At 39.4% G+C, this 141,623-nt stretch overlaps 4 protein-coding genes, 1 long non-coding RNA gene, 1 other non-coding gene and 1 pseudogene across 13 annotated transcripts; 4 read left to right on the top strand and 3 right to left on the bottom strand.

Annotated features, from left to right (window-relative positions):
* Positions 1–522: 522 nt before the first annotated feature.
* On the bottom strand, positions 523–29,711 carry NUSAP1 (nucleolar and spindle associated protein 1). Of its 6 annotated transcripts, none has more exons than XM_069461297.1 (11): positions 29,354–29,711; positions 21,392–21,460; positions 18,153–18,296; positions 17,225–17,318; positions 15,941–16,042; positions 13,632–13,741; positions 11,203–11,390; positions 8,644–8,804; positions 5,719–5,835; positions 2,386–2,494; positions 523–616 (listed from the first exon to the last, which is right to left on the bottom strand). In XM_069461297.1, the coding sequence occupies exons 1-11, from the start codon at positions 29,444–29,446 to the stop codon at positions 523–525; spliced, it is 1,281 nt and encodes a 426-aa protein (XP_069317398.1). In that variant the 5' UTR covers positions 29,447–29,711. The 6 variants fall into 6 exon arrangements, with proteins under 6 accessions (XP_069317398.1, XP_069317388.1, XP_069317369.1 ...); XM_069461287.1 differs by having other exon boundaries at positions 11,203–11,387; positions 17,225–17,360; XM_069461268.1 differs by having other exon boundaries at positions 17,225–17,360.
* LOC138380954 (U2 spliceosomal RNA) lies at positions 28,142–28,232 on the top strand (annotated as a pseudogene).
* A 74-nt stretch (positions 29,712–29,785) lies between the features above and the next one.
* Positions 29,786–44,718, top strand: OIP5 (Opa interacting protein 5). Of its 2 annotated transcripts, XM_069461322.1 has the most exons (5): positions 29,786–30,136; positions 30,407–30,473; positions 38,933–39,055; positions 42,142–42,223; positions 44,158–44,718. In XM_069461322.1, exons 1-5 carry the CDS (start codon positions 29,815–29,817, stop codon positions 44,251–44,253), a joined length of 690 nt encoding a protein of 229 aa, XP_069317423.1. In that variant the 5' UTR covers positions 29,786–29,814; the 3' UTR covers positions 44,254–44,718. The 2 variants fall into 2 exon arrangements, with proteins under 2 accessions (XP_069317423.1, XP_069317433.1); XM_069461332.1 differs by lacking the exon at positions 38,933–39,055 and having other exon boundaries at positions 29,793–30,136; positions 44,158–44,253.
* Positions 44,719–53,926: 9,208 nt separating this feature from the next.
* Positions 53,927–66,583, bottom strand: LOC138376820 (uncharacterized). The gene is made up of 3 exons (XR_011231748.1): positions 66,443–66,583; positions 64,793–64,882; positions 53,927–55,464 (listed from the first exon to the last, which is right to left on the bottom strand). It is a non-coding gene; the product is annotated as an uncharacterized lncRNA (long non-coding RNA).
* A 4,056-nt stretch (positions 66,584–70,639) lies between these two features.
* CHP1 (calcineurin like EF-hand protein 1) lies at positions 70,640–99,747 on the bottom strand. Its single transcript, XM_069461353.1, has 7 exons — positions 99,498–99,747; positions 90,744–90,816; positions 83,431–83,511; positions 79,042–79,169; positions 75,945–76,006; positions 72,732–72,854; positions 70,640–72,602 (listed from the first exon to the last, which is right to left on the bottom strand). The coding sequence occupies exons 1-7, from the start codon at positions 99,562–99,564 to the stop codon at positions 72,549–72,551; spliced, it is 588 nt and encodes a 195-aa protein (XP_069317454.1). The 5' UTR covers positions 99,565–99,747; the 3' UTR covers positions 70,640–72,548.
* A 3,546-nt stretch (positions 99,748–103,293) lies between these two features.
* Positions 103,294–129,312, top strand: EXD1 (exonuclease 3'-5' domain containing 1). 2 transcript variants are annotated; one of them, XM_069461367.1, is made up of 11 exons: positions 103,294–103,426; positions 105,813–105,881; positions 108,528–108,585; positions 108,891–109,018; positions 111,627–111,685; positions 115,341–115,427; positions 121,728–121,832; positions 121,911–121,991; positions 123,876–124,019; positions 125,214–125,405; positions 128,590–129,312. In XM_069461367.1, the coding sequence occupies exons 1-11, from the start codon at positions 103,294–103,296 to the stop codon at positions 129,256–129,258; spliced, it is 1,725 nt and encodes a 574-aa protein (XP_069317468.1). In that variant the 3' UTR covers positions 129,259–129,312. The 2 variants fall into 2 exon arrangements, with proteins under 2 accessions (XP_069317468.1, XP_069317478.1); XM_069461377.1 differs by lacking the exon at positions 105,813–105,881.
* A 10,119-nt stretch (positions 129,313–139,431) lies between these two features.
* LOC138381007 (U6 spliceosomal RNA) lies at positions 139,432–139,540 on the top strand. Its single transcript, XR_011232964.1, has one exon. It is a non-coding gene; the product is annotated as a U6 spliceosomal RNA (small nuclear RNA).
* Positions 139,541–141,623: the final 2,083 nt, after the last annotated feature.

Consider the following 141,623-nt stretch of genomic DNA (forward strand, 5'->3'; position numbering starts at 1 on the left):
TATAAGTATAGACAAAACATTTTTCACCTAGGTAAAATATCGATGCCATAACCAAACCATATGGTCCAGATTTATTAAGATTACTAGATTCTCTAGACTAGAGGATGCAGCAGTGGCCTTTGTATCCTAGCTTACCCTATTAGCTTGTTCAAATTCTACTGAAGCTTGTATAACTAAGCTGCTGTCAGTTAAATGCTATTGCCTAGAAGAGGACTGCAGTTCTGTTAATATTACAACTAGCAGGGGAACTTGACATTAAGAATCTAGGTTAAGAATCTCTAGGATGGTTCTCATTAGAAAACTGACTTAGCTAAAAACCATTTCAAAGAATTTGAATTTGTGAGCTTTAAGGTGAGTCTTTTCAGAGATGTAGCACATGAAGAACCCATGGACACTATGCAGATTATGAATAGTTAACAGCAGAAAAAGATATTTTGATTAAAGCGAGAAAGACAGTATAAAAATATTTACAAAAGGAAAACAAGTTCAGAATGAAGGAATTTACAAGATGTTCAAAAATTATTAATCTTCAGCCATTTTGAGGCCCCTTCGTGCTCCCAAAACCTTTGCTTTCTTCTCCTTTCGTTCTTGCTCGTGTTTCTTCCGTTGCTCTTCCCTAAGAGGGACAGGTCACACATTAGGCTCTAGTGAAGCTCTACTACAGACACTTTAAATCAACTATTGTTGAACTAATATCCAAACTTAAAATGACATCTAGCACACTTGTGTAAAACAGACTCTTACAGGACACTGTGCTTGCCTAGCAGTCTGACACCTGTTAGTCACTGTTGTGTTAAAGGGCTAGGAATTAATATTTTCCTTTTTGTTAACTCAGCATTCTGAAATCCTGCATGGAATTGGAAACAGAAGGCACCTTGGTGATTGAAATCAACTCCTGTACTTTTAAAAAGTTTTAGTTATGTATTTATTTTTTAGGGCCATGCTAATCTTCTCTGTATCGTTCCGTTCCAATTTTTTAGTATGTGCTGCCGAAGTGAGCACTAAAAGTTTGTTTTAAATGAGAAATCTCTATACCTCTACACCTAGAAATCAAAGTCAAAAGTCAAGCTCAAAACTCACAGTCTAGTGAAAGTGCTAGAACTAGAACCAGGGGGGTCTACTGATTCAAGCCACTAGGTTTTTCACTAGAGGGGATTAAGCAGAAAAACAAAGGAAAAACCCAGTATCATGTTAACTATCTTAATAAATACAGTTGGTAAAGGCATTGGTGGCAGCTGGATATAGGCACGAGTGAAACGATAAGTAACCCTGTATCAGGAGGGTTCCAGTCAGGAAATCTAGACTCAACCAGAATCAGCTGAAGCCCAGGATGAGCTCTGGCTTTAGGTTGGTTTTCATGCTGAAGGAAACCTCTAAGGACCCTCCTGGGTGTTTTTTCCCCTGAAAGGGCCTTGACACCTTGTAAACCTGGTTTCCTTGAGTGAATTTACATCTACCTGCATACCTAGGTTCCCTGGGCACTTGAGCATTGGTGTCTGGAGGGATATCCATGTGCATTGTTTGGTCAGATATGTCATGCAAGGGCCGTACTGTGCATCCAGATCTTCTTCTGAATCACCTGTAAGCCCTGAGAACAATGCAGATGCTTGGATCTCACCCCAAACCTACTAACTAGGAATTCAGTATGCTGGAGCCTAGGCACGTGTACTTTCTGAAAGTTCTAAAGGTAATTCCACTTCTAACCTCTTCTTAACACATTGACTGCCACACTAGAAAAAAAATTTTTTTTTTCTTTGGGGCCAGTGTTTATTATGAAAATAGAATAGGCTGGGCACAGTGGCTCACACCTATAATCCTAGCACTCTGGGAGGCTGAGGCTGGAGGATCATTTGAGGTCAGGAGTTTGAGACCAGCCTGAGTAAGAGCAAGACCCCATTTCTACTAAACATAGAAAAATTATTAATAGCTGGGCATCATGGTGCATGCCTGTAGTCCCAGCTACTTGGAAGGTTGAAGCAGGAGGATTGCTTAAGCCCAGGAGTATGAGGTTTCCCTGAGCTACAATAACACCACTGCACTCTACCTGGGGTGACAGAGCGAGAACAAGACTGACTCAAAAAAAGAAAAAAAATAGAATAAAAACTTCAAAAACAAAATGATCCTTTCTAATTTAATGAAAAATTTGTTATTTTTTATTGTTTTCTGTACGTGAGTTTTATGCAACTTGAAAAATAGTTCTCACGGCTCCCGAGGTGAAGAGACAGGAATTACACATGCTTCACGAGGCCCCGAGTTACATACAACTCACATGGCAATTAATGTGTTAAACACCGCTATACTGAGACTATCCCTCAGAGGTGCTGTTTTATATATACAGTCTGTTGAAATTAAAAGAATTATAAAACTGAATAAGTATGTACTCACCTGGTCTGGAGACGAGGTTGTTTGTAAGTTTTCTTGTGGAAGTCAACTCTGTTTACATGTTCATTCAGAGAATTGTTTTCTTTAGATTGCCCCCATGGTTTCAGCTTTCCTAGTTTAGGATAGAGACAAAACCAGTTGTATACTCTCAACTTCATTCTCTTCATCTGTGTCTACTTGCTTGCTATCAACATTTATACTTTGTTTTTATAGACACTTGCCAGTATATTCTGCAATTTATTTAAATTTCACATTCCACAGATATAAATTACATTTTTCCTCTAAAGATGTGTCCTATTTTTTAATCCTTGTTACATCACAGAAAAAATGTTAACACTAAAAAAAAAAAGTCTTGGGGAGTATATATTCAGGTCTACTTGAATCTGTGTTTCTGGGAAAGAAAAATAAAGTTAAAAATAATCTTAATACTAAACCAGCACATTAAAAGAAGCCATTACAATCAAGAAGTTTATCCCAAGACTACATAAGTGTTATGTTTAATATTAAAGTAGTATTTCACCTGTGTCATTTGTCATTACTGCTAGCTATTAAAATGTATTTGGAAAAGAATGAGGGGGACTATTTTGTTGGCTTTAGAATTGGGATCAGATCCAGTAATCCCACTTCTGGGTATTTATCCAAAAGATTTGAAATCAGTTTGTCGAAATGTCTGAACTCCCATATTCATTGCAGCACTGTTCACAATGGCCAAGTTATGGAGTCAACCTAAGTGTCCATCAACAGATGAATACAGAAAGTATATATACATACACACAATGGATTACTATTCAGCCTTAAAAAGGACATTCTGTCATTTGCAACAACATGGATGGAATTGAAGAACATTATGCTAAGTGAAATAAGCCAGGCACAGAGAAATTCTGCATGTTCTCACTTGTGTGGAATCTAAAACAATTAAATTCATAAAAGCAGAGAGTAGAGTGGTGGTTAGAGGCAGGAGGTGAGAGGAATGGGAAGATGATGGTCAAAAGGTGCAAAGTCTCAGGAGGAATAAATGTTTTTTTGAGATCTACTGCATAGCATGATGAATACAGTTAAAAACTGTATTGTGGATTTCAAAATTGCTAAGAGTACATTTCAAATGTTCTCACTACAAAAAATGGTTAAGTATTTGAGGTGATGGATATGCTAATTAGCCTGAGTTAATTATTCTACATTGTATTCATGAATCATATCACTTTATACCCCATAAATATGTACAATGATAAATTAAAAAACTGGGACCAAATTTCTAGATGTTAACAAATTGCTTTTTTAATTAAATTTTTTGTTTTTTAGAGATGAGGTCTCACTGTGTTGCCCAGGCTGGAGTGTAGTAGCTATTCACAGGTGTGATCATAGCACAATACAGCCTCAAACTCCTGGGCTCAAGTGATCCTTCTGCCTTAGCTTTCTAAGTAACTGGGACTATAGGCAGGGAGCCACTGCAGCCGGCTCTATGTATTGCTTTTTATAATATTTGTGTAGTTTATGACTTGTTTCTGAGGACCAGTGATTCATTTATGGCAGTTTCCATTTTTAAAAAGGACTTTCACACCCACCTTTATCATTTGATCCTTTCAATAACCTTTGAAATTAACAATACTTATTTAGGGAAGGAACTGACTGGCTTGTCTAGGATATATAAATAATAGCACAGATGAAGCTCTAATCCAGGTTTACTAATGTCAGTATAAGTTAGTAGTGGTCAGAGTCATTCTCATCACATATACATTTTGAGCAGCTGGTATGTGCCAGGGACTGTTTTAGGTCCAGGGGACAGAACAGTGAACCAAACAGTAAAAAATCCCTGCTCTCTGGGCTTACCTCCCAATGGTAGAGATAGTTAATAGTCAAGTAACATATCGTCAAATGGAGCTAAGTGTCATGAAAAAATGTAAAAGCAGGTAAGAAGTAAAGAGGGATTGTGGGGGGCAGGAAAGTGAAGGAAAGGCCTCTCTCAGGTGGTGACAGTTGAGAGGATGCCCCAGGAAAATGAGGGAGCAGGCTGTGCAGAGGTCTGTGTGAAGAATATTCTAAACAGGTAGAGGGATAGCAAGTTCAAAGATCTTGAGGTGGGAATGAACTCAGTGTGTCTGAGTAGTTGGGATACCAGTGTGGTTGGAGCATCGTCAGAGAAGGGAGGATGTAATGAAATGGGGTGGGGGGAGGGAAATCTTGAGAAATTTTGAGCAAGGGAGTGATGTGCTCTGATTTGTTTTTAAGGATATAGTGGGACAGAGGCTACTCTAGCTCAGGGAAGAGATAGATGATGGCAACCTGGACCAAAAGGGGATGCAGTGGAAGACTGAAAGTGGACAGATTAGGCCGGGCGTGGTGGCTCACGCCTGTAATCCTAGCACTCTGGGAGGCCGAGGCGGGTGGATCGCTCAAGGTCAGGAGGTCAGGAGTTCGAGACCAGCCTGAGCAAGGGCGAGACCCCGTCTCTACTAAAAATAGAAAGAAATTATCTGGCCAACTAAAATATATATATAGAAAAAATTAGCCGGGCATGGTGGTGCATGCCTGTAGTCCCAGCTACTCGGGAGGCTGAGGCAGGAGGATCGCTTGAGCCCAGGAGTTTGAGGTTGCTGTGAGCTAGGCTGATGCCATGGCACTCTAGCCCGGGCAACAGAGTGAGACTCTGTCTCAAAAAAAAAAAAAGAAAGTGGACAGATTAAAGATCTCTTTCAAAGGTAGAGTTGGAAGGACTGACAGGCTGGACATGGGGTCTAAGAGAGTAAATAGGCAAGGATGACTCCCAGGTTTTTCCCCTGAACAACTAGGTGGATAGAGGTGCCATTGCCACAGATGAGAAAACGTAGGGAGAAAAAATGGAGTATGTGTGAAGTAGAGAATTCCTTTTTACTACAGTTTAGCTGATTCTACTTTTAAATAAGATTTAAGTTTCATTATATTTATGGTTCGTTAACCTTAGTAATTTACAGATAAACATTGTTACCTAAGTGTGATTCTTTTAGGAACTTTGTGTGCTTGAAAGTAATTCCAGAAGCACTGAAAGACAGATTACATTACATCTTTTTTTTTTTTTTTTTTTTTGAGACAGAGTCTCTCTCTGTTGCCCAGGCTAGAGTGAGTGCCATGGCGTCAGCCTAGCTCACAGCAACCTCAAACTCCTGAGCTCAAGGGATCCTACATTACATCTTAATATATGCTTAAGTGTGGTTGTAATGGGGCAACCTTGGGATTCTTTCTAGGATGTCAAGTATGGCTTCCACTGAGACACTAGAATTTTTTCACATCCTTAGATGCAGGATTGATTACTTTAATCTTATATCTTTTATAGGCCCTATACCTCAAAACACTCCCACATACCTTTGTGTGGCTCATAGTTGAGGGGACGAGACAAACTTGCTTTAAGATCAAACACTGGCTTCTTATTGGAGACTGGAGTCTGCATTGCCTCTGTTGTCAACTTGAATGGGATAATAACTAACAAAAAAACACCAAGTGCTTAATTAGAAAAAAAGACCTGTTATAGTTTTTATCAAAGTATCACTTCTCAATCTTAAAAATATAATCTGTTACAGAGTAAATGTTTGTGCCATTCTCCCCCACCCCCAAATAATATATTGAAATCCTAAACCCCCTATGTAATTGCCATTAGGAGGTAGGGGCTTTGGGAGGTAAGTAGGTCATGAATGAGATTCATTTCTTGTAATGGGACCTCACAAAGTTCTCTAGCTCTCTTTCTACCACATGAGGATACAAGAAGTTGGCAGTCTGCTAACCAGAAGAGGGCCCTCACCAGAATCTGATCATGCTAGCACCCTGATCTGCCCTGATCCAGCCTCCAGAAGTATGAGAAGTAAATTACTGTTGTTTATAAGCCAGTATATGGTGCTTTATTATAAAGCAGCCCAAACAGACTAGGATAATCTATATGAATAGTCTGAAACAGATGCAGGATTAGAAAGGACAAAAAGGGAGAAAACAATAACTAAGGAAAGCTTACCTGTTAAGCTTTGTTTCCCCTGTTAAGCAAATATTCTGAATATTATTACATTCTCTAGGATTAGCTGGGAGTTTAGAATCCTTTTTGAAGGAATAACCGGGTAATTTTTCAGTCTATTTCCCTGATAGTAGATGCCCTTTTAGATATAATTATGTTATTGGCCAGGCACAGTGGCTCACGTCTATAATCCTAGCACTTTGGGAGGCTGAAGTGGGAGGATTGCTTGAGCCTAGGAGTTCAAGACCAGCCTGAGCAACATAGCAAGACTCCATCTCCACAAAAAAAAAAAAAAAGGAAAGAAAAAATTAGCTGGGTGTAGTGGAGCATGCCTGTAGTCCCAGCTACTCAGGAGGCTGAGGCAGGAGGATTGTTTGAGTCCAGGAGATTGAGGTTAGAGTGAGCTATCATCATGCCACTGCACTCCACCCTGGGTGATAGACTGTGACCCTGTCTCTTAAAACAAAATTATGTTATTAATAGTGTTATCATTAACACAAACAGCTATAAAGAAACCTGATCACATGTAGTTGAAAAGATTCATGGCTCTGGTTAATAATAAAGGCTGTATAACTTATGAATGTAAATTTTTGCATCATAAAGTTAGAAGTATACCAAAATGGTATAATTTGGCAAGCTTTTTTGCTACCGATGGGCATTAATATCTGGCACATTTTATAATCCTCTTTCCTCAAAGAGTAAGCCACTCACTTTCATCCAGGTCGTTGACAAATGTTAACACCTGCCTGTATTTGTGAAGCAGCCGTCAGAATCTATAAGCTATCCCATCATGTCACTCTCAAGTGCTGGTAGGGAGTGGAACAAGGGGCTGTCATAGACTGCTGGTGGGGGCACAAATAGGTATAATTCAGCCAGGATAGTAAATGTCAATATAACGTCTAGTCCAGCAGTCCTGCCTCAGGTCTAGAAAAACTCTTGCACATGTACAGGAGACATGTTTAAGAGTCTTCGTAGTTATATCATATATAATAGTGAAAACTAGAAACAGCAACATGTCCATAAGCAGTAGACAAACCAAAATATATCCATACCCCTGAAAAGTACAGTGAAAATGATTCAATATGGTTGAATCTTCAAACATTATGCTGAGTGAATGAAACAAATCATAGGGAAAAAAAAATCAGAGTTTGATTTTGTTTATATAAAATTTTCATTTGTTAATTGGAAAAATATAAAACTATCTCAACCCAACTGGGTACACCCCCAAATTACTTACAAGAGATGGCTTAGAATGTTGTAAACATTTAGTCTTGGCCTGATGCCTTTATCTGTGGGCATTTGTAAACCTGTTCTCATTATAAAGGTAGGAGGCTACTGTTCAGTAACTGGTGGCTCTTTGCAAATAATAGTCGTATCTTAGGTAAGTCCACCAACCATTCTCTATCACTGTCCCCTACCCAGTGCCTTTCTTCATGATTTGGAATGTTACATGGAATGGCTGCTGGCTGATACAGATAATGTTAAGGGGGTAGAGCAGGAATGGGAGGTCATTTAGGGGAAAAATCATAAATTTACTATTCCCACCTCTGGACTCACTTGAAATTTGGTTGTCAGTCTCACTATTCAGTCTTTAATTTAGGTCATTAAGACATGAAGAAATTCTTAAATGGAGTCTCCACACTGATTATTACCAAGCATATTCTCCTCTAGTCTTATTCCTGGTGGAGTTTTCTAATCTCAGGGAACCTGGCAATCGTTTCTGTATCTGTGTAACCAAAGCTCTTGGACCAACACATTCCATAGGACTCTTTAGGGAATCTTCACATATCCAGTTGTAATACAGGCCTCAACTCGGTTATACTGTTTAAACCTTCATATCACTGCTGTAAGTATTCTTTTGAAAGGTGGTGGTCCAGTAGACATTGTGTAGAAAAATATCTGTATGTCTTACTCCTGCTTGTGCAATCTATTAGTCATTAGTGTGGCACTTATTCCATGAACTCTGTGGTCTGGGATCCTGTTAGTTCAAAGTCCTGCAGAGCCTTTCAGAGACTGTAATGCATACTGTGCTACTCCTCTTACTCCCCGAGTCCCAGAAGGGGCACAGTGCTCTTTAGGGAGCCCCTAGGCAGGTATCAGGTTTTTGTTGGTGTCTCTGACATTTCTGTCACGAGTATAAAATGAAAAACTCCTATGGTAAAATTTTCACTTGTGATTTACAGATATGGAGAGGCTTTAAGGGAATAGATACACTTAATAATTTTGGGAAATTACATGGCTTAAAGATGAAACAGAAGTGGGGATTTTTGTTTTGTTTTGTTTTTTACCCGCAACAGCAGAATTCTCCTTGGTGGTCTTTAAGTTGTGTGTCCCAAGCACAGCCTGGCCTTTTGAGGCAATCCCAGATGTGGTCACATGTGCAGACTTTCTGGCTGGAGTCTTGGTCAGTGAACGCTTATGCTCATTATCTTTAGTAGCAGCTGAAAACCTGAATAGTACAGTGGAGTATAAGACATGAGTACTTGTAGCAAGAGTAACCTGTGTCAAGCTTATAAATAAAACTACTCGACCATCAGCAAGCAGTAAAATGGTCTCAATAAATACTTGTCATATGAACAAACCTCTTTTGCAGAAGAAACGTGTTCTTAAAGGCTGATACTAAAGCAAATCATTTATCAACTTCGGTTACTTGTTAAATATGTTCTTGTATTTTCTGCTCTCCTTGCCTTGGCCAACAACAGTATAAGACAGCATTCAAGGTATAAACCTGTAGGCCTCAAGTTATATTCCAGGACACAATCCCAGGAGCTCTCCTTCTTTCTCTTCGTGCTCCTAGGATCAGCAAGTCAGAGAGAGCAGGAGATTGCTATGCCAGATGAGTAGTGAGAACAGATCTTATATCTTCCTAGAAGAATGCCATCCAGTTGAGTGGTATAGAAATAACCACATTCTCTACTCATGGCAAATGGCCATTAATATACTTCACTGATTCTCTGATGTGTATTTTTTCTACATTTTAACATCTCTGAAATTGGTATGTGTTTTGTAATTGGTAACATGTCAATAGTTAATTGGCAGTCACTTTTCCTAATGGTTTATAAAATAATGGTGAGTCTTCAATCAATAGTATCTTAGATTCAGTGAAAATCCATTAATGACATATATAAATGTATATAGGTTTGATGGTCAGAGGGTTAACAGAAACTTCTGGACTTACAACTATAAATTTGATGGTCATCCTGAATCAACACCCTGAAATTATTACTGAGGACTATGTAATAGAGTTAAAAAAAAAATTAGATGTTTCTTGGCACAGTGGCTTATGCCTGTGATCCTAGCACTTAGGGAGGTCAAGGCAGGAGAATCACTTGAGCCCAGGAGTTTGAGACCAGTCTGGGCAACACAGTGAGACCCTGTCTCTACAAAAAATAGAAAAATTAGCCAGGTATGGTAGCATGAACCTGTAGTCCCAGCTATTCGGAAGGCTTAGGCAGGAGGATCACTTGAGCCCAGGAGTTTGAGGTTGCTGTGAGCTGATTGCGCCACTGCACTCCAACCTGACAAAAGAGCAAGATCTCATTTCAAAAAGAATTAGACGTGATAGGATAGGTGCTGTGAAGTCCAGCTCTGTACACTTCGGTGAAGCAAGGGCCAGCAGATTGACCATGGGGTTCTTAAGTAATATTCAATGAAGCTGGGGCAGTGGCTCACACCTGTAATCCCAGCTACTTGGGAGGCTGAGGCAGGAGAATCACTTGAGGCCAGGAGTTCAAGACCAGACTGGGCAATAAAATGAGACTCCTGTCTCTAAAGAAAAAAAAAGTACTAAATGAAATCAGAACCACTAATTATTGGTATTTCATTATTACAAGCTAACTCAATAAAGAGAATTCCAAACTTAAGGCTATTTTTAGGTTTTAAAAACCATGTTAGATAATTGCACATGTTGGGAAAAGTTACCATGCCCTAGGTCTATTAGATACTACAAATGCCTTTTGAAAAGGAGAGAATAAAATTTTGGTATTAGAAGGAACCTGAAGATTTTCATCTATGAGGACAGTCACAGTTGAGGTGACCTTGATGTCAGGAAAGGCATAAGCAAAGAAAAACAGGGATTAATGGGGTATAAAATGGCTATGATACTCCAGTGCCCAAAGGGTTACAATATTAGTACTTTAGGAAAAGCCAATTTTTCAGTTCACTGCATTGTGAGACTTTCTGTAGGAATTTAGCTTTACTTATTATATTTAAGTCAATGGAAAATTTTCTCCTTAGACATCTTGGCAGGCATACATTAATAAAATGAAGACTATCCATATATATCTTTTTTTAATATTTACTTATTAATCAAGTATGTGGTTAGGAAAGCTGGATAATAATACAGAAAAACTGAACACAAATTTAACGAGAAAAGATTAGCACTTAAACTGTTCGCTGATCTCTCTGTTCCAGATCCTCTTTCTGGGTTTTTTTTCTTTTTTTTTTGAGACACAGTCTCGCTCCGTTGCCCGAGCTAGAGTGCCGTGGCGTCCACCTAGCTCACAGCAACCTCAAACTAGTGGGCTCAAGCGATTCTCCTGCCTCAGCTTCCTAAGTAGCTAGGACTACAGGTGCATGCCACTATGCCCAGCTAATTTTTTCTGTTTTTAGTTGCCTAACTAATTTTTTTCCTATTTTTTAGTAGAGACAGGGTCTCACTCTTGCTCAGGCTCCTCTCGGATTCCTGACCTCAAGCGATCCTCCCACCTTGGCCTCTCAGAGTGCTAGGATTACAAGCATGAGCCACCGCACCTGGCCTGTTTTTTTTTTAAACCAACATTAAAATAAATTTGATATTGTCCACCTGAAATCTTGCCTGTGATTACACTCTGAAGTGACTTCTTTACCTGACACTCATTTTAGTTGCGGAGAGAGCAGAGCACTTGACTGACCCCTTCAGACCCAAGGTGCTCTGACTTGCAGGGCTGTGAAACCAGCCTTGTGAGTGCTGTTGGCTGATGGGAGTACAAGCCACAGAAAGTCTTCCTCTTGGAGGAACTGGAGTCACTACCCTGCCTTTATTGACAGTCTGCTTCTGAAAAAGAGAAAAGGGCACCATTTTAAAAGCTTGGTCTCACATACAGTATTGTCTCCAAGACAAAGCCCAGAGGAGTGTTCCCATTTCCTCCTTGTGTCATCCCCACTTTTAACTCCACCTGCCATCTCTTCCTTCTGCACTACGCCACCTCATCCTATCCTACCTGCCTGCCTGGCAGCCCAGCTACTCACCACTGTTTTGCTACGGTGATTCTGCTATAAAGAATAACTTCTGCTTGTGCTGAGTAGTGAGTTACAAGAAAGTCTTTCCCAGCTGCCATGTACCCATACATAGAAGCATTTTCTAACTGAAGAAAGAATATAGCACAACTGTCCCTTGTAGCCAGAAAGAAAGAATAGATTCTCTTGGAAATACGGTAAATTTGAGAACATATATACAGTTTATTAGATACAAACTGAAAGAAGAACCTATTATATATTTAGCAGGTAGAATCTATAAATCTACCCTCTCCCTCTCTTCCCAAAAAATAGCATTTTAAAGTTCTTAAAAATAAAAAAACTAATGCCGGGTGCAGTGGCTCATGGCTGTGATGCCAGCACTTAGGGAGGCCGAGGTAGGAGGATTGCTTGAGGCCAGAAGTTTGAGACGAGCCTGAACAAGAGTGGGACCTTGTCTCTACAAAAAATAGAAAAATAAGCTGGATGTGGTAGTGCACACCTGTAGTCCCAGCTACTTGGGAGGCTGAGGCAGGAGGATCACTCGAGCCCAGGAGTTTGAGGTGGCAGTGAGCTTTGATAATAGCACTGCACTCTAGTATGGATGACAGAGCAAGACCCTCTCTTAAAAAAAAAAAAAAATTAAAAAGGTAAAAAAGTAAAGAAAAAAAAGGGAGGGAAAGAAATGCTCACTTTGAAATTGTTATGAAGGGTTCCACTTAGGTTATAGCTTTTAGATATTGTCAAGGCACAAAGAGTAATTGAATATTTTACTATTATCAGTCTAAGATCTGTTACAAGCAGAAGAAATGTAACTCCTTACCGAGATAGGACAACTGAAATTGACATATAAAAAAAAGTGGGTTAAGGATTAAAACCAGGGAAGAATAGAAATAAATATAAGAGCATATTTTAATAATCTTGGGACAGGCAATGCCTTACTAAGCATGATGAAAAACTCAGCCTTAAAAGGAAAACTTGAATAAATTTAACTAAAACAGAAATAAGACCTTCCTCAAGGTAAGACACCATTAATATAGTTAAAAGATAAACTATGGGAAAGTATGTATAATATATAATATATACCATTAATATAAACAAATAAGAATTGGCAAGAGAAAAAATAAAAAGTAAATCCACAGAAAAACAAGCAATTATAACATAGAAGGATTTATAACTATATAACCAACATGTAACATATAATCATGAAAGAAATGATATTTCTTCAGGCTGGGAGCATTGGCAACATAGCAAGACCCTAATCTCATAAACAAATCATTTAGAACTTAGCACCCAGTGTTTCCCTCTTGGCGCTAGTTGCCGGAAAACTCAAAACTCCAGTGAGTGACTGATAGTTTATCTCTTGGTGACAACTGTTCTATAAACAGGATAAAGAAAAAATAAAACCAAAAAAGTTTTATGTTTAATACCACAAACTGCCTTAAATTCTTTTTGAGAAATAGGCAGCTTGTTATATATTATTAAATTCTAAAATAAATGTTTCTCACCCTCCATTTGGTACACCCTTAACACCAGATACCAATAACATCAACTTCCTAGGATGTCATCAACTCACTACCCTGCTAACTCAACCTCAGGGTTGATTTTATCACTTTCTACCTGAGGGGGCTTTGAGTCCAGGAGGACTTGGATTGAAGGCCCCCAAGGGACCTGTTAACATAGAAAAACTTTAGGTTAGCCACTATTAATCACTCCAATTTCCTTTAGGTGAGAGAGAAGAGAAAGAAGATGGCTTCAGCCACAAGCTAGTCCATTCTCAATGAAAGAGATAGGCAAAATGTCTGAACATGGAATACAGAATGACTTATTAGCACTTTGGAATTAGTTCTTCACAGTGAGGATTCACTGCTTTATTTGGAGGGTTTTGAAAATTCTTAAGGTTGTAGAAAGCAATTTTAAGATAAAGATATGTTAAGCCCAAACAAATCCATTCCATTGATAAAGAAATAGAAAACTGGCTGTATTAACCATGGTGTTATACAGTTCATGCATTAAAATTAAACAGTTTAGTCCCAGTAAGAACATAATTTTATCTACATACCTTCAGTTCATTAACCAAATTGTGTTCTTCAAAGTGTTTCTTTTTTCTCTCCATATATTGATCAATGGACTCCATTTCCTTAAAATGAGCCTCATGAAGCTTCTTAAAGTCTAGAATGTTCCCCCCAAATATGAAAATTAATAACAAGACAAAATCCACTCATTTACTTCTTGTGTTTTTCTGGTAACACTTATCCTCTTCTTTGCATCCCTGACATTCAATTTCAACATAATTTTTGCCAAAACTGTAACTTCAAAATACTTAGTTTTTGGAAAATCAGGGGCAAAACATATTCACCTTTTAACTAAACATTTGCTCTCTGTCCATTGTACTACCTGACATCTTGGATTGGTCCAGAGAATAAGAGTAACAGATTTATCTTCTCCAATTAGTCAAACGGATTTTATTTAACCAACATAAATTTGATATTCTATAATGCTTAGAAAGCTCTATGCCAAGGACTCACAAACTTTTTCTGTAAAGGGCTAGATAAAAAGTATTTTAGGCTTTGTGGCAATGTATGGTATGGTCTCTATCTCGTTATTCTTTTTTTAAAACTTTAAAACTGTAAAAACCAGCTGGGTGTGGTGGCTCATGCCTGTAATCCTAGCATTCTGGGAGGCCAAGGTGGGAGAATCGCTTGAGGTCAGGAGTTCAAGACCAGCCTGAGAAAGAGCGAGATTCCCATCTCTACTAAAACCAGAAAAAATTAGCCGGGCATGGTAGAGCATGCCTGCAGCCCTAGCTACTCAGGAGGCTGAGGCAGGAGGATTGCTTGAGCCCAGGAGTTTGAGGTTGCCGTGAGCTAGGCTGATACCATGGAACTCTAGCCCAGGCAACAGAGTGAGACTCTGTCTCAAAAAAATAAAATAAAATAAAAACCATCCTTATCTCAAACAATGTAAGACAGGCCAAGGCAGGCAGTATTAAGTATATAAACATCAATTGAATCTCTAATATATGATCAACAGCATTCTAACTACATTAAATATATAACAATCAACACTCTACGTGCCAAGCAGCGTTCTAGCAATATAAGATAGTGAAGAATTACACATCCAAAAATGGAGCCCCTTAGATTTATAAGAAACTATTATAAGGTGGGCTTTATGTCAAGTACTTCATAGACATTCGTTCATCAGATTTTTCTTTTTAAAGATAGGATCTTGGCCGGGCGCGGTGGCTCACGCCTGTAATCCTAGCACTCTGGGAGGCCGAGGTGGGCGGATCGTTTGAGCTCAGGAGTTCGAGACCAGCCTGAGCAAGAGTGAGACCCCATCTCTACTAAAAATAGAAAGAAATTATATGGACAGCTAAAAATATATATAGAAAAAATTAGCCGGGCATAGTGGCACATGCCTGTAGTCCCAGCTACTCGGGAGGCTGAGACAGGAGGATCCCTTGAGCTCAGGAGTTTGAGGTTGCTGTGAGCTAGGCTGATGCCACGGCACTCACTCTAGCCTGGGCAACAGAGAGAGACTCTGTCTCAAAAAAAAAAAAAAAAAAAAAAAAAAAAAAAAAGATAGGATTTTGTGTGTCACCCAGGCTGGAGTGCAGTGGTGCGATCACAGCTCACTGTGACCTTGAACTCCTATGCACAAAGTGATCTTTCCGCCTCAGCCTCTTGAGTAGCTGGGACTACAAGATACACACCATCGGCGGGCGTGGTGGCTCACGCCTGTAATCCTAGCACTCTGGGAGGCCAAGGAGGGAGGATCACTCGAGGTCAGGAGTTGGAGACCAGCCTGAGCAAAAGCGAGACCCCGCTTCTACTAAAAAACAGAAAGAAATTAACCGGACAACTAAAAAAAAATAGAAAAAACTAGACGGGCATGGTGGCACATGCCTGTAGTCCCAGTTACTTGAGAGGCTGAGGCAGTATGATTGCTTGAGCCCAAGAGTTTGAGGTTACAGTGAGCTAGGCTGACGCCACGGCACTCTAGCCCGGGCAACAGAGTGAGACCGCCAAAAAAAAAGACGCACACCATCATGCCTGTCTCATGCATCAGATATTTACTAAATCCTGGATATGGGCTATTTGCAGTGCTAGGTAATCAATAGTAGAAAAAATATTCTCAATTAATCTATATATCAACCTGAAGAAATATGTACTGTAGCAAAATTATTTCCACTTTACACTGAGGAAGTAGGTTTATTGAGGATAAGTTGCTCAAGATCTCAAAGCTAGAAAATGAGAGAACGAGAATGCAAACCCTAGTTTCAGTATGTAAACTTTTAGCTGTTCCTTTCCAACATCAGTCTAAAGTGGGCCAATCATTACTTTATGTATCTTTGTGTATAAAACTTACTTGGAGTAGTGACTGCAGTTCTTTTGTTTTTTCCACGTTTGTAGAATTCATTTCTGTAGGGAGCCTTCTTTCTTTCTGAAGATACCTTTGAATCTTCATTACCTAAATCCAAAGAGACAGAACTAAGAAGGATTTCCAAAAATTTCAGAAATGTCTGTAAGTAAACAGAGCATTTTTATATTGTAGGCTCTCTCAAAGTGGTGGTAGAAATGGTACATAAGGAACACAAAGAATTATAGCATTACTACCATATTAGCTTATAAGCTTCAAATGGACAGAAATTTTATGCTGTCTGTATAGAAGTTATATAAACATACCAGAAAGTTAAATAAAACTTTTTCAGAATTTTTACAATGAACATGTTATTGTTATAACTAGAGTGATGAAAATCACAAAATCCCAACAGCCAAAGAAACACCATTAGCATTTTGGCATATTTCCTCTGGTTCTCTGATTGTATACCTATTTATTTTTAAAGAGACAGGTCTCGCTATGTTGCCCTGGCTGGCGTTGAAGTCCTGGGCTCAAGCAATTGTCTTGCCTCAACCTCCTGAGTAACTAGGACTACAGGTATGTGCCACCACACCACTTATTTATTTAGTTAGTTAGTAAGTTAGTTAGTTAGTTAGTTTTGAGACAGGGTCTTGCTGTCTCCCAGGCTAGAGTGCAGTGGCCTGCTCACTGCAACCTCGAACTCCTGGGTTCAAGGGATCTTCTTGCCTCAGACTCCCAGGTAGTTGGGACGACAGGCACATGCCACCACACCAGCTAATTTTTCTCTGTTTTGTAGAGATGGAGGTCTCGCTCTGCTCAGGCTGGTCTTGAACTCCTGGGCTCGAAAAATCGTCTTGCCTCAGCCTCCCAATGTGCTGGGATTATAGGTGTGAACCACTGTGCCCAGACTGGAGCACTTTTAAGACAGATATACCTAGAGAGAATGCCATGTGATAACAGAAGCAGAGAGTGGAGCCATGCAGCTGCAAGCCAAGGAACACCAGGCATCGATAAGCATCACAGGTCAGGGAAAGGCAAGGAAGGATTCTACCCAGTGTCTCAGAGAAGCATGGCTCTACTGACACCGTGATTTTGGACTTCTAGCCTCTAGAACTATGAGAGAATCAATTGCTATTGTTCTAGCCTCTAAAAGTATGAGACAATCAATTTCTGTTGTCTTAGGCTACCCAGTTTGTGGTATCTTATTATAGTAGTCCTAGGAAACTAATGTACATGGCTATAACTAGCAATTTTTTTTTTAAATGTTACTTGGCATACCATTTATTCCACTTTTTCCTGAGGAAACTGAATTCTCAGCTCCTTGGCTCTCATCTGATGGAGAAGGAGTAGAGCTGAGATCTTGGTTTTCCTGCTTTTCACAATTCTGGAATTCAGTGGGATCACTTATTTTTATCTCTGAATGATCCTGCTAATTTTAAAAGGAAATAAAAGATTTAGATGATAAGTAATTGCTGTCTTACAAACATAGGTGCCAAAATGAAGGGGGGAAGAGGCTAAAGGAATAAAAATAGGAGAATGAGACTTCTGAGTGGTGGATTTGAGTCTCTGCCTCACCAAGTATCAAGAGAATGTAAATTTAGGAATAGGAGAGAGACATTAGGGAACACTGGAAGGCATAAAAGAAATGGTAAAATTAGCTCTCTTAGGGATGATAAGCTAATACAAATAGACCTAGATAGTCTACTAACCAAAGGACTATATGAAGCTAGAAAATAAAAAATTAAGACTGTGTTGGGTAAAAGTTAAATGGAAGGATAAGACAGAACAATAAAATCAGAATCTAATCAAAGCAAATGAGGGAAGCCCCCCACTAATCACATGACCATAGTGCTGAAAGACTAAGTACATGGTGATCACCAGGCAGCGGTCAATTTAGGAAAGAGAATTAAATGAAAAAAATCATAGTTGATGTTGGTTTCTCTTCTTATTTACTACACCTAGTTTCAGTGAACACTTAATGAAAGTACCTATTTATTCAAATAATTGTTTGTGCTTAATACTTAAGAAGTACTTCTTGAGTCAGGCCTTGGGGTGTGTTGAGCAGCTAGACTTGGGCCTGGGCCTTCATGGAGCTTATCGCACACAGTGAACTTGCAACCACCTGTTATCATAAGGAAATTTAAAAAGGAATCTCCTTAAGAATATGCCAGTTTGGCACAGGTGGTGGCTTATGTTCAGTTTGTACACTTCCGTTCACCTGGGAGTCAGGGTTCCCATGGACTGTCTTGCGCCTTCTCCTCGTTTTGGTGACGTGGCCAGCTGGCTCTCTCTCACCTTGCTCCTGATTGTTAATCTGTATCTCAGTCTCCTCACAAGAGGATGCAGAAGTTTGACTTTCATCCTGAAAAGAGAGACATTAATCTGCCACATCCTATGTACAGAGGTATAATGCTTAGGAAGAATCAGAATTTAAACTGAATAAAAAACATGGCACATACAAAAGATAATTTTTTAAACTCTCTAGCAATAAATTATAGGCAGGGATAAGAATTACAGAGTATTTAAAAAGAAACAATCACATTTAATAATCTGAGATAATGAACTAAGTCGAGAAAGCATTCCAAGTTGTCTTAGTGGGAATAAATTAAGACAATTATTAAAAGTGCATTAATTTATTGAATATACACTATGTGCCAAGCACTGTGTTATTAGCTAATAATATTATAGCTAGCATTACAACTTTACTGGGTTAAGTATTTATGTGCATTATCTCATTTATTCCTTAAAGCCTATGAGATAGGTATTGTTATTATCCCCAGTTCACAGATGGGGAAACTAAACCTTTGAGAGCCCAAAGTAACTTATCAAAGGTAAAAATAATGGAGTAAGGTGAAAAGCACTTGAATTACCATAAACTAAAAGTAAAATGCTGCAATATGAAAACAGTGTGGTCAGGTACCAGAACATCCAAAACAGACCTGCTTATGTAAGAAATCATTGTATGATAATGGTTGCACTTCATATTAGTGGGGGAAGATTGGATTCATTATTCAACACATGATGTGGGGAAAACTAACAACGTTTTTAATATTTTTGGTGGCTCGAAAAATTGGTTGTTCTCTCACACCAAAATGAAATCTGGATGAAGATATAAATGTTAAAAGTAAAAGCTTAAAAGCACTAGAAAAAAAATAGGTGAATATATTATCATGAGTCTGAGGAAGGCATATTATCTTACCTAGAAACTATAAAGGAAAGGCTTGATTTGGTTTTGATGTTTTTGTATTTTAAGTAAATTCTAATTTTTTGAAATAAACTAATACATACACATGGCTAAAAAAATTAAATCAAACACTAAAGAAGAGATTATAATGAAAAGCAATTGGTTCTCTGCCCACCCTTGCTATTTGTAAGGTTTAAATTCAGGTGGTTATTTAATATATCACTAGTGATTTGCTGATGGGATATTTGTATTTTCAACAGCTATTTTAGTGCCTATCATGTGCTAAAATTTAGCTTATTGGTACTCTCATGTTGCTATCTTCTTCCTAATAGAATTACACCATTTCAGTCACTCTATTAGTTACCTTTGCACCTATAGATATACCTTTAAATCTTGTTCCACTACAGGCAATATATCCTGTAAGTCACAGATATTAGCATCTTTATGTGTCTCTGTACCTCTTGTTTTTCTTTTACTTCTCAATTGCTGTCAGTTATTCATTCTAAGTATCAAAGTTAATGATTCTCCTCTACATACTGAGCTGAGAACCACAATATAAAATATGTGTGTTAGGAGTAAAAGAATAAAGAGCGGAAGGCCTTAGACAGAGGTGAAATATTACAAAAGTGGAATAGTTCCAAGAGATGTAAGGTCCAGGATATGCCCAAAGAAGTGGATGGCTGACGAAGAGTAGAAACAAAGATCACTAGAGTTAAGGAACAACAAGGCCAAGGTAGTAAAGATACAAACAGACGGACCTTTGAACTCACCCAAAATAAGGTCTGGACATAAGGCAATGAAGACAATGAGACAGGGAACACTAGAGAGCAACTAGGAGGTCAGCAAATAAGAGACTAGAATAGGTGAGCATAAATTTCAAAGGAGCAGGAATTTTTACGTGAGAATAGAAAAATCCTATCTGGATCCCACTTTAAAAGTATCCCCCACCACCCCATAGTAGTGAAGTATAAGATAGGTCCTGTAATTGGTTTAAATACCTGTTATTGTGACTCCCAGAGATGTCTTATTTTAATCCCATGCACCCAAACCACGGTATGTTATGTCAGTCTGGGAGTCTGACAATGATCAGGGAGCAGTATGTTCAATCCTGAATGGACCATGACGTACCCTCTAATTCACTTGTCTAAATCTAAGACTGAAGAAGGCATACCTGCTTCAGTTGAGGCAATGGCCAGCACACATCCAGACTAACATAGTCAGAACTGTTACAACTCATATATATAAGGCTTTGAGAAGATCCACTGTCACCCTCACTTAAATATAATATACAACTGTACACTTCTCAGATGATGATCTTGGGGTCCGGAAGCTTATACATCTGTCTATCCTAGGTAACACTGAGGATCTCTTTGCCATGTATCTGGACTTTGCTGACTTCTTCTGTATTCTTAAATAAGAATCACTTGATTTACCCAAGTGATGTCTACATCAAGTCTTTTCACCTGTCTAAGCTCATTATTAACAGATTCACCACTTAGGAATCCTGTATCTGATTGAATTTTGATTGTCACATCCTGTTCTTGTAAAATTTTTAAATGTTTATAAATTAGAAAACAGAGGAAGAAGTTGGATTTTCAGTTCATGTTTATATTTACCTTCACTTTCAGATATATAATCAATCTTTCCAAGGCTCAGTCCTTAAGGCCTTTCAACATTTCCCTCTATTTCAAGTTAAGAATCCTGGCCCTTGATCGATTTATGTGTCATGACTTACGAAAAACCTTTGGCACCGGTCGGAAGCAGCCATGACAATCTCCCCCATGAGCAGTGGTTTACAACTTACAAGTAAGTGACTTTCACAATCCCTACTTCATTTGATTCTCACAACACTCAATTCAGCACAGCAGATATTATTTCCATTTAAAAGAGGAGTTTCAGTTTTCCAAGGTCACAAGAAAGAAAGAGCTGCTACTTCACTTGGGGCTTTCTGACTTCAAATCCAGTTACTTCCCTTCAAATCCAGTTGCCTCCGTACTCATCATGCCATCTCTCATCACATTTGGCAACTAGTACTTAGCCTTTGCATTCATATAAGAACATCTTATCAGACAGATTACTTGCCTCGAGGCAGTTTTACCATTCATAACAAATGGTTATTATGAAAGGATTCAGTCCCTGGCATTATTACCAATAATGATCTCTTTGGTAATAAACAGCATGTCTTAAATCATCACTAATTATGTGTTAATTGCTCATTACCTCAATATGATTGTTCTGTTAGCTAATAGGTGATGATGAAAAACATTACTCACCTGATTCTCATTTTCTTTTTTTGCTTCATGTTTAAGGTGGGCTTTTAAGGCTTTTAACAACTTGTCTGCCTGCAAAAATCAATAAACAGGAAAGATACATTGAACATTTTCTGCTGTTTTTGTATTCAAATGTACTCTTGTCAGGCTGTAGGTCTAGAACTATGACCTAGATAAACTGGTCCCTGTCCTAAGGAATTTCATGCCTGAGTGGGAAAGTCAGACAAGGAGAGAGGCAATTGCAATACAGTGGGGTAAGTACCCAAGGCAGGAGGCTCAGGCTGTGAGAGAACATAGGTGGGCTTGGCCCAGGCCAGTTCTCGGATAAAGATGTGTTGTCTCTAGCTGCTGAGATCCAAAAAATGAAGAAGAGTCAGAAATAGAGAAAAGGGTAGAGAACTAGCACAGCAAGGAAATGCCAATGGTGAAGTTTGAAGAACTTAAGTTCAGCGCGGCTGGAGCATGGAGCTATTGGAAGGGATGGTGAAAAATAATGTTGGGAAAGTGGGCAGGGGCCTGACCTTGCCAGGCCTTGCAAACCTTTTAAGAGTGTGAACTTTACCCTTAGGGAAAAGGGCAGTCTTTGAGGAGTTTGCAGCAGGGCTGTGGGTGACCAGTTTCAGATTACTCAGAACGATCACTCTGGTTTCACAATGTGCAGGATGCATTCAACGGGGATAAGATTGAAGACAGGGAAACAGCTAGGAGGCTGTTGTAGGAAACCAGAGATGCTGGCCTGAAGTAGAGCAGGGCTAAGGCAGCACGGAGTCAAAACCTGCTTAGGAAGTAAAATCAGTGCAAACGTGGGAGTTGAAGAACAGGGAAACTTTGTTATGCCCAGGTTTCTGGCTTGGGCAGCTGGTGGGACGTGGTAAGGGTCCCTAAGATGTGGAATGCAAAAGGTCCCTGGTGGGAAGGGAACTCCGAGCTTCTCTTCCTATCTTAGGAAAGCTTCCCTTCTTGTTCTTTCTTGAAAGAGGAATACTGATCTGATTAGTTACATTTTCCTGTGCTTTAAAAGGTCAAGTATATTGGTTGGGTTCCCTTTTCTTCCCTTCCACCCAGCCACACAGTTGAGGGCCAGAGACATGCTTTTCAAGGTGGGCCTGCCACTGGGCTTGGCTCTTTTCTTCTCATACCTTTTTTTATTGGCCATGTGCCCAGTAAAGAATGGCAGAGATCCTGAAACTTGGTTTGGGCTTTAGGGGACAGGAGAGGTTTTGCTTAGGGTGTGAGCCTAAGCCACATCTTATAGTCCACTTTACCAGAATTTTCTGCATCACAACAGGTACCATCTCAGCTAGTAATAAAGTGGTACCTTATTTCCTACTTGTTCCTTGAACTGCCCTTGAGAGTCTTCTCTGAGAAGGAGGTGATTGGCAAGGCAGAATTCAGGCATTCTTGATCATTCTGACTCTAACACCTTCTTAACATACTATCAGAATGTTACCAGGTCGGGTGCGGTGGCTTATGCCTATAATCCTAGCACTCTGGGAGGCCGAGGCAGGCGGATCGTTTGAGCTCAGGAGTTCAAGGCAAGCCTGAGCAAGAGCGAGACCCCGTCTCTACTGAAAGTAGAAAGAAATTAGCTGGACAACTACAAATATATAGAAAAAATTAGCCAGGAATGGTAGTGCATGCCTGTAGTCCCAGCTACTTGGGAGGCTGAGGCAGGAGGATCACTTGAGCCCAGGAGTTTGAGGTTGCTATGAGCTAGGCTGATGCCATGGCACTCTAGCCCAGGCAACAGAGTGAGACTCTGTCTCAAAAAAAAAAAAAAAACAACTCACTAAACATACAAGAGTGCTGAAGTGAGGTACCTGTGGCAGAATCAAGTAAGGACATTTAGCAGGTTAAATGATCTGGGCTGATACTCAAGAGCTGTGCTGAAGGTAGAGATGTTAGTTATCAGCATGTATTCATGCATTCCTTCAACAGCATTTATTGTGCTTCCAGGCACTAGCAAAGACAGTGGTAAACAAAACAGACAAGGTGTCTGCCCTCCAGGAGCTTCTAGTGATGGACTAGTTGGGAAACAGCCTATTAACCAAGTAAGCTAGAAATAAATGATATGACATCAGGTGCTATAAAGCAAAAATAAAACTGGGTGATTGGGGTGGGGGGGACCTACCTGAGTTAAGATGGTCAGAAAGGGCCTCTCTGAGGTGTGGCTTGAGCTGAGATGTGAATGAGGAAAGGGGCAGCAGGTGAAGTTGTGGGGAAAGAGCACTCCAAGCAGAGGGGACACCAAGCAGAGAGGCCCTGAGATGGACTGATGAGTCAAAGGACAGTAATAGCCACTGTGGCTGGAGCATGGTGAACACTGGGGTGTGTGGAGGGCAGGGAGATCAGAGAGGTGAGTTGAAGCTGGGTCAAGTAGATTTATAGGCCACGGCAAGGAGTATGGATTTCTTCCCCCTAATTTACTAGAAAAATATCAGGCCTATAGAAAAGTCAAAATAATGTAATAAACACTCATACTCTCCACCTAGATTCAACAATCATTAACATTGTCTTGTTTTTTTTTTTTTTTTTTTTGAGACAGAGTCTCACTCTGTTGCCCAGGCTAGAGTGAGTGCCGTGGCGTCAGCCTAGCTCACAGCAACCTCAAACTCCTGAGCTCAAGCGATCCTACTGTCTCAGCCTCCCGAGTAGCTGGGACTACAGGCATGCACCACCATGCCCGGCTAATTTTTTTCTATATATATATTTTTTTAGCTGTCCATATAATTTCTTTCTATTTTTAGTAGAGATGGGGTCTCGCTCTTGCTCAGGCTGGTCTCGAACTCCTGAGCTCAAACGATCCGCCCACCTCGGCCTCCCAGAGTGCTAGGATTACAGGCGTGAGCCACCGCGCCCGGCCAACATTGTCTTGTATTTGCTCTCTGTATTAATATATATTTCTTGCCAAACTATGTGAAAGTAAGTTCTAGACATCACGATGTTTTACCACTAAATACATGAACCACATCTCCTAAAGATAAGGGGAGTTTCTCCTATATAACCTCTAATGCATTATCGTACTTACAAAAGTAATAATTTTCCAATATTACCTAATACATAGCCCATAATGAAATTTCCTTGTCTCCAATTTTAGCTGTTTTCTTTTAAAAAAATTTCCCTCCAAATCAGGATCAAACCAAGCTTCTCTCATTACATTTGGAAGAGTTTAGATTTTATTTTAGATGTGAAAGAAGACATTGGAGGGCACTGAGCAGGAAAATGACATGTTTTAAGTTCTAAATATCACTCTGACCACCAAGAGAATACTAGCAGGAGGCAAGAGTAGAGGCAGGAAGCCCTGTATGGAAACTGAAGCAGTGGTCAAGAGATGAGAGTGCCATGGCCCAGATTTGCAGCATTGGGCATGGTGCCCAGAGGTCAGTTTCAAGTGTACTCAGGAGAAAGTGCCAAGAAGGATGAGTGGGTGTGAGCAGTGAAGTGAGGAATCAAGGATGATCCAAAGTGGGCCTGAACCATATACTGAGATGGAGAATAGATCATCAATGTTTGGAACTAACCATGCAGTCAAAGCAGCAGCTCAGAGGAGAGGTCCTATTGGAGATGTGGGTTTGAGAGGCATTAGCTTCTTGATGAAGTTAAAGTTATGGGAGTGGACAAGATCACTAAGGGAGAGAGCACAATTAGAGAAAAGGCCAAGGTACACTCCTAGGCACCCCACATTTAGAGATCTGGCAGAGGAAGAACCAGCCAAGTAGACTAGAAAGAAGTGCTAGTAAGGCAGGAGAGAGTGAAATATCAAAGAAATCTAGTCAGAAAGTGGCTGGAGCAGACGGGAGTGTTCAATCATGCCAAATGCTGCTGATAGGCAAGGGTAAGGCTAGAGATGGACCACAAGCTTTGTAAGATGGTGGCCTTGACAAGAGTAATTTCAGTAGAAAAGAATAGAGAAATGGGGCAATAGATGGGAGGAAGACCATGGGTCAGGATGGGATTTTTGATTTCTTTTTTTTTAAAGATGAATGATATTAAAACATGATTGGGCCGGGCGCGGTGGCTCACGCCTGTAATCCTAGCACTCTGGGAAGCCGAGGTGGGCGGATCATTTGAGCTCAGGAGTTCGAGACCAGCCTGAGCAAGAGCGAGACCCCATCTCTACTAAAAATAGAAAGAAATTATATGGACAGCTAAAAATATATATAGAAAAAATTAGCCGGGCATGGTGGTGCATGCCTGTAGTCCCAGCTACTTGGGAGGCTGAGACAGGAGGATCGCTTGAGCTCAGGAGTTTGAGGTTGCTGTGAGCTAGGCTGACGCCACGGCACTCACTCTAGCCTGGGCAACAGAGTGAGATTCTGTCTCACAAAAAAAAAAAAAAAAAAAAACATGATTGCATGCTTTATGGCAATGAGCCAGCAGAGTGGGAGAAACTGATGCAGAAGAGTGGATCTCACTGCAAGAATGTAGTCCTAGTGGAGGCAAGAGGGCCCAGGATCCTCAGCATAAATGGAAAGGCTGCCTTAGATACAGCCTCTTACTATAATGGGTGGGAAGGCAGAGTACTCAGGTGCAGGTGCAGGCCGGCTAGAGGGTTTGATGGTGGAAGGGTGAGGTAGTTTTCAGCTGATTGCTTCCATTTTTTCATGACCTATGAGGAAAAGTCATCAAGGGAGGGAAGGGAGCCAAGTTGAGTAGAGAAGATAGGAAATAGTTATCCTCAAAAGTGGGAAGTTAATGACTAAGAAGAAAATGTTGGAGGATCATATGCCCATTTTAAGATTTAGAGTCATACATTTAAAATAAGTTAAGTCAACAAAGTTAGGTGGTTTCTCTAGCCAGTCAGCTGCATAGCTTTACGCAAGGATTATGCACACAGCTGGGTTTAATTAGGCTTGGGCTTTGCCATGCTGAGTATCGGGAGAGGCAAGGAAGTGGCAATAGTGCCATCTTTGTATTTAATTTAAGCTTGCAAGAAGGGAAATGAGGGCATGAGAGAGGAAAGGACCAGTGGCCCCACAATAAATATTAAAAACTGCCTGCCTCATTTTGCTTTACCATTAAAAGAAATGTCTCAAAAGAAAGAGCTAATATTTTCTCTTCTAAATTTATTTATTTATTTTGAGACAGGGTCTCACTCTCTTGCCAGAGCTAGAGTGCAGTGGCATCATCATAGCTCACTGCAACCTCAAACTCCTGGGCTCAAACTATCCTCCTGCCTCAGCCTCTGGAGCACCTGAGACTACAGGGAACACGAACACACCCAGCTAATTTTTCTTTTCTCCCTTCTTTTTTTTTTTTTTTCCCCCTTTTAAAAGACAGGTGTCTCCCTGTATTGCTCAGGCTGGTCTTGAACTCCTGGCCCTCCTCGGCCTCCCAAAGTGCTAGGATTACAGACATAAGACACCTTGCCCAGGCTAAATGTAATTTTAATAATATCATACTGGTGGACTTTATTTAAATCGTATTTTGTTGGGCAGAAATGATGGCTCATACCTGTAATCCCAGCACTTTGGGAGCCCAAGACACCCCACTCCTCCTCTACCAAAAAAAAAAAAAAAAAACCAAACAAACAAAAAAACAGGGTGTGTTGGCAGGCACCTGTAGTCCCACCTATTCAGGAGGCTGAGGCTGGAGGATCTCTGAAGCCCAGAGTTCAAGGCTGCAGTGAGCTGAGACTGCCCTGCTACACTCCAGCTGGGCTACAGAGTGAGACCGCATCTCTTAAAAAAAAAAAAAAAATTCGTGTTCTGTTAAGTTTTAATCAAATTTTGATAATTTCTCAGAGCAATTTATTAAGTTTTTTGCTATGTTCTTGGAATTTAAACAGGCAATTGATTTAATGAGCTTGAGCTGTACCAACAGTAAATAATTTAAAGCATCTTATTACAGAAAATTTCAAAGATACACAAAAGTAGAGAGAATTGTGTATTGACCCCCCCATGTATCTATTACCAATTTCAATAATTATCAACATTCTACTGTTCTTACTTCTAGTTTCCCCCTCTTTTCTTGGAGTATGTTACAGCAAATTTTACAGGCACCATAACATTTCTCCTATAAATACTTGATATGTATTACCAAGAGATAAGGACTTTTTTAAAAAAAGTAAACATAACCACAATACCGTTATCATACCCAAAAAAGTAAAGAATATCTTTTACACTAGACCAAGTTTAATTTTTCTCAATGGTCTCAAAAATGTCTTTGGTTGGGTATAATAAAGGCTCATATAGTCAAGTTCATCTGAGAAATAGTACATTCCAACAAATATTTATCTACATCTACTATGTGGTAGATATTCCTAGGCAGGCAATGGGTTCTGTAGTGACAAGACATACCATATTACCCCAGAGCTATGACAACTGATTAATTGGCTACCCCAGATCAAGTGCCTCAAGAGACTATGATAGGTAGGACTTTGAGGGAAAAAAAATCTAACTTGCCGGAGCTTTTCAGCGATCCAAATAATTGTGGTGCCTTAACGTTAGCCAGAGCTCTGAACTCAGGTGAGAAACTTCCACGTAATTCTTGCCAACCTAACTACCTTCTGGTGCATTATTCTAGCACTGCCAAGAAGAAACTGTAAATAATAGTTCTAAATAATTATTCAGCATCTCCTACATAAAATGTACTGCAATTAGTGCCGTAAAGACTTCCAAGGTGGATGGATGAAATCCCTGTTCAAAGAATTTTACTTTTAGGAGAGAAGATAACATACATACTGGATTGCAAGGTGAAACCTGGCAGGTGCTCAAATAGAGTACTTGAAAATAAACTGCTTTAAAAGCACAGATCGCTTCTCCGCCTTTTGGCTAAGATCAAGTGTAGTATCTGTTCTTATCAGTTTAAAAGCACAGAGGTTCCTGGGATTACTGGAGCCGTAGACATGTGGCCAAGGGAATGAAGAGGAGGGGATCAGGCGCCAAGTCAGTGATGATATTTTGGTTAGACTGTGAAGGGTAATTGAAAATTATCCATGCAGATAAAGAAGGAGAGAGAAGGGGATCTGAGGCCAAAGGGTCAAAATGAGCACAAAAATGAACAAAATACCAAGTGTTCAGGGATGCAGCCTTGGATAAAAGATTTCATTCATTAAACAAAAATCCTAAAATATTTAAACTAAGGAATTAAAGTTTTGTTCATGAAGTATTGGGGAGCCATTAACCACTATAGCCCCAAAACATCCCAAAGGACACTCCTTTGTCATTCATCCCCAGCAGGTACCTGAGCCTGAATTATTTTGTTCAAATCATTCGAAAACATTTGTGATGACTGATTTAGGCATTCATTCAGTGTAACTATCACAGCCTGCAGGACAAATCTCCAGAGTACACATTAGTATTATGTGGGAAATATCAGCTAGAATCTATACAACTCCAATCCCGTATTGAAACTTCACATTTTCCCCTAACATCTTGCAGCCTCGGAGTCAAAGACCTTGGGGGTTTTGAAAGAGACCACCGCAACAGAGATCAATAAATAAATGATCATGCTAGATCAGGAGGGTTGAGTTATAAAAATTTATGCACTAGGGGCGGCCCCCTAAAAGCCATTTTTTTCTGTTAGGTTCCTCAGTAAAATATCAAGAGATTATGGGCACTATTACAATTTGCCGAAGTGTTATTGTTTGGAGTTTTCCAGAAGCTGAGTCAATTATTTGTTCAACCGCTTAAAATTAACCGGCATTCCTTGGGCTTTGGGGGCCTGCGTTTCCTAATCAATGCCCTGAGAAGCATCATAGAGTACTTCTAAAAAACCCAAGCCAACCAACCCTTTCGGAGCAGAGGCCCATGTGAGCCCCCAGAAGTCAGCCTCAAAGGAGGTGTAAACTTTGGCTCCTCTTCCGTCTCGCAGAGTTCTAACTGGGACCACCGTGAACCAAATCTACCGCCCCAGGGGCGGGGACAGCTACCTCAGCCCGCTCAGTCCCTTCGCAGCGCGTCTCCCCGAGGCCCCGAAATTCCTACCCCGCCCGCCCAACGGCTTGCACCGCCAGCCCCGTACCCTTAGGTTAGCCCGGAGGCCCAGACTCTTGGCTAAGTTCTGCAGGTCACTGTACTTGAAGGAGTCCAGCTCCTCCAGGGAGGGGACGGTCATCGCGATCCGCAATCCAGTCGATCCGCAGAGGATGAACAACCGAATCTAAGCAGTACAGTTCAAAACTCTGGCGGCAGGCTCGCCTTTGACCAAGCAGGACTTTATACTCAGTTTAAATGAAGAACATTGCACTTCCATTGGATGAAAATGTCTGGAAGGCGGGGGGGGTCTCTGACACGAACCAATAGGAAGGCTGATTTCGCACCTCAACTGACGCCCGCTCGTCCCCACGCCTCACCAACGCGCAGGCGCCAAAGGGTCTGTGAGGCGGTGGAGCCTACAGCCCACAATGTCCAATGAGGACGCAGGAACAGTGCTTGAGGCGGGGCCTGATGCGTGTTCGAAACCGAGGCGCCTGTTGCTGGAAGATGGCGGCTCGGCCACGACTGCATCGCTCGCGCTGTGCAACGCTGCCTGAGGGTGATTTTAATGATGGCGCTAGGAGGGCGATTGACGAACCTTCTTTGACAACCTCCATGGAGTGGGACACGCAGGTAGTGAAGGGATCCTCGCCTCTAGGCCCCACAAGGCTGGAGGCGGAGGAGCCTGCCGCTGGCCCGCCGCTGCCGTGGTGGCTGGAGCCCGAGAGGTGCGCTGTGTTCCAGTGCGCCCAGTGCCACGCCGTGCTTGCCGACTCGGTGCACTTCGCCTGGGACCTGTCGCGGTCTCTTGGAGCCGTGGTCTTCTCCAGTGAGTTGGATGCGGCGTTTGGGAAAGGCGGAGGCGAGCCTGAGGGTGTGTTCCGGCTTTCTTCACTGGGTGGCTGAAAACCAGCTGGGGAAGAAAACAGGATGAAGATTTGTAAGGACATTAACCCCTTGACTTGGGGCATAGGGGCGGGGAACGGGGGAGTGTTGATTTTTTTTTTTTTTAATGGCCACGATGAGTCTGTCTATGGGGGAGGATTTCTATTTCAAGGCCCGCAGAAGTACAGATTCTGACCCGTGTTTGTCTTCCTAGGAGTCACAAATAACGTCCTTTTGGAAGCGCCCTTCCTAGTTGGCATTGAAGGTTCCCTCAAAGGGAGGTATGTACTGAGAATTCCCTATCGGTCCTTAGTCCCTGACCTGAGACTGAGGACGCTGGAGGAGAAAACAGTTTGTTCCTATGTTGTGCTAGAAGAAAAGGTTATTCCATTCATACAGTATATTTGAAGGATAGGATGCTGCTTTTACCAATTTGACTCTTGTACAAACTTGATGTATTAATGAAATGGAAAAGTTATATTAATATTTGTGTATAGGTTTTAAGATCTTTCTGAGGGCTACATCCCCCTAGTGGCATGTACAAGTGAAGTGAGGCTAAAAAGGTATGTCTAGCAGTGGAAAAAAGAGAAAATATCTTTTTGGTTTATAGTGAGAATAACATACTATAAATTACAGTCCTTTGAGATACTGGGACTTTTAAATTTGCATTTAATGTGGAGTTTGTAATAAGCTATCGCAAGTCGAATTCTTCTGTAACCCCAGAAACTGGGGAAAAACACAAGTTGAATGTTTTGTACTTTAATGCTGCCTTGTAGGGCTGCTCGAGGTGGCTCACGCCTGTAATCCTAGCACTCTGGAAGGATTGCTTGAGCTCAGGAGTTCGAGACCAGCCTGAGCAAGAGCGAGACCCCGTCTCTACTAAAAATAGAAAGAAATTAGCCAAACCATTAAAAATAGAAAACATTAGCCGGGCCTGGTGGCACGTGCCTGTAGTCCCAGCTACCTGGGAGGCTGAGACAGGAGGATCGCTTGAGCCCAGGAGTTTGAGGTTGCTGTGAGCTAGGCTGACGCCATGGCACTCTAGCCCAGGCAAGAGAGTGAGACTCTGTCTCAAAAAAAAAAAAAATACTGCCTTGTAAACTTTGCATCTTGCCAGTACTGTGATTTACAAGTGACAAAGTACTCAATGAGTTTGGTATTACAAGGCTCCTCAATTTTTTTTTTTATTTTAATCTTATTTTTATTTTTTCAAGTTAGAGGTGTATTTGAATCCTCAATTTTGAGTGTTGGCTTTCACAGCAAGACAGTTCATTTTGACCACAATTTGGTTCAGTTTTAGGATTAAAGTATAGGAATTCTTAGTTGCTTTGCCTAGTAACCAGGAAGAGGTTTGTAGCTTGAACAAACATGAAACTGAGTTAGACCTATAGCTCCCTTTCTCTTTCCCAACTGAAAGACTCCCTATCGCTATTGGAGTCCCCTTCCCATTCAAAGGAGAGAGAGAAGGAAGGAGTGGTGGCCTGCTTGGAATTGGGTGATATGGGGCCAGAAGCAGAAGCTCCTTGAATCTCCTTTTGGAGAGAAGGATAAAGCATCTAGACCTGTGCTGTGCATTACTGTAACCACTAGCCACATGTGGCTATTAAAATACGGCCATTCTGAATTGAGATATGCTGTGAATGCAAAACATACACTACAGGTTTCAAGAACTTGGTACAGAAAAATTGATCACTTTCTAATAATGATTAGATGTTGAAATGACATTTTTAACAAATTGGGTTAAATAAAATATTTTAAAACTAATTTCACCTGTTTTTTTTTTGTTGTTTTTTTTTTAGCAAGACTAGTAGAAAATTTAAAATCACATACGTGGCTCACATATTCCCATTAGACAACGCTGGTATAGATCCTTTACAAAACACTATAGGGAAAGTCCCATGTGTTTCTGTATTTGTGGAATAAGAAGAGCTATGGGACTTATATAGAGGATAATGAAATGGCACAGCTCAAGACAAGTTGATGTTTTTTTTAAAGAGCATTTGTGTTCATTACCTAGATGGGATCAGAGAATGAATTAAGAGGATGATTACTGATATAGCTAATAAAGCATAAATTTTGAAATAAGAATCTTGGGTTCTAATTTTAATTTTATCTCAATAATGCATGTGAAAGATATTGATCCCTCTCAATCTACCATATTTGATTAATTCTAAGATATACTCTCCCCCGCCCATATTTAAACATCCTAAAATTGGCATGAGCTTTTCAGTTGTGATATCCTCTTAGATTCAAAGTCCCAAGATAGATTCAAGGTTATTCTTGTACCTACAGTTTATTATTCTGTTACTGGTAGTAGAAGGTTTATTGCAACTAATTTCAAAAAGCATTATTATGGTGTGCTGACACTTAGAAATAGCTTTGTTACTCTGTGATTTTGTTGTACTCAACTAAGTGTCAGTATTAAATGGAATTTTGCTTATATGGATTTTAAGTACAGTACATTGTTTTCTTTCTTTTTTTTTTTTTGAGACAGAGTCTCGCTCTGTTGTCCGGGCTAGAGTGCCGTAGCGTCAGCCTAGCTCACAGCAACCTCAAACTCCTGGGCTCAAGCAATCCTTCTGCCTCAGCCTCCCGAGTAGCTGGGACTACAGGCATGTGCCACCGTGCCTGGCTAATTTTTTCTATATATTTTTAGTTGTCCAGATCATTTCTTTCTATTTTTAGTAGAGACGGGGTCTCATTCTTGCTCAGGCTGGTCTCCAACTCCTGAGCTCAAAGGATCTGCCCGCCTCAGCCTCCCAGAGTGCTAGGATTACAGGCGTGAGCCACCGTGCTGGGCCTCTATTGTCTTGTAGATTCACAGAATATTATAACCAAAAGATTTTATAATCTAGTTGACCTCATTTTACAGATAAGGAAATGGAGAAACAGTTATATTTGCCAGTACATTGGAAGTATGTACTTCGAATGAAATCCTCCAATGTCCATGATCCAATGTACGAATGGAAGGCCCTGCGAGTTAGACGATGCTAACCCTTAATGGTTGAGCAAGGTAACCCAAAGCCACTCTATGAGTATGGGTAGGGACTTACTCCCTACTGTTGGAAGTTTCTTAACAGAAATAAGGTGCCACAGACCATACAAATGATCAGAGGCAAACTGTGGGAATTAAAAATTTTAATCATAAACTATGATTCCATAGCCACAGAAGCACTACTGTATCATTAATTTCACTATCCGAATTTAGTAAAATTTTTCTTTTCCTTGTGTATTAGCATTCAATGAAATATAGGCATGCCTTGTTTTATTGTGCTTCACTTTATTGTGCCTTGCAGATACTGCATTTTTTTTATAAATTGAAGATTTGTGACAAACCTGCCTTGAGCAAGACTGTCAGCACCATTTTTACAATAGCATGTGCTCACTTCATGTCTTTGTGTCACATTTTGGTAATTCTCACCATTTAAAAATTTTTTCATTATTATTATATCTGTTACGGTGACCTGTGATCAGTGATCTTTGATGTTAGCATTATAATTCTTTTGGGGTGCCATGAACTATACCCAAATAAGATGGCAAACTTAATTGATAAATGTGTGTGTTCTGACTGCTCCACTGACTGGCAATTCCCACATCTCTCTTCTTCTCCTCGGGCCTGCCTATTCCCTGAGACACAATAACATTGAAATTTAGCCAATTAATAACCCTATAATGGCCTCTAAGTGTTCAAGTGAAAGGAGGAGTCACAAGTCTCTCACTTCAAATCAAAAGCTGGAAATGATTAAGCTCAGTGAGGAAGGCATATGGAAAGCCAAGTTGTGAATGTAAAGAAAAAGTTCTTGAAGAAAATTAAAAGTGCTACTTCAGTGATAACGCTTGTACAGAACATTTTAATAGTCTGGATGGATGATCAAACCAGCTACAACACTCCCTTAAGCCAAAGCCTAACCCAGAGCAAGGGCCTAACTCTCTTCAATTCTATGAAGGCTGAGAGAGGTGAGGAAGGTGCAGAAGAAAAGCTTGAAGATAGCAGATGTTGATTCATAAGGTTTGAGGAAAGAAGCCATCTCTATAACATAAAAGTACAAGGTGAAGCAGTAAGTGCTGATGGAAAAGCTGTAGCAAGTTACCCATCCAGAAGATCTAGCTAAGATCATTGATGAAGGTGAGTACACTAAACAAGAAATTTTCAGCTGAGGCAGGAGGATCACTTGAGCCCAGGAGTTTGAGGTTGCTGTGAGCTAGGCTGACGCCATGGCACTCTAGCCCGGGCAAGAGAGTGAGACTCTGTCTCAAAAAAAAAGACAGAAAGAAATTTTCAATGTAGATGAAACAGCTTTGTATTGGAACAAGATGCCATCTAGGACTTTCTTAGCTAGAAAGGAGAAGTCAGTGACTGTCTTCAAAGGACAAGCTGACACTCTTGTTAGTGGCTAATGCAGCTGGTGACTTCAAGTTGAAGCCAATGTTCAATTTACCATTCCTAATATCCCAGGGCCCTTAAGAATTATGCTAAATCTACTCTGTGCTCTATAAATGGAACAACAAAGCCTGGATGACAGCACATAGCACACCTGTTTATAGCATGATTTACTGAATCATGCCCACTGTTGAGATCTACTGTCAGAAAAAAGATTCAAAATATCTCTGTAGAAACCATGAGATATGAAAAAATAGATTTACTGCTCATTGATAATATACCTGGTCACCCAAGATGTACAAGGAAATTAACGTTTTCATGCCTACTGACTCAAAATCCATTTTGAAGCCCATGGATCAAGCAGTAATTTTGACTTTCAAATCTCATCATTTAAGAAATATATTTCGGCCGGGCGCGGTGGCTCACGCCTGTAATCCTAGCACTCTGGAGGCCGAGGTGGGCGGATCGTTTGAGCTCAGGAGTTCGAGACCAGCCTGAGCAAGAGCGAGACCCCACCTCTACTAAAAATAGAAAGAAATTATATGGACAGCTAAAAATATATATAGAAAAAATTAGCCGGGCATGGTGGCGCATGCCTGTAGTCCCAGCTACTCGGGAGGCTGAGACAGGAGGATCGCTTGAGCTCAGGAGTTTGAGGTTGCTGTGAGCTAGGCTGACGCCACGGCACTCACTCTAGCCTGGGCAACAGAGTGAGACTCTGTCTCAAAAAAAAAAAAAAAAAAAAAAAAAGAAATATATTTCATAAGGCTATAACTGCCATAGGTTGTGATTCTTTTGATGGATCTGGACAAAGTCAATTGAAAACCTGGAAAATATTCATTATTCTAGATGCCATTAAGAACATTCATGATTCATGGGAGGAGGTCAAAATATCAACATGAATAGGAGTTTGGAAAAAATGACTTTGAGAGGTTCAAGACTTAAGTGGAAGAAGTAACTACAGATGTGGTAGAACTAGCAAGAGAAGTAGAATTAGAAGTGAAGCCTGAAGATGGCACTGAATTTCCACAATCTCATTAAATGCATGAGGAGTTGCTTCTTATGGATGAGCAAAGCAAGTGATTTCTTGAGATGGAATCGACTCCTGATGAAGATGTTGTGAACACTGTTGAAATGACAACAAAGGATTTAGAATATTATTATATATAAACTTACTTGATAAAGCAGAAGGATTGACTCCAATTTTGAAATAAAACTGCAAGTAAAATGCTATTAAACAGCATCACATGCTACAGGGAAATCTTTCGTGAAAGGAAGAGTCAGTTGATGCAGTAAATTTCATTGTCTTATTTAAAAAATTGCCACAGCCACCCCAACCTTTAGCAACCACTGTCCTCATCAGTCAGCAGCCATCAACATTGAGGTAAGACCCTCCACCAGAAAAAGATCATTACTTGCTGACAGCTGAGATGATTAACATTTTTTAGCAATAAAGTAGTTTTTAATTAAGGTGTGTACATTGTATTTTAGATGTAATGCTACTGAACACTTAATAGACTATAGTATAGTGTAAACATAACTTTTATATGTCCTGGGAATCCAAAAAATTTGTGACTTGCTTTGTTGTGATATTCACTTTATTGCAGTGGTCTGAAAGCAAACCCACAGTATCACTGACATATGCCTATATTTCTGTTATATTGCATGCATAAGCGTAATGTTGGGATTTCTTTACGTATTGCATTGTTTCATATATTAGTTTCTTCTAAGATATTTGTCTATAAGTACTGTGCTTTGTCAGAACTAATTAATTACTATGTGGAATTAATTCAAATTAATGCAACTTTATTTCATGGCTTTTTGGTTACTCATATTCATAAAATTACAGTACTATATGTGTGATGTGGGACTTGTTATTACAAAGAAATATAATATATTTTGGTTTTTTTTTCCTCCCCCAGAGATGGGGTCTTGCTCTGTTGCCCAGGCTGGAGTACAGTGGTATGATCACAGCTCACTGCAACCTCGAACTCCTGGGCTTAAGCTATCTTCCCATCTTAGCTTCCAGAGTGGTTAGGAGTACCGGTGCACACCACTGTGCCCAGTTAATTTTTAAAATTTTTTTGTAAAGTCGGGGTCTCGCAATATTGCCCACACTGGTCTCAAACTCCTGGGCTCAAGTGATCCTCCTACCTCAGCCTCTGAAAGTGCTGAGATTATGGGTGTGAGCCACTGCCTCTGGCCTGAATATATTTTGTTATTTATTGTTATCTCTTGACATAAATATATTTCTTTTTAGCCATGTGATTTTCTTTTTTTGAGACAGGGTCTTGCTCTGTCCCTAGATAGAGTGCAGTGGTGTGATCATAGCCCACTGCAACATTGAACTCCAGCTGCCCAAGTAGCTTGGACTACAGGAATATAGCACCATGCCTAGCTGATTTTTTTTTTTGTCTTGTTTTGTAGAGAATCGGTCTCGCTATGTTGCCCAGGCTGGTTTCGAGCTCCTGGGCTTAAGTGATCCTTCTTTCTCAGCCTCCCACAATGCTAAGATTGCAGGCATGAGCTACTGTGCCCAGCCAGCCTTGTGATTTTTATACTTTCTTTTATTAATAGAATTCTGCACAGTATACTGTACTTATGTAAATAATTTTTCCCTTACTAAACCACTTTAAAATTGCTTTTGATACATGCATAATGAAATAGTTAATTTTTTATTGAAATGTTTTTTTCTAATATTTGGATATGTGCCAGCAAATACAATAAATGACTTGCTCAAGTATCATAACAAGAGCTAAAATCAACATCTGATTCCTCATTCAGTAATCTTTTTTTTTTTTTTTTTTTTTTTTTTTTTGAGACAGAGTCTCACTCTGTTGCCCGGGCTAGAGTGAGTGCCGTGGCGTCAGGCTAGCTCACAGCAACCTCAAACTCCTGGGCTCAAGCGATCCTCCTGTCTCAGCCTCCCGAGTAGCTGGGACTACAGGCATGCGCCACCATGCCCGGCTAATTTTTTTTTTTTTCTATATATATTTTTAGCTGTCCATATAATTTCTTTCTATTTTTAGTAGATATGGGGTCTCGCTCTTGCTCAGGCTGGTCTCGAACTCCTGAGCTCAAACGATCCGCCCACCTCGGCCTCCCAGAGAGCTAGGATTACAGGCGTGAGCCATCACGCCCGGCCACATTCAGTAATCTTTCAGAGCATAAAGGGAAAGAAAATAGCAAGGTGGCTTGCTAAGATAATGGGATTCCTTTTTCTTTGTTTCTTTTGCTTTCAGCATGGGTATTTTTTCCATTAAATTTTTAAAAATATATCTGCAAAAGAAAAATCCTGATTTTAGTTCTATTAATAAGTGGTTTAGTAAGCCCCAATCAACTTGATTAATTTTTCATGAACTGTGAATTGATGTAATAGTAGCTAATTTACATGGTGATTTGTAGTTTTATTTTTTTATTTTTTTTGAGACAGAGTCTTGCTTTGTTGCCCTGGCTAGAGTGAGTGCCGTGGCGTCAGCCTCAATCACAGTAACCTCAAACTCCTGGGCTTAAGCTATCCTCTTGCCTCAGCTTCCCGAGTAGCTGGGGCTACAGACGTGCGCCACCATGCCCGGCTAATTTTTTCTATATATATTTTAGTTGTCCATATAGTTTCTTTCTATTTTTAGTAGAGACGGGGTCTCGCTCTTGCTCAGGCTGGTCTCGAACTCCTGACCTTGAGCGATCCACCCACCTCGGCCTCCCAGAGTGCTAGGATTACAGGCGTGAGCCACCACGCCTGGTCTGTAGTTTTAAATGTTTAAATGTTAGTTAGCTGTTTTTCAGGGGTAAATTACCTTTCTCTGTTGAAGTGACAACTGTACATCCATGATTGTTTTTGTGGCTAGAATCTAGGAGGATATCTGTAATCTAGGGTATGATTTAACTAAAATGAGTTAACCTTTATTTTTGTTTTTTTTTTTTTTGAGACAGAGTCTCACTCTGTTGCCTTGGCGAGTGCTGTGGTGTCATCATAGCTCACTTGCAATCTCAAACTCCTGGGCTCAAGCCTCCTGCCTCAGCTTCCTGAGTAGCTGGGACTATAGGCGTGAGCAACCATGCCCAGCTAATTTTTTCTATTTTTAGTAGAGATGGGGTCTTGCTCTTGCTGAGGCTGATCTCAAACTTCAGAGCTCAAGTGATCCTCCCGCCTTAGCCTCCCAGAGTGTTAGGATTACAGGCGTGAGCCACTGCACCCAGCCAACATTTGTTAAATGTGACATTTTTCCAGTCTTATTCCTATTATGGCATAATTTTCACTTATGTCTTAGGTGACAGGAATGCTTCTAGAGACCAGTTGTTTTTTAAAAATTCTCTGATGTTCGTTCTTACCCATATTCTGTTTTTTCCTTCCCCCAGCACTTACAACCTTCTATTCTGTGGTCCCTGTGGGATTCCCATTGGTTTCCATCTATATTCTACCCATGCTGCCCTGGCTGCCTTGAGAGGTCACTTCTGCCTTTCCAGTGACAAAATGGTGTGGTGAGTAGCTTTAGATATTGTTCATCAAATTAATATTAAAAGATCTTCTAGAAAAGACAAAGTGTTTGTACCAAAGAGGATGCTTAAAAAGGGGGAAAAAAGATGCTGAAGCCAGGATGAAAATATCATCTCATAACTTTATGATCATTTTAAATGTCTTATAATCCTTCTATGTCTTAATCATACCTTAGAACAATTCAGAGGGAATTCTTTCATTAAAGAAAATTCTAGAAGGTAATAAGCTTTTGCAAAATAATGTTACTGTAAACACCTTTTCGGTTTGTCTCCATCCCAAAGCCAGTCTTGTGGGTGTTTTTATCATGTGTGGTACCACTCCCAGGTATGGGATCAAGAATAGATACCTAGGGCCAGGAAAAGTGGCTCACTCCTGTAATCCCAGCACTTTGGGAGGCCAAGACAGGAGATCATCTGAAGCTAGGAGTTCAAGATCAGCCTGGACAATATATTGAGACCCCAACTCTACAAAAAATTTAAAAAATTAGCTGGGCATGGTGGCACACGTCTGTAGTCCTAGCTACTTGGGAGGCTGAGGTGGGAGGATTGCTTGAGCACTGGAGTTTGAGGTTGCAGTGAGCTATGATGATGCCCTTGCACTCCAGCCTGGGTGACAGAGGGAGACCCTGTCTGTATTTAAAAAAAAGAAAAATAAAGATAAAAGGCCAGGCATGGTGACTCGTACCTGTAATCCTAACACTTTGGGAGGCCAAGGCCAGAGGATTGCTTGAGGCCAGGAGTTTGAAACCAGCCTGGGCAATAGCAAGACCCTGTCTCCACAAAAAAAAAAAAAAATTAGCTGGGTGTGGTGGCATGCATCTGTAGTCCCAGCTACTCTGGAGGCTGAGGCGATAGGATCACTGGAGCCCAGGAGCTTAAGGTTGCAGTGATGTCTGATGATGCCACTGCACTCCAGCCTGGGCAACAGAGTGAGATCCTGTCTCAAAAAAAGAAAGAAAAAAAAGAATTAAGTTTAAAGAGGAAAAAAAAGTATCCCTAAGTGTGTGTTATTAGTAATCTCAAATCTTTTTTGGAAACAGGTTTAAGTTAATGTCCTAGAAGAGCTATAATTGAGTTTTTGCTAGGGAAGTAAAAATACAAAATTTTAACATAAACTTGAAAAGCATTATGGGATTTTGATTAATTTCTTAATCTTTAAAATGAGTTGAATCAAAAGTCAGTACATTCTTTTTAATTAAGTAGAAACTAGGGGCCGGGCGCGGTGGCTCACGCCTGTAATCCTAGCACTCTGGGAGGCCGAGGCGGGTGGATCGCTCAAGGTCAGGAGTTCGAGACCAGCCTGAGCGAGACCCCGTCTCTACTAAAAATAGAAAGACATTATATAGACAACTAAAAATCTATATAGAAAAAAAATTAGCCGGGCATGGTGGCGCATGCCTGTAGTCCCAGCTACTCGGGAGGCTGAGGCAGTAGGATCGCTTAAGCCGAGGAGTCTGAGGTTGCTGTGAGCTAAGCTGACGCCACGGCACTCACTCTAGCCTGGGCAACAAAGTGAGACTCTGTCTCAACAACAACAACAAAAAAAAAAAGAAAAAAAAAAAAAAAAGTAGAAACTAGGAAAGTATTGGTGGCATGAGTCTGGGAAGATAATAAGTTTCTATCAGTGAGAATGAATTTAATTGTTAATAACAGAAAACCTGACTGACAGTGGCATTAGTAAGAGGTGGGGGGAGTTGGCTGCTCCAGAAATCATCTAGTTGCTCAGCCATCACAGGGCTCTGGTTCAGCACCTTTCTGGTTCTCTGGGCCTTTTCCTCTAGGATGCAGGATGACTGTTGCAATTACACAGTAGCAGGAAGGAAAAGGATATGGGGAGTATAGGAACACAAGAAAAGATCTCCTCTTATCAGCATAAATTTCCTTATTTGTGGTCACCAGAATTATGTCACATGATCACCTTAAGCTGGGAGAGTAAATATGTGGCAATAGGCTTATTACAGCCTGGGTGTGGTGGCTCACGCCTGTAATCCTAGCACTGTGGGAGGCCAAGGTGGGAGAATCACTTGAGGTCAGGAGTTCGAGACCAGCCTGAGCAAGAGCGAGACCATCTCTCTACTAAAAATAGAAAAAATTAGCCGGGCATGGTGGCACACATTTGTAGTCCCGGTTACTCAGCAGGCTGAGGCAGGAGGATTGCTTGAGCCAGGAGTTTAAGGTTGCTGTGAGCTAGTTTAACGCCATGGTACTCTAGCCCGGGCAACAGACCAAGACTCTGTCTCAGAAAAAAAATAAAAATAAAAAAAAAAAATTAAAAAAATAGGCTTGTTACAGTTGGCTTACAACAGTTATGACTCATCTGCTAGGACAGGGCATTGCTGCTGCCCTAGACAAAATCTGGATTCTGATAGCAAGAAAGCTGTGCAAAATGGTCACTGGGTAGGCATCCAACACTATTCTCACAACGTGATTACTTTCCTTCAGACTATGCTACAGATCTGCCGGTGGAGTGCGAAGCTTATACTCATCATCATTATTCATAAAACCGTGTTTTTGTCTTCAGTTTATCCTGAGATAATTTTCTCTCTGGGAAAGGGTAGGATGAGGCACAGAGCCTCTCTGATTTGTTTATTGAGAATTTGTTTTCCCAAGAAAATACAGTTATCCCTCAGTATCCATGGCAGATTGATTCCAGGACCCTCGCAGATACCAAGATCTACAGACAGTGAAGTCTCTGATATAAAATCGTGTAATATTTGCATATAATCTTTATATATCCCCCATATACTTTAAATCATCTCTAGATTACTTATACTACCTAATCCAATGCAAATGCTATATAAATAGTTATGTTTAGGGAATGATGACAAGAAAAAATGTCTATGTGTTCAGTACAGACACAACCATCCATTTTTTAATATTTTCAGTGCACAGTTTGTTAAATCCATGGATGCTGATAAAGGGCTAACTGTACATCATGAGTTTTGAAATGGAAATCAGTTAAGAGGGCAGGCTTTGCTTGACAGATCTTTTCTTTAGATGGCAAGTTTGGTTCACTGATAATCTTAACTGTGCTATGATACTAATGTTTTCTCTCTGTATTTTCTATTTAGCTATCTTTTAAAAACAAAAGCCATAGTAAATGCATCTGAGATGGATATTCACAATATACCTCTACAAGAAAAGATTGCAGAGGTAAAATTTCATGATGGTTCTTAGTTCCTTTAATATAAACTACTCCTGATAATTTGTGCCAATGAGCTAGGGGATGATGAAATGGTGTGATAGTCAATAACCCTTTATACTTGGTATGGCCTTCTTTATTGACAATGCAAAATACTAAAGCCATATTTTAAGGTCTAAATCAGGAAGAAGGGAAAGCTGCTCATCTACTGCATTCCTGTATTTGCCTTTGTGCTGGGAATGGATATCAACATCTCGCATAGAGCTGTCCTGTCTACAATTACCTTATAATTGTTTATCAAGTCTCAGAGGAAAGTGTGGTAAAACAATTATTAAGAATTCTTATTTAAATGGATTTTATGAGCAGTTGATGGCTTTGAATTGAAGAAAGCTTTTTGGTAGCTTGCAGACTTATTGTTGAGTAAAAATGTGGCTATAACATTATTATCCTCAAAAGAACAATCTTAGAATTTACTATTGATTTTGTCTTTAGTAGTTTTAATAGTTTATTCCTTGTGAATTACACATTTTGTAACCAATGACATTTATTTTTCAAAATTTAATATTAGGGGTCACATTAAGGACAGAACAGTGATTTTTTTTGTTTGCTTTTTTACAAAGCTAGCTAAGCTCATGAGACAACATTCTAAGCCAGGGGTTGGCAAACTTTTTCTGTAAAGGGCTACATGCAAATATTTTAAGCTTTGTGACCATATAGTCTCAACTACCCTACTCTGCCATTATAGTGCAAAAGCAGCCATGGACAATGCATAAACAAATGGACATGGCTGTGTTACAATAAAAATTTACTAAAATGGGCAGAAGGCTGGCCTATGGTCCATAATTTACCATTCCCTACTCTATGAGTTCATGAGATCAGTAAGTATTGTGCTTAAAAAAATAATTGACATGGGAAATGACTTTGGAATGACAGGGTCCACGAAGCTGAAGAAAATTAAAAACAAAACAACCATCTTAAGTCTGTGGAAAATTTCTTCAAGGCATTCAACAAATAGAAAAACAAATATTTTAGAAAATCTACTAAATCTTGGTAAGAACAGTAAGGGAGCCTGTGGCATCTGAGCCATAACTGTTCTTTCCCTTCCACTCCCCACCCTCAGCACAGAAGGAAGGAGGCTCCATCTGGGCAGGTGCAGCCAAGAACAAAGGACTCCTTTTCCCCCTAGCTCCCAGTCAAGGGATTTGGTATCTCCCCAGGAGGGGTGGGCCACTAGAATTTCTCATTCCCCTACTCTGTTTTGCTGAAGCTGTGTTCCAGGCAAGAGTGGCCATTTGTAGTGTATTGGTTCTACTGTAGGCACAGTAGGCCAAGAATATTGGGAACCCAGTTGCATTTGCCCTAGCTTGATTGCAGGTAAAAATTCCATGCTGGGATGGACAAGCTGATATGACCAGAAAACCAGTGCCTCTGCCTTGCTGAGGAACACCACTAAATGTGGTTCTAAATATAGCTGTTCTAATGTGACAGAACTCTTGAAAATTACCTAATTACAACAAACATTTGTTCTAAACCTAATAACCAGAGTTATTTTTGAAGACTATTTGCAGAATATTCAAATCATAAAGGTATTTGTTACTGTTAACAAAGGGTTCAAAGAAAAGCTAAATTCTTGCCACTGGAAAAGGAGGTGAAGACTGATTCTTCTATCTCCATAAAGCTCTCTGACCACATTTTATTCCGGTCCTCACGGAAGCCGTGATGCTCAGCAATGGTTGGTCTTTTTTCACATGAAACCTTATGTCTGAGGATCTTATTGTGCACTAGGTTGTTCTTTGAGAAACAGAACGTGTTCCTTAAATGTGTTGAGACATTGACAGCTCCCAATCACTAGCTATAAACTAGCTTAAATTTGAAGTGGATTTACAACTAGCAAATTGGGAGTTACGTTTAAGATGCCCTGATATCTGTCTCTCTCTCTTCCTAGCTGAAAGAGAAGATAATGTTAACGCATACTCGCTTAAGTTCACTAATGAAGATTCTGAAGGAAGTGACTCTTGACCAGTCCAAGCCAGAAAACTGATCCAGAACCAAGGCTCAAGTATCAGGTTCAGGCTTTATTGCCTTCAACAATTTGGTCTTTTCTTGAAAAAGACTGGCTTCAAGAATAGGGGGGGGAAATGTAGTCTATTATGTTTGCCACTAGACTGATTTTCCAAATGATTTGTGAAGCTGTTTTTAGATTAGAAATTAAAGAGTCTTCTGCCCAGGTTTAATAGCTATTTGCCTTAAGAACTTATTTTAGCTTATCAATTTCATAATACTTATCGCTGAACACATCTTTGACTGCAAATTTAGGAATTAGGATGCAATGTTCATGTGTTCTCTGATCTAAAGTTGCATGGTTGGTCTGAAAGTAGAGCTGAGTTTAATGTTGACTACTTGTATTCTTCCATGGAGCAGTTGTTACGAATACTGAAAAATCATTTTTTTCTTATGTGAAATAGAGATACATAATACTCTGTAGGTAATATTTAATAAATTGACTAGGCCGGGCGCGGTGGCTCACGCCTGTAATCCTAGCACTCTGGGAGGCCGAGGCGGGTGGATTGCTCAAGGTCAGGAGTTCGAGACCAGCCTGAGCGAGACCCTGTCTCTACTAAAAATAGAAAGACATTATATGGACAACTAAAAATCTATATAGAAAAAATTAGCCGGGCATAGTGGCGCATGCCTGTAGTCCCAGCTACTTGGGAGGCTGAGGCAGTAGGATCGCTTAATCCGAGGAGTCTGAGGTTGCTGTGAGCTAAGCTGACGCCACGGCACTCACTCTAGCCTGGGCAACAAAGTGAGACTCTGTCTCAACAAAAAAAATAAATAAATAAAATAAAATAAAATAAAATAAATTGACTGGATAATATATAATGTCTCTTTTCTGTTGTAAACTGAGCTTAACAGAGTAATAATAAAAGGAATAATAAAGTATCAAACATTCACTGAAGTATTGTTTTCTCTAATTTTCCTTTATGTAGCACTTTGGCTGAGTAGCTTATCAAAATATTCATTTAAATATTTATAAGTTATTATGCTTAGGTGCTGGGTAAAAAAGGTAAGCAAAAACAGTCACTGTGTAGCCTCACAAAATTTATGATCTATTCAGAGGCAGACATGCAAATAATCACATAAAGACATGTAAAATTATGACAGTGGTAAGGGTTTTGAAGAAAAGGGACATAGTGTTGCAAGCACATAAAACAGGCAACAGACCTGGTCTGGGGTTCAGGGAAGGCCTCTCTGAGGAAGTGGAGTTTCAGCAAGGGTCTCAAAGATGAGTAGGAATTAATAAGGTGATGGAGGGAATAGGCATGTGCCAAGACCCTGTGAGGTCTTTTGAGCCTATTAAAAGGCAGCCTGCAAGAATTGTAAAGGTAGCCAGACAGAAACCAGAGGGTGCAAGGATATTTATTTTTAACCCAAGAACAATGGGAAGCCCCTGAAGAATTTTAAAGGGGGAGGTGACAGATCAGATTTACTTTTTTAGAACCTCATTTTGATTGTCCTGTGGAGAATGGGAGGGAAAGGCAACAAGTAGACACTGAGGGGCTATGACGCTAGCATATAATCAAGGAATTATATATCCAAGTGGTGGTGGCATAGATAGATGCTAACTTGGTTGAAATGTAGCTGGTAGAATTTTTTTTATACCAGATTCTTTCCACTTTATACTGCATATAGGACATTTTCCTTTAGAAAGGTTTTATACTGAGAAAATTCTGATTTGCTTGCAAATATGCTTTTGAGTTGCCAAATTTGGTTGATAAGCAAGGACAATAAAGGGCACTAGAAAAACTTTTAAAGAATGGGACCTAATATATTGAATCATCCTGGGGTTTTTAATATATGTATGGGTATGTCCACCTCAACAATTTCCTTTCTTTATCTAAATTAAAAAGCTGTTCTTCTGTATCTATTTTTCTCAACCTCTGGATTTGCCATTTTGGTTAAGATGTAGAATAGAAAATTAAATGCTTCAACCTGATGGCAAATTAATCTGGCTGGCTTTAAATTGGTTCTTTCTTTTCAAATTGCATGCTCACTGTAGAAAAAATTCAGATAAAGGTATGTGACAAAATAAAGAGTTAAAGTACACTTCTTCCCCTTCCATTTTTTTTTTTTGGGAGGTACAAAATATCATGCTGTTAAGTGTCCAGGTTCTGGAACAAAACTTTGGATTCAAACTGTTGCTTGCGTACTTATTAGCCATAAACTTGAAGAATTAAATCTCTATTTTTATTTCCTTCTATGTAAAACAGGGATAAAAACAGCAACTAGAGCTATGGTGGTAATTAAATGAGTTAATGAATACATATAATTAGAGCTGTGTTTATTGGCACATAGTAAGTGCTCAATACTAGCTATTAACCTTCATGTATATGGATACACACATATAGACATAAAGGCAATTTTATATATGTTAAAAAAAATTTCAAAATTCCATGTGGCTATAAGAGCATTACATTGCATATTGAAATTGTAAATTTTTGAGATTTTTAATTAATGTTAGAAACCATCTCCTTTTTGTAACCCCAACTTCTAGCATAGTACCTGGGAAAGTAAAGTGTACTAGTAAATGTTTATTAAATGAATAGTTTCATAAATCAAAGGAAGTTACATTAGTAGTCACATGGACAAAAACAACATAGCTTCTTTGTTCCTCCCCATTTGACAATAGCCAGTCCCAAGGAACTCTGTAACGTCTACTTTACTTGAAAAAAACCTTTCCTTTCTCCTGAATCAAGAGAAGCATCTTTTAATTATTAATGTTAAAACCTCTTTAGATAATAACTAAGCCAACATTTACATACTCGATATAAGAGCATCTTAAACACTATATCTTATTCAGATGGGAAGGATTCCCTGCAATAGTTGTGTCATGATTATATAATAACTTAGCTATTTCCTTACCAGAAACTAAACATTTATTTGTTGATAGATCTTATATGGGTTGGCAAAATGGGGCAATGGAGTCAGTTGAAACAGGATGCCCATTTTTCTTCAGACGGCTGCCTGTTCCAATAGACAACATATACCACAGACTGCCACAAGTAGGTATCAAGAAACCTTGTCCTTGGTCTGTTCTTTGATGTCTGGAGCCTACTTGAGCCCAGGTCTATGGAAAGGCTCCTTCTCCCATCATAATTTTCTGCACTATTTGAAATTACTCATTCCAAGTAACAAATAACACACAATGAAATTTCAGTGCATTCTCAGCCCATGCTGCTTTATTGCTAAAAATATATATATATATACACACACACACAGGTGCAGAGTTTCCAACTCTCGTAACAGTTCCTTTTTACATCGGAGAATAAAATTTCTTCTTCAAAATCCCAAAGATGCATAGATTAAAAAGCGACCTGCCTTTTTTAATACTTCAAACATATTCAATAAAATTCTTTCATCATTATAACATGTACTAATGATGCAATGGAGAATATGTAGGACAAGTAAACATAGTGAGCAACTCCTGTACTTATAGGACAGGACAGTAAACTATAATATGGACATTATACAGAACAGTAAGTAAACTATAATGTGAAGGGCACTCTAATACTCATCTTTTTAACTACAAGAGATGGGTGGTTTTAAGATAAGTGACAAGACTACTACTGTTATTTACAAATTGATGATAATGACTTGCCAGACTATCTTTCTTACCTCTGGAAGAAAAATACATTTTAAGTGATGGCATGGCATATCATCACGAAGGGAGACAAAACCTGAAAACTCTATCTATTCTGACTTTGTTTAGGAGTGTGAGTTCCTGGAAAAATCTGTGATGTTTGGTTTTCCAATATTAACTATTTTGACAAGACTTAGTGGAATAATCAGAAGAGACTCTGTCCTTAAATCTTCATCGGTTGGCAGACATGCTATCATTAAGTGGCAAAGAGAAAATTTGGAATATGACTCCTCACTTCATACATTTGAATGGAAACCAAACATCACAGTGACAAGAAGTCTAATTCAATTATGAACCACTGACGAGTTACCATTCCACTTAATTCATTCCCAGAAGTATTTGTAGTGAAGTCCCACAGCAAAAAGAATATGAACTTAAAATAATTTTGAAAAATAATTTTTTTCAATCATAGAACATGAAACCTGGAAGGAATCTAGTGAAAACCATCTAGTTTAGTCTGGAATTCTCTTCTATTTAGGCTTCTTTCAGACATGAATCCCATTTGTACATTATTTGTCATATCATTTGTACTTATAAAGGTTATTTCAAAGTAAGAAATCTTCTCAAGGAAAATTTTAAGCTATATGATAAATTGATCTATTTATTCATCAAATAAAATAAATGGCAAGGATTTTCTTGTTTTTTAAAGTGAAAAAACTTTCTCCTGTTTACCTGGGATCAAAAGCTTTAGGGGCCAGGTGCAGTGGGTCATGCCTAAAATCCTAGCAGTTAGGGAGGCCAAGGCAGGAGGATCACTTGAGGCCAGGAGTTTGACACCAGCCTGGGCAACATAGCAAGACCTTGTTCTCTACAAAAATTTAAAAGTGAGCCAGATGTGGTGGCACGCATCTGTAGTCCCAGCTACTCAGGCTGAGGCAGGACTGCTTGGACACAGGAGTTCAAGGCTACAGTGACTTACGATCATGTCACTGTACTCCAGCCCGGGCAACAGAGTAAGACCCAATCACTTAAAAAAAAAAAAAAAGCTTTAGGCAAGAAATTGTACAGTCTGACTAAACTATCAAGGATAAAACTTTGACTATAAAAAAAATTTTTAATGTAATACAGTAATAGAAACCAAAACATAGATGTATCAATATGTCTACAAATAGGACTGTCTCCCTTGCAGGGGTCCTTTATGGCTGGTCATTACCACTATCATCCACAACAGTTGCTTAGTTACCTGAAACACCTGAAATATGTGCATGTTGACACTATTTAATTCCAAGATACTAGTTTTCAGAAACCTCAAACTTAATCTACATAAATTTTAACAGAAATAAACCCCATACCCAGTTATTTTATATACTCCATATTGGCATTCTTTATTTTCCTACCCTTTCTAAAACTCTGCACCTTTCTGATATTATAGCCATAGCAGCTTATTTATTCAACATGCGTAGTTTGTGCCTTTTGTTTTCAAACATGCCTGGGGACTAATGGAACCAGGAAAGAGGTTAGGGGGTGAGCACTGTTATGCCCTATTCCTGACAGTTTGAATGTCTTATGGTTGCCCCTGTTTATCTTCTACTTCCCATTTTCAATGGAAGTAAGATAATCTTTAATTAAAAAATGAAAACTAATAATCCAAATAAATTCAGGCTATTGGTTTAAGTCTCTATTGCTTCATTATTAATAAATGCATATATAAAATTACTAGTAACCACACACTGGACATGTTCAGCCATGCATTAGAATATTAGTACTCTAAAATCAGAGTTATGGGTCTGCCAATATTGCTTGCACTTTCAACCAGACCCAGTTTTAGTTTAACAAACATGCAAAGTAAACCCCTTGATTGAGAGGAATTATGGAAATAACAAGTAAACATGCAAGGTTTCAACTGAATGTTTGGGTTAATTGCTTAGAAATGCAGGCAGATGTTGTACATCTATCACAACGCTGCTTCAGAACAGAGGTACAAGCCATAAACAAAAATGTTAACATTAGGACCACTAATCAATTTTAAAAGGCTTATATGCAAATCCTGCCCTTTTGAGTAGAGAATGATGTAAAAGCTCTGGGAAAGGAGAGACGTACAGTTTTATGGTGCAGTTAAGTATTCTTGGCCATTTATTGACAGCCATATCATAGAAGAGCATAGGTGGTATAGGGAGATGAAGATGCCCTTAGGCAGAATGGTTTCTTTTCTGATTCACATTAATAAGCATTACCTGCACAGCTCCCTGGGGAAAAGATGATAAAGAGCAGAGCTAATACAATGTAAACTCAAGCATCAATGCCCTGAAATTTAGCATAGCTCTCTGCTTTTAAAAATTGTTCACCAAGGGATCCTTCCAAATATGGTGTAATTAATAGCTAAGCAATGTTCTTAAACTAGAAGCAATTTTTTTGCACCAGCAGCACCATGAGAATGTAAACTCCTGGAGGTGAAGGGTCTCTTCATATTTTGCATATCACAGGTACATAGAGAGTAAACATAAGACCACAATAACTTTGCAAAGAAATTAACTGCATACTTCGAGCTATGAAACTTGTAGCATATTTTAGCATTTAGGACTATTAACATGGATGTTAAGGGTAATCTTTAAAAGTTCAAAGTAATGGAACCATTGACATCACTGTAATGTACCCCTGTCCCCATGATCATGCAGATATCTAAATATTGTTTCAATGTCTCTAACACCAACTGATGGTATAGGATACTCAAAGAGGAGCTATAATCAACCTAAAAGAGCCTTTTCTCTTTCTGCTAGAGTTGTCATGTAAGAATTAAATATTCAAGAGACGCTATTTTCTTAGATCTATACGACTTATCTTAGTATTTTTTCCCTCTGAGACAAGGGAACATAGACCCAATCTTTTCAGGGATCTTCAAGGTGCTAAATGGCAAAGATGGACATGAGGTAAATGGGAGTAAGATATCACCCTAGTTCCATTATTGTATCCTGATATGAACTATGTGATTCCTCAGATCAAGAAAGAAACTAGTTCGCTGGGTTCTCCTTGTTAAGAGAATAAGCAATCACAGGCCATAGGCCACATCTGCATTAGACAAGTCTGGTTTTCACACATACACACAAATCAACATACAGTCAAGTCACTGGCTATTCCCTTCAATCTTTTTCCTTTCCACTTTTAAATCCCAATTCCATAACCATAAACATGAGGAAAATCCAGCTATCCATGTTCTTGGGTTTTATTAAGACACTAAACACAGAAACTTTTCTCTTCTTTTTAAAAAAATGTACAGGAAAGTAATGGAGAAAAATGAGACAAATCAGAAAAGTATGCCATTGTACAGAATAAATGCCTGTTGCTAAAAAGAACATCTTAAGCAAAAAACCCACAAGACAGCTTCAGTGGAGTTGTAGAAGCATATTTGTTTTCCAGTTAAGCACTAGAAAGGTTTCATTTCAACGGCTCTCATCCTCTGCTTTAGGAAACAAATAGGGTCTTCAACCTCTAACTTACACAAAAGTTGTTATTTCTCAAACAATGATATATTTATATACATTCATACTGTTTTAAAAGAAAGTATCTTTTATATGCTCTTTATCCAGAACATCTTTTTCCTTTTGTGCAACTCTGTTGATTACAGAGCCCCACAAGCTCAAGTAGTATCATTTATTCTACTGTACAACCTTATTAATGCAATTTACTATACGAGCAAAACTGTTATTGCTATTAAAATTCTACCTCTTCAAAATTATTAGTTCGTTTTATGGCTTTTTTTTTTTTTTTTGCAACAGGAAATATCCTTTCCTATATACTGTGCTATTTTGCATTCATTACCTTTTCAGAGGTATTTTTTTTTTTTTAATTAAATGCTTTTCAGAAATGGATTCTCCCAGGCACTAAACTACTTGAGTCAAGAGTACAACTACTTTAAGTATACTATGAGAATCTAAACCTGAGTCCCCAGAGATCTACTGCCAGAGGCTTTTTATTCTAATTTGCTTGTATACAAGATAAACCACATTAAAATAGTTTTGTGTTTCCTACTAGCTGTAGAATCCGTGTCAATAAATCCTGGACTCAAATCTTTAATACTGAGATTTAAGAATCACCTCAGAAAACTGCCACGTCCAAGTTCTCAAGGTAGCTTTTAGAGGTAGGAATTCCTTTTCTATAGAAAGCTATCTTAATGCTTTCAGAACAAAACAACTGTCCACGAGGAAAGTAGTAAAAGTGAAAGCTGTCTGAGGCTTTCTATAACCAAGGGAAAGAGTCGACTTCTTACATGGCAACCTAGGTAGGTGCCATCCAACTATATCTCCAATTCTCAGGAAAAAGTCTGAAATTCCATTAATACACAATTCAGTAGATTTGGAAGTAGGAAGAGCCTGTTACAAATAATCTAGGACACTCTGAATTACTAACAATATTTACACACAGCATGCTGCGGACAGGAAATGTGAATGGTCTGCAGATTAAAAAAGCACTCACTGAAACAACTAATATGGCATCTTAGTATGACATGCAAAATGTAAAATTAATTCCTTGACAGACAAGGAATGGGAAAATAATTAACCTAAAAGACATATAATATGAAGACAGTTTAAGAACAAAATCACATCAAACTAAGAGCAAAGTGGAATCAGGAAATGGGGTCTCCTTTTGAGATTTCATAAAACAAAAAGGCTTTCCAGGTAACCTCATGGAAAGCGAAATATCCACAAAAACAATATCTCAAGATTTTGACCCCACATTTCTATTCACAAATAATATTTATTTGGCCTTAATCTCCTTTCCCCAGGGAGAATATCACAGATTCAGATATTTATGAAAAAAAAAGTCTAGATTTTCCACTCTTTTTACACTATTGTTATAATCAACAATTCATCCTGAAGTGTAAAATTATTACTAGGTTCATGCACTAATCCCTAACATGGCACTACAATATGCTACCAAGCACTAATGCTTACAAAACTATACACATCTCAAAATGGAAGACATTGGTGATTTTGTTGTTCTTAAACAACTTGTAACATTTGTCCACAAGTATTAAAATATACATATATATATTCCTATTGCACATATCCCATTTTTGTTAAACTTTTCAAAAGAAAAACTGCCAGCTAACATGGAAGAGCAAGGGAAAGGAAGGATGCACAACTCCAGATCCAGGCATAGTCCTGCCTAAAATTATAGCTTTTGCCATCAAGAAGGGGACCAAAATAGACAAGAAAAAGTACAGATGTATAAGTAAACACTGGGCAACTACAACTGGAATATACCCATTTTGTTAAATGACATCTGATATCAGCCATGGAAGATGCAGAAAACAATTTGAAAGAGCATTAAACACGGGTTGTCTGAACTGAGAAATGAAACAACACAAAGCATCTAGAGAAGCTTAGTCTGATACCTGTTCAAACCAGAGGGCCACAGCTGCTTTCACTGGTGCTGATGAATACAAGTACCCTATCCCCTGCCCAATGATCCTACCAAAAAAGTTGCCAAAGGACATGGGGAAGAGGGATAACAGACAATTGGAAGGTATAAATTTTCCATAATAAGATATTCATAACATACCATCGGGACCCATGTATGTAGACTTCATTCTGTCTTTAACAATTCCAAAATACTAAAGGAAAACATCAGGAAGTAGCCTGGAGATTATTTAGAGAAAAATTTAAGTTACCTTTAACCAAAGTTAATTCTACTATGCATTATGACTTAGTGACTGCCCTCAATTAAAAGAAATTATATTTTTATCTGTATCATGTAATTATTTTACTAAAATTCTTTTTTTATCCCAATCCAAATTGGTTGCTCAATCTCACTAATCATTAAGAGTGCTCAACATTTCCCATTTGGGGCCATTTCTGTTACTCAAATTTTGATTAATCTACCCTAAGTTACCACCACCGCAGCACGCATGGCCCTGAGCAAATGTTCCAGAAAACACAGAGGTGATCTAATTCTGTTCTTAATTTCATCTAAGAAGTTTTAAATTCATTCTATACTCAAAAAGAATCATAAAAGTTTTACTCTTCTTATATAAAGACCTGACAGTACATAAAATGTTCCTCTGTTGATTTGGAAGCAGTGACAGTTTTCTACTATAGTCTGTACATCATATTGTATAACTGTTAAGGGAAAATCTCTGTTTCTTATTGGAACTATTTTTCTTGTCTGAGGTTTCTTTTCCATTCCCTGAAACTACAATGACCTATCCACAAGTTTGGGAAGATTGCTTCTGAAGCCCATTCTCTGGTAAGACAGTTCAGTCCCAACTGGAGAAAAGTACCTGAGTCCCAGCCTTTTCAGCATAATATTACACCTATCACCTAGAATAAATCAAACACCCAAGTATCCATCTTGGGTCTAAGGAAAAGAGTTATTTATGCTTTTACAAAAAAATGGAGCTATATAACACACTGTAAAGTTAGATGGATCTGCATTGGGAATTTTTGTTTCTTACAAGGAGGTAAAATGGAAAATTCTCTCATTTCTCCCCATTCCTCCTGCTCCTTTGTGTCCAAAGTTGAAGGCAGGTCATACTATTGGGTTTATCACATCTTCTGAACTGAAAAACCACTTAATGCCACTTTTCTTCCAGTCTTAGCAATGCAGAAAACAAAGTCTCAAGTGTATATAAGATTCCACAAAAAAGAATGAAGCAATTTACAGTAGTCTCTCCTCCTAGGGGAGTGAACAGGTCGATCACTGGACTCAAAACTGTTTTCTTTTACTGCCCTTTCACTAAACCCAAGCATGCATTCATAGGGTTAATTGCTACACAATCTGGTACTTCCTTAGAAGAATGAAAAACATTTAGAAGTACCAAATGTCCAAAGACTTCTGAGAAAGAAATCTAAAAACAGCTTCCTTCTCTGGAAGAAAAATCCTTCTTCTGATCCAAAAATGTGGATTTACACACGTAAAACTGTGTATTTGTACAGACACTGTGAAGGCATGTTCGCATAAGAAATTAACATTGGTATCTTGTCTTTATGCTTCTTTTATCACATCAAAGGTTTAATTGTAAAACTGGACCTTTGTTCTTATTCTGTAAATCTATGTCACAGCATGATGAGCTAGGATCTAGATATATAATATACGTAACTTTTTAGCATCTTTCATTTCAAATTAGAATGCATATTTGGAATTCACTGCTGCAGTCTCAACTGTGCTTATCATAATAGTGGCTGAAACTGGAAGACATTTTAAAAACCCTGAAGTCATCCATACTTGCTATTTATTTAGTCTTCTCATTTGGAACAAAAAGTAAACAATTCACAAATACCACCACCTAAGCACCTGTTTCAAATGAAACATCAGCCTTCAGCTTGTAAAATAATTTCTTTATGATTAAGCAAACAGCAGCAGAAGACCCATGTCAGTTGCTTCTCTCTTCCTGGAGAAGTAAGCAGGATAACCGCATCTTAAGGGCTTCACTGTGTTGAATCTGAGAGGTGGAATCAAAAAAAAAACAAACAAAAAAAAACACAAAACCTGGTCTTTTCCATTCCAAATCATGGAGGTAATGTGTAGAGAAGAGATATCCACATTTCAAGAATACAGAAAGTGGCTGGATAAAAGAAGCAGGACTACCCGCTCTAGGAGACAACTTAGAGATACCTGGAAATACAAAATAAATTAAAAACAGAAAGATTAGAACATGAATTTCTGCATGAGTTGACTTTTCAAAACAGTATTTAAAAACAAGAATATTCTGGATTACACATTATCTAAAATAAAATGTCCAACCATAACACCAAATTCAGTATTGTCATCAGAAAAGCAGCAGTAGCCGGAAAAAATATACGTATATACATATAAGCATGATACAAAAAAAGCTAGATTTATATACTTATATTTTATATATAAAACATTTGTGTTTAAAAGCAGCACTGTACTCCAAATTAGATGTCTATTTATGTAACACTCAAAACCATATGTATCATCTTATTTTCAATTACTTTCAACTACCACCAGTGAATAAAAATTTTATAAAATATCAACATAAGTAAAACAATATATATTACCACCAACTGCAAGCATGTAAAAACAAACCAAGTTCATTGCTGCTAAATGTAAAACCATTAAATTTGCAAAAATAAGTGAGAACAAAAGGACAAATATTGTATAATTTCACTAACTTGATATACCTAGAATAGGCAAATTCATACACAGAAAATAGAATAGAGATTACCAGGGGCTGTGGGAAGATGGAAAGTTACTGATTAATGAATACTGAGTTTCTGTTTGGGATGATGAAAAATTTCTGGAAATAGATAGTGGTAATGTTTGCACAACAATGTGGAATATACTTAATGTCAACAAATTATAAACTTAAAAGTGGTTAAAATGGCTGGACATGGTAGCTCACGTCTATAATCCCACTAACTCTGGGAGGCTGAAACAGGAGGGTTGCTTAAAGCCAGGAGTTTGAGGCCAGCATGGGCAATATATTGAGAAACCCCGTCTTTAAAAAAATTAAATAAAATTAGCTGGGTGTGTTGGCTTACAGCCATAGTTCCACCTACTCAGGAGGCTGAGGCGGGAGGATTGCTTGAGCCCAGGAGTTCAAGGCTACAGTGAGCTATGATCATGCCACTACAATCTAGCCTGGGCAACAGAGCAAGACCCCGCCTCTTAAAAAATGAAAAGAAAAGAAAAAATGGTTAAAATTGTAAATTTTGTTATGTCTTACAATAATAAATAAATAAATCACAGATGTGTACAAAGGCTTAAATGATTTTAGTTTACAAAAATGGCCAAGTGATCGGCTAACTAGTCTTCCTAGCCCACTATTTTTAGTCTGTCACATGCATAAATACCTCAACTCTAAACTGAACCTAAATAACCTCTTCTGATTAAAGACAAGATTCTGATACAAAGCCTAGGAAAGACAAATGTAAATTAATTCAGCATCAAATCAGGAGGAAGAGAACTACAGAATTTGAATTTGTTGCAAAAGCAGCAGGAAGTAAGAGGAAAAAGTAAAGGTCCACAGATAAGCCTTTAGAACCCTAAGGGCAGCAGGGCTGCTTCAATACAGAAGCTCACTCGGGCTAATTCAATGCTTGCACCAGTCATTCAGCTGTTCTGCAATTCAATTCTAATGGCAAAATAAATGACAGTAATGTTGAGAGGCAAAGAAGATACTAGCTAGTTCTTTCCAAAAGTAAGTATACTGAAAGAACTCTATATAAACCAAATAAGCAACAAAGAAGCCCTTAAAAAGAATATCGTTAATAAAGAAACTGTCTCGACTCTCTTAAAAACGAATTACTTCAGCAATACCAACTACTAAAAATGCACCCCATCATCATATATAAACCTTGTCCTCCAAACAATTTATGTCTTAATGTTAGGCAATAATGCTAGAAAACCATGAGCTTGTATTCTCTTCAAACTGCCTAATTTTATATCTTAGACATGACAATTCAAATCTGTACACTCTAAACACACAAGTATGTATATGTGTCCATCACAAACAGTAGGACCCATCTGAGAATGGCTGAATGAATGGTAGCTTAGTGTAAAAGCCAAAGTTCATGATCTTTCAGTCCTCTTAAGATCTGTACCTCCTCACTTACCTCTTCTGATTTCAGCTCTATCTCCCCCTCCTTCATGGGCTCTAACCACAATGGACTCTGCTCTTTCTGGAATGTAAGACATACTCCTACCTTACACCCTCTGTACTAGCTGTTCCCACGTTGGGAAGACTCCCCTGACTCCCCCGCCCCGTATCTGCATAGCTAACTCCCTCTCCTACAAGTCGTCTCTTTACTCAAATGTCCTTTTCTTAATGACACCTACCCTGGGCCCCTATGTAAGATTATATCCTTCCCCTATCCTACCCACAGACACTCTTCCACCATTGCCCTTTACCCTGCTATTAATAATACTATCTAACCTACTATCTAAGGTATATATTACATTTCTCCTTTAGTATTAGGTCATTAAATATGAAATGTCCGATTTCCAATCAACACTTTATTCTATCTCAAACAAGAAGCAGTAAAATTAATCAAAGTATGCGTCTAAGCTATTGACACGGATGGCCTATAACACGGTTTTGCCATTTTAACAGTAGCTTGTTTATGCCAGAAGCAATGAAGCCTAGAGAGTGAATGGCGATGAAATCTCAAAAGGTATTTTCCACAGCTTGTTGAGAATTGTATATTTTTCCTTGCAAGAAGTAGTCCAAAGCCTGGAAGAAGTAGCAGTCAGTTGGTGCAAGGTCTGGCGAATACGGTGGATGACAGAGAGTTTCCAAGTCCAGCCTCTGTAGTTTGAGCAATGCTGTTTGTGTGACATGTATGTTTTGAGAGAGGATTGGGCTGTCTTTACTGACCAATCTCAGCTGCTAAATCGCAAGCATCCTCAGCATTTCATCCAATTAATTGCAGTAGACATCCGATGTAATCCACTGACCAGGTTTCATGAAGCTGTAGTGGATAATACCAGCACTGGACCACCCGACACCATTAGCTTTTTTTGATGAATATTCAGTTTTGGATTGTGTTTCAGCATTTCATCTTTATCCAACCATTGTGCCGAATGCTTGCAATTGTCAAAAAGAATCCATTTTACATCACACATAACAATACGGGTGTAGAAATGGTTCACCTTTATGTCATGACAGCAAAGAAAGGCAAGCTTCGAGACAATTTGTCTTCTGATGCTTGTCTGATTCATGCAGAACCCATCTATTCAGCTTCTTTATCTTGCCAATTTGTTTCAAATGGTCCAATATTGTTGGAGTAGTAACATTAAACCTTGCTGCTAATTCATGAGTAGGTGGAGATGGATTCACTTCCGCTACAGCTTTCAGCTCATCATTATCCAGCTTGGTCTCAGGTCACCCATGTGGCTTATTTTCAAGATTAAACTCACCAGGCTGGGCGCGGTGGCTCACGCATGTAATCCTAGCACTCTGGGAGGCCAAGGCAGGAGGATCGCTCGAGGTCAGGAGTTCGAGACCAGCCTGAGCAAGAGTGAGACCCCGTCTCTACTAAAGATAGAAAGAAATTATATGGACAACTAAAAATATATATAGAAAAAATTAGCTGGGCATGGTGGCACATGCCTGTAGTCCCAGCTACTTGGGAGGCTGAGGCAGAAGGATTACTTGAGCCCAGGAGTTTGAGGTTGCTGTGAGCTAGGCTGACACCACGGCACTCTAGCCCAGGCAACAGAGTGAGACTCTGTCTCAAAAAAAAAAAAAGATTAAACTCACCAAAATGGAACTTCTCAAACCATCCAACATACTGTGCGTTCATTAGCCACATCCTGCCTAAACACTTTGTTGATATTTTGAGTTGTCTGCACAGCATTTGTTCCCTAACATAACTCTTATTTGAAAATAAACATGAATTTTTAACTTATCCATGGTTTCACAAAAATTGCTCTAAAAAAAATTTGAAAGATAATCACAAGTCAAAACATGCATTCGAAAGACTCAGGATATACCTTCCAATAAAAATAAAACAAGGGCCGGGTGTGGTGGCTCACACCTGTAATCCTAGCACTCTGGGAGGCCGAAGCGGGAGGATTGTTTGAGCTCAGGAGTTTGAGACCAACCTGAGCAAGGGCGAGACCCCCGTCTCTACTAAAAATAGAAAGAAATTATCTGGACAAGTAAAAATATACAGAAAAAATTAGCCGAGCATGGTGGCACATGCCTGTAGTCCCACCTACTCGGGAGGCTGAGGCAGAAGAATTGCTTGAGCCCAGGAGTTTGGGGTTGCTGTGAGCTAGGCTGACGCCATGGCACTCTAGTCTGGGCAACAGAGTGAGACTCTGTCTCAAAAAACAAACAAACAAACAAAAAAACAAACAAACAAAACAACAAAACCAAACCCAAAACCAAGAAGTGTCTAAATAAGACATCAGAGATATCAAATGTCACTTACTACTTAAGGGAATCGGACATTTGATACTTAGTAACCTAGTATCCAGTCTAGAATGTAAGATCCACAAGGAAGGAGCCTGTTTTGTTCACTGATGAAGCATTAAGTGCCTAGAATACCATGTGACCCATGATAAGCACTCTATGAAAATTTGCTGAATAAATGAATGAATAGCAGGGCTCTTAAATACAATTGGCCAATGAGATAAAAACTTAAATAGACAGTTTCTAGGTTTAGGTAAGGAAATTTAGAACTATACATTCTGATGCACACTTCAAAATAAACTCTCTGTAAAGTTGGTGCTTCACTAGGCACTTCTGGGTCTCTGAAGTCCCGTTTGGTGCTATTGATTATACAAAGCACTTCGTACTAGAAAATCTGACTAACTGGGAGGATGGAAAGGGAAAAGGAATTTTCAGTGTAGAATGTAGGCTAACCAGCTTATAGAGTCAATTGCTAGTTAGCCTCCAAAATAGTCCAAGTTATTGTTACCTCTTGGTATTCATGCTCTTTTACAGTCTCTTCCAGCAATGTTCAGGGTTAATCTATGTGATTGTTGTATTATATAACAAAGACTTTGGCCTTTGTCCCTGGGAAAGAGACTCTAACTCCTTGGAATTTGGAGTAAATAAGCCAGTGGAAATTAAAAAACATACTCCTAAACAACCAGTGAGTCAAAGAAGAAATAAGAAGGGAAATGAACAACTATCTTAAGACAAATGAAAACACAACATATCAAAAACTTAAGGGATGCAGTAAAAGCAGTGCTAAGACGGAAACTTACAGATGTAAATGCTTACCATAATAAAGACCTTAAATCAACAACCTAACTTTATAGGTGAAGAAACAAGAAAAAGAATAAAACTAAACCCAAAATTAGCAGGAAGAGGAAAAAAATAAATATTATAGCAGATACAAATAGAGAACAGAAAAATAGGGAAAAACCAGTGAAATCAAAAGTTGCTTCTAAGAGGGTCATGGGAATCCCCAAATTTGTAGACAATTGGTCAGAAGTACAGGTGGCCTGCGGGTCCTCCAAAGAGCAGCTGGCATCTGAAGTGAGGACAGTTTTGTTGGGGACCACACCCTTTGATTTGTGGAGTCTGGATAGCTATTATCAGAATTGTATTGCAGTAAACCAGTTGGTATCAGAATAGTGACCAATATGATGAGGAAGAAGTGATAGTGAGTGACTTCTGAGGCAAGGTCATAGTCATAGAGGGAACTGTGGCTTCTGCCTTCTCTTGCTTGTTCAGGGAGAAGCTAGTCACCATATCATAAGGATCCTCAAGCAGCCCTGAAAGAGGCCTACATTGGGAGGAAACATCCCCCTAACCAGCATTAATCTGCCAGCCATGTGAATGCACCACCATGGAACTGGAGTAGATGACTGCAACGTTATAAGAGACCCTAAGCCAGAACGCTCCAGCTATCTACTTCCAAATTCTTAAGAGAGATAGGCAATACATTTTGTTGCTGTTTTAATTCACTAAGTTTTGGGTTATTTGTTATACAGCAATAAATAACTAATACACTTGGCTTTCTCTATCACAGGAGTTAATACTCCTTTCTTACTTTGCTATGTAAGTAGTAAATTCAGAATATATTTCACAAAATAAAATGGATACTATTATCACTGTCAATCAAATTCAGTTTTCAATAAGTCTCTTATTAAAAACAGCTTGCTGGGATAGGTGGACAGTTTCTGCCCCCAGACATGGATACACTATACTTTACTAATGTAAAATCACTGCCTCAACAAAAATGTAACTTTTCAGTCATTTATCAAATATTTATTGAGTGCTTCCTTTCTTTTAAAAATTTTAACTATTTATTTGAATAGATAATATATGCACATGAAATGAAAAGGTAAAATGGGATAAACAGTGTTTCTTGTATGTCCCTTTGGAGATGGCTACATAACATCTATATAGATATATTTCCCCCCACAAATAAAAGCACACTCTATATTGTTCTGCACCTTGCTTTTTCTGTTAGTGTATCATTCCAGATCATTCCATATCCGAACTAAAGCTACCTTGTAAGCACAGAAATACCTAAATTTATTTACAGCAGTTCCCTCTATATGGGTAGATTGCTATCAGTGTTGTTGCTATATTAATGTCAAGTTTCTATTATTGTTCTAAATCTAAGTGATAAAGCCTCCTCCACTTCAAAGGCATACAATAAATACTATCATCTAAAGGGCATATTACCCCATCAGTTTTTATTCTTCTTACTATGGAAATATAGAGAGAGACATACATATACATGTAAGAGTTTTTTGCTTACTTTTTTCAATTTTTTTTATTGTGACAGAATACACATAGAATTTACCATCTTAACCTGTTTAAAGTATACAACAGTTCAGTACTATCAAGTACATTGATACTGTTGTGCAACCATCACTACCATCGATCTCCAGAACTCATTTCATCTTCCCAAGTGAAAACTCTGTACCTATTAAACGATACCCACCCTCCCCCACCATTCCTCCCTTCTTTACAGCTGCGGGCAACCACCATTCTACTTTTGCTATGATTCTGACTACTCTTAAGTACCTCACATATGTGGTGTATAAGGTTTTGTTTTGTTTTGTTTTGTTTTTTCAAAGAGATGGGTCACTATGTGCCCAGGCTGGAGTGCAGTGACTATTTACAAGTGCAATCAAAGTACAATGCAGCTCTGAACTCCTAGCCTCAAGTGATCCTCCTGAGTACCTGGGACTACATAATCTTTAAAGCAGTTGTACACTGAATGGTTTTCATATAATACAATCAAGGTATGTAATTAAGTAGGTGTTATGGGTTGAACTGTGTCCTCCCAAAATTCATATGTTAAAGTCCTAGCCTCTAGTACCTCAGAATGTGACCTTATTTGGAAATAGGGTCATTGCAGATGTAATTAGCTAAAACAAAGTCTTATTAGAGCAGGGTGTGCCCCAACCCAATATTACTGGTGTCCTTATTAAAGGGGGGAACTAGGACACAGACCTCACAAAGGGAGAAATTGATGTGAAGATTGGAGTTATGCTGCCACAAGGCAAGGAACCAGAAGAAGCTAGAAGTACTAGAACAGATCTTTTCCTAATGTCTTCAGAGGGATGGTCCTGCCAACACTTTTGATTTTGGATGATTGACCTCTAGAACTTTGAGACAATAAATTTCTGTTGTTCTAAGCTACTCAGTTTGTGGTACTTTGTTACAGCAGGCCAAGGAAACTAATACAGTAGGTATGAAACCTATTTTGTAAATATAAGGTACTCTGTCCGTTAAGAAAGCACATAACTCTTGCTCTTTGAGCAACAGAACCTACTTTACTTCTGTGATAAATTCAGAAGATATCAACATTTGGCACAAAACAGACACATACCTACGGATGTTAAACGTGAACTGAAAAGTTTTCTAGAAAATGAAGATTAAAGTATCATTTATCTATAATTAAAACTTAAGTAAATATATTCTAAAATTTGCCTGGCTGTAGAGAAAAGTAAACTCTTGTTCACTGTTTGTGGGAATACAGACTGGTATAGCCACTATGGAAAATAGTATGGAAGTTTCTAACGAAATCAAAAATAGAACTACCATATGACCCAGCAATCCCTCTTCTGAGCATAACTCAAACGACATGAAATCATCACCTCATAAAGATTAACCGCACTCCCATGTTCACTGAAGCCAAGATAAGGAAACAACCTAAGTGTTCATCAATGGACGAATGGATAAAGATACTGTAGAAACTAGGGTACATATATACCAGGGGACATTATTCAGCCCTAAAATAAAGAACAAGATCTTGTCATTTGCCACAACATGAATGAGCCTGGAGGACATTATGCTAAGAGAAATAAGCTAGACAAAGAAAGAAAAATTTTACACAATCTCATTTATATGTGAAATCTTAAAAAAAAAATCAAAGACAGCAATAGAGAACAAAACAGTGGCTGGGGGATAGGAAACTGAGAGATGTAGGTCAGAAGATATAAAGTAACAGATTATGTAGGATGAACAAGTCTAGAGATCAAATGTACAACATGAGAACTATAGGTAATAAAATTATACTATAAATGGGATTCATGCTAAATGAGTAAGACTTTAGCGGCTCTTGCCACAAAAACAAAAAAAACGGGGTAACTGTGGAAATGATGGATACATTAATTTGCTTTACTTTAATAATCTTTTTACTATTTTTAGGTTGTTTCATAACATCATGCTATATACCTTAAATATACACAATAAAACTTATTTAAACAAATAAATTTGTCCAGTAACATTTATCTTTTTAATCAGGTGATTTCCTTCAATCTAATTAAATCTGTATCTTTTATCTTTACCCATTAAAAATCACTGAGGCTGGGTGCAGTGGCTCACATCTGTAATCCCAGTGCTTTGGGAAGCCAAGGCGGGAGGACTGCTTGAGGCCAGGAGTTCTAGACAAGCCTGGGCAACATATCAAGACCCCCTCTCTACAAAAAAATTAGAAAAATTAGCTGGGTGCGGTGGCGCACGCCTGTATCCAGCCTGGGTGATAGAGCAAGACCCTCTTAAAAAAAAAAAATTTACTGGTTTGGGAAAATGATCAAGTTTTTTTTCTTTACCTAACATATTTGCTGAAAAATAAAAGATTTAACTTAAAGATCAATAATTTAGAGTCTTTTTTTTTTTTTTTGAGATAGGCTCTTGCTCTGTCACCCAGGCTAGAGTATAGTGGCATGATCACAGCTCACTACAGACTCTAACTCTGGGGTGCAAGCAATCTTCGTGCCTCAGCCTGTGAGTAGCTGGTACTACAGGAGCACACTACCATACCCGGTTAACTTTTTATTATTTTTTTTTGTAGAGACAGGGTCTTGCTATGTTGCTCAGGCTGGTCTCAAACTCCTGGATTCAAGCAATCCTCCCACCTCAGCCTCCCAAAGTCCCTGGTCTACAGTCATTTTTGATATTCATCTTCTGTTGAAGCTAACAGCTTATTGTTCCACTTCTATCTAGCTATTTTCAAGCTGCTTAAACAGCACTTGAAATGATTAGCCCACTATTACTTACTTTCCAAGTCCTGAGTTCAGCATTTTGTTTTTGAGATGAATATAAAAGCACCTAAAGGTCAAGGAAAATGTTCTTCCTGTGATAAGGAACCTGAAAATAAAAAGAAAATTAAGGATATAGCCCTCACTGGTGGTAAATGCATTAGTGTACAAAATTATTCAAATAAACCAAGCTATTCCAATAAAACATTACTATCATAAGCTATTCAAAAGGAAAAATAAGAAAGCAATTACTCAATATGGAAAAAAAAAAAAAAAAGAAAGAAAGCAAGCAATTACTCTCTACCTGCACTGGCATCATTTTTAAAAGATGTCAGAACTCTTGAAGCAGTGGTTCTCAAGCTTTTATGGAACACTATTCTCTTTGAGAATCTACTAATATTATGGACCCTCTTTTACCCACAAAAATATATAATTGTGTATAAAATTCCCAGTACTTTATAGTCCCCTACTAAGAACCTTTCCTTTAGTGTCCATGACCACTTCTTTAAGGGAGGGAGCAATAATGTTCCATTCCTTTCCTTTGGCCCTTATCTTTTTTTCTTCTCCAGGATAAGATGAAAAAAACTACTGAAAAAAGCAACAAAAAAGGTCACATTTAGAAGTCCTTCTTTATCTGATATTTGCAGATCTACTAAATCCAGGGCCAGCAAAGAGCATATAATCTACCAAGAACATTCATTTGTATAATGATATGTCCATTCAAACTGGACCCTAATGTGCCACATATTTAAACAGGCCTCACCAATTCAGAAATTTAATAACAGGAACTTTCCTAGAATTTAACTGAGAGACCGAATGAGGGATTGCAATAATGCAAATTACAAAAAGAGATATCCCATGAAGTTAAACAAGAACCAAATGCAAATGCCTGACAGTACTAATACTCTGCAACTCCACCATATTACACAAATTATGTTTTAATAACATTTCTCTAAACTATTTCTCATCTTCTCTCTTTAAAAAAATGTTGTACACTGGATTCCTTTAGTTCTGGATCAGAAACCAAAACCAGTGCATTCTACCGAGATCTAGTGTCAGCAGAAATTAATGCGCCATTAGGACATTCTAAGAACATACCCGGACAAAATTGCTTACTTAGTTTTCTCATAAAAGTTTGGGAGGTGGGAGCGAGAGCGAAGGGATGTAGTAAAGATTGCAAGAGGACATCCGCAATACACATACTTGAACGAATATCCTAAGGGGAACCTGTTTTACCAAATCTCAAGGTCAAAGGGGTGGGGACACAAAGTACTCAGGGCCGCAACAGGCCTCCATTGATACCGGAACCTCAGGGCAAAAGAGGGGGCACTAAGTCGTGAGGCGAAGAGAATAAATAAATCAACAAAACAAAGATATTCTTCAAAAAATAAATGGATGGCCGACGCACCCGCTCCCAGATACAGCCCAGCGTGGGTGCAATCCCCGGGGAACAAGCAGAAAGCACAAAGACAGCCAAAGGCGCTGCACTGGAAAGGGCCCTGGCGGGTCGAGGAGGGAGTGGGCTGTGCTACACGCTCGGAAGGTGGGTGCGGGCCACCCTGGGGCCGCCGAGGGCTAAAACCCCCGTCGGGGTAAGGCCCCGGCCGGCTGCCAGCAGGCTTCCGCGCACTCCCGTCCCTGGCTGGGATGGACCGCGCTACCTCCTCACCGCCTGTTCGTCCTTCCGTCGCCAGCCTTCTCAGCTTGCCTCGCACGGCCACCAAATGCACTCGGCCCTCCCGGGGGCCGAGCCGCCCCCGGCCCAGAGGCCAGTCAGCAGCGGCACGCCTCACTCCGCCATCTTCGCTCCTTCTCAAGTCCGCCAACCGTGCGGCGAGCCGTTTCCTCAAGCCGCGCCCACGCCGCCGCTGCTGAGTAGTGATTGGACATCAGCTTGCTCGCGCGCGCTCTCCTTCCGTCGTAGGTTGGTTGGGATGCACGTCGATCAATAGCGCTCGCCCCACTTGATCCCTTTTCTGTCGGATTGGGTCCTAGGGTTGAGGTAATAGTGGAAGAAGCTTTTGTAAGTCATTTATTAAGAATGTAAAATTATTTCCGCTAAGAAACAGTGTCACATGGTGGTAAGATAACCTAGCTGGGCCGCATGACTATTTTAAGCCATTATTAGGTTAAACTATTGGACAGATAATTTCATTCTCGGGGCAGAGAGTGAGCGTCCTAGGCGTCAAATAACACCCAGGCAAACAATTTAATGGTTCCAGTTTGTCTCTGACTTTGTTTGACCTATTGAGACTCTTAAAGGGCCTGAACGTTGGCCTGCATTTTATAGCTTTGGTCAGTACACGAGAGCAGGATTCGTCATTCCTGAGGGCCCTCCTGCAGAAGGAAAAACTGTTATAATTGGCAGTTTTGTTTCCTACACCCTACGGTAGGGCTCAGATCCTTTCTTTAGCGATTGATCCAGAAGCAGGGAGAGTAACAAGGTGGCGCCTCTTCTGGGAGCAGGGCCCCTGGTCCACAGTGCTTCCCAAACACCATGAGGGCTGTCATCTGGGTCGCTTGTTAGAAACACAAATTCCTAAGGCTGCACTTCCCCAAGACCCAAAACCCTGTCTTCTGCTGAGGCTGAGGAATCATACTTTTAAAGAAGCTTATGATAAAGGGTATCTAGGGAAAAACCTACAGCTCACATTATACTTAATGGTAAAACTTCATACTTTCCCTTTAAGATCAGGAACAAGGCAAGGACACTGGCTCTACCACTTCTATTCAACATTGTATTGGAGGGTGTAGCCAGTGGAAAAAAATCAAATGGCAACCAGATTGGAAGAAATAAAACTGCCTTTATTTGCAGATAACATGATCTTCTGTAGAAAATCATAAGGAATTAACAAAAACAATAGCTACCAGAACTAGTAAGTATAGCAAGGTCCCAGGATACAAGATCAGTATAAAAAATCAATTGTATTTCTGTATACTAGCAACAAAAAAATCAAAAATGAAGAAAACAATTCCATTCACAATAGTATCCAAAAAGATACTTAGAAAAAAATTTAACAAAACAAGTGCAAGATTTATACACTGAAAACTACAAAGCATTGCTGAGAGAAATGAAGATCTAAATAAGTGAAGAGACAACAGACTTTCATGGTTAGACTCGATATTTTTAGTATGGCAATTCTTAATTTTTATTTTTTATTTTATTTATTTATTTTTTTGAGACAGAGTCTCACTCTGTTGCCCAGGCTAGAGTGCCGTGGCGTCAGCCTAGTTCACAGTAACCTCAAACTCTTGGACTCAAGCGATCCTCCTGACTCAGCCTCCCAAGTAGCTGGGACTACAGGCATGCACCACCATGCCTGGCTAATTTTTTCTATATATTTCTAGTTGTCCAGGTAATTTCTTTCTATTTTTAGTAGAGATGGGGTCTCACTCTTGCTCAGGCTGGTCTCAAACTCCCTAGCTCAAATGATCCTCCTGCCTCGGCCTCTCAGAGTGCTAGGATTATAGGCGTGAGCCACCATGCCTGGCCACAATTCTTAAATTGATCTATAGATTAAATGCAATCCCTAACAAAATGCCAGCACTTTTTTTTAAGAAACTGACAAGCTGATCCTAAAATGAATGTGGAAATCCAAAGGGCCTAGGATAGGCAAGACAATTTTGAAAAAGACCAAAGTTGGAAAAATTCACTAATTTTTTTTTTTTTTTTTTTTGAGACAAGATCTTGATCTGTCACTCAGGCTAGAATGCAGTGGCATCATGATATTAATAGCTCACTGCCGCCTCAAGCTCCTGGGCTCAAGGGATCCTCCTGCCTTAAGCCTCCCATATAGCTGGGCCGACAAGCACACTCTCGGTGGCCAGTTGTTTTATTTTTTGTAGAGATGAGGGTCTCATTATGTTGCTCAGGCTGGTCTTTTTTTTCCTTCCATAACTGTACACAGTATGATTGCATTTTGTAAAAACTCCAGCCAGAGCCAGGTGTGGTAGCAGGTGACACTAGTCCCTGCTAGTTAGGGGAAGGGGCTGAAGTAGATCACTTGAGCCCAGGAGTTTGAGGCTGCAGTTAGCTGTGATCTGATGCCATTGCACTCCAGCCTGGGAGACAGAGGGAGACCACATCTCATGGGGGAATAAAAAAAAAAAAAAAGAGTTGAAGAAAAGTTTTAACAAGCTCTCTAGATTAAAAAAATGAAAACAAAAACAAAAAACAAAACTGCACCCAGACATCTCAGTTTCAAAACCTACTACAAAGCTATAGTAATCAAGACAGTGTAGTATTGTCACAAGGATAAGTATATACATCAATGGAATAGAATTGAGAGTCAGAAGTAAACTCTTACATTTATGGTCAATTTTCAACCAAGATAATTTGTTGGAGAAAGAATAGTCTCTTCAATGCAGGATATTGGCAAGGGCTATAGATATTTAGCTTAGGTTATTAAAATATTAAAATATATCCACACTTGCTTAGGAGTAGCCATTATCCGAAACCCATCCATGCTTCACATACTCAAGACCCTCCCAGACTTACTATGTATCTTGCTGCCCTACAGAGCAGAAGACCTCCAAGTCTCTGCTCCAGCCCTACATTCTGATTGGTCATTGTAGCACTAGTTGTAAAATATTTTGAAAATCACTCCCAGATACAAGTGTTTTTCTTCCTAGCACACAGGCAACTAGGGAAGAACTAAAAACAAATCCATGAAATAGTGCTAACTGGGATACAGACTATGTTTCATTCATTTCCTCTTCCTTAGCAACCCCCTTCCTGTTTAAAAATTCTGTATGTATAGCAATGTGTGTTCCTGTAAAGAAAACAAAATCAGGCCGGGTGCAGTGGCTCACGCCTGTAATCCTAGCACTCTGGGAGGCCGAGGTGGGCGGATAGTTTGAGATCAGGAGTTCGAGACCAGCCTGAGCAAGAGTGAGACCCCATCTCTACTAAAATTAGAAAGAAATTATATGGACAGCTAAAAATATATATAGAAAAAATTAGCCGGGCATGGTGGTGCATGCCTGTAGTCCCAGCTACTCGGGAGGCTGAGACAGGAGGATCGCTTGAGCTCAGGAGTTTGAGGTTGCTGTGAGCTAGGCTAACGCCACGGCAACTCACTCTAGCCTGGGCAACAGAGTGAGACTCTGTCTCAAAACAAAAACAAACAAACAAAAAAACAAAATCAAACTTGCATATAAGTTCCCATTTTTGTAAAATACTATTGTATCTACTAGAACTTGCTTTTTAAAGAAATGATATTCTACATTAATTCTGTCCTCTAGAAATGTAACAGAGGGCCTTTCAAGGACAGGTCCTTAGCTACCTGAATATAGTTACATCTATCATATCTTCCTTTTCTTTTCTCTGGGTTAAAGTCCTGGTTCCTACAATTGTCTAAAACAATAAATTCCCCTTAATCTCCTCACCATTTTGCTCCTTGAGAACACATCATTTTTATCAATGTCCTTCCATTTTATTTTATTTTTTTTAAGAGGCCTAGAGACAAGGTCTTACTCTTGCCCAGGCTGGTCCTGGCCTCAAGCAAATCTCCCACCTCAGCCTCCCAAGTCCAATTGCTAGGCAGGTGTGAGCCACCCTGCGCAGTGCTTTTTCTACATTTCAAGGAGCCAGAAAGTCAAGAACAGAAATTGAATCTTACCTGGAATGAATGGGAAGTGGCGGCGGCTGACAAAACTGTGCCTAGGGGCAGACAGTGATGGTCCCTAGATGAATGTTTCCATTTCATATGTCCAGGAAGCAGCAGAACAGACCTGCAGCTGATACTATAGACATAAATTTGAGTGAGGAGATGCTGTTTGTGATCTCAAACTTGGATGGGGCTGAGTTATGTAAAATTCTTATAAAACACACAGACAAAATCAAGTTATTTTGTTTTAACCACAAGTATTTATTGATGGATCGATGATACAATTTTAATGAAACAATAAGGCACAACTGTGGATTAAAACAGTTTGCTGTACAGCCAAAAGGGAGAAAAGCCATAATATTAGGAACCTTAAATATGTAAATCAAGGAGCCTCTGAAGTACCTCTCTAGCAGATCATGTCAGACAATTCTTCCCTTTTATCCAATTTCTATATTACATCACTTGGTAATAGACTGATACTTCATAAAAAATTCCTCATTTGTTTACACTTGAGCCATCCAGCCTGCCCACTCCCCTGTTCCCCACCCTTCCCCATCCGTTTGCAGTGAGTGATATTTTTTAGCAATCCCCTTCCTAAAGAATTGTGTACACATCTTAGCCTTCTAAAGCGAGGAAACAAGCAAACAAACAAGCAAGCAAGCAAGCAAACAAGCAAGCAATGAATCAGAGAAAGTCAGCCAAGGGCAGATATATAGATGAATTGTCTCATACAGACATATGTTAGGATGTCAACAACCTGATTCATTGAAGCTTAAACTAAGCTGACTTTGGCAGAGAAGTTGCTGTGGCCTGCACAAAGACCTGTAATGCCACCTTAGGTTGTGGCATCAGTGCCAGACCCCTAAGGGTTAGCAGTCGTCTACATGAAGAACTAAGAAGCTTATACAACCAGGCAGCTAATGATACAATACATTCAATGCTTTGGACCTGCATTAGGAGCTGACTATGGCTTCCATCATTAACATTTGTCAAGTGTAAAATTCATAAAGAATTTTGTATAAAACTTCAAGACACTGAGGACAATCTTTAAATCTTTTGGACTGGGATAAATTAGGCACTTCCATAACACTAATCTTTCTACTTGGAAATGTGAGGTGGAAAGCATTCCAGTGCACATAACACTGAGGCATAAATCATGCCGCACAGGTGTGAATTCAGGAGGCTTTGGGGGTACCCAGCCTCCTTGTTCAAAAAGCCATGAGAAAGTCCCCAAGCATATTGTCAGAGCAGCCATTCTGGTGGTAACAGTGTCCCCAAACTAAGCAAACTTGCAGGCATATGGCTCTTTTCTGAATAATCAACACTGCACGGACAGAGCCACATAGGTACGTAAGTTGAGAATCAGAAGCCAGAGGTAGAGCACCCTGGGCAAGACTTGGCTCTACACCTCTCACCAAGGCCACCTTTCAAGAAAGAAATCTTCACCTAGCAGCCCTTTGATGACAGAACAGAGTGCGAGGGATAAAGAGATGGTCTCGTTCTTCAGAGAGAAATGATGGTTACCGAAAAGCTCCTGGAGAGGCAAAATCCCAGAGACCCATTGAAGTGTGAAGGTGATAAAAACTGCCAGACCACCAAACTATCCTGCCAAGTCAGAAATGTATTTAACAGGCATAGCTTGGGGTGCCAAGTAGAACAGAGGAGATTTTGAGACTCAATAAAAAGTAGGGAGACTGTAAGACTAAGTGAATGGTTTGTGGGGTGACAGAGAGCTAGGAAGCAAAGAACATATAAAAAGGATGAAAAGTATGCCAAAGCCCCACTAGAGGGAAGGCAGCATGGCTACAGCCTACATATGGTGAAAGAGCTTTGCTGGCTTGTTCTTGGCATTATTCCCTCTCACTTTCTCAGACTGGATGTATGTGTAGCATACATTAGCAGAACAGGGGAAGGATGATATTTATAAATGCAGAACTGATGAATGGATAATGAACAGAAATAGACTGGGTGTACCATCCTGTAATGCCCTGTTTATATACCAAAGGCAGGTTTGTGTTGACAGAACATATTTGGGGTTGTCATGCAACAGCAGTAGTACTTTGGGATAAGGGGAATAACGGGTGGAGGTGGGGCTGGTAGATGGGAGAACTCTCAAGTTCCAGTTCTTAAATACTAGAAAGCAATGAACAGTTTGGTTTCCATCCCTTAGTGAAGAAATCGGATGCTCATTTTCTGCTCTACATCCACCTTCTCCAAAACCTGGCGGAAAAAAACAATTACAGTTATGAAGGTTGCAACAGTCCCCAGCTCTTATCTAAATAATCGTTCTCCCCCTCCCTCTTCTGCAGTAGAATTTAACTTTTTCAAACAAAGAGGTGATTGACCAACCTTAACAAATTCTGTGAAAGATATGGCACTGTCCCCATCCTGATCAGCCTCCTGAATAGTCCTGTCTGCTATACTGCCCAGCTGTTCATCTGAGATATTCACTCCAACCATCATGCGTAGCACCTGCAGGAACAAGAGCCAGGAATTACAATACAAGGGACCTGGAAGTCAGTGCAACTCTTACTAGGATTAAAGATAAATCCACCACACCCCACTTTCCCTATGATGCCCTCAAATATAATCAAGCTTTGCACCATGTTTTGGTCAATGACAGACTGCGTATACAATGGTGGTCCCATAAGATTTTAACACTGTAGTTTTATTGTACCATTTCCATGTTTAGATATTAGATACACAAATACTTACCATAGTGTTACAATTGCCTACAGTAGTCAGTACAGTAACATGCTGTACAGCTTTATAGCCTAGGAGCAATAGGCTACACTACATAGCCTAAGTGTATAATACTCTATACCACATAGGTTTGTCAAGTACCCTCTATGACTGCAGTCCCCAACTCCTGGGCCACAGACCAGTATCAGGCCAAACAGTAGGAACCAGGCTAAACAGTAGGAGGTGAGTGGCCACAAGTGAGCAAAGCTTCATCTGCGCTGACAGCCACTCCCCATTGCTCACATCACCGCCTAAGCTCTGCCTCCTGTCAGATCAGCAGTGGCATTAGATTCTCATAGGAGCGCGAACCCTACTGTAAACTGTACATGCAAGGGATCTAGGTTGTGTGCTCTATGAGAATATAATGCCTGATGATCTGAGGTGGAGCAGAGGCGGTGATGCTAGTGCTAGGGAGTGGCTGTAAATATAGATTATCATTAGCAGAGAGGTCTGACTGCACAGTAAATGTAACGCACTTGAAACCATCCACCCTGCCTCGGTCTGTGGGAAAAACGTCTTCCATGAAACTGATCCCTGGTGCCAAAAAGGTTGGGGACTGCTGCTCTATGATGTTCTCACAATAATGAAATTGCCTAGGCCAGGCGAGGCCTGTAATCCTAGCACTCTGGGAGACCAAGGCGGGCGGACTGTTTGAACTCAGGAGTTCGAGACCAGCCTGAGCAAGAACGAGACCCCATCTCTACTAAAAATAGAAAGAAATTATATGGACAGCTAAAAATATATAGAAAAATTAGCCAGGCATGGTGGCGCATGCCTGTAGTCCCAGCTACTTGAGAGGCTGAGGCAGAAGGATCACTTGAGCCCAGGAGTTTAAGGTTGCTGTGAGTGAGGCTGATGCTATGGCACTCTAGTCCGGGTAACAGAGTGAGACTCTGTCTCAAAAAAAAAAAAAAAAGTCCAACCAGGACTTTTTACAAGAATCATATTAAGAAAACGTGACTACTCAGCCTTTCCTTAGGATAAACTCATCACAAACTTTTAACATCCACTGAATAGCTAAGAATTCCAAGTTTCCAAATGTTTTAGGAATTGCAGTGTCTAGAAAGATAAACTTTGTTCTTTTCTCTCATTTTGGTAAAATGTTCATATCCCCTTCCTGCAGGATAAAACTCATCGTGACATCTCGACAGTTAATGAGCACCTTTGTCCCAAAGTCATTCTTGGCCCCAGGAACACTCTAGTGGAACTTACTGGCACTCTGGCCTTATGGGTGTCCTCCCCACTCCCTGCCTGAGGCTTTCTTTATCCTAATAATAAAAACAAATCAATCCTTTGCTCCAAAAAAATGTTTCTGGCAGCCATATCTGGGCCAACTATAGAGTGACTGCCTCTATCTTTTCTCTTCAGAACTCAGCAGCCTATATGTAGCAACTTTCAATGAAACAAATTCTGTTCACTGAAAAAAGAAATTCCCAACTCAAAAGCAAGGAATACTAACACTGACCTGCAGACTATTTAGTTTTTTGCTCATACACAGAAATGTAGGAATACTTTGGATTGGTCCTGAATCTAGCCTGAGTAATTTTCAACTTGGAAGACTTCTCAAAACTTCTCTAAATAAATTAAGATTTACTTAAGAATAAGTGGAAACCACTTTACTTTTTAGGTATTTCTTGAAATGGAGAAATCTCTCATGGAAATTCAGGAATGTCTTAGCCTACAAGGGTCCTCCAGACCCTAGGCATCTTAGATTTGATGAAACATGGTATCTCTTCCAACAAATCAGAAAGCTTCATAGAAAGAGAAAGCCAAATGTCCTTTTTCTTATTTTTATCCTAGAATGTTTAAAAAAAAAATAACTCTTAAGTGGTTCTGTAAGTTAGATCACTTCATACAAGCCATACATATATATATATACACACACACACACACACACACACACACACACACAGACTTTTTTAAAAAGCATCATGGCCGGGCGCGGTGGCTCACGCCTGTAATCCTAGCACTCTGGGAGGCTGAGGCAGGAGGATCGCTCAAGGTCAGGAGTTCGAGACCAGCCTGAGCAAGAGCGAGACCCCGTCTCTACTAAAAATAGAAAGAAATTATCTGGCCAACTAAAATATATATAGAAAAAATTAGCCGGGCATGGTGGCCCATGCCTGTAGTCCCAGCTACTCGGGAGGCTGAGGCAGTAGGATCGCTTAAGCCCAGGAGTTTGAAGTTGCTGTGAGCTAGGCTGATGCCACGGCACTCACTCTAGCCAGGGCAACAAAGCGACACTCTGTCTCAAAAAAAATAAAATAAAAATAAAAAATAAAAAGCATCATTTGCTCTCCTCCTAAACTTTCGGAAAGTAAAAGAGGTGGGGGAAAGAGAAGGGTAATGCTAATAGGATGAAATGCCAGTCCTTGCTAGTTGGAGGACCAGGAATTGTCCACAGGAGAAGCAAAGGACAGTGAGCAATTAGCTCAGGGTATACCAGCACAGCTAACAGTTCTTTAACTCTTATTTCAAGCCTAAGGACAGAATAAACAGCAGCATTTACCTAAGTATCATCAGAATTATGTGGTTTCCAACAAGCTGATTTGGCAATAACTAAACTATTTGATAAACCATGTTGTATATTTTAGCTCTGTCATTACCTAAAAGACATTTAGTTAGCTTTTAAACAGTAAAGACATCTATCTGTGAAAACTCAGTGAGCCATTTCAAGTTTTCCCAAGTCATCTACACAGCCTTATATCTAAGATGGGATTCTGCATACAACAGTAATTAAATAAATACTTACTGAAAGGAAGAACAATTCCTGCCCACAAAAACAAGCAGACAGGGCCCAAACACAAGTTAGCCACATACCTGTAACAGCTCATCACGGGAGATCTTGTCATCTTTATCCAAATCATATAGTCGAAAAGCAACTGGTATGGAAAAACCAGAAGTTAGTAGAAATTCTGTAGTGCTTTCCCCTTCTCCAGGAACTAAATATATTTGTAAAGGACACTAGACAGAAAACTGATAGCCAATTAATAGATTTTCCAATAGCAATTATATTACTTGATGAAATATGATCTTTCTTCCAACAAATGAAAATATTTGATAAAAAGGGAAAGCTGACTGGGCACGGTGGCAACAGAATTCTAATTAATTTTCAGCTTACTGTAAAACTTAGTCCAGGCCGGGCGCGGTGGCTCATGCCTGTAACACTAGCACTCTGGGAGGCCAAGGTGGGAGGATCACTGGAGGTTAGGAGTTTGAGACCAGCCTGAGGAAGAGCGAGAACCCCGTCTCTACTAAAAATAGAAAGAAATGATCTGGACAGCTAAAAATATATAGGAAAAATTAGCCGGGCACGGTGGTGCATGCCTGTAATCCTAGCTACTCGGGAGGCTGAGGCAGAAGGATTGCTTGAGCCCAGCAGTTTGAGGTTGCTATGAGCTAGGCTGATGCCACGGCACTCTAGCCCAGGCAACAGAGCAAGATTCTGTCTCAAAAAAAAAAAAAAAAAAAAAAGACAGAGTCTTGCTCATGCTCAGGCTGGTCTCTGAATTCCTGAGCTCAAGCAATCCTCCCACTTCAGCCTCCCAGAGTGCTAGGATTACAGGCATGAACCACCACGCCTGGCCTATTTTTATTTTTAATAAAATTATATAATTTGATAAAAAATGAAACATGAATATGGAAAAAAAACTTATTGTTTCTATGCAAATTAGACTGACTACTTCAGAAAGACTCAAAATTAAGTCACCAGATGAAAACTATTGCCAAAGTGTGGCAACACAACTGTAAAAGATTGACAGAAAAAATGTAAACACCCAGAATGATTCTATTCTCAGAATGCTTTAAGCATTCTTTGAGCATCTTTAAGTTCTCCTTGCACTTAAAAGAAGCTGCAACTAGAAACCTAGGATGATACATTATAGATGTGCTCTATACAAAAAAGTCATACAACTCCCATCAGCAGACCTACACTAACACAAAACTAAACAAAATAACCCTTGGCCATACTACATCAAAAGATTGGCAAATGATGTGTTTTTAAATATTTTACGGTAAAATACAATGTTAAACCATGTATTTTTTTCTATGATTCTATGCTATAGCTGACTTTTTCAATTATTGATCAACTGCTGGTCTAACAGCATTGAGAAATAAAATTTCTACCATAGAAATTTTGCATGTTAGAAGCAGGCAAAGATACTAAACATATATGCTAAAACTCTTATCAAAACATAGACATAAGGCTTTGCCTCAAACAGTATTTTGTCTTGAAATAAGGAACAGAAATTCATTAATATGTCTTCTCTGGGGGCGGGGGGGGGGAGGGCTGTCTAAAAAAATTCACTAATAAACACAAAATATCTAATAAATTTGAGGATAATTCATTAGAGTTCTATTTTCTTCTATAATCAATTTTGTTTATATTTAGGTTTTGTTTTTCATTAAGATATATGATCTTGTGGGTATGCTGAGCAGTATTTTAGTATTTTGTTTCAAAAATCTTCCCCATCGTATACAACAAGGCTCATTTCAATGCTCCTCAAACTATTCATCTAACATATTTTTTTTTTAATTTTGTTTTATTTTATTTTTTTTAGACAAGAGTCTTGCTCTGTTGCTGGCACTAGAGTGCCACAGTGTCAACTTAACTCACAGCAACCTCAAACTCCTGGGCTCAAGTGATTCTCCTGCCTCAGCCTCCCAAGTAGCTGGGACTACAGGTGTGCACCACTACGCCTGGCTAATCTTTTATATTTTTAGTTGCTCAGCCAAATTTCTTTCTATTTTTTAGTAGAGACAGGGTCTCACTCTTGCTCAGGTTGGTTTAAAACTCCTGAGCTCAAGCAATCCTCCCACCTTGGCCTTCCAGAGTGCTAGGATTACAGGCATGAGCCACCATGCCGGCCATTCATCTAACGTATCAATAGAGAAGTAAACTCATACTCCTATACCCAAGGAGATCTGGGGATACAGACCAAGGGCCACAAACTAAAAAATTAAGTTTCATGTACCATTCTTCAAATGTACATAAATTTGGCATTATATTCTATCATTTATCTATTATTTGTTTTAACATTAAAAAGCCCTTTATTTTTTCTTTAAATCACCAAGTAAAATTTTGATGGACCCCATTTATTCTGTGGCTTCACAAATCTCTCTATATTCCACTGTGTACTCTTGCAAGAAAAGCTCGGGCTCAGTAAGTTTAATACAATTTCAATTTCAACTTGTGTTGAATGAAAAGAGAAATTTCAATTTCCTGGAGAAGTGTTGTAAGGCATTGGGCAATATCATACACGAAGTTGCAGAAACTTCTTTGGCATGTAACAAAAGCAAAGGAAGAAAAAAAAAAATCATACATGAACTGACAAGAGCAGAAGGGAAATGTAACAAATATTCAAGAAAAGGAGGCAAAAGGCACGGGGACAAAAATCAAATCTTGCACTAATCCAGCTGTCCACTCCCACATTAGCCACATCCAGAGTCTATCAAATTCTAAGATAGGCTGAGGACTGCCATTATTCCTTACAGATGGGGCCTGGGCCTTCTTCACTATTGCTACTCTAGCACTTACCACAGTGCCCGGCAAACAGTAGGTGCTCAATGAATTATAATGATAGCTAACACTTATTGAGTACCTAGTATATGCCAGGTACTGTTAAAGCACTTGATGTAAATCAGCTCCTTTAACACTCACAATGATCTGATGCAGAATACCTTAATATCCCATTTTACAGAAGAAACTTAGGCCCAAAGATTTTTAAGTAACTTGCCGAAAGTCACAAGGTCAAAATGTAGTAGAGCTGGGACTCAAACTCAGCCAGTGTAGCTCCAGGGTCTGAGCTCTTAACTGCTATGCTCTTGTAAATGCTTGTTCAATGAATAAATGAGCAAATAAATCATTTTTAAGGAATGAAAAGCAAATATTTTAAACCAGAAGACTTTTGCTGCTTACAGTGCAGTTTGTTGCTTCGGCTGTTGAGTGGTTCTGGTCCATTCACATCTTTGCTCTTTTCATTATCCTCGATGGGTCGAAAATGAGCCAAAGTTCTCATGAATCCACGGAAGTTTACCTGGTCCTCTCTGATGGGGAAATATAACAAACAGAACACCATATCGATCAGGGTGATGATTTCTTATGAATTCTATGTATTGGCAACAGCTTTAGCTACAGTAGCCTGAAAATCCATTTAATGAGGTCTCTTTCTATATGCATGATACTTTAGGGCTCATAGAATATCATTTAAGCCTAACCCCAACCTTGTGAGGTAGATGTTAATATTTCCACTTTATAAATGATTAACCTGACTTAGGCAAGTAGCATGATTTATCAGGGTCAGAGTTATCTATTGAATTTACTTATATTTCTTTTCTTAAAAAAAGGATTTAGAAGTAGTGCCAGAGCTATACAAACATGAGAGCCAGAACCTGAACTCACTGCTTTCAACCCTGCAGTGAGCCACAAGTTAGTCATTTCAACCCAAGGACTCCTCAATCACCTCCCAATCTCCCCTACAGTAATGTATACCTAGGGATATTTTTAAATTAAGGCATATTATGGAAAAGCTCCTTTTAAAATAAAGTTTATTTAGTTGTAGAAGCAATTAAACATATATTTGAAAATTTGGAAAAAAGAAAAATATCACTCCTAATTCTACCAACTACTGTTTCCATTCAATATAAACACTTTGGAACATTTTAAATGCCTGCATAATAATTATGTGGATATATCATGATTTTATTATTCCTTCATAATTGGATTTTTTCTCATTTTTCATTATCATAAGCAATGTTTTAAAAGACTTCTTTGTGTATAAAGCCTTTTTAGTACTTAGGCTTAGAGAAAATCTCTTTATCATGCCATAGGCTAATCAATAATCCTATAAGAAAAAATTCTCAAAACTTAAAGAATGTTCTTTAATATTAAAAAACAATGTCTCAAGGGGCAAAATTATTTATTTATCTAAGGCAGTCATGGAAACAGCAGACAGCCTGGTTCTGTGGCTGCCTAAAAAAAGTCCCAGTTTGGCCGGGCATGGTGGCTCACGCCTGTAATCCTAGCACTCTGGGAAGCTGAGGCAGGAGGATCGCTCAAGGTCAGGAGTTTGAGACCAGCCTGAGAAAGAGCGAGACCCCATCTCTACTAAAAATAGAAAGAAATTATCTGGACAACTAAAAATATATATAGAAAAAAATTAGCCGGGCATGGTGGTGCGTGCCTGTAGTCCCAGCCACTCGGGAGGCTGAGGCTGAGGAAGGAGTATTGCTTGAGCCCAAGAGTTTGAGGTTGTTGTGAGCTAGGCTGACACCACGGCACTCTAGCCCAGGCAACAGAGTGAGACTCTGTCTCAAAAAAAAAAAAAAAAAGACTAGCTTTTGAGCCCACTGTACTCAAAAGAATACCTTTAGTTCTTCAAGGGAGTTATACTGCTAATAGAGTAGTATCTGGTAAAAAATGTAAAATACAAGGAATCAAATAATGTGGAATAAGATGTAAGTCATATGCCAGAACAAACAGATTAATGGATATTATTAGCATAAAGTTTCTGAGTAAAAAGGAACTAAATACAATGGTTCACTTTCAATTCTCATTCTTTCAAACAAAGGAACAAACAAACAAAAATTCCATGTGCCTAAGACTAGAGAAGAAAGAAAAACTTAGACGCCAAGTATCTATCTGATTAGAGCAAGGAGCAGAGGTGCAGCCTGCTAAGAGCTAAGCAGTAGAGCCCACTACAGTCCTCTGCTTCCTCATATGTACCCTGCCTAATTTCCTCAGCAGTAGCTTGGTGGGCAGGATGGCAAGTGATACTGTAGTCAGAGCAAATGTGGTTTAGCCTTACAAAATAGCTTTCCACAAGCTGCTTCTTCAAGTAATCAATGGTGACTAAGGAACTCTGAAGAAAAGTTGGCAGAATGACTCTACTGGGTTTACTTTTCATTACAAAAGGTTTGGATACAAAGCATAGCTATGAAAGTTATCTCTGGACAGGGTTCAATGCTATGCAAGGGCTAAAAGAGGAAGCAGAAAAATGGAAGAATTCAGCATAAAAACCACACCTGAAACAATCAGAGCAGTTCAGGGAAAGAGAGAGGAAAAAAAGAGGAAGGGTATGAGATTAGTCATGGTCAATATGAATTTCAAAAGACCAAGTAAGTCTAAGTCTGATTCAATTCCCTTCTTTACATAAACTAACTGCCAGTCTCCATTCCCTTACTGTCATTCAAATTGATTGAGTGACCAACCCTCTCAACTAGCAAATTACTTTGCTCTCAATTCAGAGTTCTAAAATTTCCTCCCCAGGCATTTTATCTGTTAGTGTCCTTGCTGACAGTCTCATTATTAAGAACTGGCACCCATGTAACATTTTACAATTCTTTCGGTCATAAAGACAATTCACATGGAGCCAGGAAGAAACTATTTAGGAGATTACTTAAAACAAGATTATATGATAAGCTTTATTCATGAAAAGGTAGCTAATCAAATCAATAAATATTTACTAGTACTCTGAAGGCAGTGTATTAGGTAGTGAAGCATATCAAAAGTCTAATTTTATATTAAACCCAATTTAAGGAATAATCTACTTGAAAAAGTACATGTGTGATGAGGAGAATTGTATCCTTAGTGAATATCATAAAAGTAAAACAAAGGCAATGGAAATGTTCCAGATTAAAGGAGGGTAAAGAGATATGACAACTATGCCCAGACTAGATCCTGTACTGGAGAAGGGGAAGTGCTATAAAGGAGATTAATTAATGGATGAACTCACAAAATTAGAATATAAATAATAGATTAGGATAAAACAGATAATAGATTAATAAAACAGAGTAAAAGATTAAAGTATTTTATCAATGTTTAGTTTATTGAAGTGGATAACTATACTATGGATATATAAAAGAATATTGTTATTCTTAGTAAGCACACACTGAAGCATTCAGGGGTAAAGGGCCACGACTATGCAACTTACCCTCAAAAGGTAGAAAAATACAATTATGTGAACATACACACAGAACAATTATGTAAGTGTACGTATATGTATCTGAGAGGGAAGTATGTACAGAGAGAGAGAGAGAGAAAGGGGAGGGTAGAAAGAGGGAGTGTGTATAGAGTGAGCATGGGCATGCAACTGCACTGTCCAATACTGCAGCCACTAGTCACACATAGCTATGAGCATTTGAAACATTCATCTGACTTGGTATGTGCTGTAAGTGTAAATTACACATTGGATTTCAAAAACTTAATATGAAAAAAGAATGTAAAATATCTCAGTAATTTTTAATATTGATTATGTATGGAAATGATAATATTTTTAATATATTGGGTTAAATAAAATATATATTGTGAAAGTTAATTTAAATTATTTATTTTTACTTTTTTAATACAGCTACTAGAAAATATATAATTATATATGTGGCTTCTATTATATTTTCATTGGCTACTACTGAGAGCATACAAATGAGCCAAAATGTTAATATAATAGATGCATCTGGGTAAATGATATTTGAAATTATTTCCAAATAAACATTTTTTAAAAGTCTAGTTTTACATCAGTGATAAACAGAGATTAAAGACAAAATTTTGCTGGACATAGTGGCTGAAACCTATAATCCAAGGCAGGAGGATGGCTTGAGCCCAGGAGTTTGAGGTTGCAATAAGGTATGATGAAACCACTTCACTCTAGAATAGGTGACAGAGTGAGACCCTATCTCAACAAATAAATAATTTAAAAATAAGATTAGAATATGTGGAGAAAGGCAAAACATTTTTTTTTTTTTTTTTAAGCAGAATCCCGCTCTGCCACCCGGGGTAGAGTGCCGTGGCGTCAGCCTAGTTCATAGCAACCTCAAACTCCTGGGCTCAAGCAATCCTTCTGCCTCAGTCTCCCAAGTAGCTGGGACTACAGCCATGCGCCACCATGCCCGGCTAATTTTTTCTGTATGTTTTTAGTTGTCCAGCTAATTTCTTTCTATTTTTAGTAGAGATGGGGTCTCACTCTTGCTCAGGCTGGTTTTGAACTCTTGACCTCGAGCGATCCTCCCACCTTGGCCTCCCAGAGTGCTAGGATTACAGGCGTGAGCCACCGCGCCCAGCCGCAAAAACATTTTTTTAAAAATTAAAAAAAAAGACAGAATTTTGAAAACAGGCTTGTATATCTATTTGAAGTTTAAAACAGAGGAGAGTACGAAAGAAGAGATATTTTAGATATGACCAAATTAAGGATGCCCAATATAATCAAGGGGATCATACTCTGAGATGACCCAACCAATGTTATTATTTCATATTAGCAATTAATTGAGGCTGAGACAGCCTCAGAAACAAAGTATATCAACTGCACTGACTCACCCCTCTGGAAAGAAGGCATTGATGATCCGGTCTCCCAGTGGGTTGATGGCAAGTTCTGGAATCCTCTGGAAATCTTCCCGGCTGCCAAGAGAATCACCTGGAGTTAGAGACCATTGACCCTTGGCATAAACTCCTTCAGTCTAAATGAGGGTACAACCTAGTAAGAATATCTCCTGGAATTTACTTCTACGGCAAATTATACCAAATAACTGCAAAGAATAGCACTTTAATAGCTGCCAAGTGTTTCTTGCACCAACTCAGGAGTGGAAGAAGCCAGATTTGACTATGCCACATTCCAGTGAATTCAGCACACAATAAACCAACTGACAAGCAAATACTAAGCTGTCCCTTAGTAAATGATTCCTTGAACATTACCATTTTGTACTTAGTTATTAAGTTTGGAGACTGAACAGCAAATGGAAAGTATCAAATACTACGGAACTTAAATATGGGGGCAAAATATTTAGAGGGGTCTCCATATCCTTGTTAAGAAGATCTAAAGCACCTATGAAATTGGACGAATTCTTAGGCAATGCTTATATCAATATGAGAACCCATGGATTTCCATATTTCCTTGCTCTGTCTCTAGCTTTTTTTCCATTTCCTTCTACACACTAGAGCTGTAGAGGCAATGGAGAACATAACAAAGAGCAACCATCCTCACGTAACTTAGGTGGGTGTAGCAAATATTAGTTACTGTTCATTGCACATATATTATGTGCTGCTTTTATAAACATTATCTCATTTCTTCATGCCCATGTTTTATCTATATCCTTTTAGAGCTGAGGAAATTGGGAGTCACAGAGAAAAGTAACTTGTCCAGTGCCACACCACTAAGTAGCAGAATTGTGATTTAAATCTAAGTCTGTAAGTCAAATTATGTGTTCTCTTTCTAAAAACCACATTTCTTTTCCATATTAAACTTCTTGAAAGAAAGTTGCTCTCCCAAAAAATATTCAGTAAGTATTTTTTTTAAACTTCTTTGGTTGATGTCCTGTGCCAAGAATATAAAGCTACAACATATCTGCACTGCACTCTTCAAAATATCCACGTCACGAAGGACAAAGAAAGGCAGAGGATTGTTACAGATCAAAGGGGACTAAAGAGACAACTAAACCCAATGAACGATCCTGGACAAGGACAAATATTGCTATAAGGGACATCTGGGTGACAGGTGAAAATGGAACATGGACCACACAGAATACAAACTATTACATAATAGTACTATATCAAAATACTAAATTTCTTGATTTATTTGTATTTATTTATGTATTTATTTTTTGAGACAGAGCCTCACTCTGTTGCCCGGGCTAGAGTGCTGTGGCGTCAGCCTAGCTCACAGCAATCTCAAACTCCTGGGCTCAAGCAATCCTACTGCCTCAGCCTCCCGAGGAGCTGGGACTACAGGCATGAGCCACCATGCCTGGCTACTTTTTCTATATGCTTTTAGTTGTCCAGTTAATTTCTTTCTATTTTTAGTAGAGATGGGGTCTCGCTCTTTCTCAGGCTGGTCTCGAACTCCTGAGCTCAAATGATCCACCTGCCTTGGCCTCCCAGAGTGCTAGGATTACAGGCGTGAGCCACCGTGCCTGGCCAATTTCTTGATTTTGATCTGAGAATGTCTTTGTTATAGTAAATATACACTGAAGTATGTGACAAAATGTTAACAATTGGTGAATCTGGATATTAGAAAGAAAATTCTCTTTGTACTATTCTTGTTATTTTTAAGTTTGAAATTATTTCCAGATAAAAGGTTTAAAATATACATATATAAACTTGAATGAATCTGATTCCTGCCTTCCAGAAGTTTGGTGACAGAAGAGATAAAACACAATCCTCCACTTTATACTAAATGCTAATGAAGATAAAAGAGATCATGAAATGCTTCTATTTTAACACAGGAGTCTTCACACTCTGTTCCTCTTGTGGCTTAACATTTATGTGGTGCTTAATTAATCAACAAGCTCATTTCCACCACATCTGGTGACACAGGTAGAAACTGACCTAGTGAACTGAGCACAAAGCTCTGGAAGAGTAACTCTGGATTCTAATTTTCCTTGATCATTCACAGTTGTAATTTTTATCTCAATGAATGAACCAGAAAAAGCCAATCAAAAGATAATTAGATTGGTCAAGATGATAAAGAAAATCACTGAGGTCCTGATTATGTAATTCAACAAACATGTACTAAGCTTTTATTACATAATTTGCTCTATAATACAAAGTCCACATTATCACCAAAATGTAGCTCCTCTTATTTGACAGGTTAAGAAACAATAACTACACCCTTTGAAATGAAGGCTAAGGCTGATTTGAATTGCATGGCCACATACTTCAGTTTAATGTCTAACAAGCTTAAGTAATTTTAGCTGAGAAGAGGCACAGTTTAAATATCAAGCCTACCATCAAGTGTTAGGTGCACAACCTAGCCTGAACTCCTTTAATCTCAATAAGAGAATCTAGACTTGGACTTCCAATCTCAATAAAGACCTAAACCTTGTCCTTTGATACTATTTAACTCCAGTCTTAGATTTTAGATTGTATATAGAATGTGGTTCCAGTCACCAGACCAAGAGGAATACTACTGAAAGTATCAAAATAAAAATGAAAAGAGTATAAAAAATAGTTTGTCATCGGCTAAACAATATGCAACTTATTACTTGCTCTGTAGTAGAACACAGATCATCCTGGCAGTTTCTCTAAACTTATATTTTCAAATTTGCCCATCAACACAAACCTAATAGAGAAAAATACTCCAAAGTGGCCCACATGCCACAAGTACGAGACTCATTTGAAATTCAGATTTTTATGTACTTACTAAAAAACATATTGACATTATATTGTGACTCGTGGTATACCTAGGAAACTCTTCCTCAAAGATTTTTTGAGAAAAAGATATTATTAAAGGTAGCAGGCAAGTCTGAGTATGGAACCATGTTTATGGCATTCTTTGTGGCCAAGAAATTCCCAATGAGGAGTGGTTTTCCAGACATTCAAGGGCACAGGGATGCTCTGAAAAACCAGAGTTTGAAAGACTGTTAGCAACCAGAAGTGCCATCCCTCTACACTGCAAGTTCCTTCTCTTATTTGGAGATTTTGCTTCACAGCTAACTTCTATTTCAAGCACCCAGAAGTTGATGCTTTAGATGACTTATATATAATGAGATTATTTAAGTAGTATAATAGAGATTAGTCATATGGCACAAGATATTTATTAACACAGAAATGACCAATAATTTCCATTACCTAAAGCATTTAATCAATATTTTAAATTAAATCAATAATTTTGTTGTTTTGATAAAATTATTTTATATAAAGTGCTAATAAATGTCAAAGCCAGTCTGTTAGTTGTTTATTTTAGGGTTCTAGGGCCAGGCTGGCTGATCTGCAAGGTTGCATTCTGACTTTTGGTTGACGGAAGTGGACACATGCACGTTTACGTCTTCTCATCCTAATTCTCTAAAATCTTTTGCTGAAATGTCAGCAAAAATGTACACATGAGAATATATCCACAATATAAACAATCAGGGTGGGAGAAGTATGAGAAAATCTGGAATTTAGAAAGTAGATGTGCATATAATAACAAGTAAGTTGGAGTAGAAGTTCCATGAATAGGCCACAGTAGAGCTGAGAGCCATTTTGCCCTGCAGAGTCACAGGGAGGCAAGTCACTCAGAGTTGCCAGGTAAGGGAAGCAGTATTCAAAGTAATTAATTAAAGAACCTTTCTGTTTTCTTTTTCCTTTTCTTTTCAGAGACAGGTCTCACTCTGTCACCCAGGCTGGAGTGCAGTGGTAAGATCATAGTGCACTGTAACTCCTGGGTTCAAGAGATCCTCTTGCCTCAGCCTCCCAAGTAGCTGGGACTATAGATGTGTACCACCACACCTGGCCCTAAAGGACTTTGTAAACAATGGGCCTGGCCGGGTGCAGTGGCTCACACCTGTAATGCCAGCACTTTCAGAGACCAAGGCAGGAGGATCACTTGAGCCCAGGGGTTTGAGGCTGCAGTGAGCTACAATCACACCACTGTACTCCAGCACGGGCAACAGAGTGAGACCCTATCTCTAAAAAAAAAAAAAGAAAAGAAAAGAAAAAGAATGGGTGCCAGCTCCCCACTACTCCCAGTACCCTTCCCAAGATTACAAAACCATTTGTACCAAGGAAAAAATAGAGAACTGCTGGCAGGGCCAGTGGCTCACTCCTGTAATCCTAGCACTCTGGGAGGCCCAGGTGGGAGGACTGCTGGAGGTCTGGAGTTCAAGACCAGCCTGAACAAGAGCAAGACCCCATCTCTAACAAAAATAGAAAAAAAAAAATCAGTCGGGCATGATGGTGCCAGCCTGTAGTCCCAGCTACTCAGGAGGCTGAGGCAGGAGGGTCACTTCAGCCCAGGAGTTTGAGGCTACAGTGACCTATGATAATGCCACTGCACTCTACCCACGGTGACAGAGTAAGACTCTGTCGCAAAAAAAAACAAAAAAGAAAAAAAATGGAGAACTGCTATTAGAAAGATCTACCTGGGCAGGGATTCAACCAAGCATGGGAGGTTGGCCCCCCCAGCATTAATGACAACTACTAAGCACTAATAAGAACTCTAATAAGTAATCTAATAGACATTTGATAAGTTTTTACATCTGTAAAACAAAAATAAGCTATTATGATACAACAGAGGTCAGAGGACAAGAAAGGTTCTTAGAAATTAAAAATATGAATGTGGATTAAAAAAGTTCATCAAAAGGATTCAAAAATAAATTCAAGGATATCTTCTAGAAAGCAAAGGAAAAAGCCAAAGAGCCAGAAAATATAAAAGAAAAGTTAAGCCATGGTAGTCCAAAAGCCAACCAACAGAAATGTCATAAAGAACAAATAAAGAAGAGGGAGGAGGCCAGGCACGGTGGCTCACGCCTGTAATCCTAGCACTCTGGGAGGCCGAGGCGGGTGGATCGTTTGAGTTCAGGAGTTCGAGACCAGCCTGAGCAAGAACGAGACCCTGTCTCTACTAAAAATAAAAAGAAATTATATGGACAACTAAAAATATATATAGAAAAAATTAGCTGGGCATGGTGGCACATGCCTGTGGTCCCAGCTACTCGGGAGGCTGAGGCAGGAGGATCGCTTGAGCCCAGGAGTTTGAGGTTGCCGTGAGCTAGGCTGACGCCATGGCATTCTAGCCTGGGCAACAGAGTGAGACTCTCTCTGGGGGGAAAAAAAAAAACAAAAAAACTCCATTCCAACCAAAGTCTTCCATAGATTCTGCTTTGGGACTGACCACTACAAAGGAACACAGAATGATAAACTGTATACTATAGCCTCTCACTCTGTATGTAGAATTTGGCTTCAGGCCCTAGACATGGAGCACCTTGGAAGAGGAAAGTAAAAACAAAAAGTGTAAAAGGGAAAGTATTTCTCCTGATAACCACAACTGCCTTCTTAAGAAGGTGGGGGCTATTTCAGGTAACAAAATATTGGAATTCACTTGTATTCAGCAGAGCACCCTGATAGGTTCTGGAAAGGTCAAGATAGGTCTTGAGCTGAATTTGGCAGCAAAGGCTGGAGGAAGTGGATTCTCTCTGCACTACAAAGAGTTTAGAGTTCACCAGCTAATCTCTAAGGCAAGAGAGGGTAGGACAATTTTTGTACTTTAAAGGACACTATAAAAAGAGTGAAAAGACAATCCATATGAGCCACAATTCCACTCACAGGTATATGCCAAGAGAAATTAAAACATATGTCCACACAAAAATGTTCAAAGCAGCACTATTCACAATAGCCAAATGGTGTAAACTCAAATGTCTACCATCTGATAAATGGATAAACCAATGTGGCATAGCCATACAATGGAATTTATTATTCAGCTATAAAAGGGAATGAAGTACTGATAAATGCTACAACGTAGATGAACCTTGAAAACATCATGTTATATGGAAGAAGACTACATTTATATGAAATGTCCAGAGAGAGAAATAAAGTAGATTAGTGGTTGCCAGGGGTTCAGGGAAGGGGGAATAGGAAGTGATTACTTAATGGACATAAGGTTTCTATTTGGGGTGATGATTATGTTCAAAGGTTTAGCAACCATATTTCTTCCCCCTTTATGGTATATCCCATACCTGTGCTAGAAGCCTTCCAAAGATGTTCTAAACTGTTTCATGCCAGCCACCAGAGGGCAAACAGCTTCATTACATGCCAGTCAACCAAAGCTGAAGAACAACAGTATACAAAAGGCTGCTACTGAGAGTTAGGGTGGAAGATGGTGCTAAGTAGATATCTCATTTGACTGTGATAAGACAATTACAAACACAAAACAATGCAGCATTACATCACTCTGAGATCATATACTTACTCTAGACCAATTTCTCAACTTTGGCACTGTTGACATCTAGGGCAGAGTAATTCTTTGTCGTGGCAGTTGTCCTGTGCATTGCAGGATATTTAGCAGTACCCCTGGCTGCTGTCCTCTGGGCCCTAGTGGCATTTCCCAGTCATGACAATCAAATATGTCTCCAGAGGCCAGGTGCAGTGGCTCATGCCTAAAATCCTAGCACTCGAGAAGCCGAGGCGGGAGGATCGCTTGAGCTCAGGAATTTGAGACCAGCCTGAGCAAGAGCGAGACCCCATTCTCTACAAAAAATAGGAAACTTAGTCGGACATAGTCTGCACACCTGTAGTCTCTCTTACTCAGGAGGCTGACACAGGAAGATTTCTTGAGCCCAGGAGTTTGAGATTGCAGTGAGCTATGATGACAGCACTGCACTCTAGCCCAGTGATAGAGTGAGAGTTTTGTCTCAAAAGAAAAAAAAAAAAAGTCTCCAGAGATTTTGCCCCTGGGTGGCAAAATGGCCTTCAGATGAGAACCAAGACTATAGACTAAAATACTGAATATCTTGTCTAAAATTAATATAGGGTTATGGGTTGGGTTGGGAAATGAGAGAAGACAGAACAACCCTAAAACACCTGGGATTGCTATGGGTCAACTTCATAAAAGCCAATGTTTGGGAAAAGATTGAGAGAAAATGTAAGCAGAGAAAGCTGAAGCCTCAAAAGTACGTTCTTAGGACCAGAATAATGGCGATTTAAACTAAGGGGAGCTGGAATAAAGCAATAAGCATCTGGTGACAAATTTAATGTCATTGTTCTGCTGATTTAACTCCTTGTGGATCAGCGATACTCAAAGACCAGGAAAGAAATGGTCCCTGCCCTCTGAAAGCTAGATGCTTATCATGTCTGCTTCTAGGGATATAGGCAGCTGCTATTCAGACATTGCCAGGGAGTTTCTAGTTTCTGTGAGGAAAATAAAGAAGAGAACTGCCTACCTGAGAGTCCCGTTCTCTCCTTTGTCCAGGCTGGTGAACCGGCTGTAGAGGCGAGTGATTTGACTGTGGGAAACTAAAGAGCACAAAATTAGTCCCAGCTGGGGAAATAGCCCTCACCTGAATTGAACCCGCCCCCTACTATCAAATGCTTCCAGTGAGTAAGCCAGGGAGATATAGTAATTCTAAAGTTGTCTCTAACCAGGAGTTCAGGAGTTCGAGTCCAGCCTGGGCAACACAGCAAGAATTCCATCTCTACAAAAAATAAAAAAGTTAGCTGGGCATGGTGACGTGCTTTTAGTCCCAGCTACTCAGGAAGCTGAGGCAGGAGGATCATTTGAGCCAGGATTTCAAGGTTGTAGTGAGCTATGATCATGCCACTGTACTCTAGCCTGGGTGACAGCAAGACCCCTTCTCCAAAAATATTTTAAAGTTATCTTTAGAGCATCGATGCCGAAAGTTTAAAACCTAAAGAATGAAAGAAGTTAGAAAATTAAATAAAGAGCAATCAAAATTGAATCTTGGGGCCAAGAGCAGTGGCTCACGCCTGTAATCCTAGCACTCTGGGAGGCCGAGGCGGGAGGAATGTTTGAGCTCAGGAGTTCGAGACCAGCCTGAGCAAGAGCAAGATCCCGTCTCTTAAAAAAAAAAAAAGAAAGAAAGAAAATAGATAAAACACCATAAATTCAGGCACAAGGTGACAATTTTAATGAGGTAATAACTTCAGGTACACAATAAAACTTTGAAACTGCAAAAAGGCACGTGAGAGTTTTCACAAGGAGAAAAGCCAACAGCCAAAAAGGGTGTGACAAGTGTGGACTTTGTCCTAGGCTGTACCTTCAGAGGTTTAAAGGGGTGGCTGAAATAGTTCTGATAGTTGTTCTCCCTCAGCTCAAGAAACACAAATTTACTTGCAGTGTTGGGAACAATGGAACAAAGTAAACAGGGGCAAGCAGGAAGTGAGTGATCCATAGCTGGGATGAGGACACACTAGGTGTGGCTGTGAATTCTTTAGCATTAGGTTTCACCCTCAAAGCTGGGCTCTGTTCTACACTATGGCTCTAAGGTGAGCATAGAGCTGAGGAGGGAGCAAAATCACTCCCATCCAGGGCAGGGGCAGCAGAGCTCCAGCCACCACTCAGGAAGCAGTTGTGGACCGTTCTGCCAGCCAGCCAGGTGTGAATAGCTCACTATAAAGAGCACACACTTGTGAGGGTCAGGCAGACAGATTCGGATTCCATTCATAGCTTCATAGCTTACCAGTGAGGGGTCAGTGAATGGGGCTGGGGGCTAACTGAGGCAATGAAAGGAAAATGCTTGGCCAAGTGCCTGGCACATAACAAGCGCTCCAAGTTAGCTATCATCATCATCATCTTCATGTCGTGAGTGGAAGGCATAGTTTTACTGCTGCACTAATTACTTTCCATTTCCCTCCTGACTCTGCCAGTTATAACTGTTTTAAGAACTTGACTAGTTTCTCCCAGCTCTGGCCTCAGGCCTTAAAGGTTACTCTTATACTAAAGTTCCCTTTAGTTTAGCAAAAATAAGTACATTAAAGAATTACTAAGTTTCCCAAAATATTTTCTGAAAAAACAAAGTTTGTTCACAATCCCAACACTGCTGTTTCCATTTCTTCGTATATCACCTATTATAATGTCAGTCACTTGTATACTTTATATAATTCTAATAGCTTACTTTTCATTTAGTAATTCATAATTTTTCTATATTGCTTGGAGTCCTTTTTAATAACTGCATAATATTTGGTCCACTGGGTCAATTTTTAGTGTTTTGAATATTAAGTATTTTATATTGCTTTTCTTTAAGAAGGAAAACTATTTCTTTTTATACTAGTTTGAGAAAATAATCCATGTACATGGTAAAAATGCAAAAGTTACAAAATACACAATGAAAAGTCACCCTAATACTCCAATTTCCCAGTGTCCTATGCCAAAGGCCAACACTATTATCAGTTTCTTGTGAATCCTTCTAGAAATCTTCTATGAGTATATGTATTATGTCAGTATATACCTATGAGTGTGTATATATGTATATGTATGGTGATTTAGAAAACTTTAAAACTGGAAGGAATATTACCTAGTCCAACTCCTTCTATTAGGAAAATGAGCCAGCACATCTTTCTAATCTAGATTACCATCTAAAAGAACTGGGCACTGAAATCTCCTATAGTATGATTTTTTTTTTTTTTTTTGGAGACAGAGTCTCGCTTTGTTGCCCAGGCTAGAGTGAGTGCCGTGGCGTCAGCCTAGCTCACAGCAACCTCAAACTCCTGGACTTAAGCGATCCTACTGCCTCAGCCTCCCGAGTAGCTGGGACTACAGGCATGCGCCACCATGCCCGGCTAATTTTTTGTGTATATATATATTTTAGTTGTCCATATAATTTCTTTCTATTTTTAGTAGAGACGGGGGTCTCACTCTTGCTCAGGCTGGTCTTGAACTCCTGACCTTGAGCGATCCACCCACCTCGGCCTCCCAGAGTGCTAGGATTACAGGCGTGAGCCACCACGCCCGGCCAAGTATGATTTTTTAAAACTTCCTCAGTAAGTACTGGTATGGCATTACATCCCATCCATATTTCAAAAGAAAAAAAGGAATGAGTTTATGGCTGCTTGAATTCACAATTTACTAATATGTTAAAAATAAATATGTAAATATATAAACAAGTAACCAAAACAATCATAAAACTGCTATCTCCCAGGACTATATGGAAATCAGTGGAGAAATGTACAACCAAATGTCAACTTTTAAAATTAATATGGTCACATCTGAGCCTATCTCCTAAATTACGGAGTTAATAGTATAATTATGTTGTAACAAAAAGATTTGTTAACAAAAAAAAGAATGAGAGGAAGTGTTAATCTTGATGCTAAATCCACTGTGACAAAGAATATAAAGCAACCTCCAGGTGTAGAGCTCAGAACAACCCCAATCCATCTATAAAGAGGCTACACAATCCATATGCAGAAAGGCATTAGAACTGGCACGAATGATGTCAGGGCACCACGTTTCCAGTAAACTATTCTCACCTGAAAGCACTAAGCTTGCCAGATAGGTGCCCCAAACCTGCACAATCCTTGGTAACCCAAAGGAAGTCTCAGGAGTTGACGGTTACTCTCAGAAAAGGCTGTGCATAAGGACATGTCTTGAATGAAGCTATATTTTTCTCCACTGATGAGCAAATAATTATTTTAAAGCATTAAAAGATTATTTAGAAGACCATGTTAACCTCCCTGACTATAAATCTTTCTATCATCACTGTATTGTGCTCAGAGGAGAAAGGTGTTTCAGAGAAGTGCCAAGCACCAAGGAAAAATGGCAGAGGGAAGAATAAGAACAAAAAGGAAATAAGAAAAAAGTTATTTTGCCCTTGCCTTTATCCTAAATCTTAATGTAGAAGAACAAATTGATAACCTAGGTAAAGCATAAAAGGGTAGCCAAAGGTAGCTCTAGATAAAAGATTTTGGGCCAGTGGCTCATGCTAGTAATCCCAGCACTTTGGGAAGCCAAGGCAGGACCACTGGAGCCCAGGAGTTTGAGGCTGCAGTGAGATATGATCTGGCCACTGTACTCTAAGCCTGGGCGACAGAGTAAGACCTGTCTCTAAAAAAAATTCTTTTTAATAAAAAGATAAAAGATTTTTGAAGTTGAAGCCTATACCCCTAATCATTCCTCCTGAACACTTCATCTTAACATTACCCCTGACATGAGATTTCAAGATCTGGCCTCTTTTAATCTCTAAAAAAAAAAAAAAAAAGACTTAAAAAACATTATGTAAAACAAACAAACCCTACCTTCTCATAATTGGGGAAATCTGAATATGGACCAAATAGTAGATAATATTATAGAATTATCAACTTTCTTAGGTGTGATGATAGCATTGTGACTATGTAGGGAAAAAGAATCCCTATTCTCTGCAGATACATGCAGAAGTATCAACTTTCAAATGGTGCATCAAAAATATACATAAATAGATAAAGCTTTTATCTTTGCAGCTGCTGCAGGGGTCAATTATCTTCTAAATGAGTAAAACTCCAAGTACTCTATGCTCTGGACCACCTTCCCCTACCAAAAAAAAGTTCCCAGAGTCTCTCTCCCACAGAGCCCTCTCTAATTTAACAAGTGGTTGCCTCTTACCACTTTCTGGAAACAAAATGAGAATAAAATTCTGTACTAGAACTAGAAAAGTACAGAGCTTTACAAATTACCTAACTCAAAACAAGCTGAAGGTGTTAGTTATCCATTCATTTCCATTTCAATAGAAGGAAGAAGATAGTAGGGTCTTCTGTAGTGACACAACCTTCAGGCACCAAGGCTTGGCAGGTGAGGGTCATAAAAGGGTCCTGCACTGGAGGCAGTAGCAGCCAGGAGTTGCACTTCCACTTACATTCTAGCCCAGGAAATTGTTCTCAAGCAATTGCCTTTCCCAGCCTTGTACTTTGGTGGAAATGTAGGGAAACCCACATTGGTTTTATCATCACTATACCCTTTCAAACAAACAAAATCTCACCAGTCTGTACAATTTACTTCCTAAACCTGTTCAACACGCTGCACATACCACGTGACACACACCAGCCGGTAGAGACTAAAATAAATTAATCTGCATTCATTGTTACTTTGTTGGTATGAATTGCTTCTCATAGATAAGGTTTTAAATAATTCACAGCCAGCTTATTGCTACAGTTAAGTAAACTAAGGATGGGGATTACAAAAATCCCAAAGATATTTGTGGCTTTCCCCCAATTTCATCTTTTATTCAAATGAGCTTTAATCTATGAAAATGCAGAAGTGTGAAAGAAGGTAATAGAACAAAGACAGTATAGCAAATGTCTTATGCCAACCCGAAGCATTTCTTAGACCATGTTTCTTAAATTGTTAAAAATATAATTTCTACTCCTTTAAAAGTATTATTTTCTTAGAATTGGCAAAACGTCTGTACTTGATTCCTAATCCAATGCCTACTGAAAATAGAAAATGTATAAAATACTGTCACCTCATCCAATTGTATAGCCCTACACATAGTTTTTATAACTAGCACATGCAAATGGTATTTTCCCAATAAAATGATTGTTATCTATGATTCAAAATAATAATAGCTAACACACCGAATCTATTATACCAGACACTATTCTTTTTTTTTTTTTTTTTGAGACAGAGTCTCACTCTGTTGCCCAGGCTAGAGTGCCCGGGCGTCAGCCTAGCTCACAGCAACCTCAAACTCCTGGGCTCAAGTGATCCTCCTGCCTCAGCTTCCAGAATAGCTGGACTACAGGCATGCGCCACCATGCCCTGCTAATTTTTTTTTTTTTTTTTTTTTGAGACAGAGTCTCGCTTTATTGCCCAGGCTAGAGTGAGTGTCGTGGCATCGGCCTAGCTCACAGCAACCTCAAACTCCTGGGCTTAAGCGATCCTACCGCCTCAGCCTCCCGAGTAGCTGGGACTACAGGCATGCGCCACCATGCCCGGCTAATTTTTTCTATATATATTTTAGTTGGCCAGATAATTTCTTTCTATTTTTAGTAGAGACGGGGTCTCGCTCTTGCTCAGGCTGGTCTCGAACTCCTGACCTTGAGCGATCCACCCGCCTCGGCCTCCCATAGTGTTAGGATTACAGGCGTGAGCCACCACGCCCAGCCTAATTTTTTCATATATATATATATTTTTAGCTGTCCAGATCATTTCTTTCTATTTTTAGTAGAGACGGGGGTCTCGCTCTTGCTCAGGCTGGTCTCAAACTCCTGATCTTGAGCGATCCTCCTGCCTCAGCCTCCCAGAGTGCTAGGATTACAGGTGCAAGACACCGCGCCCAGTCCCAGACACTATTCTGACTAATTTCCATAATGCACCTCATTCAATTGGCAAAAGAATCCTATAAAGTAGGTCTTTTTCTTTTTTTTTTTTTCTTTTCTTTTTTTATTAGATGATCTTGCTCTGTCACCCAGGCTGGAGTGGTACAGTGGCACAATCATAGATAGCTCACTGTAACCTCTAACTCCTGGGCTCAAGCGGTCCTTTCACCTCTGTCTCCCAAGTAGCTAGGACTAGAGGCTTGAGCCAAGTAGGTACTACTGTTATTCCAATTTTACAGATGATGAAACTGAGGCTCACAGGTAATTCTTACCTAGAATTACTTTTCCAAACACCTAGTGGTTAACTTTCAAATACCAGCTAAACTAGTCATATATGAATTCTAATCAATTTAAATTTACAAAAAATATGTTTAAATATAATCATCAATTCCAATGCAAAGCTTTCATATTGACTATCAAGTCAGTTTCTCCCAATTACACTACATTTTCTTACTGGCAAACAGAGCAGTAAAATGTCTACTTGTTCTTCAAGTGTTTCTAATTGATATAGTTCCCCAATTGTTCTTCATGAAACAAGAAGCAGATGAAAATAGGACAAATTCCACCTTCTTACTCCACCATCCAGGTATCTGTTGTTTTTATTCTTCAAAACCTTTTGCATCATACTAAAAATTGCTGCTTTAAAAAACAACTCTGATGATGGGCACTAATTGGATAAACTGATGGCTCAATTCTCAGGGCAGAGGAATGACTTTGTAGCAGGCTTGGGGGAGATCACTCCTGGAAGCCATCCAAAATGCCCTAGGTTAATTTATCCAAATCCAATCCGTTTATGCATGCACCAAGGCCCAATTCCTGTCCTCCACAAGGCCAGCTGACAAGGACTCTCTCTTCCCTGATTTCTGAAGGTGGGTGCCACACAATTTCAGCTTCCCTTTTTTTTTTTTTTCAGCTTCCTAATGTCACGATGCTAATCATAACTCTCTTGGGCTTATCTTCCCAATGAGGTTGTGGGCATCTGTTGTCACCATCTGCTCTGGGTACCTAGCATAGTACTGAGCAGATACTGTGAAAATTCAGTAAGTTCTTGTTTCACTAGCATTCTGGCTCAATGCATACATTTGCATTGATTGTGATTGAGAATCTCCCCCATGTTCACTCTTTGGCAACAGGGAAAAGAGCTCTTCATGAGTACTTAGTTCTGCTTGTCCACAAGTCACATGGTAAAACATCCCAGAGTCCTATAGCAATCCAGGCCCTTTTCATTTGGTCAAATACAAATAAACCAGAATGGGATTACTGCTCCCTTCGCTCTGAGGCAAAAATGGCTTTTCTCATGTTCACTATGGTTTACACTTCCTTATTATGTGACTTTTAAGCACAAATGCTTTTACCCTAGACCTAAAATAGTTATTATATTACGAGTGTGGCCATAGGTCATAGCCACAAAATGTAATAAAATGCTTTCTAAATGCAAACTGCCTATATTTCTATTCCTGGACTCAGATTAAGTCATAAAATGACTATAACATTCAGTGGCCAAACAAGTACTGCAAATTATGAATAGCTAACTACCTTCTGTAATTCATTTAAAATCACTAAAAGGACTATCTTGGTAAGTGGTGAGGTCATCATCATTAAAGGTCTTTATGGAGAGACTTATGGGCCATGTTAGGAGATGCTGAAAGAAGTAAATCAATTAGACAAAGGGTGGGTCTAGAGAACATGCCTACCACTTTGAAGATTCTAGAAAGTTGAACTTCTCAGAAAGCACAGGACACCATTTAATTTAACCCATGCAATCACTGCCTGAATAATTGTGTAGTTTCCCCAGTGCTCCTCAGTACTATCTGCATATGGTATATTGAGTTACTTACTGCTCACATAATTTTCAAAGACAGGTATCATGAAGAGACAGAGGTCAGGTGCTTAAATACCTCAAAACTCAACTAGAATGATAAAGGATTACTGAGAAAATATGGCATGCATCAATACAATTGTATCATACATTGCATTATCAAGGGTTATTCAAATGTATGATGGTATTTTACAGAGCTTCTGAATTCCCAGAGCCCTGTTGCTCCTTTGTTCAGGCTAATGAGGAAGAGACTAAACTATTAAAAAAATCAGTTCCTAGTACAAATTCACACTGAGATTTTTGGAGCACGTCCAATTTCAATTGTGACTGCACAAAGCATATCAGCATAGTAGAAATCAATATACACGAAATTAGGACAGCCAAGTATGCTCAGTGTAAGTAAAAAAAACTGGTGGTCACAGTATCTGTGCTTTTTCTCCAAAAGTTCAGATTGAAAGAAGTCTCACACTCTCAGAACCCTGATTAAAGGTTTCCAGGCACTGGGTTGCGTCTTCCAAAGCCTTACTACTTGGTCTTGCTTTCTGGATTTGTTTATCCAGTTTGTGGCAAGAACTTGTTTGTGATTTCCCACAGTTGTCAGTGGTTTTAGGTCCTTGCCCAAGAACGGATTATGTTTTTTACAGAATCCATCCAGAATTCCTGAATTTGCTTCTCCGGCTTACCCACTGTTCAGGATGCCTGTTCATACGGAAAGGTGATGTTAGGATAGAGGACAGGAGTTTGGTCGGGGACTTTCATGGGCCGGGGACTTTCAGAGACCGGGGTTTGGGGGTGGGAGGAGAAAAGAGAGGTTTCTATGCTCTATGAGTGATCCAGAATCCCACCTTCGTGGCCAAGGATAGCCCCACAAGAGCTAGATCCCTACTCCGGGAAGCTGCAGCTGGAAGAACAGGTCCTCCCAACCCTCGGTCCTCAAACCTGGAGGCTGCCGAGGACCCCCCCCCGCAACATACACGGTCACCCCACCTCCAGACCTTAGCGACAGCCACCCTCGGACTTGAGGCCAGCCGGAGGTGCCTGGCAGCGTTCCCACCCCCCACCCTGAACTCACAGCCGGTCTCCTTCTTGATCTCCTCAAGCTCTTCGTCCCGCAGTAACGTGGAAGCCCGAGACCCCATCACTGAGCTGGGAGCTCCTCCGGGAGCAGCGGCGCCTGAAGCGACGGCGGCTGAAGGGAGGGAGGGAAAGGAAGAAGGGACGAAGGGTTAGGGGTCAAGAAGGGAGAGGGCAGTGTTTCTACTGCGGACCTGGGAGGGAACCCAGGGGTGGCGCGCGGGGGAGGGCGGCCCCGGGGACCAGCCAATCAGGAGCGAAGCTGCGCCCTGCGCAGGAGTCGACGTCTGTGCGGCGAGTTCCAGCCCCCGAATGAAGCAGCCCAGCGCCAGCCTGAGTCCTGCTGAAGACGGACCCCGCCCCCGGAACCGTGGCTGCTACCGGCCTTAAAGGGGCGATGCCACTGGCGCTAGCGACCTCAATTAAAAGGGTCACTCCAGCGACCCACCGTTTTACAACAAACTAACCTGCGACAGACAGCGTATCCTACCCTTTCTCATGAGACTCTAACAGTAGGACTATTACCCTACAGGCGGTACAGATTTCGGAAAACAATAAAAATGAATAGACAAAACTTCTTGAGGGAGAACCCTGGGGTGTGTCCTCTGGGAACTGCATGCTGGGAGTCGCACCTCTTCATTTTTCCTAGGCGGACCTCCCTCCTCCAGGCCACAGGGGGCGCTAGGGAGCCCGCCTCGGGCCGCGCGCCGATTGGCTCTGGGCAAATAGCCGGGATTTGACGTTGTTCTCGGCGGGCGTCAGACGCTCTGCGGTTTGGGTGCCTGGCGGTGCGTACTTTCCTCCGGTTTGTCTTCGTTATGCTTTGATAACCGCCGCCGGGGAGCTTGAAGCACCCAGAAATTGCTTCCTTAATGGCAGTCCTTCTCTTTTTAGTTCTAGACTGAAGTTCGAGGAAGTCACCATCTGGCTGAAATTAGGATCCAGATTTTCCACACTTCCTTCGGGAAAAAAAACCCTGACGGAGGAAGAAAGTGAATTCTTATCGTATGGCCCGCCGTTTATTTGAAGTTTATTTTGTCTTAAAAATGAGGAATTTTGTATTTTATTCTTATGGCATGTTTGTTTTGATGATAAAGTTCAAAGACACCCGTCAAATTAGTACACCCTCACTGGTGAACCAGTTATTTTCCTGTGTCTTCAACTGTGTTACTCCTTCACCTGTTTATTTTGAGACATGAAAGAACCACATTCTGACCACTATCGCTTAGTACCTAAGTACTAGGGTATTCTTACCTTAGCAAGCTTTCCCAAATCAATTTAAGTTACTAGTTTTAAACGTTACCTAAGGCTTTACAGCTTAGCCTGAGGGTCCACGGGTTCCCTGTAGGCTGAAATTCTAGTCTCACAGTTATTTTCATGATTGACTTGCTCTTGTCTGACCAAGTGATGTAGGCATTCCTAGGTAGAGAGAAACATTTTGGATATGCCTGCCTAAGAAGCCACTGGAGCTGCTTTTTATTTTGCGAATATGGGTGTGGTAGGAAAACCGAGATGTCAGCCACATGATTATCCCTTTTCTCAGTCTGCCTTGAAGCCCATCTCTTGATCCTAACCTTACTTTTTCCTTCCTAATCTTGAAGCTTACCATTTGCAGCTGTCTCCAGTCAAAGCTTTCTTTGCTTCGTGTTAACATATTTTTCTAATTTAACGTTTCTCTTTTTTCTTTGACATTTAAAAAATGTTCTTGTTTTTCAAGCAATTCACAAACTTTTCTTTCTTTGGTATTTTTTTTAATATAAATTAATTTTTGCCTCTATTGAGGGCTTCCCCCCTCAGTTTTATATTTTTATATTTTTCTTTTTGTAAAAAATCCCCTTTTCCCTGTTTGATTAACTTGAGTAAAGAATGATTTTTTTTTTTTTTTTTTTTGGAGACGGGCTCTCATTCTGTCAATCACACTGGAGTGCAGTGGCATCATCATAGGCCCCATGCTGCCTCAAACTCCTGGGCTCAAGTGATCCTCCCATCTCAGCCTCCCAAGTAGCAGGGAGTACACACACCACCACACCCTGCTAATTTTTAAAATAGGGTCTTGTTGGGTTGCCCAGGCTGCTTTCGAACTCCTGGCCTCAAGCAATCCTCCCACTTCGGCCTTCCAAAGTGCGTAGATTATAGGTGTGAGCCATCAAGATGGGCTCAGAATGATTTTTCTCAGGCTCTCTGATGACTTGTTTTATGTTCTCTCTGGATGCATAATACTTGGTCTTGCACTAGAAACATCCCTACTAGGGCCCTGGTCTTGGTTCAGGTCCCATTACCTTCTAGCTGTGTGACTTTGGGCAGGTGTCTTAAATCTCTAAGCCTCAGTTTCCTCATTTGTAAATTAGGTTGTTGTTAAGTATCAAATAGTATTTGTGTAAGCACTTGATAGACCTTAAAATTAAAAAATAGGTTATTTCTTTGGCTAAAAGTGGTATGTAACTTCTCACCTTCTTCCTGGTTGAATTAGGCTCTAGTTATTTCGTCAGTGTTTTTATAGTTAAATTGCAGAATTCACTGGTTGAATTTTCCTCTTGTGGCAAAGGCAAACAGCTTTTAAATTTAAACCACCATAGAAGAACATTTACCTAGGGTTCCAAATACAAGGACATCCAAATAACAGAATAGTTCTAAGAGATGCTTTAAAAAAAAAAGCATTCATCTTTTAAATGACTGTATTACACTAAAGAATGTAAGGGTATCTACTATGAATGAGCTATTTCCTTACTTTGTATATTTTTTCTTTACTTTGCATATTTCTATATTGTTGTAATTCTTTATAAGGAGCATGTATCATTTTTACAAAACATTTGAGTGTATGGCATGTGGCAATTTGATCTGTCAGGCTGTACATGACTAGTTGGTGACACTACAGCAGCCCAGTCCCGAAGCTGTGGCCAGGGTGGCATGGAATGACCCTTGCAGTGACATCATGCAGCTGGATTGGCAATGCATAAATTGTGATAGTTCTCCCATCCAAGTATTAACCAGGCCCAACCCTGCTTAGCTTCCGAGATCAGATGAGATGGGGCACATTCAGGGTGGTATGGCGATAGACAATTATGATAGTTCTAAGTCAGTTATGCTTTATTTGATAACAGTGTAAAACTCTGGAAATGTTATTAATCCAGAAGAGGATAGATCTAGAAGAGGTTGCATCCGAGACATTTCTGGGTAAACAATTTATTGCAGTATGTGTTGGCAAGTATTTTTGCTGATGTCAATTTTTTAAATTTGTTCTTTTCCCTTTTTTTGGTTAAAATTATGTATGTATGTGTCTTTTAAAAGCCTCTAAATTGGCCGGGCGTGGTGGCTCATGCCTGTAATCCTAGCACTCCGGGAGGCCGAGGCAGGAGGATTGCTTGAGCCCAGGAGTTTGAGGTTGCTGTGAGCTAGGCTGACACCACGGCACTCTAGCCTGGGCACCAGAGTGAGACTCTGTCTAAAAAAAAAAAAAAAAGTCTAAATATTCTGCTTGTTCCATTTATCTAAGGAAGGGAAGGTGATATCCCCATTTTAGGGACAAAGAAGCCAAGCCTACCTTGCCCAAAATCTTATGGTTTTTAGTTTTGCATGTATGAGAATTAGTGCTTGCAATGATCCTTTTCTCATCATTCTAAAAAAGATGAACAAAACTGAATTATTCATATTTTTATTCTTCTTGTCCATTACAGATATGGGGAAAGGAAAAATAACTTTACTCTAAAAAAATCATTTTAAAATCATAAATCTCTTTATTAATTTTCAAGTGTTTGGATGCTTAAAGAAGATTATTTGAAGACAGATCAATTAGCATGGATCTCAGCAGTGACTACCATTTCCTCAACCAGATTTTGTGGAGAAGGGTAAAACTCACGTTGGTTTGTGGTGTCTTCGAGGGTGTGCTCCAGCATGTGGACCCTAACAAGATTGTTGTCCTAAAAAAAGGTCTCATTCTATTTCTTATGATCTTCTGCCTTTTAAGAGATTAACGGATGAACTTAAGTGATGGCTTTGGGCTCCATTATTAACAACTGGGAGGGTGGCATTATCATCCCTATTTTGGGGAAGGGGTGGGACGAAGGTTAGAATACCATTTTCAGAACATTTCTAACAGAACAATGTGACTACATATGCTGGTATTCCCCATTTCTATACTTTTGACAGGATAGCAGCATTTCAATATAGAGAATTCTTTTTTTTTTCTTCTCTTTTTTTCCTCCCAGAGCAGTGAGGTGGTGAGAGAGCTTTTTAATTGAGTACTTCTTTTAATTTGTGTCCTTATGCATCTTACAATTAAAAACAACCACTGTATTAGTTAGAATTGCTTTTTTTTTTTTTTGAGACAGAGTGTCACTCTGTTGCCCAGGCTAGAGTGCCATGGCATCAGCCTAGCTCACAGCAACCTCAAACTCCTGGGCTCAAGTGATCCTCCTGCCTTAGCCTCCCGAGTAGCTGGGACTACAGGCGTGCACCACCATGCCTGGCTAATTTTTTCTATATATACTTTTAGTTGTCCATATAATTTCTTTCTATTTTTAGTAGAGACAGGGGTCTCGCTCTTGCTCAGGCTGGTCTCGAACTCCTGAGCTCAAACGATCCACCCGCCTTGACCTCCCAGAGAGCTAGGATATAGGCATGAGCCACCACGCCTGGCCTAGAATTGCTTTTGACTTCAACAGACAAATTCACAAAGACAGTAGGAGGTTGGTTTTTCTCATGCAAAAGGAATTCCATAAGTAGGCTGCTAAGAAATAGTACAGTGGCTGAAAGACACTAGAAGGGACCAGGTGCCTTGTGCTCCTGCTCTGCCACCTCCATGATCCTTTGTCATGCTTTGTCATGCTCATGGTCACAAGGTAGCCTCTACATCTCCTGGCTTCAATTCTGGTTTATCATAAAGGGTACAAATCAGGAACAGCTACATGGGAGAGATGCATAGGGCAAACTATGGGGGAGGGGACACAGAACTTCCATGCCCTGTCCGGGTGCATCACCCTCCCAGCGCCTCCATGTATACCAGCCCCAAAGCTTCAATATATAAAGTTTGTATTCAGCTGCAGTACTGATTTGCTAGGGTAGTTGTTTTCTGGCATGATAAATTTAAAGTTCACAATTGAAACATGTATAAATTGCATTTGAGATATTACTGCTATTGTTAAGCCATATTTTAAGTTAAAATAGGCTTTTGTGAGCTAGGATGGGACTATAATAGGTTTTGACAACATTAATTTATTCAATAATCATTTATTGATTGTTTTATATCCCAGGTACTGTGGTTCGTACTAGGGATACATGTAGGAATAACATGGTCCCTGTCCTCAAAAAACTTAGTCCAATAAGGATACAAATAAGTAGACAAGTGATATCCTTTCTGATAAAGGAGAGATGCACAAAGGCTCAGCTAATTTAGATTGGGGAGTGCTTGGATTAGGACAGTGGAGAAGTCTCCTAAAGGAGACATTGATGATGGAACTACATCTGGGCGAATATGAGTTAGCGATGAGAAAAGAGAAGGTTGTATTAAGCCAGTGGTTCTCAAACTTTGTTGTGTATCAGAATCACCTGGAGGACTTGTTAAAACACAGATTTCTGAGCCCTACTCCCAGAATTTCTGATTCTTAAGGTCCAGAATTTGCATTTTTAACAAGTTAATAGATGATACTATGCTTTGAAGCCACACTTTTTTTCTTTTTCTTTTTTTTTTAAATTGACTGGAGCTGTACTTTGAGAGAACCATACTTTAAAGCAGAAGTAGCAGCATGTACAAATACATAGAGACATAAAAACCTGGCACATTCATAAAAACTAAGTAAATTTCAGTATAAGGATATGATGAGAGGTAAGGCTGAAGAAGTAGGCTTGGAACAGATCAGAAGGATTTACATATCAACCAGGAGTTGGATTGCTGTCCTTGATCATATTTTAGAGCATGTAGCATGACATGAAGCAGTGTGTGGACTCTAGAAGTAGTCAGATGCCTTCAATTTCTTTCTGGGGTTATTAGGTGGAGTAAAAATAAATAGAAATACAATTAATAGGTAGTCTTGAGCCCCAAAGGCCTTAGAATATTCTCAGGAGAATTTTAGAATCAGTGTCCTGCTGCCCTGTTTAGTTTCTCTTGGACCATAATGGGGTTTACTTTGTTCTTTACACTACTTGTTTCAAGGCTGTAGCTTTGTAATTTATTATTGACTCTTCATTTCTTGGGGAAAATAATTTGGGTATCTTTATAAAACTCAGATTTGGGCAATTTTGAGAGTAAGAGTGTTTTCTTACTGTTTTAGGAAAATATTTTTTTATTATTAACTGCATGAATTGTTTTCTGTAACAGTGAAGAATGTACAGACGGGTCGAAGTGTCCCAGGAGTGAAGATGTTTTTCGGTCATGAGATTGTGAATGGTGAGAATTTCATCTTTCCTGAATGCTGGTACTGGGGTTTGCAGTAGGAGTAAACTCATTGGTCTCCCTCATTACATTATTTGAAATAAAATAGGGTGTTGTCTTGCCTTTTATATTGCACTTATGAACTCTTAAAGTTGGTATTTGAGAATTGACCCTTTCTTACTGTTTCTGTGGGTACTCTATAAGAAGAATAGGCTTACAGAATTGCAGTCATTTTGGTTTTATAATATGAGGTCTGCTGGTGCTCATCACTAGAGACTTGGACAGCTGGCAGTTAGGAGCCTGAATAGGAAGGGATTGTCTTGCTAAGCAAGCTAGTTAAATGCTATAGGTCCACAGTCCAGTCACAATTCCTTATCTGAAACCTTGGGGCCAAATGTCTGAGAATCCAGAATTATCCTGCACTTTTGGAAAACATAGCACAGAAAATATACTGTTCGTATTACCTCAAGAAGGTCTGGGCAGCATGATGAAATACAACACATTTCTCCAGAGTTAATTCTAATACGTGGAATAAAACAGGACTATAAATAGCATGTCAGGTTTTGCTGCTAAAAGAGTTACAACAAGATTCTGGTTTTCAGAGGTTTTTGGATTTTGGAATTGTAAGAAGTAGCCCTGTTTTTTATGTCTGCTAGTACAAGCCATTTAGCAAGAGTAGGTACAATTGTTTGCCTGAAAGTATAGCTATAGGAACTCATCTGGTCAGTGTGCTTCAGACAAGTCAAGTAGGATAAGAGAAAACAGGAACATTTCTTGCTTTCAAGGATTCAGGAGCTTTCTGCTTCTACCCTCCAAGGAGGAGTGAATATCAGTGCTGAGTGGAGGAATGGGAGGTCTGCGGCTTCTTAGGGCTGTGCATTTCTCCCCACTGGGGCAGATCAGAGGAAAGGAGAGTTTACTACTGCTTAAAAGATTGCTTTGCTTTGTGCGAAAACTAGAATTTAGGAGGAGATGAAAATCTCACCAAATTAATGACTGCAAATCTAGAGCCATTGCAAGTTCCACAAGTTTGGACAGCTACCTACTATCCGTTCTCACTAAATATGGTACCATAAACACTCTTTGTCCGTTGAATACCTTCTTGTAATACCATTGATGGTGGTGGCAGTAGTGGAATTCTTAACTGTGTTTTAACTATTAACCTTTGCAGTAAAACCGAGCTCTGGACTGGAACAAAGCTAGGCTGTGCATGAGTTTGTAGAGAGAAGCAAAGGAATCACTACTACCTTCTCCCTAGCTCAGAAGAAGGCTGATTACTGACCAGCTTTGTAATCTGTACATATGGAATTCATCTCTTCCTAAATTCTTTATCAGGACTTGGCCTTTGTTCATAATTTTTTTTTTTTTTTTTGGAGACAGAGTTTCGCTCTTTCACCCTGGCTAGAGTGCTGTGGCATGAGCCTAGCTCACAGCAACCTCAAACTCCTGGGCTCAAGCAATCCTTCTGCCTCAGTCTCCCGAGTAGCTGGGACTACAGGCATGCGGTAGCATGCCCAGCTAATTTTTTTCTCTATATATTTAGTTGTCCAGATAATTTCTTTCTATTTTTTAGTAGAGACGGGGTCTTGCTCTTGCTCAGGCTGGTCTCAAACTCCTGACCTTGAGTGATCCTCCTGCCTCGGCCTCCCAGAGTGCTACAATTACAGGTGTGAGCCACAGCACTGGCCTGTTCATAATTTTTAATCTCAAAAGATGGTCCTCTCTTTCTTTGCCCTGTGGCCCAATCAGCCATGGAGGGGTCCTCTCAAAAAGCACCTTGGATAAGGATTGTCAAGATGAAGGATAATAATAGCTAATCAGCATTTTTACTGAATTTTACTTTTCTCTGCCCTAGATTCAACACTTCTAGATAGTGCAGAGAAAAGAGACATTTAAAACATAGTGGCTCTCTGAGAGGCTTTTTCCTTAAAAAGTATCTAAACATGCTTCATTGAATCTAAGATGCTATTAATTATGAGACACCTGTTGCTTTTTGCACCATAAGAAAAAGAAACTGCCAGTTAAACTATCATATATATTTATTAATATTGTAAACAGTAATTTCAGAGCTATTTAAAATGTACATGTTAGAATCAGTGAAATATAATATTTCCCTGCACGTTACCTCCACAATTAGATTAAAAATAAATGATTTCAGCATTTCCATGCAATATTTCTCTCATAATTTTTTTGGGATTTCCATTTTAGCTTTCATTACCTTTCATGTCACTGAACTATTAATGTGCCAGCCTGGGAGAATGGCAGGGACAGATCTGTGAATGATTTAAGAGAAAACTCTCAAACAGTACACAGTGTGAGTGAGGGAAGATGCTTTACAATTGGGATAAGTGGGAAAAAAAAGTCTCTAGAACCAGTGTGAAAGACAACAAAGGCACTCTGGAAGAAAAAGGGTGAAGGGAATATGTAGAGAGGTTTTTAATCGTGCTGAATAACCAAGAAGCTATGTAAGGACATGATATTGGGAGTCTTCAATACTTTGGATAGTCTTTTCTGCTCTATTTATTGCTGGCCAATGAAAGCCCTATCGACTGAAATTTCAATTACTGTTTGCAGTACCTACTCAGACTGGATGTGTGGTGGTTGGGAGTGGTTAATTGTTTTCAGATTGGAAACTGTTGGAAGTCAGTTATTTTTTTACAGTGGAACTACTGGATGAAGTGGAGCAAGGTGCAGCGAGAGAAAAGGCTTCTTCTGTTAGGTATGATGGAATTATTTTCTTGATTATGATGTTTCCCATATGTGCACGTGAGAGTAGAAAGCCTTAACTCTAATTCACTAGCTGTTTGATTCCTAAAATGGCGTAAGGAAATAGAAATGAGAAGAAATATATAGATGTTTTCTTCCATCTTTAGATAGCACCCTCAAGTCAATGTAAACAATGGATAAATGGATCCTTTAGTTAATGGAGGACCACAGTCCTTACCATTAAGGTGTGGCAGAATCTGTGTATGACATCAGCAACAAAGAACAAGTTCACCTGAGTGTTGTTTTTTGTAAGGATAGTCTAAATACAGAAAGAATCAGGATGGATAAAATGAAAGATGAAAACCTAAATGTATGTGAGCCTACTTCTCCTGACCCTGAGGCACCAACCACCTCCCTGCTGAATGATCTCAAGTACAGCCCATCAGGTGAGCACTGGGGCTCTGAATTTTCTAGGCTCTCTTTATTGTGGTTGAGAACTCTTTTTTTTTTGAGACAGTGTCTCACTCTGTTGCCCCGGGTAGAGTGCAGTGGCATCATCATAGCTTAGTGCAACCTCAAAGTCCTGGGCCGAAGTTTCTCTCCTGCCTCACTCTCCCGAGTAGCTCTGACTATAGGCAAGTACCACTGCACCCAGATAATTTTTTCTATTCTTGGTAGAGATGGATCTCGCTATGTTGTCCAGGCTTGTCTTGAACTCCTGGCCTCAAGCGATCCTCCCACCTCAGCCTCCCAAAGTGCTGGGATTACAGGCATGAGTCACCACTCCTGGCCTTTTCATTTTCTTAAAGTATTTTTTGAAGAGCAGACATTTTTAATTATGATGAAGTCCAATTTACCCATTGTTTTTTCATTTATGGCTTGTACTTCTGATGTCGTATCTAAGAAATATTTGCTTAACTCAAAGTCACAAAGATTTTCTCCTATGTTTTCATTTTCTTTTTTATTTTCTTTTTATTTGATAAAACATATCTCATAGGACAGTTCCTTTTTTTTAATTAACATCTCTTATGTTTTCCTCTAGATGTTTCATAGTTGTAGGTTTTACATTTAAGTCTATCATCCATTTTGAGTTAATTTTTATACATGATAGGTATAATTCAAGGTTTTATAGATAGATAGGTATCTAATTGTTCCACCACCGTTTGTTGAAAAGACTGTACTTTCTCCATTCAATTGCCTTTGCATCTTTGTCAAAAATCGGTTATCTTAGCTGGGCCTGGTGGTGCGTACCTATAGTCCTAGCTACTCTGCAAGCTAAGTGGGAGGATCACTTGAGCCCAGGAATTTGAGGCTGCAGTGAGCCACTACACTCCAGCCTGAGTGACAGAGCAAGACTCCATCTCTGAAAAGAAAAAAATCAATTATCTGTATATGTTATTTCTGAACTTTCTATTCTGTTATATTGATCTGCTTTTCTGTCTATATACCAACATTAGGCTGTTTGATTATCATCAATTCATGATAAATCTTGAAATCAGATAGTATTAGTTATCCAACTTTGTTCTTCTTCAAAGGTTTTTGGCTGTTCTAGGTTCTTCGTATTTCCCTATGAATGTTGGGATCAGCTACTCAGTTTCTTAAAAAAAAAAAAAAAAAAAAAAAAACCAAAACAAAACTCAGTGGAATTTTGATTGGGATTGCATTGAATCTGTAGATAAATTTGGGGAATTTTGGCATTTTTAAGAAATCGAGTATTCCGATCTATGTACCTGGTATGTATCTCCGTTTGTTTAGATCATTTTTAATTTCAGCAGTGTATTATAGTTCTCAGTCTTTCACATCTTTTGTCATATTTATCACTAAATATTTCACATTTTTATACTATTATAAATGGATCACAGCATAGTAATTGGGTTAAAAAAATGAAAAAAACTATTACAAATGGTCTTTTTTAAAACAATTTCCCATTGGAAGATTTCGACCAGAGAAGTAGCATGATCTGACTTCTGTTTTAACAAGATCACTCTAGATGCTGTATAGACACTGAGAGGAAGGTAAGGGTAAAAGCATAGATCCCAGTTTGGAGGCTATTGAAATAATTAAAGACAAGTGGGTATGGTGGCTTGGATCCTGGTGGTGGCAGCAGGGTTTGTAAGAAGTGGTAGAATTCTGGATGTACATTGAAGATGGAGCCCACAGGAAAACTGATAGATTAGATGTGGATATAAGAGATAGAAAGGAATCAAGGATGATTTCAGGGGTTTTTGAGCAGCCAGAAGTATGGAGTCACTATTAAACTGAGATAGGAAAGACTATGGGTGGAAAAAGTTTTGGGGAGATGAGTAGGAGTTCAGTTCTGGTCACCCTAAGTTGGTATAAAAGCCTAGAATGAGGAGAGCGTTCTGAGATGGAGAGGCAGATAAATTCAAGAGTCAGCCTATATCTAGTTCCACGTTGCTGCAAAAATAAGAATAAAAAAAAAAGAGTCAGCCTATAGATGATATTTAAAGCTTTGAGACTAAATGAGATTGCCAAAAAAGTGAGCATGGATAGAAAAGAAAGAGGGACATGAACTGTGTCCTGTGCCACTCCAAAACTTTAGGGGTTGGGAAATGAAAAGGAACTCTGTGTTCTGTTAAACCTTTCATTTTTAAAATTACATAATTTTTAATAATAATTAACTGTCGGGATCCAGAGGATTCTAAAAGTATGGGCAATGACCCATCTCCAGGGCTCATTTATTTTTAATTATTATTTTTTTGTTACGCACATGCTTTTAAAAAGTTCATATCTTAAAGTTTTCAAGATGTACACCTATGAGGAGGGAAACATTACTGGACTATTACAGAAAATGGGTAAAAAATTCAATTTGTAAGATTATATCATTTGTGGGGATTTTGTTTATTCTCAATTGACAAACAGGATGCTAATTAAGGTTCACTCTGCGATGGGCTGCTGCAAGTGATAATGAAATAACATTAGACATTTGAGTTGTAATAGAGTAGAAGTATATGAGTGTTGCTAAAATTAGTGGGAAGGCTATTCTGTTGCCAAAGGAGGAGAAATATATCTAATGCCATCCTTCTCCTGTAGAAGAAGAGGAGGTGACATACACAGTCATTGATCAGTTCCAGCAGAAGTTTGGTGCTGCTGTAAGTACAGTCCTCAGTCATTCCCAGTATTGTCTGTATATAGGTATTGTGTCTGTGTCTCATAAATTTATTATAATATCTTTGATATTTTCCCTATTAATTAAAAATATTTAGGTACTTGCTATATGCCAGACATTGTTTCGAGATCTGGGGTAAAACAATAATCAAGACAAAGTTCCAGCCCTCAAGGAGTTTACATTCTAATGCAAGACAATAAACAAATGATGGTATTTCAGCTGACAATAAGTGGTATGAAGAAAAATAAAGCATGGTATGCAGAATAGAGTGACAGGGAGGTACTGTTTTATATGGGATGGACAGAGAGAATTTCTCTGAGAAGGTGACATTGAAACAGAGACCTGACGTAAGTAAGGGAGCTAGCCATGTGGATATCTAGGGGAAGACGCTAAAGTAGAATTAGCAAGTGCAAAGACACTAAGGCTGAAGCAATCCTGACTTGAGTGGAGGAACAGCAAGGAGGTCAGTGTGGCAGAAACACAGTGAAGAACAGTGGTAGGAAATGGGGAGGAGCCCAGAGGCAGATCACGTAGGGCTTTCTACACATTATAATATAAGGATTTTGAGTTCGAGTTGAATGAGATGGCAAACCATTGTCAGTTTCAGAGAAGAGTCAGAAATTAGAGGGACCACTGTGGATGTTCTACTTAGGCAATTTCTCTATAACCATGTATTTATTTGAGAAATGGCAGTATCTAATTATCCTAGAGTGTGGTTCACAAATGGGCTTCAGGAGAGTCGCTGAGCTTTCTGTGTAGGTGCAAGCCTATGCATGTGTGTACATGGATGCATTTTTAAAGGGAGAGTGAGTTATCAACAGATTCTTTTTTTTTTTTTTTTTTTTTGAGACACAGTCTCGCTCTTTTGCCCTGGCTAGAGTGCCGTGGCATCAGCCTAGCTCACAGCAACCGCAAACTCCTGGGCTTAAGCAATCCTTCTGCCTCAGCCTCCTGAGTAGCTGGGACTACAGGCATATGCCACCATGCCCAGCTATTTTTTTCTATATATGTTTTTAGCTGTCCAAATCATTTCTTTCTATTTTTAGTAGAGACAGGGTCTCGCTCTTGCTCAGGCTGGTCTCGAACTCCTGACCTCGAGTGATCCTCCCGCCTCGGCCTCCCAGAGATTACAGGCATGAGCCACTGCGCCTGGCCAACAGATTCTTTTTCAAAACAGCATTATTGAGATATAATCCATATGCCATACAGTTCACCTATTTAAATGTATAGTTCATTGGTTTTTAGTATATTCACAGAGTTGTACCTCCAACACCATAATGAAATTTAGAACATTTTTGATACCCAGAAAGAAACCCCACACATTTTAGTCATCACTCTCAATCCCCCCTCAGCCCCTGGCAACCACTAATGTACTTTCTGTCTCTATGAATTTGCCTATTCGGGACATTTCATATAAATTGGATCATACATATGTGTGGGATTTTTTTTGTACCTGACTTTGTTTACTTAGCATAATGTTTTCAAGATTCATCCATACTGTATCATGAATCAGTATTTTAGTTTGTCTTATTGCCACGTAATATTCTATTGATTCTATTGTACGGATGTACTACTTTTTTTTTTCTCCTTGAAACAGAGCCTCACTCTGTTGCCCTGAGTAGAGTGCCCTGGTGTCAGCAACCTCACAGCAAACTCAAACTCCTGAGCTCAAGCAATCCTCCTACCTCAGCTTCCCCAGGAGCTGGGACTACAGGTGGACGCCATGATGCCCGGCTAATTTTTCTATTTTTAGTAGAGACAGGGTGTGGTTCTTGCTCAGGCTGGTCTTGAACTCCTGAGCTCAAGCGATCCTCCCACCTTGGCCTCCCAGAGTGCTAGGATTACAGGTGTGAGCCACCACGTCCCACAAATGTACTACATTTTATTTATCCATTCACCACTTGATGGACATTTGGGTGGTTTCTACTTTTTGACTATTGTCAATAATGCTGCTATGAACATTCATGTACAAGTTTTTGTACGAACATATGTTTTTATTTCTCTTAGATAGATACCTAGGAGTGAAATTGCTAGGTTGTATAGTAACTCTACGTTTAACTTTTAGAGGAATGGCTAGACTGTTTTCCAAAGCTGCTGTACCATTTCACATTTCTACCAGCAGTGTATGAGAGTTCCAATTTCTCCACTTCTTTGCCAACACTTGTTATTATCTGTCATTTTGATGATAGCCATTGCGTTGTGGTTTTGGTTTCTATTTCCCTAATGGCTAATGATGATGAACATTTTGCCATGAACTTACTGGTCATTTGTGTAACTTCTTTGGAAAAATATCTGCTTAGATCCTTTGCCCATTTTTTAGTTGAGTTGTGATAATTGTTTTTATCATTGCGTTGTAAGAATTCTTCATATATCACAGATTCTTTATAGGGTCCATGACAACAATAAAAACGAGATAAGAACTTTTGCTGTAGAATTTTGAGAAGGTAGTTGGGAATTCTTAATAGCGAAATATAGCTTTTACTACCAGTTCTGCAGCCTTCTTATTATTGATTGCAGATGAAACTGAAATGCAGTCCCATTTTCACATCATTGGTGAGAGATACTCAGAATGTAGAACACTTTCTGCTCTCTAAAGGAAGACAGTGCCAGTGTAAATTGCTATTCCCTCCTATTCTCAAGTAATTTACCTACCTATAAAATGGGGAGGATCTTATATCATGCAAATATTTTTATGGATTATGGATTAAGGATTTTAGAATTGTATAATATTTTGAAATAGAATGAGATTATAGATAATCAAAGTACAAGAGGGTATTCCGAGGGTACCACTATTTCAGTTTTAAGTAACATAATGAATCCAAGGCTTTAAGGGACCTGTTGAGTCCTTGTTTCTGTCATTCTGAATAGTAGACACAGTGAGAGTTAGCCACAACATGTGTTCCTTTCAGATACAATAAATTGCCCTATGTCAGGGGCATACCATAAATTTGCATGAGAAATCTCATCATAAAGATTCGAATTCTAAGGCCAGGCACGGTGGCTCACACCTGTAATCCTAGCCCTCTGGGAGGCCGAGGCGGGTGGATCGCTCGAAGTCAGGAGTTCGAGACCAGCCTGAGCAAGAGCGAGACCCCGTCTCTACTAAAAATAGAAAGAAATTATCTGGCCAACTAAAATATATATAGAAAAAATTAGCCTGGCATGGTGGCGCATGCCTGTAGTCCCAGCTACTCGGGAGGCTGAGGCAGAAGGATTGCTTGAGCCCAGGAGTTTGAGGTTGCTGTGAGCTAGGCTGACGCCACGCACTCACTCTGGCCCGGGCAACAAAGCAAGACTCTGCCTCAAAAAAAAAAAGATTCGAATTCTTTCTTGGAAGCATCAGTGGTAACAAAAAGTGCCTGAGTTTTCAACTCTTTTTAGCATTTGGGGTATGAGTGATTTATTTTCCAGTTGTGGAATACCTTTGCTAAAACTAAAAAGAGAATCAGAAGTGTCAAGTGTTGATTTATATGTGTATGTGAAATAGACTCTGTGTTTTGAATTAGTCAAATTTTGTAAGTTTAAAAAATATGATCCACTTTTTAAAATGACAGGCCATTTTACTTGTGCTATTCATGGTGTTATAATGCCAACATTTATTTCTTGGAGCATTTTCCTTTTCTTCCTTTTCTTACCAGATGTTCCACATCAAGAAACAGAGTGTCCTCAGTGTGGCAGCAGAAGGAGCTAATGTGTGTCGTCATGGGAAACTGTGTTGGCTTCAGGTAAAACTTGTTTCTGTTTTTTGTTTTTTGACACAGGGTCTTGCTCTGTCACCCAGGCTGGACTGCAGTGGCACTCCTGGGCTAAACTGATCCTGCTGCCTTAGCCTCCCAAGTAGCCAGGACTGCAGGTGCATGCCCACCACACCTGGCTAATTTTTAATTTTTTTTTAAGTTGGAATCTCTCTGTATTGCCCAGACTGGTCTCGAACACTTGACCTCAAGCAATCATCCCATCTTGGCCTCCCAAAGTACTGGGATTATAGGCAGGAGCCACCTCGCTGGCCCAGATTTTTGAAAACTTTTTATTTTTAAATAATTATAGAGGGGTGAGGGTAGGAAGAGAGTGAGGGATCAAAAATTACCTATCCTGTACAATGTATACTATTTGGGTGATGGGCACACTAAAAGCCCTGACTTCCTCACCATACAATTCATCCATGTAGCAAAAAACTATTTGTATAAAAAAAAAAATGTAAAATTTTTCCTGATAAACAAATGGTATCCTCAGTTTGATGTTATCAGTGTATTCTACCAAATTTTTAAAAACAAATTACAGATTCACTGGTAGATTTATTCTTAATTGTCTTCTTTCTGTCAACTCAGTGTCATTGTTTTGTAACTTGTTTGGAATGTTCTTCCTTCTGGTACTCAATTTATTCTTTTCAAAAGAAAGAGTTTCTCTCTCCTCAGAGATTCACTTTTTCACCATCATTGCTGTCTCATAGGCTCTGACTGAGGTCTTCTTTCCCCCGTTCTATCACTTTAGATATATGAAGAGTTTTTTCTCTCTTCTTCTAGGGTGGTAGCTTTCCACAGCAAGTTTCTATCACACCATCTTTGTTTTTCTGTACCTGGGAGATGTCAGGTGAAGGTCCCCATTATATCAAAAGAAGGTTTTTTTTGGTGAGCCTCAAATAGCTAGAGGATGGGTAGCCACTTTTGGATCCAACCCAGCAGCATTGGTATTTAAGGGTGGTCAAGAGAACACACTGAATCCTCAGTCAGTGTCTTCTGTGCTTTGACACAGGACCTACTGCTACTCACTGAGAGAATATTTTCTATTAGCATTGGCAATCTGTCCTCTTGAACTCCTCCCTCTGGAATGTACTTCTCCAAGGGAAAGGAATGGAGGTGTCTGAGTCTAGTTTTGCTCAAGGATTAAATTGCCTCTCTCTTGTTCTGTGCACTTACTTGATAAACCTTAGTTCTGAGATGGCTAGATTTGAGTTAGCAGTGCAATCACAAATTTTTTTTTTTTTTTTTTGAGACAGGGTCTCGTTCAGTTGCCCAGGCTAGAGTGCAGTGGCAGCATCAAAGCTCACTGCAGCCTCAAACTTCGGGGCTGAAGCGATCCTCCTGCCTCAGCCTCCCTAGTAGCTGGGACCATAGGCATGTGCCACCACATCCGGCTAATTTTTCTATTTTTTGTAGAGACAGGGTCTCACTATGTGGCCCAGGCTGGTCTCAAACTCCTGGCCTCAAGCAATCCTCCTGCCTTACCCTCCCAAAGTGCTAGGATTATAGCTGTGAGCCACCACACCCAGCCACAAATAAAACAAACCAAAACTTCTGTCTACTGAAACAAAAGCATAGACTTTCTGGTAATGCAGGTCTGGACAGTTCTAGGTTATTTCCTAATTTGTCCCCTTTGGTTTTCTAGGTATCCCCATAGGGGATATCCAGTTGGTTATAGCTGTCCTTTTTGTGACTGGAAGCAAATTAATGGGCACATTTTGCTCAACAAGGTCCTTGGGCTTGTGTATTTAAACCCCCACAAATAATGATAAATGTTTTATGAGAACAGAAAAATCCCACTACTTTTTTTTTTTTTTAAAGGCAGTATTGGCTGGGCGAAGTGGCTCATGCCTGTAATCCTAGCACTCTCACTTGAGCTCAGGAGTTTGAGACCAGCCTGAGCAAGAGTGAGACCCCATCTCTACTAAAAATAGAAAAATCAGCTTGGCGTGGTGGGGAACGCCTGTAGTACCAGCTACTCAGGAGGCTGAGGCAGGAGGATCACTTGAGCCCAGGAGTTTGAAGTTGCAGTGAGGTACAATGATGCTACTGCACTCTACCTAGGGCGACAGAGTGAGACTCTGTCTCAAAAAAAAAAAAAAAAAAAAGAGGATCATGCTCTGTCACCCAGGCTGGAGTCCAATAACATAGTCGTACCTCACTACAACCTCAAACTCCTGGGCTCAATTGATCCTCCTGTCTCAGCTTCCTGAGTTGCAGGAACTACAGGCGTGTGCCACCATGCGTGGCTAATTTTTTTTTTTTTTTTTTTTTTTTATAGACAGGGTCTCACTGTGTTGCTCAGGCTGGTCTCAAACTCCTGGTCTCAAGTGATCCTCCTGTTTCACCTTTCCAAAAGTACTGGGATTACAGACTTAAGCCACCCATGCCCAGCCTTTTAGAATGTAACAACAGGATTGTTAAAACAAAGTAATACTTTACAGTTTACAAAGCACTTTGACAAACATTATTTCATTTACAGAGGCAATTTTAACACATCAAAATGTTGTTTCTGCTATATTCCTGTTTTTAGTAACATGCTTATTGCTTTCTCTTGATTTCATCAGTTTTATAAACTATCTATTAACTTCTATTATGGTGAATTCAAATTTTGCTCCTTTGTAGGACTCATACCTTCTTAGGTCTTCCCAATGTACTTATGTCACAATTTTTGGTTAAGACAGAATTCAGGCTATCTGTTATTTTGACCATGTAAGCCAAGAAGAATTGTTTCTTTTCTTGAACAACTTTCTGTTTTTCACAGAATTGGTAATTGCTTCATTTTATTAGCTTTGTTTCTTTGCACCTATGACTAAGCCTTTCCACATCTTCAAGAATTCCATACAATTTTTTCACGTGCTTAAATCTATCCTATTAAATTTTATGTTGCATTTTTGTGTTGAAACCATCTTTCCCAGAGCCCTCTACCCTCCTGCTCCAATGTAGGCTGATGTTCTTAAGCCTGGAAGCTACAAGAGAAGGTGTCTAGACTAGAGGCTCACACTTTAGTGTGCAGAGTTTCATTTTTTACTCCTCTACTGAACCCTTACCCTTCTCTTATGTTCCCGACCCCAAGAGCCTCTCTGGTTGGATTTATCCAGAGAATGTATGTTCTGTCCTTAGTGGGAAGGGAATGGGTGAGGTTAACTGGGGAGCTTATTTCCCCTTACGCAGACCTTTAGCGCATCCCCCCATTCCCATCTCCTCACTTTTCTTAGTATTTGGCACCTTTAATTCCTAAACCTTTATTTTGTTTTTTTGTTTTGTTTTGTTTTGCCTAATCTGCTTCCTTTCTATCCATGTTTGTCACAGCTTTTCTTAACTTTATTTAAATATTTAATCTTCATCTGTGGTCAAATATTTTCAGATATAATAACATGTCATAAGATGTAGGTGGCAAATATTTGTTAAGAGTCATGCAGTGTTTTATATCCTTTGGCCCACTTCTCATGGCCACTTTTAGGAATCTATCATAAATAATTCAAAATATGAAGAAAAAAACATACGCAAGAACCTATTTATCTGGGCATGATTTTATTTTTTTTTTTTCCCCTTAAATTTATTTATTTATTTTTTTTTTTTAAAAACAACAGTTTCATATTTTTTTTTCCCCACCCCCTGGGCATGATTTTAAATGGTTAATGATAGATGTTACACTACATTTGATAGATCTTATACAGCTGTCAAAAATTGATGAGAGCAATATGGAGAAATGTTTGAATGTTTATGAGTGACAAAGCAGGATATAAATTTGAATGCATGTTGTTAAAGCCATATACAGTTTTTGCATATGGATGGCATACATTGATTCACTGAAGAAATGTGTAACAGCCATCTATTTGTTCAGCTCTGTTCTAGTTGTTAAATAGTGGTGTTCATGGTGAACCCTACATAATCTCTTCTACCATAGAGCTTATAGTCTAGTAGAGAATTATTTTCCAAATATCTATTCAATTTTTATAATTAAAGAAGCAGGGATTCACTCTTAGTTGTCAGATTCTGGCAAAAAATATGAAAGTTCTGAGAATGGGTGCAGGTAAGTCTGGCAATTGTAGCTATAACAACAGTTCAGCTCCTAAAGTAACAAAAATGTCATTAGACTTCACATGGCTGGCTTTTTAGACCCATTTGGATGTTTTTTGCCTTCATTCTCTATCTTAGTAGGTCATCCAGCTATGCTGCTTTTGTGATTAGAAACAATCTAGAATTCTTATATAAAATTGATCTATAAAATAGTGTTGAATATTTGACATTATAACATTTGTGCCAGTATATTTGTTGCCTGTTTTAAACCTCTAGAAGGCAGAGAATCTCCCCTTATGTGTAATTTTATGCAACATCTAACATAATCATGCATATTATGGAACTCAGAGAAGTAGCATTTCATGTTAATAACAATGAGATACTGTTCATTTACTTTAAGCCAGTGATCCCTGGAGTATTAGAGTTAGAGATACAGGGAGGGGGAAATATTTTTTTTTTCCTTGTCTCTACTCTTTACTCAACACAGAAAAATTCTGACCCCAGATGTGTGGAGGTTGTTTCCCCACACACCAACCATGCCGTTCTGCTGTGTATTCTCCACTAGACACCACCTTAGTGTCCTCTAGTTCAATTCAATTCTGACATTATTTACCTAGAGATAGTGTCAGATTCCATAGGTTGAGGGCTCAGTCCCATAAGACTGCCCCCCACTTCAGATGCCAATCAATCTATCTATCTATCTATCTTTCTTTCTTTCTTTCTTTCTTTTTTTGAGACAGAGTTTCACTCTGTTGCCTGGGCTAGAGTGCCCTGGCGTCCTCCTAGCTCACAGCAACCTCAAAGTCCTGGGCTCAAGCAATCCTACTGCCTCAGCTTCCCTAGTAGCTGGGACTACAGGCATGCGCCACCGTGCCCGGCTAATTTTTTCTATGTATTTTTAGTTGGCCAGATAATTTCTTTCTATTTTTAGTAGAGACTGGGGTCTCACCCTTGCTCAGGCTGGTCTCAAACTACTCAGCTCAAGCAATCCTCCTGCCTTGGCCTCTCAGAGTGCTAGGATTATAGGCGTTAGCCACCAACCCTGGCCAGTTGTGAATGTTTCTGACCAACCAGCTGTAAATTGCGGTTCCCATGACCCCCTGCTCTCATTGATTTAATTTGTTAGAGCAGCTCACTGAACTCAGGGAAACACTTTACTTACATTTACCCACTTCTTATTATAAAGAATATTACAAAGGACGTAGATGAACTGCCAGATGGAAGAGATGCGTAGGGTGAGGTATGGGAGAAGGGGCATACCACCCTCCAGGAACCTCCACATGCTCAGCTATCCAGAAGCCCTCTGAACTCAGTCCTTTGGAGGTTTTTTTTTTTTTTTAGACAGAGTCTCACTCTGTTGCCCTGGCTAGAGTGCCATGGCGTCAGCCTAGCTCTCAGCAACCTCAAACTCCTGGGCTCAAGCAATCCTCCTGCCTCAGCCTCCCGAGTAGCTGGGACTACAGGCATGTGCCACCATGCCCAGCTAATTTTTCTATATATATTTTTAGCTATCCATATAATTTCTTTCTATTTTTAGTAGAGACGGGGTCTCCCTCTTGCTCAGGCTGGTCTTGAACTCCTGAGCTCAAACAATCCGCCCACCTGGGCCTCCCAGAGTGCTAGGATTATAGACGTGAGCCGCCGAGCCTGGCCTCCTTTGGAGGTTTTATGGAAGCTTCCTTATGTAGGCATGATTAATTATATCATGAGCCATTAGGGATCAACTTGACTTTCAGCCTTTTCCCTTCCCTGGAATTTGGGTAGTTGGGATGAGTCTCAACCCTCTAATCCTGCTGTGGGTTTTTCCTGTGACCAGCCCTCATCTTGAAGCTATCTAGAGGCCCCCAACCACCAGCCATCTCATTTGCATACAAAAGACACTCTTATCATTTCCACGATTCCAAGGGTTTTAGTAGCTTTATTTCAGGAAACCCGGAGGAAGACCAACTATATATCTCACAGTATCACAATTAGAATGCCATAGGTAAGACTGGTAAACAGTAAAGTTCGGACTGTAAAAAGTGAAAGTATGAGTCATCAGCTTATCCTTTTCTTTCCTTTTGAAAATCACAGTGATTGTTTCTTTTTTTTACTTAAGATTATTTTAAACCTTTTCCCCCTAAAAATCATTGAGTGACTATTATTTACTTAAATGTGAAGATGTTAAATATTTTATTGCATGTCTTTTATTCTTGATTCCCAGATCCCTTCCCCCAGTTCTTCCTTATCCTATGGTATGTATGTCTGGATGGTCTATTGTAGGTGGCCACAAATAGCCGAGTTTACTTATTTGACATTTTCCTTCTGGGAAGTCGTGCTTTCAACAATGGACTTCAGATGGTATTAGAAGACAAGAGAATTTTGAAGGTGAGTATGTAAGCTGATTCCTCCCTAGTAAGATTATCAACCAGGTTCTAATTACTTTGTCTCTTTCTGATTCCTTAGGTTATTCATGATTGTCGTTGGCTTTCTGATTGCCTCTCTCACCAGTATGGAATTGTGCTGAATAATGTCTTTGACACACAGGTACATGAAGGGAAATGCTAGATTCAAACCAGTACACATAGCTTCTGTAGAAAATAGGCCTTGTCTGATTAGTGATTGAAAGTCGTCTTTTTTTTTTTAGGTGCCCCATTCCTGCCCAATTCTTACGTAAGATGTTTGTATAATATGATATGTGAGAACATTGGTATACTATAAAAGCACTGTAGGAAAGTTACTTAAAATTATTTAGGAATATGTTTTCCTCATTTTGCTCCAGAATTTGTCAAATAAGAAGCAAAGTCTTCATAGCATTCAGAAACTTGAGCAATTTGAGGATCATTCAGAAGCCTGACATGGGAGGTTTTAGTGTAAGATGAATAATCATATTTCTGCCATATGTATCAGTTAAGGCAGGTTGGCATCTAGCTCAGGGGTTACAGGTTGTTCTGGATATACCCCCCAAAAAACCTATTCTGGCCCAAAACAGCCTAAAGAGATATGATTTGTCTCTCATCTAAGGGACCTTAGAGAAATGAGAAATCCCTAGACTCTAGTAACCCTTAGAGCTGATCTGGGTTTCTGGTTTGGCTGTGAGAACAGTAAAACTATTAGTTCTCCTCGTGTTTTCTTTAAGTTCTTCTAGGTTTATGCCAGTGAAAGGGATGTCTTGAATGTATAGCCTAGAATCTTTAGAGAGGAAATGAATGAATTAGCCAATTATTTTTGAGCAGCAATTCCTAAAATTCAATTTTGTGTTACTATATGTGGTTCACTTTTGCTCTTTACTCATAACAGACTTTTACATTTCTCTTGTTTACATGTTCCTTTGTGCCTTCTTTCAGAATCTTTCGTTATATAGAGATTGCTTGTATGCTTACTCCAAAATGTAAGAGAATTGCTCATTTTTTCGTTGAGGCCGATAGGCTTCTTGATTAAATCTGTTGTCTAATGAGGACTTTGGCATATCTTTCTATGCTTTTCTTTTCAGATTTCCATTGTGTAAGAAGCAGGAAATCAGAATTTGACCAGTTTGTTTTTCTTTAACATACTGTATTAGTTTCCTATTCTGCTGTAACAAATCACCACAAATTTAGTGGCCTAATACTGTTTCCGAGGTCAGAAGTCTCAAACCACTTTCACTGGGCTTAAAGTCAAGGTGTCAGCAGGGCTGGTTTCTCCTGGAGGCTCTGAAGAAAGAGATCATTTCCTGGGCTTTTTCAGTTTCTAACAGCCACTTATATTCCTTCACTTGTGGCTTCTTACTCCATTTTCAAAGTCCATCACTCTAATTTCAGCTTCCATCATCACATCACTTTCTCCTCTGATTATAGTAAAATCTACCTCTGCCTTCCTCTTAAAAGAGCACTTATGATTACATTTAGGCTCTACCTGGATAATTCAGGATAATCTCCTTATCTCAAGATCCTTAACTTAGTCACAGCTGCAAAGTCCCATTTGCCATGGATGATAACATTCACAGGTTCCAGGGATTAGTATATCTCTGGGGGCCATTATTTAGACTACCACACACAAATAGTTATTGCAATTCTTAATTTTATTAGCTTTCCATACCAAAACTTTATCAGAGTTGCTAATAGGTAATAAACATAATTTTTGAATTTATCTTCCTTTCCTATTAACCAGAAGCACCAAAGAGTAATAAATGGCCATTAAAGCAAGCAAATAAAAGAAGTAGAAAAGAAAGTAGACAAGGACCTATTAAAGTTGTATTATTTTTTTCCTTTTTTAAAAACATGTTTTCAGAATAAGTTAACTGAACAACTTTAAATTTCCTACTGGCATTGTCTATCATGTGGGTCCTTGGGGAAAATGGTATTTAAAGAATTGTCTCTAAATGTATTTCTGCCATGAGATAGATTTCTGTACATATTCAACTGTTCTGTTTGTCTTTTTTTAATACCACAGGTAGCAGATGTCCTTCAATTTTCCATGGAAACAGGTGGCTTTCTTCCAAATTGCATCAGTACTTTGCAGGAAAGTTTAATCAGACACCTTAAAGTAGCCCCTAAATATCTCTCCTTTCTAGAGGAGAGACAAAAACTAATTCAGGTGAGTATTAAAAGATGTCCCATATGACGTTAATTTTTTTTTTCTTGAGATAGAGTCTCACTCTGTTGCCCTGAGTACAATGTCAGCCTAGCTCACAGAAACCTAAAAATCCTGGGCTTAAGCAATCCTCCTGTCTCAGCCTCCCAAGTAGCTGGGACTACATGCCTGAGCCACCACACCCAGCTAATTTTTTGATTTTTTGCAGAGATTGGGTCTCACTCTTGCTCAGGCTGGTCTCGAACTCCTGAGCTCAAGCAGTCCTCCCACGAGTGCTAGGATTACAGGTATGAGCCACCAAGCCCAGCCGATGTTAACTTTTTCAAGTGTTTTCTGAGCAGGAACATCAGCCTATTATATAAAGAAATGACAGCTGCCATATAATTATAAGCATTGCCTAAAATCTTAGTTGTGCCAAATGAGAACAGTTTGTGGTCTCAAGTGGATAAAAGCCAGGATCCAGATTTGTTGGTTATCAATTAAAAGTACTTTGGGCCAGGTACAATGGCTTACGCCTATAATTCTAGCAATTTGGGAGGCCAAGGTTGGAGGATCACTTGAGGCCAGGAGTTGAAGACCAGCCTGAGCAACATAATGAGATCCTGTTTCTACAAAAAAATAGAAAAATTGGCTGGGCATGGTAGCACACGCCTGTAGTCCTAGCTACTGTGGAGGCTGAAGAAGGAGGATCAGTTGAGCCTAGGAGTTTGAGGTTGCAGCAAGCTAGGCTGATGCCACTGTGCCCTAGCCCAGGCAACAGAGTGAGACCCTGTCTCAAAAAACAAACAAACAAACAAACAAGCAAAACTACTCTGAAATAAATTTTTAAGTTGGGACAAGGGGGTAATTTTTGTGGTAATTTGGTTTAAGGCAATGAAACCAAAATCACCTCGTTTATTTCTCCAAAAAAAATTAGCTCCTAATATCCTTGACTATATTGACAACAATTTTGTTCATGTAATGAAGTCTGTTGCCTCCAGCCTTGAACGAGAAGTCCTGATTGATTGACCTACCTCTCCCCTTAGGGGTGTGTGTATGTGTGTGTGTGTGCACGTGTGCTCATAAGGCTATCAATAGTATAAAGGAGAAGGTAATAATAGAAGAAAATGACAGTGTTTTAAATTAAGCAACCCTTAAACAGTTATTTTCTTTAAAGTCTTGCTTACTATTCAGAGAAAATTATTTTCTTGTCTCTAGGAAAATCCAGAAGTATGGTTCACACGACCCCTTTTACCCTCTTTACTGAAAATTTTGGCCCTGGAAGCTACCTATCTTCTACCCCTTCGCTTGGTACTCATGGATGAGATGATGTCTGACCTAACCACCCTGGTGGACGGGTACCTAAATACCTATCGAGAAGGGTCTGCAGACCGGCTTGGAGGCATAGAGGTAGGTGTAGCTCTTCATAGGTGTGTCTTCAGGACCTCCTTTCTGCCTTCTTCCTCATGGAGAACAGGCACAGTGTTACCCTGTCTTCATAGCTATGGCAACTTTTGTGGGGCGGACTTGGTGATAAATATTTTTGAAGGGGCTATAGCTTGGGCTTAATCCATCCCCTTGAGCACATTTTCACAATATTAAATTATGTTTCCAAGAAATATTTCTGTCAAAGAATGGGTAAATTTAATATTTCATTAGTTCTTTTCTGTAGCCAGAGTAATATAAGAAAATTATAGACTAGGAATTGGCAAACTGTTTCCCACTGGCCAAATCTGGCCCATGGCCTGTATTTGTACAACTCATGAGCTAAGAACAGTTTTCACATTTTTAAAGGATTGTAAAAAAAAAAAAAGAAGAAGAAGAAGTCAGGGTGAGGTGGCTCATACATATAATACCAGCACTCTGGGAGGCTGAGGTGGGAGGATTGCTTGAGGCCAGGAGTTCGGGACCAGCCTGGGTAACATGAGGTGTCCCCCGCCATCTATTTAAAAAAAAAAATTAGCTGGGCGAGGTGGCATTCCTATAATCCTGCCTACTTGGAAGGCTGAGGCAAGAGGATGATTTGAGCCTAGGAGTTCAAGGTTATGGTGAGCTATAATTATATCACTACACTCCAGCCTGGGTGACAGAGTGAGACCCTGTCTCTAAAAAAAAACAAGAAGGAGAAGAAGAAAAAGAAGTAGGATACAAGACCGAGTTCATTTGTGGCTCACAAAGACAAAATATTTACTATTTGGGCCGGGCGCGGTGGCTCACGCCTGTAATCCTAGCACTCTGGGAGGCCGAGGTGGGCGGATCGTTTGAGCTCAGGAGTTCGAGACCAGCCTGAGCAAGAGCGAGACCCCATCTCTACTAAAAATAGAAAGAAATTATATGGACAGCTAAAAATATATATAGAAAAAATTAGCCGGGCATGGTGGCACATGCCTGTAGTCCCAGCTACTCGGGAGGCTGAGACAGGAGGATCGCTTGAGCTCAGGAGTTTGAGGTTGCTGTGAGCTAGGCTAACGCCACGGCACTCACTCTAGCCAGGGCAACAGAGTGAGACTCTGTCTCAAAAAAAAAAAAAAAATATTTACTATTTGACTATTTACAGAAAAAGTTTTCCAGTTACTGCTGTAAACCATTCACACTTAAGAATATAGATACAAAATTCTAAATAAAATACTAGCATTTTTCTTTTCTTTCTTTTTTTTTTTTTTTTTGAGGCAGAGTCTCGCTTTGTTGCCCGGGCCAGAGTGAGTGCCGTGGCGTCAGCCTAGCTCACAGCAACCTCAAACTCCTGGGCTTAAGCGATCCCACTGCCTCAGCCTCCCAAGTAGCTAGGACTACAGGCATGCGCTACCATGCCCGGCTAATTTTTTCTATATATGTTTTAGTTGGCCAGATAATTTCTTTCTATTTTTAGTAGAGATGAGGTCTCGCTCTTGCTCGGGCTGGTCTCGAACTCCTGAGCTTGAGCGATCCACCCGCCTCGGCCTCCCAGAGTGCTAGGATTACAGGCGTGAGCCACCACCGCGCCTGGCCTGCATTTTTCATATGAACACAACGTAGATGTGTTATTTTTTCTTAATGTGTCACTGGATTCTAGTTGCAAGCATGGTTAAACATTAGAGAATTCTCCATTTTATTAGAGCTGAGAAAGTCTTATGATTATCTCATAAATACTGAACTTTATCATATTTAGCTAGACGCAGTGGCTCATGCCTGTAATCCTAGCACTCTGGGAGGCTGAGGCGGGAGGATCACTTGAGGTCAGGAGTTTGGACCAGCCTGAGCAAGAACAAGACCCCACGTCCACTAAAAATAGAAAAAAAAAAATTAGCTGGGCAACTAAAAATAAGTTATGATATATATATATATATATATATACACACACACACACACACACACAGCGGTTAGAAATGCCAATATGGAAAAATCTCCAAGGCAGTTTTTTTTTTTTAAATCAAGATGCAGAAGAATATAATAGTGTGTTACCATTTGTAGAAAATGATTTTTAGAAAAAGTTATCAAAATAAAAATTTGAGGCCAGGTGTGGTGGCTCACACCTATAATCCTAGCACTCTGGGAGGCTAGGGCAGGTGGATTGTTTTCGCTCAGGAGTTCGAGACCTGCCTGAGCAAGAGCAAGAACCCGTCTCTACTAAAAACAACAACAACAAAAAAATGGAAAGAAATTAGCTGGACAACTAAAAATATATAGAAAAAATTATCCGGGCATGGTGGCACATGCCTGTAGTGCCAGCTACACGGGAGGCTGAGGCAGAAGGATTGCTTGAGCCCAGGAGTTTGAGGTTTCTGTGAGCTAGGCTGATGCCACAGCAATCTGGCCCAGGCAACAGAGTGAGACTCTGTCTCAAAACCAAACAAATAAATAAATAATAAAAATGTGAGGCTGGGTCAGTGGCTTACCCCTGTAATCCTAGCACTTTGGGAAGCCAAAGGCAGGAGAATTGCTTGTGGCCAGGAGTTTGATACCAGCCTGAGCAAGAGCAAGACCTCTGTCTCTACAAAAAATAGAAAAATTAGCTGGGCGTGGTGGTGCACTCCTGTAGTCCCAGCTGAGCAGTCGGGTCAGCTTGAGGTTGCAGTAAGGTATGATGATGCCACTGCACTCTAGCGCAGGTGACAGAGCAAGACTGTCTCAAAAATAAATAAATAAATAAAAATAAAAATTTTCGGGAAAATAAAAATGTGCTCTAATAAAAGTATAAACATTTAGTAAGAGATATATGTATATACATATGATCATACATGCATAGACTATCTCTGGGAGATTACACAGGAAATTGCTTTTTAGAGGATGTACCTGCTAAGGCAACTGGTGCCAGATTGGAAGAGAGAATTTCTTTTCCTGTATAATCTTTATTCATACATGCATATACACATGCACGCTCTTGTGGATTCATTGCCTTTTCAAAATACTTAAATTACTCAAAAAATAGTACTATTCTGTGGCTAACTTTACTTGAGTAAAAAGAAAAAAATAGTATTACTACTATAGTTGCAGACACTAGAGGGTGCTATATGAGCACATTTGAATAGACCCTCCCTTGCCAATTACCATTGATTTTAAGTAACAGATTGAGAAGTTTAGTTATAAGTAACTCGTGTTCATTTTCTTTTCTTAGCCTACATGTATGGAGCTGCCAGAGGAACTGCTTCAACTCAAGGACTTTCAGAAGCAGCGCAGAGAGAGAGCTGTAAAAGAATATAGGGTGAATGCACGGGGCCTCCTAATAAGGACAGTGCTACATCCAAAGAAATTATTGACAGAGACTGCAGGAAAAGAGGAAAATATCACAGGTTTCTTATTTTGTAAAGATTCTCAGACAAATAAATCTCCAAGTTTTATTAATGTATCTCCTGAATCTCATGAGGATGTGAATTTTCTGAAAGAAGAATCTAAGAGTAAAGAAACTGCAAAAGCTCAACCTCTACCTCCCATAAAGGATGGGGAAGCCAGTGAGGAGTCTAGTAACAAACTCATTTGCCTGGAGTCAAAGAGTTCAGAGGACCAGAAAATAACTCAAAAAGAACACTTTACAATACCCAAACATGAGTTTCAGGCAAATTTAACTTTGAAAGAGGAGATAGAACAGTTATTGATGGTGGAAAACAAGGAAGATTTAAAATGCACAAAACAAGATGTTTCAGCATCTCCTTCTCTTCAGGAAACCAGCGTATCTCCAAGTGACGTGTTTCATCCTGTAAGAAAAGCTGTGCTTTCCACACTGCCTCCCTGTCCAGCTTTGGAGAAGACAGATCCCTGGATAAATCCTTGTCTAAATCTGCCTTAGAGATTTGCAATTTGTTCTTAAGGCCATAAAAGTGGCCCATTTCCCTACCATCAGGACCTTCCACAGTGCTTAAGTTCCTCATGTTGTAAATTTTGTAACGTTCAGTCACAGGCTTCGGGGAAAATTACATCCTCTTGCTTACTTCCTACATTCCTGGTATTTGGATTAGAGTGGAAATAAATAAGTTAAATAATGGAAGAAGTAAAATTTCTGATTATGTCACTGTGCAGTAATGTTCCCAGTGGCTGGAGTGAATTATTTATCATAATTTGGGTTCCCCTGATTTGAAGAAAGTAAAATTCTTGGGCTTAGTATCAGGAAGACTCTATAATTTTTAAATTTTTGTTTTTTGTTTTTGGCTTTCAGATTGGTTTGAAAGGAGTTGGTAAAACTATTAGTCATGAGTTTTTTAAAAAATTGGTAACTGACGAATTTACCAGTACTTTTTTCTGTTTTAAAATATTGGCTTTATGTTTGAATTTTGAATGTTCTATCTCATGTCATAGACAAACATTAGTTAATGTTATTATAGGAATCAATACCTTAGTTTTAATTTCTTTTTATTTCATTTACTTTTAGAAGGTTTCGTTCATTTTCCTAACAAAGCAGGGACTCTGAGCTTCTTTTTATTATGTCTATTATGTAAACTTGAAGTTTGACTCTGTTCGCTGTGCTTGTACTTTCTTACGGTGAAAGAAAGGCAGCTTGTACTGAGCCTTTTTTATGTTAAATACTTACAAGCTGCTAACATTCTTTTGTGTGAAATAATCAATAAACCTGGTTTGGCATTAGGTTATCTCTCACTTTTCTTCACTGGGTCGGAGTAGGAAGAGATGTCTGGATTTCTAGGTGTAGAGTCCAGTTTATAAATCTGTAATTTGACTCTGTTACCGGACTCTAACTCTCTGTTACCTCATAGACTGAGGGAGAATCTAAGATTAGGAACATCCTTGTCTGCACCAGCCAATTCTGAGCGCCACCGAAAGAATTGCTGTGCCCTACAGATCTAGTCTGAGTTTAAGATTAAGGCAGGCCCAAGAGCAGTTGGCTCAGCCCTGTAGTTGCCTTGTCTCACTTTATCCTAGTTTAGAAGGTCACTTGGGCCCAAAGTGGTTACTTACTGGTTCATCTTGGGTGGATGTATCTTAAGGTTGAGTCTAAGTTTACTCTGGAAATGGCATGAATTCCTAGAATTGATTTAGCTTCTTATGGAATTATAAGTTACCGCTCACAACACATATACATATATGCTACAAAGTATTAATACCATGTAGTTGTCTTCATATTAAATAAAGTATTTTTCTTTCGTTATATAGGTTTGTGACTATACTTAAAAATAGCAACAGGGCCAGGCACAGTGGCTCACATCTGTAACCCCAGCATTTTGGGAAGCTGAGCTGGGAGGATTGCTTGACCCCAGGAGTTCAAGGCTGCAGTGAACTATGATTGGGCCACTGCGCTCCAGCCTGGGTGACAAAACAAGACCCTGTCTCTAAAAAATAATAAATAAATAAATAAATAAATAAAGTAATTAATTAAAACAGGACTGTTTTAGGCCTTTGCTGGATTGTTCAGTGTAGTAGCCATTGGCCATATGTAGCTATTTAATTTGAAATTAAGTTAATTAAATTGAAATAAATTAAAAATTCCATTCCTCAGTTACAATTCCCACATTTCTGGTACTCGATAGTCCTGTGGCTAGTGTCTACCATGTTGAACAGGACAGATTTAGAACATTGCCATCATTTTAGAAAGTTCTGTTGGACAGTGTGTTTCAGAAGTACTTTGACTCCCCAAACTAAATGAGCCTTTTGGGTTTCATCACAGTATTTTCTCAGAAAAACACTTATATACCTGAAACTGCATTTTTTTCTTCATTTCTCCATTCTAGCCTGGAGTGTCTACCTAAATTCTATGTGTGTGGTTAGACCTTGCCGTGAAGTTCTATTCTTTGCTAGAGTGTATAAAATCCCTGGGTTATTCAAGCCCTGTTGCTAGTATTCTGTGCTGTTACTCAGATTTCTTGTCTAAATCTTGCCCAGAATTTTGGGAAATCCTGGGGTTTTGTATCAACCCATTGTTGAGTTCTTTGCTTACTCTGTAAAGAACTAGTTTGAGAGATCATAAACTATACTGCCTGATTTCCCAAACGCTTGGGGTCTCGCTGTAGTCTACTACTAATTTTCTGCATCTCCCCATCTCAGCTGACTTTTTGGTATATGACCTGCAATTAGAGTAAGTAATCTGACCTTTTTAGTATTGGAATTAGGAAACAAGGTTAAATGAACTCCCTGAACAAAAATACAGCACTGAGAAAAGAACAAATGTTTCTTGGCTTCTTGGTCCATTCAGTGTTCTTTCAACTATAGAATGGAAAATCATTGCAGCAGCTTTGCCTCTTATCTGTAGGTTGATAAATTATGACACAATAGAATTTTAAGCACTCTGGGAGGCCCAGGCGGGTGGATCGCTCAAGCTCAGGAGTTCGAGACCAGCCTGAGCAAGAGCGAGACCCCGTCTCTACTAAAAAATAGAAAGAAATTATCTGGCCAACTAAAATATATATAGAAAAAAATTAGCCGGGCATGGTGGCGCATGCCTGTAGTCCCAGCTACTCGGGAGGCTGAGGCGGTAGGATCGCTTAAGCCCAGGAGTTTGAGGTTGCTGTGAGCTAGGCTGACGCCACAGCACTCACTCTAGCCTGAGCAACAAAGCGAGACTCTGTCTCAAAAAAAAAAAAAAAAAAAGGAAAAAAAAAATAGAATTTTAATGCCCTATAGGCCTCTCATCATCTTGACACAAGTCCCAGCAGCGAGCTGAGATGAGGCCCAGGGTAAACTAGGGGGCCTGGGTGCAGTTGACTCCCTGGGAGTCAGCCAGGTACACTTATCAAAAGGTATTTCTTATAAAACTAACACAAATAAAGACAGAAAATTTAGAAAATAAGAGAAAAAATTGCTCAACTACCATCCTACTTTATATAATTCTTCCTGGCATTTTGACATTTTACTTTCTATACTCTCTCTCCTACCACACACACAGACACTTGAAACATAGTTACAACTAGACTGTAAATACATTTATTGTGTTTTGCTGTGTATTTTTCTATTTTATATCCTAACACCCAACATTTTCAATAGATATTTCATTTTATTTTTATTTTTTTTATTTTTTATTTATTTATTTTTTTCCATGCATCAGGTGTGCTGTGAGATATTTCATTTTAAAATCAATATACTGGCCAGGTGTGGTGGCTCACGCCTGTAATCCTGGCACTCTGGGAGGCTGAGGTGGGGAGATCATTTGAGCTCAGGAGTTCGAGACCAGCCTGAGCAAGAGCGATACCCCGTCTCTACTAAAAATAGAAAGAAATTATATGGACAGCCAAAAATATATATAGAAAAATTAGCCGGGCATGGTGGCACATGCCTGTACTCCCAGCTACTCAGGAGGCTGAGGCAAGAGGATTACTTGAACCCAGGAGTTTGAGGTTGCTGTGAGCTAGGCTGATGCCACAGCGCTCTAGCCCGGGCAAAAGAGTGAGACTCTGTCTCAAAAAAAAAAAAAAATCAATATACTATTAAATAGAACTTGGAAAATACAGGAAAATAGAAAAAAATGTACTTATTTCTCTAACCCAAGGGAAAAAGCAGGTAACATTTTTGTAAATTTCAGTCTCTATGGATAGTATTTTTTTCCACTACATATTTGTAATCATACATGTGTATATATCCTGCTTTATGAATTATTTCCTGTACTGTTAAGTAGCCTTTGTAAAGATGGTTATTTATTTATTTATATGTATTTATACATATATATATATATATATATATACACACATATATATATACTTTTTTTTCTTTTTTTTTAGACAGAGTCTCACTCCGTTGCCCAGGCTAGAGTGCCCTGTTGTCAGCCTAGCTCACAGCAACCTCAAACTCCTGGACTCAAGTAATCCTCCTGCCTCAGCCTCCTGAGTAGCTGGGAGTACAGGCATGTGCCACCATGCCCGGCTAATTTTTCTATATATATTTTTGGCTGTCCATATAATTTCTTTCTATTTTTAGTAGAGATGGGGTCTCGCTCTTGCTCAGGCTGGTCTTGAACTCCTGACCTCAAGCTATCCTCCTGTCTCGGCTTCCCAGAGTGCTAGGATTACAGGTGTGAGTCACCGTGCCCGGCCAATTTATTTATTTTCTGAGACAGGGTCTCACTCTGTTGCCCAGGCTAAAGTACAGCAGCATGATCATAACTCACTGCAGTCTGGAATTCCTCAGCTCAGGCAATCCCCCTGCCTCAGCCTCCTAAGTAGCCGGGACTATAGTCAGTCACACACCACCATGCCTGGCTCTTTGTAAAAATTTCTAATGACTGCGTAATATTTCTAAGAGGATGCAATGTGGTTTATTTAACTGTATTTTGGTATATTCAGGTTATTTCCAATTCTTTATTTCATGCATAAAGCTTTCCCATGTTTTGGATCATTTTGTTAGAACAAAAATCTAGAAATAGAACTAGCAGATCAAAGAGTATGCTTTTTGTTTGCTTGTTTTTACCAATTTTTACAGCTATTGATAAGTTGCTTTCTAAAATGTTAACTAATTATATCGTCACCTTCAATTTTTGTAGTAATTATGCTCCACTGAGAGCATTAGGTTTTTTTCTTGAGTGGCATGGCATACTTTTAACTTTCAAAATTCTAACTTCTTCATCCATATATTAGATAGGTTTTCTGTCATTTTTTTGTAACTTACCTGAATTGTATGCAATGAAGATTGATGAGAGCATAACTAGTAGGAATAATTGGATCCTGATAAAGGTCTCTAATCTCTGAGTAAGGATAACATTAATATTATGTATAAAAGATTTTAATCATAGAAACCCTAAAATAAAACCAAAATTTATATATTCATCATCAAAAATATGTTTGAGGTGAGCACGATGGCTCGTGCCTGTAATCCTAGTACTCTGGGAGGCAGAGGTGGGAGGATCCCTTGAGGTCAGGAGTTTGAGACCAGCCTGAGCAAGAGTGAGACCCCATCTCTGCTAACAATAGAAAGAAAATTAGCTAGAAAACTAAAAATATATAGAAAAAATTAGCCAGGCATGGTGTGAGCTAGGCTCAGGCCATTGCACTCTAGCGTGGGCAACAGAGCAAGACTCTGTCTCAAAAAATAAATAAATAAATAAAATGGATAAGATGGTAAATTTTATATTATATCCATTTTACCACAATAAATAAATTGGAAAAAAACTATTACTAACATCACATTTACAATGGTGAAATTCTGTTTTCCCAATAAGATTGAGAATAAACAAAGGATAGCTTCCTGTGCATTACAGGATGTTTAGGAAAACAGAAAAAAAAAAAAAAAGGGAGAGAAAACAAGAAAAGAAAAAAAAAGAAAGAAAGGATATCTAACCTTACTGCTTCAATACATCATTGTACTGTATTAGTACTAACTAGTGCAGTAAGGCAAGAAAAATAAACAAAAGTCACATAGCTTGGAAAGAAAAAAATGTAAAACTGTATTTGGAGATGACGTGATCATGTGCATATAAAATCCTATGGAATCTATAAGAAAGCTACTATAACTCAATTGAATTTAGCAAGGTCACAGGATACAATGCCAATACAGTATACAAAATGTAAATCCATAAAAACTACTTAGTAATGAACACTCAGACATTGAAATTTAAAAACAAAACCACTTACAATAATGCCTAAACATGAGATCCTTAGGGATACATTTAACAAAACATGTGCAAGACTGGTGTATTGAAAACTGCAAGATGTTGCTGTGAGAAATTAAAGAAGATCTAAATAAATGGAAAATATACCATGGAAGATTAGATATTGTTAAGATGTCCATTCATCTCAAATTGATCTATAGATTTATTGCAATCCCAATCAAAAGCCTAACAGGCTTTTATGTAGAAATTGACAGAATAATTCCAGAATTTATACTAGAATGCAAAGGACTTAGATTAGCTAAAAAACAATTTAGAGAAGGATGACTAAAGTTAGAGGATTTATACTATCTGATTTCAAGACTTTGCTATAAAGTAACAGTAATCAAGACAGTGCAGTATTAGAGTAAGGTAGTCATAAGATTAATGGAACAGTTGAGGTTTGACAAAGGTAAATTCAATGGAGAAAAATTGTTTTTAAAAAGCTGGAACCCATTCTACTAAGTGAAGTATCCCAAGAATGGAAAAATAAGCACCACATGTACTCATCATCAAATTGGTTTCACTGATCATCACCTAAGAGCACATTTAGGAATAACATTAATTGGGTGTTGGGCAGATGTGTATGGCGGGGTATAAACATACATAGTGAGTGCGATGTGCATCGTCTAGGAGATGGACATGCTTGAAGGTCTGATTGTGGGGGGAGGAGGGGCAAGGGCAATATATGTAACCTAAATTTTGTACCCCCATAATATGCTGAAATAAAAAAAAACATTAAAAAAAAAGCAATTGTAGGGCAGGCACAGTGGCTGATGCCTGTAAACCTAGCACTTTAGGAGGCTTAGGCGGGAGGATTGCTTAAGGCCAGGAGTTCGAGACCAGCCTGAGCAAGAGTGAGACACTATCTCTACAAAAAATAGAAAAATTAGTCAGACATGGTGGCTCATGCCTATAGTCCCAGCTATTCAAGAAGCTGAGGCAGGAGGATCTCTTGAACCAAGGGGTTCTAGGTTGTAGTGAGCTATGATGACACCATTGCACTCCAATCTGGGTGACAGAGCAAGACACTGTCTCTTAAAAAAAAGCAAAGAAAAAAATGGCAAAAGATTTGAGCACTAACTTCACAAAAATATATATAATAATGGCCAGTAAACACATGAAATCATGGTCAGCATTACTCATTATCAGAGAATACAGATTAAAACCCCAATGAGATATCACAACACACTCACTACAGTGGTCTTTAAGAAGACCAATGTCACCAAATATAGGTGAGGATGTACAGCAACCAAAACTCCCACACATTGTTGATGGGAATGTAAAATGGTACAACCATTTTGGGAAAGGTCTGGCCATTTCTTAAAAATTTCCTAAAAGTTCAATATATAGTTACCATACAAGTCAGCAGTTCAACTCCTAGGTATTTATTCCTCATTTTTTTTTTAAATTTAAAATAAATACTAACAATACTAAGTGTTGCAGGATGTGGGACAACCAGCACTGTTAAATGTACAACCACTTTAAGACAGTCAACTTCTCGTATCCACTCCTAGGGATTTATTTTAACAGTAATGAAAGTATATATCTATACAAAGAAAAATGTGGACACAAATGTTCATGATAGCTGTATTTTCTTAATAGCCCCAACCTGGAAACAACTCAAATTCCCAAAAATAGGAGAATGGACAAAACAAACTGTGGCATATCCACACTAAGGAATAAAAAAGAGCAAACTATGATACTTTTGCAGCATGGACAAATCTCAAAAAACTTTGCCTAGCAAAAGAAGCCAGATGCAAAACAGTACGTTCTGTATGGCTCTATTATACAAAATTTTAGTAAAAACTAATCTATGGTGACAGAAAGCAGATCAGTGGCTGCCTAGGGCCAGGGCCAGGAGTTGGGGATTGACTGCTAAAGGTACACGGGAACGTTTTTGGGTGATGTGAATGTTCTGTACCTTGATTATGGAGGTGGTAACACTGATAGATACATTTGTTAAAACTTGTTGAACAGTACACTTTAAATAGGTGCATTTGATTGTGTGTGAATTATGCCTCAATAAAGTTCATTTAAAAATATTTGGATGCCACTGGTCTAGTGAGTATAGGGGATTAGGGACACAACATTCTGTTAAATGTTGTCAAAGAACAGAAGGAGCAAATATGTGTCACTACTGTAGTTGGATAAAATTTAAACAAAATTTTAAAAGAAACAGTAATATACGCACAAGGTTATAAAATAAATGGTACAGAAGGGCTAATAATGAAAATAAATATTCCCTTGCCCCATCCTTTCTTAACCTCAGTCCTATTCCCCAAAGCTGTCCACTTTTAATACTTAAAAGTTTTTTTTCTTGTTTCTCCAATGAACCAGAGGGTGAGCTGGTAGATGTGGACTGGTTGATGAAAGGTATTTAATTTCAAGGTAAACTAGAGGGCCAGTAACGTAATCCTCGTAATCCTCGGGCTGCTGGTCTCTCCACATTGCAACAGTAGCCTCTCTGATTTGCATGAGACACTTCCACATTCTGGAGTCCTCAAATTCCCCAAATGCGTTATTGTTTATAGCTTGAAAGCCACCTGATGGCTAAACCCTGATTATTTTAAATAAGAGCCTTGTAATGGAAACAAATTCTAACGAAAACATTCCTTAGGAAGAGCCAAAATGGCAAATTCCAGGAATGAGGGAAATGAGGGAAATAAGAGAAAACAGCTTTCTTTTTTATTGTGTAATTTGTTGGGATGCCATCCAGAGTTTGCTTATTAAGATGTCATTGAAATAACAAAATCTTTTGGGTTTTATTTTTATTTTTTTATATTTTTTAAATAGAAAAGGGGTCTCGCTCTTGCTCAGGCTGGTTTTGAACTCCTGAGCTCAAGCGATCCTCCTGCCTCGGCCTCCCAGAGTGCTAGGCTTACAGGCGTGAGCCACTGCAGCCAGCCTGAAATAACAAAATTTTGATGTTGGAGAAATGGAAAATCTTCCTCAGCCCTTCTTTCAGAGAAGGCCAACTTAAAAGAAGTAAAATGTAAATGAAAATATTACATGTATGACCGGCACATAGTCATACTTGCCTTTAAAATAGAGAACTCTGAGCCATGGCTGTAAAGCTGCCATACTACAGTGTCTTGTGTGGTAGCCTTCATTGGTTTTTTGCATTCATTAGCACACATTTTGAAATGCCTTTTGGAGCCAGACACTGGACTGGGTTGGAGAATCAGAGATAAAAAGACACAGTCCCTACTCAAAGAACTTAGAGTCTAGTAAGAGACATGTACAAAAAATTATAACTGAAATAATGGTTTATGTTCAAGGTATACTAGTGCATTGTAGGGATATAGGGGAAGGCAGAATAGCCTTGGAGAGGAGATTGCACTTGCCCTGAAACTGAGATGTGTGTCAACAGCCTCTTAAGAGGTGAGGGAAGAGTACACTTTGAGTAGGAGACTATAAGGAGCTCACTATTGGAAGAGGGGAAAACATATTAGGGTATGTCAGAGAGAGGTAAGGCGGGAAATAGACAAGATCCTTGTATCTGTTACAGTTTTTTGGTCGTAAGCAAAATGACTCACTCAGATAATACAAACAAAAAAGGAATTTATTGGAAAGATGGGTGGCTCACAGAATTGACGGGAAAGCTAAAGAACTAGGCTTGGAAAAAGGATCAAGGGCTGCTGCAGAACTCTAGGCAGCAGGAATAACTCAACTGTCAGGAGTGAGTACCAATATATGTTTTTTCCATACCTGCATAATTCGACTCAGGATTCAAAATCCTGACAAGGAGAGTTTAATTGGCCTTACAGCATGGACCCACCCGTCTAGGTACCTTTCTTTCTTTCTTTTTTTTTTTTTTAACTCTTTTTTTTTTTTTTTTTTTTGAGACAGAGTCTCTCTCTGATGCCCAGGCTAGAGTGAGTGCCGTGGCGTCAGCCTAGCTCACAGCAACCTCAAACTCCTGAGCTCAAGGGATCCTCCTGTCTCAGCCTCCCGAGTAGCTGGGACTACAGGCATGCACCACCATGCCCGGCTAATTTTTTCTATATATATTTTTAGCTGTCCATATAATTTCTTTCTATTTTTAGTAGAGATGGGGTCTTGCTCTTGCTCAGGCTGGTCTCGAACTCCTGAGCTCAAACGATCCGCCCACCTCGGCCTCCCAGAGTGCTAAGATGACAGGCGTGAGCCACCGTGCCCGGCCTAGGTACCTTGATTTATTGTCCCATCAACACCACCCACAGTGGGGGAAAGGTAATTCCTCCAAAGGAATCTAAGTGTACTGCCAGAGGAAGGGGGAACTGAAGATATGCCTTGTTGAGGAGCTTAGGTTTTACCCTAACCAAAGGAAACCATTGAGAGTTATGAGCAAGGAACTGAGATGGTCAGAAATGTAGATTATAGAACCTGGTTTAAATTGGAAGAGGGATTGAAAAGGAGCTAGAATATTATGAAGAGGACTTGAATAAAAACTGGTATTGAGTGCTCGCGTTGGCAGCACATATACTAAAAAATTGGAACAATACAGAGAAGATTAGCATGGCCCCTGCACAAGGATGGCATGGCAATTCATGAGGCATTCCTTATTTTTTATAGAAAACATGGTACACACACACATACACACGCACACACTCACACACACACACCATGGAGTACCACTCAGCCATAAAAAGGAACGAAATGTCATTTGCAGCACTGTGGAGGGAACTGGAGACCATTATTCTAAGTGAAGTATGTCAGGAATGGAAAACCAAACACCGTATGTTCTTACCAAGTGGGAGCCAATAGCTCGGTACACAGGGGCACAAAGGGACATAAAGGATATGACAAACCAAGAAGTGGGGAGGGTGGCAGGGTGGGTGTGGGATAAAAACTTACAATTAGGTATAATGAACACTATTCTGGTGGTGGGCACACTAAAAGCCCTGACTTAAGCATTATACAAGATAACCTTGTAACGAAAACACTTGTACTCCCTTAATATTTTGAAATAAAAAAAATTGAGAAAAAAATTTGTATTGATACAAGTGGGAAATGGTGAATGCTTGGATTTCGGAGGGATACAGGAGACGAAAGTTGGTAGGGGCTGGGTGCAGTGGCTCAATTATAGCTCACTGCAGCCTTGAACTCCTGGGATCAAGTAATCCTACCACTTCAGCCTCTCAAATAGCTGGGACTACAGGTGCATGCCACCATGACTGGCTAATTTTTTAAAAAATTTTTGTAGAGGCAGAGTCTTGCTATGTTGTCTAGGTTGATCTCAAACTCCTGGCCTCAAGCCATCCTCCTGCCTCAGCCTTCCAGAGTGCTGGGATTGCAAGTGTGAGCCACCATGCCTGGCCTAACTATTCCTTTTCATTTCTGAGTTATTATTATATTGTATGGATATGCCAGATTTTATTTATCCATTCATTGATTGATGGACATTTGAGTTGTTTCCACTTTTTGGTTATTATGAATAATTCTGCTGTGAACATTTCTGTACATGTTTTTGTGTGGGCATATGTTTTCATTTCTCTTGAGTATATATGCCTGGGATTGGAATTGCTGGGTAATAGGGTAACTCTATGTTTAACTTTCTGAGAAACTGCTAAACTGTTTTTCAATGGCTGCACCATTAACCACAAATTATTTTAAACATTTCTTTAGCCAATATTTTGGATGTATAATTACTTTGAGGAGATAACACACTTTATGACTTAATATAATAAGGTAATCTCTCTTGCAGCAAACACCCAGGTCATGCCATCGAACTTTGCTAGTCATGCCAGAAGATCCTCCATATGCCCCAGCTTCTGTCCAAAAGCAGCACCATCCTGATAATCATATTACATCTGTATTTCTTCCACATCAAGTATTCAAGTTGTGGGCTAGGCTCAGTGGCTTACACCTAATCCCAGTGCTTTGGGAGGCTGAGGCAGGAGGATTGCTTGAGGCCAGGAGTTTGAGACTGGCCTGGGCAACACAGTGAGACTTCTCCATCTCTAAAAAAAATTAAAATTAGCTGGGGGTGATGGTGCGCACCTGTAGTCCAGCTACTTAGGAAGCTGAGGAGTTCTCATTTGAGCCCAGGAGTTTGAGGTTACTGTTAGCTGTGATCAAGGACTCCAGCCTGGGTGACGTAGAGAAACCCCGTCTTTAAAAAATAAATAAATAAATAAAAGATTTCAGGTTCGTTTTTTTTTTTCTTTTTCTTTTTCTTTCTAGACTAGTCAAGTGCAGCAGTGAGAAGGCAGGAAAGTGGTAGAACAAGAAGTTCAATCTGTAACTAACTGTGAACAACCAAGTGAAGATAACTCAGTACCTTTGGACCAGCCAAGAATTCAGGGTCTAAGGACACAGGGGATATTAGAATTAGAATATTCTGTAACTAACATTTGCTTTATCCACTTTGCACATGCAGATGTTTCATAATGTTAACGCTAGTACTACCACCACCACCACCAAGTTATGAATACTGAAAACAAAGAGAGTTTTTCTGCATATGTTGTTCTCATTCTCCCCACATTTTAAAATAACTATTATTAGTATATTTAAATTGTTAGATCATGTAGCTATTACATACTATAATCTCTCTCTCTTTTTTTTTAACCTTCATTTAGTTTTAGTTCTACAAGGAACTATATATTTAATGTTTACCACCAGTATATTATATCAGTGACCCTCTAGTCATT

The sequence above is a fragment of the Eulemur rufifrons genome, chromosome 2 (genome assembly GCF_041146395.1).
Source record: "Eulemur rufifrons isolate Redbay chromosome 2, OSU_ERuf_1, whole genome shotgun sequence".
NCBI lineage: Eukaryota > Metazoa > Chordata > Mammalia > Primates > Lemuridae > Eulemur > Eulemur rufifrons.

What these genes read in the sequence shown, in the direction of transcription:
- NUSAP1 (XM_069461258.1), bottom strand. Translation starts at nt 29,446, where the DNA reads ATGACCGTCCCCTCCCTGGAGGAGCTGGACTCCTTCAAGTACAGTGAC. An exon ending in CAACTATGAGCCACACAAAG is followed by an intron (nt 2,495 to 5,718) that starts GTATGTGGGAGT and finishes ATCCTAAACTAG; the next exon opens with GAAAGCTGAAACCATGGGGG. An exon ending in CAACCTCGTCTCCAGACCAG is followed by an intron (nt 617 to 2,385) that starts GTGAGTACATAC and finishes TGTCCCTCTTAG; the next exon opens with GGAAGAGCAACGGAAGAAAC.
- OIP5 (XM_069461322.1), top strand. Translation starts at nt 29,815, where the DNA reads ATGGCGGCTCGGCCACGACTGCATCGCTCGCGCTGTGCAACGCTGCCT. An exon ending in TGGAGCCGTGGTCTTCTCCA is followed by an intron (nt 30,137 to 30,406) that starts GTGAGTTGGATG and finishes TTGTCTTCCTAG; the next exon opens with GAGTCACAAATAACGTCCTT. An exon ending in TACAAGAAAAGATTGCAGAG is followed by an intron (nt 42,224 to 44,157) that starts GTAAAATTTCAT and finishes CTCTCTTCCTAG; the next exon opens with CTGAAAGAGAAGATAATGTT.
- CHP1 (XM_069461353.1), bottom strand. Translation starts at nt 99,564, where the DNA reads ATGGGGTCTCGGGCTTCCACGTTACTGCGGGACGAAGAGCTTGAGGAG. An exon ending in GATCAAGAAGGAGACCGGCT is followed by an intron (nt 90,817 to 99,497) that starts GTGAGTTCAGGG and finishes TGTGCTCTTTAG; the next exon opens with TTTCCCACAGTCAAATCACT. An exon ending in CTTTCACAGAATTTGTTAAG is followed by an intron (nt 72,603 to 72,731) that starts GTTGGTCAATCA and finishes TTTTTCCGCCAG; the next exon opens with GTTTTGGAGAAGGTGGATGT.
- EXD1 (XM_069461367.1), top strand. Translation starts at nt 103,294, where the DNA reads ATGGATCTCAGCAGTGACTACCATTTCCTCAACCAGATTTTGTGGAGA. An exon ending in CGGTCATGAGATTGTGAATG is followed by an intron (nt 105,882 to 108,527) that starts GTGAGAATTTCA and finishes ATTTTTTTACAG; the next exon opens with TGGAACTACTGGATGAAGTG. An exon ending in GAAAAGGCTTCTTCTGTTAG is followed by an intron (nt 108,586 to 108,890) that starts GTATGATGGAAT and finishes TTGTAAGGATAG; the next exon opens with TCTAAATACAGAAAGAATCA.